Below are 144,179 nucleotides of genomic sequence, written 5' to 3'. Positions count from 1 at the left end.
CCCAAGAAGGACCACATGAAGACATGTAATAAATAAAATGGCAAAGAGTAGTGATAAATAGAGAATTTTAAAAGCTGCAAGAGAAAAAACAGTAACATGCGAGAGAAACCCTATAAGACTATCAGCTGGTTTTTCAGCAGAAACTTTGCAAGCCAGAAAGTAGTGTCATGATAAATTCAAATTGCCAAAATGAAAAAAAAAAAAGTGCAACCAAGAATACTCAAGTCAGCAAAGCAATCGTTCAGAGTAGAGAGGTAGAGTTGCCCACATACAAGTTAGAGTTCATCTCTACTAAGCCATCCTTCCATGAAACATTAAAGTGAATTCTTTGAGTAGAAAAAAAAAAAAAAAAAGCCAAAATCAGGAATAAGAAAATAAGGAAAGGAAAATATTGCACAGTTGAATACTAACATAATAAAAGATGGGGCACCTGGCTGGCTCAGTGAGTAGAACATGCAACACTTGATCTCTGGGTCCTGACTTCAAGCCCCACATTGGGCATAGAGCTCACTTTTAAAAATAAAAATAAAAAAGGATGTCAAGTATGACACCATATAGGTAAAACCTGGGAGGAAGGGGTGGAGAGTAAAAATTTAGTGCTTTTTGAATGGGTTCAAACTTAAGCAATCATCAACTTAGTATAGACTGCTATATGTAAAGGATGTTACGTATAAACTTAATGGTTACCACAAATCAGAAACCTATAAAAGATATGAGAAAAAATAAAGAAAAAATTCAAGCATATCACTAAAAAAAATCTATCAAACCACAAGGGAAGAGAGCATGAGAAAAAAAATAAAAGAACTACAAAACCAACTATAAGTAACAAAATGGCATACCTATCAATAAGTACATTAAATATAAATGAACTAAATGCTGCAATCCAAAGACAAAGGGTGACTATATGCTACCTACGTGAGATTCACTTCAGACAGACACATGAAAACTGAAACTGAAGGGATGGAAAAGAGGCTAAAATAAAGATAGGGAAGCAATACTTAGGTCAGACAAAATGACTTCAAATCAAAGACTATAACAAACTGAATCCAACAATACATTATAAAAATCATTCACCGTGATAAAGTGGGACTTATTCCAGGGATGCAAGAAAGATTCAAAATTCACTAATCAGGGGCATCTGGCTGGCTCAGTCAGTGGAGGTCTAACTCTTGATCTTGAGGTCATGATCTTTACACCCACAGTGGGTGTAAAGACTACTTAAAAATAAATATGTTTTTTTAAAGATTTTATTTATTTATTTGACAGAGAGAGACACAGCAAGAGAGAGAACACAAGCAAGGGGAGTGGGAGAGGAAGAAGCAGGCCTCCTGCAGAGCAGGGAGCCTGATGCAGGGCTCGATCCCAGGACCCTGGGACCATGACCTGAGCTGAAGGCAGACGCTCAACAACTGAGCCACCCAGGTGCCCCTAAATAAAATAAGTTTTAAAAGAACAAAATTCACAAATCAATTGTTTATATATGACATTAACAAAGCCAAGGATAAAAACATGATGACCTCATCACATGCATCAAAAGCTTTTGACAAAATACAACATCCATTCATGATTTAAAAAACTCTTAACAAAGTAGGTTTAGAGGGAACATATCAAAACATAATAAAGACCAAATAGGAAAAACCCACAGCTAACATCATACTCAAAGGTAAAAAACTGAGAGCTTTTCCCCTAAGATCAGGAATAAGAGAAGGATGTCCACTCTCACCATTTTTAACACAGTACTGGAAGTCCTAGCCACAGCAATCAGACAAGAAATAAAGTATCCAAATTGTTAAGGAAAAAGGAAAATTTTCACTATCTGCACATGACATAATACTATATATAGTAAATCCTAAAGACTCCACCAAAAAACCACTAGAACTGATCAATGAATTTAGTAAAGTTGCAGGATATAATAGCAATGTACAAAAATTCATTCCATTTCCAAACACTAATAATGAAGCAGCAGAAAGAGCAATTAAGAAAACAATCCCATTTACAATTGCACCAAGAATAATAAAATACCTAAATAAAAATAATAATACCTATAAACTTAACCAAGGAGGTGAAATACCATATTCAAAAAACTATACAACACTGATGAAGGAAATTGAAGATGATACAAACAAGTGGAAAGATATCCCATGTTCATGGATCAGGAGAATATTGTTAAACTGTCCATACTACCCAAAGCAATCTACAGATTACCTATTAAAATACCAACAGCATCAATTTAAAAAAAATGTAAAATAAAATACCGAGAGCATCTTTCATAGAACTAGAACTAGAGCAAATAATCTTACAATTTGTATGGAACCACAAAAGATCCTGAAGGCCAAAGTAATCTTGAGAAAGAACAACAAAGCTGGAGGTAAAACAATCTCAGATTTCAAGATATACTACAAGGCTGTAATAATCAAAACAGTATGGTACTGACACAAAAGTAGACAGAGATCAATAGAACAAAATATAGAGTCCAGAAATAAATGCACAATTATATGGTCAATTAATCTACAACAAAGAGGGCAAGAATATGCAATGGGAAAAAAAGAGTCTCTTCAGCAAATGGTGCCAGGAAAACTGGACAGCTACATGCAAAAGAATGAAACTGGACCACTTTCTTACACCATACACAAAAATAAACTCAAAATAGATAAAAGACCTAAATGTGAGGGGCCCCTGGGTGCCTCAACCAAGCATCCAACTCTTGGTTTCCACTCAGGTTGTAATCTCATGGGTCCTGAAATCAAGCCCAGTGTCAGGCTCTGCACTCAATGGGGAGTCTGCTTGAAGATTCTCTCCTTCTGTCCCCCACCCCTGCTCTTGCTTGCTCGCTTTCTCTCTTGCTCTCAAATGAATAAATAAATCTTTAAAAAAAACCCTAAATGTGAGACCTAAAACCATCAAATTCCTAGAAGAAAATATAGATAGTAATTTCTTTGACATCAACTGTAGAAACATTTTTGTAGGTATGTCTCTTCTGGCAAGAGAAACAAAAGCAAAATTAAACTACTGTGGGTATACCAAAAGAAAAAGCTTTCACCTACCATAGAAACCAGCAACAAACCATCAACAAAATGAAAAGGTAACAGAGTGAATGGGAGAAGATAAATGTAAATTATAATTCTGATTATAACCCTACATAGGTTGTAGGGTTCCATAACCCTACATCAAAAACTAATGATGTAATGTATGGTGATTAACATAAAAAAGACATCAAAATAAAAAGCTTCCATGCACAGTGAAGGAAACAACAAAACTAAAAGGCAACCTACAAAATGTGACAAGATATTTGCAAATGACATATCTGATAAAGGATTAGTATCCAAAATATATAAAGAACTTATAAAACTCAACACCCAAAAAGAAAATCCAATTAAAAAATGGGCAGAAGATACAAATGGACATTTCTCCAAAGAAGACATCCAGATGGCCAACAGACACATGAAAAGTTGTTCAACATCACTCATCATCAGAGGAATGCAAATCAAAACCACAATGAGCTACCACCTCATACCTATCAGATTGGCTAAAATCAACAACCCAAGAAACAACAAGTGTTGGCAAGGATATGGAGAAAGAGGAATCCTCATGCACTGTTGGTGGGAATGCAAACTGGTGCAGCCACTGTGGAAAACAGAATGAAGATTCCTCAAAAAGTTAAAAATAGAACTACCCTATGCACTACCGGGTATTTACCCAAAGAATACAGAAATACAAATTCAAAGGGATTTATGCACCCTGATGTTTATAGGAGCATTATCTACAATAGCCAAATTACGGAAACTGCCCAAGTGTTCATTGACTGATGAATGGATAAAGAAGATGTGGCATATGTGTATACACACACACACACACACACAGGAATATTATTCAGCCATAAAAAAGAATGAAATCTTGCCATTTGCAACAACATGGATGGATCTAGAGAGTATTATGCTGTGAAGTAAGTGAAATCAGTCAGAGAAAGACAAATACCATATGATTTCCCTCTTACGTGGCATTTAAAGAACAAAACAAATGAACAAAGGGACAAAAAGAGACAAAAAAAAAAAAAAAAAACAGACTCTTAACTATATAGAACTGGTGGTTGCCAGAGGGGAGGCGGGTGAGGGGATGGGTGAAATAGGTGATGGGGATTAAAAGTACACTTACTTGATGAGCACTAGAAATGCATAGAATTGTTGAATCATTATATTGTACACCTAAAACAATATTACATTCTATGTTAATTATACTTGAATTTTTTACAAAGGTATTTGCCAGAATTTTTTCCAGACTTTACTAGAGAAAGAAAAACATCTGAAAGCAGCTCTAGTGCATAGTCTTAAATGGTGGTTCTTCTGGAAATCTCAATACTTTTAATTTGCCTCCAAGAAGCTCACATATATGGAAAAGAAAGAGCTCAATTTTTTTAATATAATTTTTTTCTTGCAGAATAACAGGAATTTTACTTTGACTATAGTTAAGAGAGAAGGAGTAGATCCAAGGGTTCTTGCCTTCTTTCCACCTCCATGGCTATTTAGAAGACTAATTGGAAACCAAGAAAATACTTGGTGATTGATTAAAGAGCACTCCAGGACTTACAAAACAGAAAATTCATAAGCGTCTCCAACGTAATAATCTGGAGTGGCCACAAAAACCTGTTAAATACAAAACTGCTCATAGGTACTTGGGACTGAGAATCACTACCCATCAAACGCTGGAGCAATTGCTTCTCACCTGGACTGCCCTACTTCCCCTGCTAATGGTAGGATAGGAGATAAATATGGCAATGCCATTTACAACAACGTGGATGGAGCTAAAGTGTATTACACTAAGTGAAGTCAGTCAGTTGGACAAAGACAAATACCATATGATCTCACTCATGTGGAATTTAAGAAAGAAAACAAACACATGGGCAGGGTGGCAAAAGAGAGAGAGGGAAACAAGCTCTAAAACAATAGAGAAAAAACTGAGGGGTGATGGAGGGAGGTGGGTGAGGGATGGGCTAGATGGATGATAGGGATTAACGAGGGCACTTGCGATGAGCCCTGGGTGTTGTATATAAGTGATGAATCACCGAATTCTACTCCTGAAATGATGCACTGTATGTGAACTGCCTAAAATTTAAACAAACAAACAAACAAACACATGGCAATGGGAGGGCTGGGAAATTTTTTGTTTTTAACCTGTAGACCAGGGGTTGGCCAAATGCAGCCTGCTGCCTGTTCTTGTATGATCTTCAAGCTGGGCCATGGTTTTTACATTTTTATCAGTTCAAGAAAATCAAAAGAATATTCCATGACACATGAAAGTTATGCAATTCAAATCCCATGTCCATGAATAAAGTTTTTTTGGAAGGCAGCCATGCTCATTCATTTACAAATTGCCTCCTACTCTTTTACACTCTAACAGCAGAGTTGAATAGTGGCCACATGGCCCACAAAGCCTAAAACATTTACATATCCGGCTCTTTCCAGAAGTTTGCTGATCGTTGCGCTAGACTAGTACCAGAAAGACAAAAGACTACGTCCTTGTTGTCAGTATTTGGTTATTTTGCTGCCCAGCATCCATCTCTTCCTTCTGCAGGCCCACCCCAGTTCCTTTCAGAGGAAGGCCTTCCCTCTCAGCACAGTCCTTTGGGTGGGGCCCACCTCTGTAAGGCCAATCATTAAGCCAGTCCCCTTGGGCTCAACAGTGGGGTTGGAGGCACTTGTCTCAGTTGGTCCAGAGTGAATCCTGGGACTTTCAAGGGTTCTCTCACTTTTCCCAAGGACATGAACCTGAAATGTAGAATTGGAATCACTGGTTTCAGGTTTGAACTGAGCTAACACAGAGTGAAAAAAATGCAGGCATAGAAGCAGAGACACACACCAGATGCCTACTACATGGTTGGAGCCTGGATCACGCCACATCTGAAGCCAAATACACTCTTCAATTCAAGGCAGTTTTGCTCTTATTTGAATTTTATCTTCTGTCACATGAAATTAAAAAAAAAAAGGTAGTCTTCACCAGTACAGTTCCATTTCCATTTGATTCCTGACAGCACCCAGGTCCATAGCATTAACACAGGAAGGCTCTGTAAATGCCCATGAATTGGGGATGACAGTTTGAACAGTTGAGAGCTAGGAAAAGGAATCCCTGCAGTCCTTTAGATATACAGATGTTAATAAACACAAAGAATGTAGAAGCCTCAAAGGCAAGTGAAGTTAAAAATAACAGCAGCAGGGGCGCCTGGGTGGCTCAGTTGGTTAAGCGTCTGTCTTTGGCTCAGGTCATGATCCCAGGGTCCTGGGATCGAGTCCCTCATCAGGCTCCCTGCTCAGCAGGGAGTCTGCTTCTCCCTCCCCCTTTGCCTGCCTCTCTGCCTACTTGTGCTCTCTCTCTCTGTCAAATAAATAAATAAAAATCTTTTTAAAAAAAAGAAAATAACAGCAGCAGTATCAATGCCCATTGACTGTCAACATGGGCGCCACATTGTGGCACATATTGGTTCAATGTGATGTCTTACAACAACGTATTAAAACTCCATGGAACAGAGAAACAGATGCAGGGAGGTCTTATTTGTCACACAGTTAGAGGATGATATTGAAGCCAGGTCTGCCCAGTTTGAAAGACCAGCTCACAAATGCTTTGACTATTAGAGCTCCTCTTCCTCAGACACAGGTCCTGTGAGGTAAGGCAGCCTACCTAGGTGACCTATAAAATGGGGTCAAGGTGTACTGATTCCTCCCTATGTTACCTTCAGTAAGGGACATTTTCACATCCCCATTTCCTCACTTATAAAATAAGGTGGTCAACTGCCCATATCAAAAAGTTGCCTTGGGGCACCTGGGTGGCTCAGTCGTTAAGCATCTGCCTTCGGCTCAGGTCATGATCCCAGGGTCCAGGGATCGAGCCCCGCATCGGGCTCACTGCTCTGCAGGGAGCCTGCTTCTCCCTCTCCCACTCCCCCTGCTTGTGTTCCCCCTCTCGCTGTGTCTCGCTCGGTCATATAAATAAATAAAAAAATCTTTAAAAAAAAAAAAGTTGCCTTGAGGATTCAAAGACCAAAAAAAAACCACCCATAAAGCTCCTAGCACAGTAATTGACACATCCCAGGAACCTGAGAAGTACCCATCTTAGGTTCCCATGCCTGGGTTGGGTCAGGGTGGCCCTGTTGCCCTGAAGCCTCTTCACAACCACAGTCCAGCAGAATTCATTCCAAAGGAACATGCACGTACTTAGCTGCTCTTGTGGGACCCACAGCAGGCACTAAATGCTGAGAGTATATCCTTCACTGGCTCCTAATTGTGCTTTTAACCAGCCTGACACAGCCAAGCCCCAAGTTCCCAAGCTGAAGACCATTAGCATACACAGCCCCATTTACTGATAAATGCATGTGATTTGTTTCCAGCGTGTCACCATTTTATGGCTGCTTCCTGTCTTGGCGCTCAAGTGATGAAGTTTTATGCAGTTGTGGTTTTTTTTTCTTTTAATTGGAGCTTTAGATTTCAAGAAACAAAAAATGTGTGTTTAATTTGAAATCTCTCATGGGTTTGCAATCCTTTGGTGCATTTAAAGGGGAACAGGAAGAGGGAAAGGATGAGGGTGACATCTAATAGATCAACCTGGGTAAAGAAAATCAAGGCAGCTTATCTCATCAAATGAAGGAAACACCTTGTCATGTGTCCTTTGTGAAGACTAGGCCATTCTGTTGTCTTTCTGGGATGCTGTGACCATGCCTAATGGACTAGGGAAGCAGAGCTAAAGGGTCCCTTATCCTGGACAATGGATGGTCAATGGAAGCAACTTATTCTGATATCCATTGTCTGTGAGATACCCAGCCCTCAACATACTTGTACATGACCTTGGTCAATAATTTATGTAAGTTTCAGTTTCCTGTTCTGTGAAATAGGTATAAAAGTTCTCAGTTCATAGATATGACCAGATACTTGGCTGCAGTCAAGAAGAGCACATGAGAATCTCCAGAAGTATAGATGTGCACACATGGAAGATCAGCAGGAGCCCCCAGTGCTCTACCAACAGGGCAGTAAGTCTATCCAGAACGCTACTGACAGCAGCCCAAACAGATTTCATCATCCCCATCTTTGCCCTCTTGTCTCTTAGCTCATGCTCAAGTTCAGAGAAGCCGGCCTGAGTGTCTGCTTGGCTAACCTGCCTGCTGGAGGCAGAGAGAGAGGAAGTGTGACGCCCCTGGAGGTGGGACACTACCCCACACCACAGAGAGTCCCATGAAGATACGCACCAAGCCAACTCTCCCCAAGATGAGACATGTCCATGACAACAGGATGGTTCAAGAATAAACAACCTGACACACAGAAAGCCCTTAGCAACCGACTAAGACTGCAGCAGATGGCCAGTAAATGGCAGCTATTGTTATTGCTATAATTAGCATTATTTTTAGCAACTACCACTCTGGCCACCAGGGGTGAGACAGGCAGGTGATAAAAAGACTCATTTTTTATGAATTCATGACGAGGGATCATGCGGAGAGGATACAACTATAGACATTCAACATAGAGGCCAATGCCTCTGAGGAATAATACCTAAGAATACCAAGGCCACTCATGAACCATTCTAGGTATGTATCATAGTCCACCTGGACACTGGAGGACCATCTCCAGCTCCGCAGCAAGCCTGGTGCTGTTATGCCAGGGCCTTCCTTCCATTTTACAGATTCCACCACACCATGAGCAGGGTCCTCAGCTTTGCTCATGAAGTTTCTTCCATTTGAATGATTTGCCTCAAGTCCCAAGTGTAAGCAAGATAGATCTGAGGTCCTCTGAAGTTAACATGTGGGCTCAAACCTTATAATTTCAAAAGAATATGGGTATGCTTGCACACTGTTTGCATCAAAAATACAGAAGTCTCGATATTAGCTCAGTGTAACTAGGCAGAAAATGAAGGTTGACATGGCAATTAGTTCTTTGCATCTCTCTGCTGTGTACAATGGGGACTTTTTTTTCCTTTTTTTTTTTTATTCTTATGTTAATCCCCATACATTACATCATTAGTTTTAGATGAAGTGTTCCATGATTCATTGTTTGTGCATAACACCCAGTGCTCCATGCAGAATGTGCCCTCCTCAATACCCACCACCAGACTAACCCATCCTCCCACCCCCCTCCCCTCTAGAACCCTCAGTTTGTTTTTCAGAGTCCATCGTCTCTCATGGTTCGTCTACCCCTCAATGGGGACTTTTTCTAAGGGCAAAAATTCTCACCATGGTTCAAGTCCTATTCATCAGTGGCTTTGAACTAAAATTAAAAGTGAAGTAATACCTTGGAAACTGGTCTTTGTAACATCCTGAAAGGGGATTATTCTCTTCAACGTGTGATTTGAGTTGCTTCTAGCAGTCCTAAGATAACTTTGTATTGCTTGGTTCTTCCACATAGCCAAGGTATATGATCATGTACTAATGATGAACCTGAGGGCTTAGAGGACTCAGAAGAGACATCACAGTCAAGAAAAAACAAAAACAAAACAAAACAAAAAACCAAAACCACCCACACATTCAGTGTTGGGTAAGATTTAGTGAAATTAATAAAAAATTAGCACTGTGTTTAAGGTTACTATAACCTAGAATATATAATTATTTAAAGATACTCCACTTGCCCACCATGCCAGATCTTTCACCCATCGTAATATGTTCAAAGCGTAATCCAAGTTATGATAGTGACAATGCAAACGATGGGGATTAATTAATCAAAATTTAGTTAAAAGTTAATATACTGGGTACTCATTCCTTCCTCTGAACAGTGGCTATTTAGTGCTTCCCATTTGCTGGGAGCAGTAATGTGTTCTGGGGATGCCATGAAGAGCAAAGGCAGTCAGGGAATGCTGGAAGTTTCCAGACTTTTGGAAGAAAAACACAGTGGTTATAGAAAGAAATGCAAAATATAGAAGTTATCACTGCTAACAGAAGGGTAAGCTCCCCAGGTAAGACAAATAAGTTTTCTCTAACCAAGTGTAGCAAACAAGCTGAGAAGCAAAGAATATGAATTCGTACCCAGGTCAAGAGTGGATGAGGTAGGTAGAGAGGAAAAGTTTTGTAAGGCCGTCATCTAACTTGCCTTATCCTCATTCCTTCCTAGGAAATTCCAGTCTCTGAACATCATTGTTAACTGGGAACTATTTATGTCCCTAGACCCATCCTTCGCATGCCAACCAACTGAAGGACAAAAATTCTCAAGTCCAGTGCTATTGTTTAAGCCTCTGTGAATAAGACAAAGAAGATTATACAGATGACAATAAGATGTGGTTCACCCCTGCCATCCATAAAACCCAATCTAGTTTTGAAAACATATCTATAAACAAAAATCTAACTATGTTAAAAATCTAACCCTAATACATTGCTGGAGAGAATGCAAAATGGTACAGCTACTTTGGAAGACAGTTTCTAAAGTTGCCAAAAAGGAAGTTTCTTTCGAAACTAAACATGTTCTTACCATATGAGCCAGCAATCACACACCTTGGTATTTACCCAAAGGTGCTGAAAACTTACCTACACACAAAATCTGCACTTGGATGTTCATAGCTGTTTTATTCATAATTGCAAACACTTGGAAATAAGCAAGACATCCTTGTAGGTGAGTAGATAAATACATTGGTACATCAAGACAATGAAATATTATCCTCTAAAAGAAAATGAGCTATCAAGCTGTGAAAAGACATGGAGGAAACTGAAATGTATAATTCTAAGTGAAAGAAGCCAATTTGAAAAGGCTACTTTTAAAAAATCATACTATATAATTCCCACTATCTAACATTCTTGAAAAAAAAAAAAAAAGGCAAAACTTGGAGACAATAAAAAGCTCAGTGGTTGCAGGGAGGCAGAGCATGTGAATAGGTGGAACACAAAGAAATTTTTAGAAAATTAAGAAAATACTCTGTATAGTATAACAATGGGTACGTGGCATTATACATTTATCCAAACCCATAAAATGTCCAACACCAAGAGTGAACCCTAGGCAAACTATGGACTTCAAGTGAGTATAATTAATGGAGGTATATTCTTGTAGTTATCTTTGCATTTCAAGGACAAAGTCTTGGCTAATTGCTAGTATGTCTAGCAATACACATTCTGTGAAATATACACATTCTGGTGGGGGTTGTTAATGGGGGAGGCTTACATATATGGATACAGTGCATATATGGGAAATCTATGTACCTTCCTCTTGATTTTGTTATAAACCTAAAACTGCCCTAAAAAAAAGAAGAAACATGGGGTTTTCTTTGGGTCTTCACAGGGAGTAGAAATTGATGAAAAACTGAAGAAATATCCCCAGGAAGATTTAATGGAGGAAATAAAGTCATAGATAAGAGACTGAATATCCAGTGTGATTGTAGCTGAGGAACTGATCAAGTTAGCCAACTTCTGCCTAATCTGTACCCAAGGCAGACAGTTGTGACTGATCTCCATTCTATTCTTTTCAGATTTCTAAAAATCTTTCTTTCCAGGCAACCAATCCTGAGAAGTTGAAATACAAAACTTACCCAGCAAAATGGTGGCACCACTAACAGAAACAAGGGAGAGAAGAAAGAGAGCTGAGCTTTGAGGGAAACAAAAAAGATAGTTAGTAAGGGTATGGCTGGAGCAAACTAGTAAAATTTAATCTGTTAGTAAGGGTATGGCTGGAGCAAACTAGTAAAATTCAGCAAGTCCTGTTAACCTGGCAACCAGCGTCAGAAAGGTGCTTCCAGATCAACATTCACTCTCAAGCCCTCTTTGCTATAGAAAAACTACAAACTACAAAACTTACAAACTTTGGATGGGGATGAATAAGCTCTTCACTGAAAAGGCTTCAGAGTTGTGGAGACCAGCAGAAGTATGCTAATGGACTGGATCAAGGTTTTTCAAACTTCATTCATTAACTATTCATCAGTGTGAAAGAGATAGTAAGAGACATACTAGCAATTAGCCAAGACTTTGTCCTTGAAATGCAAAGATAACTACAAGAATATACCTATGTCAGTTAAAGTCTACCTATGTTCAGGCTGTGTGCTACAACAAAACCATCTATTGGATCATTTCTGTCTCATATTTTGTTAAACACTGGACAATGTATAATTGCGTAAAATTTACTGATCATGAACCAGCCCATTCTAAAAGATCTATGCTCAAAATAACTCTCTTATACAGAAAATATCTCCAGTTTATATATACATATGAAAATGAGACATAGAGAGGTTAAGAAATTCCCAAGGGTCACACTACTGGAAATGGTAGAGCTAAGATTGAAACCCCATCAACCTTGCTCCAGGGGCCACCACCCTCTAACTATCAGACTATGCTGGCTGGCCAGAGAGTGGAGCCCCTCTGTGGAGTGAGGTCATGGGAGCTTGAGCTGAGAGGGTTGCTAAAGGGGTCATGCACAAGAGGGGGGGGGTCTCTGGAAATCCAGAGTTCTGATGGATGGTATATATGCCAAAGTTACACAAACATAAGAAACAGCATTTAACTAATGGAGACGGTTAAGGTGGGAACTTCACAGGTGAGAACATTATGGGATTAAGCATTTTCAAAGAATATAATTTAATATATAGTATATAACCTAATACAAATTCGAGATAGTATATCTGCATGGTGAGTATACAGAGTCGGGCGGGGGGAGGAACAAGTTGTAAGGTGGTATTTATTTACTGGTCAGAGTTTGGTACAGAAAACAAAAACCACTCTAGGTATCTTGAAAAGACTGGGATTTAATTCAGGGATTAGATGCTTACAAAAAAATCACTCCAAGAGTTAGCTAAGTGTAATTTAAAAGGCTGCCTCTAGGCATCTGTGGGGGTCTTAAGTCCTGCTCACCAAGGAGTTCAGCTCTCCACCTCTGAGACCACTTCCTTCCCCTTGGTGGTTAGTGAAACTTGTGACTAGCTCTGATCACTGATTTCTTAGAGTGAAGAGACATGCATCGCTTCCAGGTCAGAGCAGTGATTGCCAGGACAACATCCCTCCACCCCCTTCATCCCTCTGCCATGGCACCCAGCAAAGACTGAGCTGAAGGCTACTTCATCTGTCTCAAGATTAGAGTGAGGAGACACAAAGCACAGCCCCTCGCCAATCCACATGGGGCAGAGAGCATAAACAAGAAATAAACTTTTGTTATGATAAACCACTTAAGATTTTGAGGTTGTTTGTTACCCAGCAGAACCTCACTTAGACGGACTCAAACAGGTTCTGCCTTGAAGATGATCAACTATCACAGCCACCATCCAGAGAGCAGGAACGACAATTGCCAGGGAGCTACCAAGCTGTAGTTGTTCCCATGGCTACCACCACAGCTGAAGCCAGACAACAAAAGTAAAGAACAAACAGTGAACATGCAGTCCAGCTGCTACCAACATTCACATTTATTGGCAGCACAAAAATCTCAGGGCAAACAAAAAAATGGTCTTTGCCTCCCTACTACCTTCAAATTCTCAAGGTCATCCGCTGCCCAGGACCTAAATTCCATCAAGAATCTGAATGGCCAGAGTGACAGGAGAATGTGGATTTTAGCTTCCTCATCCACATGAGGGAGGAGTATGGGGACAGAGAAGGTGATAGACATCAAGTGCCAAAACACAACATTCTCAAAGCTTCTCCAGGGACCCTCTGCCTCAGAACCACTGGGCGTGCCTACCACCAGATGCCAAAAATACATAGTCAGAATTCCGGGGGGGTGGGCACCTGCATTTTTACAAGGACCTTGAGTAATCCTCATACACACTGTAGCTGAGGTCCTCTTGACTATGGCCAAGAGGATTTGCCTATAAAAGAGACCAAAAAAAAAAAAAAAAAAAATCCAAAGCAAAACGGCTCCTACATGAATTTTACTATTTTAATGACTCCTATAACTTCCATGTTTCTTACAGTTTTAAGTCATATTAAAGTTGGAGATCATGAAAATTTCATTTAGACCTCAAAAAAATAAAATAAAACCCAACTCTTTCATTTCACAAACAAGGATAATAAAGTAGAGACAGGTTAACAATTTTGCTTCAGATGAAGACTTGTAGTGAGACCAAATGATTGAAAACCAAATAAATTAGATTTATTCTCAGAAGTCAAGTCTATTCACCAGCCACCTGAGTATTACCTGCAGAGAAAACAGATCTTGGGAAACCGTTCATCCAAAGCTACAAACGGCTAGGCCTCAAGCCACAGACATATTATTTTTTTTTCTATTTATTTTTTTTTATGTAGTGTTCCATGATGACATATTCTTTTATTATATACTATGTACTCCTTTAACATTTGAGCTAACATCCAAATTTTGGGAGATTTCACATAAAAATCTGTATATCCAGTTGTTTTGTTTTTAAAGATTTTATATAGGGGCGCCTGGGTGGCTCAGTCGTTAAGCGTCTGCCTTCGGCTCAGGTCATGATCCTGGAGTCTTGGGATTGAGCCCCACATCCGGCTCCCTGCTCAGCGGAGAGCCTGCTTCTCCCTCTCCATCTGCCTGCCACTCTGCCTATTTGTGCTCTCTCTCTCTGTCAAATAAGTAAATAAAATCTTTAAAAAAAATAAATAAAGATTTTATATATTTATTTGACAGAGAGAGAGAAACAGTGAGAAAGGAGGGAACACAAGCAGGGGGAGTGGGAGAGGGAGAAGCGGGCTTCCCGCTGAGCAGGGAGCCCAGTGTGGGGCTCAATCCCAGGACCCTGGGATCATGACCTGAGCCGAAGGCAGACGCTTAACAACTGAGCCACCCAGGCGCCCCTCCAGCTGCTCTTGAAAAATTGAAAGAGCTGACCATTTGGGGCCCACATTCCCAACTGGCTCCTCTGGAAAGCAGCTGCCAAACCCCTGCCCCAGCGCCAACATTTGCTACAACTCCCACCAGACCCACTGTCACCTGGAATTTCAAACGGACAGTCGAGGTCCATTTATCGACATGCTTGTCTTTTTTACTATTAAGAAAGATTTCTTCTAGTTCTATGTCAATCAAAAGTATAGTAACAAATATAGACAATGATGCTGTGTGAGTAGACCTTCCCATTTCTTTCTCCCAACCCCATGCCTAGCCACTAGGGACAATTTGCCACCGTGGCTTGAGAGTATCTGGTGGCTTTTCCCACCTGAGGACAGATTTGCGGCATGCGGTCTGAACTCCAACTGAGGAGAGCCCCCACCTGGTCACCTGCAGAACAGCAGCCTGGGGAGCTCACTAATTCTGTCTTCTGGCAGGCAGGGCAGTTAGACGTGCTCCTCCATACAGAATACCACAGCGCTGTGTTTGAGGTAATTAGTCTGGCTCTAAAATTAGCAGTTAAATAAATGTTAATGAACAGCTGTTCCCAATAAACAGGATAAATTCAAATTAATAATTGCTGTATTCGGAGGGCGCCTGGGTGGCTCAGTCATTAAGCGTCTGCCTTCGGCTCAGGTCATGATCCCAGAGTCCCGGGATCGAGTCCCACATCGGGCTCCCTGCTCGGCAGGAAGCCTGCTTCTCCCTCTCCCACTCCCCCCTGCTTGTGTTCCCTCTCTCGCTGTGTCTCTCTCTGTCAAATAAATAAATAAAATCTTAAAAAGAAAAAATAATAATAATAATAATAATAATTGCCGTATTCATTTAACAAATGAATTACCCACTTTTTAAATACACCGACATAACGTGTAATCTCCTGCCAAGCCAGGCCGGTCTAACAAAATTTATTTAGTGGCAAAATAGGGCAGACTTGGAACTTAGCAGGGCAGATACTGTGCCACCCACCCTAAAGATACCAAGAAAACAGAGGACTGCTTTGCTTGCATCTACTTTAAAGGTAAAAATAGCTGATTGACTAGGATCCAAACACGAGGGAGAAGAGAGTAATTGCTTTTTGCTGAAAGTAGGATAAAGTTGTGCCAGTGTTTCTCAAAGGGATTTGGTTCTGACACCCTCAGCCTTATTTTTTATTGAAGGCACTACTTGCTCAGGAATCTTCAAGGAACCCAACTGGATAGTGTCAAGGAAGTAGAAACCCTCTAGAAATCTTGAGTTTCCAAGCAGTGAGAAGGGCATGAGCTTGGGAGGGCCAGCTCTAGTCCCGACTATGCCCATTACCTCGGCTTCCCCATGTACCCGAGGGAAACAACAGGTTCCTCACGGGATTATGGTGAGCTTCACCTGAAATCATATAGGTCAAATAGCGCATTTATCTGCCACGCAGTAGTTGCTTATTACAGAATCATTTCCCCCTACACAGATTCCAAGGAACCAAGTTGCAGATAAACTACACCTTGATCTGCCTGAGCCTCTGCATTCATCATTCATACAACCACCTTTCACTGTGTCAGACTGTTCCAGGCAGGGATGCGAACGTGAACAAGGGCTCTGCGTGGAGCTGTTCACACACAGCTGTCCTCATGGGCCAGACACGCTGGTGAAGCATGAGGACTTGCAGGTGAGGACCCTCAAGGGAGGAGAGGGAGTCAGGGGGGGAGCGGCTGCATGGCTGTCACTGGGCTACCAGAACCTGGGGGAAACACCTCCCTGCAAGGAGCCCAGCCTGCCTTGAGAAGATCTCCGGGAAGGGCATTCCAGAGAAAGAGCAAATGTAAAGATCTTAAAATGAGAACATCTGGCATATTCCAGCAAGAAGACAAGTGTCATCAGAGTATAATGACACTGTATGATTCCCATTTTTGAAAGGCCACTCCGCACGAGACCAAAGCAACAAGAAGGAGAGGGGGTAGGAGGCTCTTGCATACAGTGGCTTCGATGCAGGTTCTCCAGAAATTGCCACGACCTACTTCCTCCCATGCAAAGGGGTCCTCACCACCCCAGGAACTCCCCTGGCACACAGCGTTGGCTACATGTTACAAGGTCAGTATTGCCAGAAGGTGTGACGGCGAGTACTAGCCGAGTCCTCCACTCTCGTCCCCACTAGCAGCTGGCCCTGAAGGCAATGACTGGGCTGTCTGCACAACCCTTAACCCTCCCATTCACTCCTCTGTCCCTCTCCCTACTCACAACATCCACAGCTCTCATTATCAGTGCTGTGCATATGGAGAGACTCAAAATGGTGGCGTGTAAAATATTAAATGGCCACAGGCATGTGGAGCGTTTCAGGTTGCATAAGAAATCTTAGCCAGCCTGGTTGGAATCCCAATGCTGCCATTTCTTCCTGGGAAACCCTAGCCAATTTATTTCCCCTCCTTGATGTATTGGTTTCCCCATCTTTGGAAGTGGGGAGGATGGTCCCTATCCACCAAGAAGGCCAATGATAACACGTAAGAAGATCTTTGGACATAAGCATGTCAAGCACATAGGAAATGCTAAATGTCAGCTGGTACTAATAGCCCCTCAGTACACAGAGTTCTTCTCTGATTGACACAAATCCTGTTGCCCCGATGATGCAGATGTAGCTACGTAGGAGAGCTGCCTTCCAAACTAGAAGCGAAGTTAGTGGTAAAATTACTTAATAGACAAGAAGTTTGGAGTTATAAAAACTAATTTATAGATCTCCTGGCAAACTCTTTAATCTCAACAGGCATTTCTTTGAGGCCAGTATGAGGGGCCCCAAACTTTCCAGTAATGTAACATCCAGTGTAGGCAAAGTAAGTGAGCCAGAACTCTCACCCACAGATGGAGGAGGTATCCAATAGGATAGCCAGCTCAGAGGCAAATTCGGCCTTACCCGATACCCTGTGAATGTGCATCAAATTCAACTCAGCAATTTCACTTCTCAGACCCTCTTCCTTCCGGAAGACACCTGATACCTTGTGAATGTTTAAGTCCTCCCCAAAATCGCATGTTGGAATCCTCCCACCCACTGTGATGGTGTTAGGTGGTGGGGACCTCGGGAGTCATCCGTGGTTAGGTCACGGAGGTAGAGCCCTCAGAAACAAGAGACCTCACGGAGCTCCCTAGCCCCGCCTACCACGTGAGGACCCAGCAAGCTGTCAGCAGCCTGCAGCCCCAGAAGGGAGCCCTCACCAGAGGCAGACCGTGCTGGCACCCAAGCCTGCACTTCCAGCCTCCAGAAATGGGAGCAATAAGTCCCTTTCATTTGTAAGCCACCCAGGCTGTGGTATTTTGTTACAGCAGCCTGAATAGACTAAGAAAACACCCAAGTGGGCACAAGAAACCTCATCCAAAGGTGTTCATGGCCATACTACTAATAGTGAAAAGCTGAAGATAACCTAAGTGATTTCCCCTGGAGAAATAGCTCAACCAATCACAGTATTTTGGCAAAGTGGAACACTACGCAACCATGAACGAAATACAAAATTGTGTGTCCTAACATGCGAAGATCTCTAAAACGTATTGTACTAAAAAAAAAAAGATGAAAAATTCTGTGTGATAATGATCAATAAAAATAATGCTACTTACTTTTATCCACACACGTTTGCATGGCAGAATTGCCAGTTGCCTTCTCCGCTGTTTTCTCACAGCAGAATCGTGACTTTATTTATTGCAGCAATGAATTTGCCTGAAAGACTACAGTTCCCAGGATCTCTTGCAAATAATGACTAAATTCTGGTCAATGAGCCGTACTCAGAAACAAGCGCAAGTAAGACCTCCTTCCTTCCTTCCCTGTCTGGCCTTGGACGTGCAGAGAACGAATAATGCTCTTGCCACCATATTGGCCCAGGAGGTGACCCTGAGGATGGAGAAAATGGACAGAGGCTGGCTGACAGGTGCCTGGATCCCTGATGACACCTGCGAGCCTGGACCGCCTCCACCCAGACTTTCCTTATGTGACAAAGAAACTTCTAACTTACTTAGGCTATTTGTATTTGAGTTTCCCAATCATAGGCAGCCAAACCTAAATCCCCAGCAATACAGAAGCCAAATCCAGCAGTCTGCAGAGATACTTTCAGTTATCTGCAGTCACAGAGAAGGCCAAGGAAAATCCAGCTCTTTCCCATTTCATTTTTTTTAGAATTCATTCATGTATCTGTACATCTGAGAAATGATTTAAAATAAAAGGGCAGCATTCATGTTAAATGAAAATGAGGGCGCCTGGGTGGCTCAGTCGGTTAAGTGTCTGCCTTCGGCCCAGGTCATGGTCCCAGGGTCCTGGGATCGAGCCCCGCATCGGGCTCCTGGCTCAGCGTGGAGCCTGCTTCTCTCTCTGCTCCTCCCCCTGCTCGTGCTTGCTCGCTCTCTCTCAAATGGATCATTAAAATCTTTAAAAAAAAAAAAAATGAAACAAGGGAACGAGGCAGAGCCTGAGGAAGCAGCACCTGGCAGGGCTCAGGGCCTCAGGTGCTCTGGAGCTGCTTCTCAGCGAGCTACCCCGCCGCAGCCACAGAAGGGCTGGGCCGTTTCAGCAACCACCTCCGCAGGGAACTCTCACCCTCACTGTCAGCCGGGTAGCCCCTCACACACTGCACCTGCGGACTGACCACCAGAAACCCCCAGCAGGCAATGAGCCTGGTTCCTTCCAGAGAAATAGGAATCCCAGCTGAGATATTTGTAGGGCTTTGTCGTCACTGAATCATTAGGTCCCAGAAGGTGAGAGTTAGGTTCATTCACTTGCCCTCTCAGAAGCGTTTTGTCTTTCACCATCACTATTTCTTTTTTTTTTTAAGAATTTTTTTAAGATTTTTTTATTTATTTGAGAGAGAGAGCAGAAATTGTGACAACATGAGTGAGGGTAGGGCAGAGGGAGAGGCCATGAGAGAAGCAGACTCCCTGCTGAGCAGGGAGCCGATTTGGGGCTCGATCCCAGGACCCTGGGATCATGACCTGAGCCGAAGGCAGACGCTCAACCGACTGAGCCACCCAGGTGCCCTTCACCATCACTATTTCTAAGTCAGAGGGAGGCATATGGATGTCACAAAGATGATGTCATGTCAGACCTCTCCTGTGCAGTAAGAGCGATGCCCTGCAATTCCATCCTGAGTCAGCCAAGGGCCTGGGAAGAAAGCGTGACCTACATATTCTGCTGCTCTTGTGGACCCCCACACCCCAACTGACAGAGATAAGGGAAGCAAACGGAGTATGTCACTAAGATTTCACATCCACAGTCAACTCACATTCACCAAGTTCAGATTACATATTAGCAAAATCAGCAAGAAGCCCCAGATGTCTCAACAACAGAGCAGAAATGAAGAGCAATTTTTCCTGATTTCAACATGTCTGACCTCTTTTGTTCCAGATTGGCAAAACCCCAAGCCTGAAGAGCCAACCATCAACGTCCTCTACACGCACACCTGGAAAGCTTCACCTGAGCAGACCAGAATCGTAATAAGTCAGCATCCCCAATCTCAACTAGGCATTGGACCAGCTCCAGCAATTCTACTGTTTCAGAAGGACCACACCTTCACGCGTCCTAAGTCTCACATCTTCCATCTTCAGTCCCCCTGTTACTTGGCGGTCCCTATCAGAAAAACAGTGCTAGACAGCAACTCCCCCACCTGACACCGCAAACGGAAAACCTCCCTGCATCTATATCCATCTCCTGGTTCGGCACAGTCACACAAAGCAACTGCCACCTGTCTGGTGGGATTCATCTATCTTTTGCATCTCCACCATGCCTCCCATGCCAGACTTACACGTTTACTCCAGTGAAGTAGAAGGGCTGGTGTTGTTAAGAGGAGACGGGGTCTCCTAAGAAAGATCAGGCCAGTTTCCCAGAAGCAGCAATGCTTGAACAAAGATCTGAAGGATGAGGACAAGTTAGCTTGGGAAAGAAGGGGCAAGAATATTCCCGGCAGTGGGAATTCACAGGCCCGATGACAGAACAACGTGTTCACATAGGACTTTCAAATTCATCTATTAGAATCACCCATGTATTTTTACTTGCAAAAATAAAGAAGCAAAGTCTTCCTGGCACTTCAACAACCAAGTCATCTTCAGCTGGTAACTATCTTCATCTGTTCAGACTGTTGTAACAAAATACCACAGACTGGGAAGCTTGTAAACAGAAATTGATTTCTCACAGTTCTAGACCCTGCAGTCCATTATCAGGGCACCAACATGGTCAGATGAGGCCTCTCTTCCTGGTCATAGACTTCTTCTCACTGTAATGGGAATAATCACATTCAGGAGGGCTCCACCCTCATGACCTAATCACCTTCCCCCAAGGCCCCGCCCCCTAATACCAGCACCTTGGGAGTTAGGATTTCAACATGAGTTGGGGGAAGGGGGAGACACAAACATTCAGACCATAGCAGTAGCCAATACACACATGTGGCTAGTCTAGTTAAAATTAAAAAGTTTAATTAAATAATATAATTTAATTAAAATTAAAAGTTTAATTAAAAATTACAACTAAGTATTCAGTTCCTTAATTGCACTAGCCCATTTCATATTGGGCACTGCAAAAGGAGAACATTCCCATCATCAAGGAAAGTACTATCGGGAGCTGCTGATCTAAACCACTGGGAGCAGAAGAGTGGATCTAAGATTTAAAAATAAAAACAAACGTTATATTGAATGTATTGTCTGGGTTAATTATAGGAAGATTAGTTAACTCCTGCTCTTTGGTTTAGATCACAAATTTAGTGATCAATATTCTTCTACAAATGTGTTAACAAATGCTGTTTTCCTTACAAATTCAAGTAGTTTCCAAGATACAAATCCACAATCCTCAGAAGATAACTCTTTAAGCCAACCACTGAGTATTACAGAAAAGTTCTTTGCCCTTTTTAAATGAACACTTAGAAATTTACCTTTATGCTGATAAGATGATCAACAGAGATTTCACTCAAACTTTGTTTCCCATTGTCATTATCCTCTATCTTTTCCTTTATGTCTCTAAATAAAGGATAACGAATAAACCAAATTCAAAAATACTTGTGTTCGGGCACCTGGGTGGCTCAGGTCATGATCTCAGTGTTCCGGGATCAAGCCGTGCTTGCACCAGGCTCCCTGCTCAGTGGGGAGTCTGCTTCTCCCTCTGCCCCTCCCCCACTAGTGCTCACACTCGCTCTAATAAAATTGTTTTAAAAATTAAAAAAAACAAACGTGTCAATATCCCCTTTACTCAGCATTTCTCATCATGTGCCACAGGGCTTACAGCTTGTGGTTTCAACTCTACCTAAAGCTCTATTTCAGGGTTTAAAACAGTTTTGTTCCAAAGCTGTGAGAGGAAGAAAATGTGGTAAATACGTGGCCAGGCGGCTGGAGGGCAGAGCGGAGGACACGGTTATGATCAGTCGGGGGAGCAGGCATGGCCAGGCTATGGAGAGTTTTCGCTTTAACGTAAGGAGCGGTAAGAAGCCACTCAAGGGTTTCAAGGGTAAGAAGGAACACGGAAGCAGGGAAAACTTGACCACATTTGAGTTGCTGCGCAGAGACAGAGCAAAGAACCGTCTGGAGGAAGACCAGAGTAAATGCGGACAGACCTGTGGGGAGGCGGGTGCAGCAGGAGTTGAGGGCCCACACTGGGGCACCAGCCGGAGGGTCACCACGCTTCCCGCGTCAAGAAACCACAATGACACATGTGCAGTCGGGGGAAACCAGACAGAATATGTGAAAGACAAGCAGTCCCACAAACCTAGAGTGTGTGGTCATCCCCACAACAGGAGGCTTATCGGAAATATTGCCAAATATAAATACTGATGAATACTCAAAAAGGAATGTGTTGAAGGAGAATTCTTGACTAATAACTCCCATGTCAGGATTCCAAAACAAAAGTTTATTATCACCTGGAAATTTTAATCTCCGCAGGATTCAAGGCTGCATGACTTTCCCCTGAAATATTAAAACAACCCTACCTTTGTTTTCTATATGCCACTCTCCTCCCTTATAAAGAAAGACCAGGGTGATTTCCTTTTCTAAGAAGAGGCAGTAAGTCTGGGCCATTTATAATCCTAGGATTCTATAGGTCTTGGCAGACCACAAGGCAAATTCAATCCACAAACATGTCTTTTTTTGTCTGAATGATGCTTTAAAAGAAATTAAGAACTATTTTTCAGTCAGAAAATTTCACAGAGAAATCTGGAATACTTTCTTCTCTTGAAAAAGCACATCTGACCAAAAATGGGGCTGTCTTCATACAAGGCAACCAGCAGCTAGCAACGAGTGCAAGCTGGTCCTTTGAAACCCAGAACCCCGCTCCAGTTCGCCGGGGTCTCCACTGCCCACACACGGTGTAGGTATTAGATTTCATACCCTTTACACAGCATTTCTGTCCTCGCCAGCAAGGGACTTTTGTCCCTCGCCCTCTGCTGGCAGATCCATGCAACTGCATAAAGCTACCACATTAGTCCAGCCGGCTCATTACCAGCCACAGTTAGGTCAAGCCTCTCAAAAACAAAATTCTTTTTAACCATATTCTTGAACTTCTCCTAGCATTTCATGATAGGTGTTCAAGAAATACAAACTGAATTTGACTTTAACAGACAGCCATTTAAGAAACGAATAGGCATGCCAAACTTACAAATTGCTCTCTTATTACATTTAAGATTTGTGAAGAAAATTCAGAATTGCCATATTTGCATAACAAAGCCTTGTGGGTTTTTTCCCAAAATAGTCAGTTTGAAATAATTTCCCCCCATATTTCTGAATGTGATTAATACATATCAATTTGGTCCTCAAGTTTAATGAGCAACACTCCACTTAGCCACCCCAAAGACTGGAAGCTTACCTTCTTGTCCCAACATGGAGCTCAGAGGAGCTGTGTCACAGAAAAGGGGCCAAAACACAAGAGGCTCTTTGTCCCTGAACTCATGCCAAATGCAGCTCTCCAAGCAAGGCATATCACTACCTTACAAGGTCTTCCCAATCAGCATGCAAAGATTTTTATAGCCCACTCCAACTTAACACACTTTGACAACTCAATTTTGTTTTTAATTTTTATTTATTTATTATGTTTTTTAAGTAAAGTCTCTACCCAATGTGGGGCTTGAACTCACGGCCCCAAGATCAAGAGTCGCAGGCTCCACCGACTGAGCCCGCCAGGCTCCCCTGACAGTTCTATTTTGAAAGGCATATTTAATGAGAGGTTTCTGCTCTATTTTTACCACCCTTCTCTTCTCTCTAGAAGATAAAATATGACAGGAAAGCCAAGCAATGCTTTGATCCCACCCTGCAAGTTAATCACCACATTCCTAACTAGCAGCAGAACAGCCCAAGAATGTAAAATGCCAAATATTTTGCAGCTGAACTGGAAATCTAAAGGTAATTTGCCAAGTGCACCTAATCAAAGACTCCCGTGGAAATACGATAAACCCCACAGGTGTGTAAAACCAATCCGAATTAGCAAAGCTGAGAAGTCTAATGCTCACAGAGACCATTTCATGCATTACAAGTACAACTTGGGGTCCCAGCAGAGCCTTGGCCCATTAAGCAATTAATTAATCTCAAAGAATAGTTTTTGCCTTCAACTACATCTATTTGTTTACAAAGAATGTGTTCTCATCTTTTAAACCACCAGTTTCCTGGGAGTCCCTGAGACCCTTATAGGAGGCCCACGAGATCAAAACTCTTTTCTAATAATACTAAAATGTTATTTGCCTTTCTTACTCTCCTGCTTTCATGAGTGTACAATGGAGTTTTCTAGAGTCTACATGATGAATGATACTTCAACAGACTGAATGAGAAGCAGATAGGAGAATCCAGCTCTCTTCTATTGAACCAGGTATTAAGGAGATTTGCAAAAACATACACTACTCCACACTGCTCACTAGAATTTTTTTCTTAGGAAGTGTAGTTATTTCTTACAAAAAAAAAAAAAAAAACCTATTACGTATATTAACATATCTTTAAATGAATTAATCTTTAAAATTTTTCTCAGCTTTTAGTTTCTAATAAGGTCAATATTGACAGATATAACCCACATCAACAAAAGCTCCGAGGGGGGCCTCAATAATTGTGAAGAGTGTCAAGGGATCTTCAGACCAAAAGGTTACAGAACCACTGTTAAACAGATATCCAGTTGTTTATTAGCTTTCTGAAGACTGGTTTCATCTTAAATAATCTTTTTTGCATCACTAATGAAGAGGGGTCAAGTTTGAGAATTTGGCCCTCAAAGCTCCCCCGAGGCCTCGGCCCCCGGCCCCCAGGTCCCACCTGCCAACCCTACAGTCTTTGTGTCTTCTGTTGAGGCATTTCCATTCCATCCGCCTGCTCAAAGACGGTACTGTAGGAGGATTACAATCATCACTGCCCAGCATTTTTTCCACTGGTGAGCGTTTATCATTTCCTAGACATGCAGCCTGCAAGATCTCATTAAGAAGAGCTCAGAATGGGATGCCTGGGTGGCTCAGATGGTTAAGCATCTGCCTTCGGCTCAGGTCACGATCCCAGGGTCCTGGGATCGAGTCCCGCATCGGGCTCCCTGCTAGGCGGGGAGCCTGCTTCTCCCTCTGCCGCTGCCTCTCTCTATCTCTCTCTCTGACTCTCATGAATAAATAAATTTAAAAAAAAAATTAAAAAAAAAAAGAAGAAGCGCTCAGAACAGTGCCTGAAACATGTGAGCCCTCATTTGACGTTGGCAGTAACGGGGGTGATGGCTGCCTTACAGTAATCCAAATCCAACGTCTTCCTCACTTACGGGTAAGGAAGCTGAAGCACCTGTTAGTTGCTCAAGGGCACACAGCTAAGGATCGGCAGAACCGGGATTCCAACCCAGCTCTATCTAAATCTCAAGTCCAAGAGCTCAACGCTTCTGCTGTTCACCAGCGTTTCTCACACTTCACAGTGCAGATGAATCATCTGAGGTTCTTAGTAAATGCAGATTCTGACTCCGTAACCATGGGGTAGGACCTGGGATTCTGCATTTCAAACGAGCTCCCAAGAAGGCCAAACCTGCTGGTCCTCAATGCAGTTTAGAAGATTATACACCTGCCCTCTCATAAGAATCTTTAACTTTTTTTTTAAATCTCTGTGTTCATTTTCCTCTGTCTACAATGAGATGTCTTTATCCCAATTAAAAGTATTTTTCATCTTTGTCCCATTCAACAATAGTCCCTAGCCTTCATTCCACCCCTATTTTTGCCAGTTACTCACAGGCACTCAGCAACCACCTTTAGAACATCACACTGACTCTTTTCTCCATCAGCCGAACCGATACCTCCAGCTGTCGCCAGGGGGCACTGCCTGCTCATCAGTAGTTCAGGCTCGGCTGCAGTGTCTTGGTAGAGTTGAGTTACCACATTGTGTCATTAAATGAACTTCTATTAAAAATGGATGGGAACTGGAAAACTCAAATTGCAGGTGGTGACCAGAAGTATAGGTCTCAAGCATAGCACAAATGAAATAGCAAAAGACATCAGTAAGCACACCAAAATGTATTAAAAACTATCTGGCCTTGGTGGAGTGTAGGCTTTATGACCGTCAACTGTGTTTGTCCATGTAAGACAAAAAACAAGACCAAGAACTTACTTGATTCTGGGGCACCTGGCTGGTTCAGTTGGTAGAGCATTCGACTCTTCATCTCAGGGTTGTGAGTTCAAGCGCCACATCATGCACAGAATCTGCTTAAAAAAAAAAAAAACTTGTCTGATTCTAGGAAATATATCAATTACTAATTCTAAAGACAAGTTACTGGGTATTTTATAATATTTATTAATTGCACTTTGAGCAGAGCTCTGCCCCATTTTTCCATAGGTCACCTCCATTCACACTCCAGGCATAAAAGTCACTCATACCACTTTGTTACAGATATTACACAGCCAAAAACAAAGATTCATTCATGATGGAATCTACTAGGATCCCATTCACAACCGGATACATATATATAGGTTTATTTTTAAATATGCAGAAAGAAATATATATGGAAAGTCTTCACCAAACAAAGTGTTTTATAGTAAGCAGTACTGAGGTTGAAAGGAGACTCCAGTGAGAAAATGTCTAGATTCTAGTCATTATCACAGGAGAAATAACTAATTCATATCAAGCACAGAGACAGTGCCTAGTACACACACTTCTACCATTCCCCAGGAGCGGACCCCATAGCTCCCTTGATAATTCATTACTTAGAGTTACAGTTATTAGAAAGAAAATTTATTTTGGAGACACATTAATGTTTTGGAGCTCAAATGCCAAAGACAGACCACCTAGGATCAAATCCGAGGCCTATCACTTACTGACCACATGACTTTGAATTAGTTACTTCATGAAATGCAATGCTCAAGATTCAGTGGGCAAAGACCTCGTAATGGATAGTGTGAAGAACTCAAGAATTCAATATTCCATTGTCCAGGTAATCCCAGTACCCACATGATACAGGAAATGCAAATGACCAGAGCAAGATTTAAACCCAGTTCAATGATCTCCAGTGTCATGTGGCATTTATGGGCAAGAATGGCTCTTTAGTCATTGCTAAGTCTGGTTCTAAGTAAGGAATATACCCAAGTTTGACGGGAATGGCCTGACTTCAATCAGTGATGTGAAATCCTAAAAAAAATCTTTTCCTCCCAAACTTATACCCTGTTCTGTACAAACATGTGACAGAACACGCAGCATCCATTTTAAAGATGCTGATCAATTGTTCAAAGTTATTTATGACAGAATATGAAAAAGCAAATTTACAAAGACATCTAGTTTCATCTTTTCAAAATTACATATGAAATATATTTGAAAATATGCATATAAAGTCATCTGGGAGGTGTCACATCTCTTTTCTCCCTTGCAGCCTCCCCTGAGAAACCCAGAAGCTCTCCTGCCTCTGAGCTTTTAACCTCTTTTCTAGATTCTGTCAGTGACGGATATACCCTGGAGTTTCTGAGACGTACCTCACAGGCCTCAATAGTAAGTGAAGGGGGCTCAGATAATAGGACCATGATTCACTCAACTGCTTCAAACAGAACAGCTCTCATTTTATCTGTTACAGATATTGGGGTCCTGCCTAAGATTTCATCTGAAAAAAGGTTTTCCATAGCTAAATTAAGAGTCAGCACCATTGACCACAGTATTAACTTGGTTCTTACTTTGCATTTCTAATGGTATTGTTTTATGCAACATGACGGATGATCTTTCACCAAAGTACATACTGTCTCCCCAAAGAGACTAGCTTCAAAGACTCTACAAGACCTCAGTCCTACTGCCTTGATTTATCCACAGTTATATAGAACGGCTTCATAGAGTCTTGAACAATTGAGAATATTTCCACTAGGACATTCATGTTTACAGGACACTGTCAGATAACCAACAACCAAGATAGGTGTATCAAAGCCTGGGACTCAGTGGTCTACAGATCTCCACTGGCTTTTCTCATGACGCCTGAAATCCTGTTTTACGGTCATCTTCTACCCCAAAGCACATCCTTTTCAGAAGGGTTTGAGAGAGCCCGAGCGTGCATGAGTAGGGAGAGAGGGACAGGGGAGAGGGAGAGGCAGGCGCCCCACTGAGCAGGGAGTCTGATGCGGGGTTCGATCCCAGGACCCTGGGATCATGACCTGAGCCAAAGGCAGAGGCCTAACGGACTGAGCCACCCAGTCACTATTATTACCCCCACCATGTGACTATTTCTATTTAAATAATTTAAATCAAATAAAATTTGCAATTCAGTCCCTCAGCTATCTTAACAGCATTTCAAGTGCTCAATTCCCACAGGTAACTAGTGGCTACCATACTGGAAAGTGGAGAGAGAGAATATTCCCATCATCACAGAAAGTACTACTGGTTAACGCTGCTATCAAGGCCACCAAGTTTATCATTTCATAAAGTGTTCTGAAGAACACTAGCCTGGTAAGATGCTATAATGCTGGCTAGGTTCATCTGGAAAATTCTGCATCCGCACCCCCTGCCTTACACATCAGAGTATTAACATCATGGAACCTCAAGACTCAAGCTCTAGCATCAGATAGATGGGAGTTTGAATTCTAGCTCCACCACTTAGAGCAGTGTGACCTTGAGCAAGTCATTTACCTTTGAACCTCAGTTTCTTCATTTGACGAATGAGAATAACTGAACTCCTTAGTGTCGTCACAATAATGAGATAACCCATGTAAAATTTAGCAAAGTGCTTCACAAATACAGAAGTTTCAACAAATATAAGCTCAGTTATTTTTTTTTAATTTTATTTATTTGAGAGAGAGAATGAGATAGAGAGAGCATGAGAGGGGGGAGGGTCAGAGGGAGAAGCAGACTCCCCGCTGAGCAGGGAGCCCGATGCAGGACTCGATCCCAGGACTCCAGGATCATGACCTGAGCCGAAGGCAGTCGCTTAACCAACTGAGCCACTCAGGCGCCCCATGCTCAGTTATTTTTTTAAGTCCTATTTAACTTTGTTTAGTCCAGCATTTCCCAAATTCACTACCACCAAACTTTTTTTTTTTTAGAATACATGGAAGAGATAATAATACCCCTCCACCAAAGATGCCTCTGCCCTAGGAACCTGTGAATATTTACCTTACATGGCAAAAAGGACTTTCCAGATGTGAAGTAAGGCTTTTGAGATGAGAAGATGACCCTGGATTATCCGGTGGGCCTGATGTAATCACAGGGGTCCTTTCTATGAGGGAGGCAGTAGGCTCAGAGTCAGAGAAGGAGACGCCATAAGAAAAGCAGAAGTCAAAGGGGGGGTTGGAGGGAGATGCTGTGCTGCTGGCTTTGCAGATGGAGGACAGACCACAAACCAAGGAGTGCAGGCATCCTCTAGGAGCTGGAAAAAATGAGGAAATGGACTCTCCCCTATGGCTCCTGGAAGGAATGCAGCCCTGCTGACACTTCATTTTAGGACCTTTGGTCTCCAGGACTGTAAGATGGTTTGTACTGTTTCAAGGCGCTAGGTTCATGGTAATTTATTACAGCAGGAATAGGAAACCGATAGAGAATACCTGAAATCATCTGTCAAGGTACTGATGTCCCACTGAGAGGCTTACCTGGTAGGACGAGCTGGAACCAGAATCAGGAATCCACCGTCTAGCTTAGTCCCGCAGTTAACCCATTTTGTAACTACTATCAGGTCAAAATCTCCGGGGTGCTTCACTTTCTTCTACAAAGTGATGATATTGTCAACTCCTTTACCTAATTTAAAAAAATTTTATGACAGTGAAAATTAGAGACCTACTTCATGAGAGTAATTCCAACTTGCATATTTCAACTCTTGTCAATTACAAGTACTTAGCAGGGGGGTAAAATAATGCATAAAGTAGAAAAGTTTTAGAAGAATGTCCTGAACTTTCATCAAGGATTTATAATGAAGGGCTGAAAAAGATTTTTTGTTAACGCACTCAGCCTCAAAGCTACCCGACCCAACATTGTATACCCAGTTGAAATATTTGGAATCAACTCCTTGCCTTCCTTCCCCTCCATCCAAACATTTCAAAGATTTGCAGTATGATATTTAGTCATTAAGGATATTTAACAAATTTTTTTAAACTTTCTTTCCCTGCCAGAGTCAACAGGAAGGACAAAACCTACAGATCACAAGAGCTGCCTCTCCCGTTTTTAAAAGAAAGACAAATCCCAGACTCAGGGATGGCAACGTCCTTTCTTCTTCCTTAACCTGCTGCGGAAACCAGGTGACCACCACACCTCTGAACACTGCACGTTCCTTCCCCAGCTCATCCTGTGCTGGGAGGTTTGTGACAATGCCAAGCGCCACCTGCTGGATTTGTCGGTCATGGAAACAGCTTTAGTCAGTGCCGAGGAAATCATCTCATCAGGATGGGCACCCAGGTGCCAAGAGTAAATACGAAAAACCACTGAATTGTACACTTGGAGCTGCTCGTATGGCATGTGAATCATAGTTCAATCAAGTTCTTTTTAAAAAAAGAAGGTCGAAGAAATGGACATGGCAAAGGAATTGTGTTTCTTTTTTTTTTAATTAGATTTTCCTCTAAATGATGGGACCTGTCATTCCTTAAGGTCCAGCCACAAATGATTATCCTAACAAAACAAAAGAGCTGGAGCCAGGGATGGGCTGTGTCCAAAGCAGAATTTTAACCATTCTGGGCCCAAAGAAATATTTCAGTCTTTTACTTGCTGAAAAGATTCTGTCCTCCTTAGACAATGTGCGCCAACAAAAACCGACCTGTGTCTTCACTGTGGTGACATCAATCCCTGAGAAGCCATGGTCTTTTTGACTGGGCCTCTCATTACATTATAACAAAGATCATAGCTACAATTATCATTTGCATTTTAACAACAGAAAAAGCAAACTCTCATTTAAAAAAAGATCAAAGACAATATATCACGATATCGACCACAGCTGTGTTTCAATGGGACTAGGAGTGATTTTTTTCAAGTTCTGCCTAAGCGGGCAAGATGCATCCACGTCCTTATATTCTTACCATCCTCATGCTTTCCAAAGAGCCTTCACATCCATGTCCAAATTTTATCGTCCATAAAAATCAAAACATGAATTATTCACAAAGACAAAAATCCCTAGCAGGACAAAGTGCAAGGCGATGGAAAGAACAAGAAGCCATTTGGCTTCACGGATCCCAGCCTGTGCCCTGCTAGCCAGGAGCCAGTCGCCTTAACAGGACAAGTCACGTCCACGGTCAGAGCATCTGTCTTCACAGCTGGACAATGAAGCTTTGACCCACACAACGCAGAGGGGCCCCTTTCAGATATAACAGTCTCGTTTGTTCAGGGCAGGGTTCCAATGTCCAGACTCGCAGTCTGTGGAATTTGAAATCTACAGGATAGTCATCCAGACAGTGGACTTAAGAGGCACATAACCAAGAGCAGAAACAGGAGGAGGGGTGCTGTTTTGTAGGAGTGGCCACCTAGACCCGGCCAGACCTAGTCAACACTTACCTTAGAGACAGATTTTCACTCAGCCTGCACCTGCAGCCTGAAACAACCCTCCACGACCCTAAACCTGCAGTAATGGATGTGCCGGTCAGGAAGACCCCCAGCCAAAGTGACTCCACACCAACAAGATAACTGTGGTCCAAAAAATGGCATGACCGGGGCACTGGGGAAAGGAAACCTCAACACAGCAATGCCGTCAGCAAAGAAGAAAACACCGACAGTGCATTGTGACCCCTCTTCAAAAGTAGGAGGGGGGGCGCCTGGGTGGCTCAGTTGGTTAAGCGACTGCCTTCGGCTCAGGTCATGATCTTGGAGTCCCGGGATCGAGTCCCGCATCGGGCTCCCTGCTCAGCGGGGAGCCTGCTTCTCCCTCTGACCCTCCCCCCTCTCATGTGCTCTCTGTCTCTCTCATTCTCTCTGTCTCAAATAAATAAATAAAATCTTTAAAAAAAAAAAAGTGGGAGGGGGAGTGAGGGGACGGCAAGGAATTTGGATCGCTGAGGGCTAACTTACAGAGAGCCCGCACAGCCGGAGCAGAGCATGCTCAGCAAGCTCCCCAGCTGCAGCTGACCAGCAAAGCCCAGCCCGATCCGCTCTGCGCCTCCAGGAGCTGCACCTGCCATGTTCAGAGCCTACACCTACAGGCAGAGGGAGACTTTAACTCTCGGAGACCTGATGTCAACCGTGCGAACTTCTCTGATAAGAAAGAGCTGTTTTCTGCTGGGTGTCATACAGGGATACCGAATACACAGCACGCATGAACTCCACAAAGGCTCTAGCCGAGACGCGCAGGGAAGGGCAGGGCTGAGGTCCCGGCTTAGATTTCACATCTGCAGGAGGCCTTTGCCAGACGCTCACCACCGACTCTTGGTTTGCTCCAGGTGCCCCCACTCAGGCCCCCCACGACAGCAAGCCTCTTACAGCCCTGTCTCCGAACTTTCCTGTAGGTTCGTGCCTCTACCTGGATCGCGGCTCCTTAAGAAAAGGGACTCTTCCACCACCTGGGGGGGCCAAGGTCTAGCACAGATGTTTAGTGTTCGGCACAGAGGAGTGGCTTGGTAAATATTCACTGAAAGGAAAATACACAAGCTTTATATTCCCAGAGCCAATGGGCTCAATACCTGTTGTTGAACTGAACTCTACCAGCTTCAGAATCGTGATGAACTGGAAGTATCCCACAGCTAATTCTTTAGGAGGGCAGGATAGCACACTGTTTGTGGACACCACCTCTGGGTCCCTAACTCTGGGTCCTGATGCCAACTCTGTCATCTGTTGGCTGTGAGCTCTACAGACCCACAGGCAAATAATTTCAGGTCTCTGTGCCTCAGAGCCCCCATCTGTAAGAAGGCGGTTGGAGCAGTCCCCCTCTCCAAGAGCCGTCCTGAGGATTCCGTGGGTAGAAGGTGGAGCATCAAGGTGGCACTGAGGACTCCCCCAGTAAATGATTGTTAGTATCACTCACCATCCCCTGGACCTGAGCTATGGGGTAAACTTAGCCCAGCCCTGGAGGAGGGCCCACTCAGCTCTGCTTTATCAGAAGCCACTTAAGCACACCTGAAACTAGGGTAACACTGCAGGTTAACAACACTGGAATTAAAATTTTTTTAAAAGCCACTTAAAAACGTGGCCACTAGTTTGCTTTATCTGGGTTCTTTTGAAGTTTATGCTGGTTGAGGTCCTTTACAACTTGAAAATTTTTTAAAGATTTTATTTAGTTATTTGAGAGAGAGAGAGAGAGAGCACAAGTGATGGGGAGGGCAGAGAGAGAAGCAGACACCCCGCTGAGCATGGAGCCCGACTCGGGACTCGATCCCAGGACCCCGGGATCAGGACCTGAGCCGAAGACAGACACTTAACCGACTGAGCCACCCAGGCACCTCTACAAATTGAATTTTTTTTTTTAAATGTCTATGCCTTAGATTATCTGTTGTTTGATTAATGCTGCTCCATTACCAGGGGCTTCCCCTTAGCATCATTGCTATAGGTGGTATCCCTGTCAGGAAAAACAGCCTGGCGCCCGCGGAGACTTTTCCTGGGAAGAAGGTGTAGCAGCACTGTTTCTGGGGCCTCACATGAGTGTGGAGTAGAGGGAAAAGACTTTGTTGGGAGTCCATTTCCAAGCTGGGAACCAGCACCAGAGATGGCAAATTCTGAGACCTCTCCCTTTCTCTCTGCTGCCTCTTATAATCCTCCTTCCCTGCCCAGGACTGTATTTTGGTTTGGTCCTTCTAAACTGCAATCCCTCTCCCTGGCTCTATCATTTGTTTTTGTAAATCACAGTCTCAGATTAGAATATCCCCTCTACTGGAGTCTCCTGAGCATTCTAAGAGCAGGACATTTCTGCTCTTTACCTTTACTCCATCCCAAATAACTCTTAAAAAAAAAAAAAAGGCTTTATCGAGGTATAATTTACATACCATAATATCCACTCATTTTGAGTGTACAAGTCAAGATTTTTAGCACATTTACAGAATTGTGTAACCATCCAATTTAACACACTTCCATCACCCCCAAAAAGATCCTTTGTGCCCATTTGCACTCACTCCCTTTCCCACCCCTGGCCCCAGGAACCACTATCTGCTTTCTGTCTCCATATATTTGCCTTTTCTGGACATTTCATAGAAAAGGAATTTCACAACTTGTGGTCTTTGTGTCTGGCTTCTTTCACTTAGCATAGTAGTTTTGAGGTTCACCTATATTGTAGTATGTGTCATTCTTTTATACTGCTGGATAGTATTCCCTCGTACCAATGCAGCCATTTGTCTATCCATTCACCAATGTGGGCATTTGGGTTGTTTCCAGCACTTTGGCGGTGGGGAGGCTACTTCTGCTTTTCATCCCACATAACTAACTCTCCTTTTTATTTCTGTATTGTATTGCTCAGTCGACCTCCCCCACATAATTTCTCCCCATGATCCCGTCTATCCAAACAGGAAAGGGGTTCAAATACTAGATAACTCCCCAAAATAAATAAAAACAGGGAAACCTGACAAATGTCCATTATGCATACAACTTAATCCTGTATTAAAGTAAATATGTTATCAACAAAGATCAACTTACAAATAAGAAACATGCATATAGTGGTTTTTTTTCCTTTAGGTTTGCTAAATTACATTTAGCCTTTAAATGGAAATGATATTAAAATGCAGGAAAAGTGGACACAAGCTACAGATCACACCTGTCAGTACCTAGGGGCACAAGTGCTGATAGATCAAAAGAAAAACAGAAACCGGGACTTGGTACTGGGGCTTGCCAAAGGAGAGAATTTCTTTTTGCTACAAGCACATAGTCTCGTTTTGATTTCTATGGTTAACGATGATTCAGGAAGAACACTCAAAAACTCATTTCTAGTTCTCAGAGGGTTCAGAAAATAATAATATGTATGTGCATCTATACACATATGGGCACATATATATGAGAGAGAGAGAGCAAATGTACCTAAATGTTAATAACCGGTGAATCTGGATGAGGTGTATATGAATTGCATAAGGTCTTGCATTTTTTTCTCTAAGTCTGCAATTTTTTCAAAATATAAAGTTAAAGTGCATTACCTCCAAAAACTGTGGAAAACTCAGCCTTCCCATCCTTCAGGACAAACATTTGGTCTCTAGCTGGAGCACCGAGGGATCCTTCCCCGAGTCCATTTTAATAGTCTGGGGAAGAACCACATGACTGATGGGCCTTTGTTTCCCTAGTTGTCTTTTAAAGATCAGACTTTTGTGACGTTAAAGCCTTCTGGAACTCATTTAGAGGTCTGTCACATGTCTTCGGGAGCCTGGAGCATCCTAGGCTTTAAGCCATGATGTCAAGGAGTCTCTGTCTCTGGTCCTGAACGGATGTCCTCCACATACACCAGGTAGTCTCTAATTCACACCATGTCCATCTGCTCCAAGTAGTGCTCAAGAAGTTTCTCTACACGCCCCCCGCCCCTGTTTTCCTCCTTAGAAGATGGCGTGGCCTCTTTACCCCCACAAGGGGTGCTTTGCGGGGTGCGCATATTATTTCCCCGGCCATAGCGCAAAATGAGGGTTATGGCAGTTGCTGGGACAAGGCACTGAGCCCATTTCTGTTTCTGAAGTACCCTGACTTTCCAGAGGGAGAGGGGAGGCAGACAGACACAAAGAAACCCAGCGCCACAGACAGCCTTCCCAAAAATCAGGAGCTGCTTATTCCATCCGTTCTTATCGGGTGAGGTTGGGGCTTTGAGGAATTCTGAAGTGTCATCCCCTTACTTTCCAGAGACAAACTGGTGAAAGCAGAGCTAGTACCAGAACCCAAAGGTCGGACTCCCAGCCCAGCACATTCTCAGTGCCCGATACCAAGCATTTCTTTCTTTCTTTAAGATTTTATTTATTTATATGAGAGGGAGAGAATGAAAGAGAGCACATGAGAGGGGTTAGGGTCAGAGGGAGAAGCAGACTCCCTGTCGAGCAGGGAGCCCGACTCGGGACTCAATCCCGGGACTCCAGGATCATGACCTGAGCCGAAGGCAGTCGCTTAACCAACTGAGCCACCCAGGTGCCCCCGATACTAAGCATTTCTGGTTCGGCTACACTCCAAGCAGGACGCATCTTCACGGCAATCCCACAAACCCCTTGCCCTGAACAATTCCGGCTCCTCTGATTCCTCCAGAGCATCTTTCCACTGCCTACCATAAAGTGTCAAGACTAGCACTAGGATAATTTTTTTTTCCAAGAACTTCCTCGTTTTCCAACGTTAACATGTAACTTTCTTTGAAACACCTTAAATGCCTTCCACATAGAAATTGTTTTTCTTCTATTCCTCTTGTTTCGGTAAATTCTCTAGGATTTCTCTCTGCAAAGCAGCCTAACTCATCACTTGTTTTGCCTTCATCATCATCACCACCTGTTGAAATCATATTCCACATAGTCTAAGTCAGAGTCTAAAATCACTTCTAAAAAACTCACAACAGTTGGATAAACTACAGACTAAACCCATCTGTGATTAGATTTTTACATAGGCCTTCTTCGCAGTTTTCGTTTTCTTTATCCAGCTCTGTGCGCTTGACCTCAAGTGGCTGCTGGTGGGTAGGCTGGATCAAGGCAGGAGCTCCTCTGTGCAGGCGGAAAAGCAGCGTTCGTTCTTGCTTTAAAACAGGGCAGTGCCCCGCCCCCCACACACACACCTCCGCCCAACCCGCCATGTCCACATCTGCCGGGAACTTGTTGGAAATGCACATTCTTGGGCCTTCCTCCTGACCCACTGGATCAGGTATGCAGGTGATTCTGGGGCAGGCTGGAGTGCACGAGTCACTTCTCCGCAGCAGTGTTTGCTGATTTACAGACTGCAGTCAAGATTTCAGAAACAGCTGGTTGAAAATAATTGCCTCACTGGCTCGTGACCCCCCAGGAATACATCCCACTTACATGTGTGTTGTCCTCATTTATCATTTATGAGTCTATGGGGTTTTAGCGCCACAGGGCTGGCGATGTGACACAAGGCTTGCTAATGAGCAGCCCCCAAGCGTCCCCGCTGCCGCCGTTCAGTGCAGCGGTGGTGTCTCGCATGCGACAGAGCAGAGGTGAGCAACCAACCTTCTTCCACATTCGGCTCTCAGGAAACAAGCAAGGGGAGGGCCCAGGGTGTCACTGGACACTGATGACAGCACATTTATTTCCCACACCGAAGAGCCGAGGCAGAAAGACAAAAAGGAGCGGACTTCTGTAAGGACGAGCTGCGTGGGAAAGCTGATGCCGGCAACTGCCTTCGCAGGCTCCAACTCCAGCACCATGAACACGTCTGCTCATCTCCACTTTGCCGGAGGATACCTGCCCTCTGACTCTAAGGACTGGAGGACCATCGTCCCGGCTCTCTTGGTGGCCGTCTGCCTGGTGGGCTTCATGGGGAACGTTTGCGTGATGGGCGTCCTCCTTCACAGCGCCTGGAAAGGAAAGCCATCCATGATCCACTCCCTGATTCTGAATCTCAGCCTGGCCGATCTCTCTCTCCTGCTCTTTTCTGCACCTGTCCGAGCTACAGCATACTTCAAAAGTGTTTGGGACCTCGGCTGGTTTGTCTGCAAGTCCTCTGACTGGTTCATCCACACGTGCATGGCAGCCAAGAGCCTGACGATCGTTGCAGTGGCCAAAGTATGCTTCATGTATGCAAGTGACCCAGCCAAGCAAGTAAGTATCCACAACTGCACCATCTGGTCAGTGCTGGTGGCCATCTGGGCTGTGGCTAGCCTGCTACCCCTGCCCGAATGGTTCTTTAGCACCACCAGGCTTCATGCGGGTGTGGAAATGTGCCTCATGGATGTACCCCCTGTGGCAGAAGAGTTCATGGCCATGTTTGGTAAGCTCTACCCTCTCCTGGCATTTTGCCTTCCGTCACTCCTTGCCAGTTTTTATTTCTGGAGAGCTTATGGCCAGTGTAAAAAACGAGGAACTAAGACTCAAAATCTTAGAAACCAGATGCGCTCCAAGCAACTCACGGTGATGTTGCTGAGCATTGCTGTCACCTCGGCTGTCCTCTGGCTCCCTGAATGGGTAGCCTGGCTGTGGATATGGCATGTGAAGGCCGGAGGCCCGGCCCCACCACAAGGTTTTATAGCCCTGTCTCAAGTCCTCATGTTTTCCATCTCTTCGGCAAATCCTCTCATTTTTCTAGTGATGTCAGAGGAGTTCAAGGAAGACTTGAAAGGCTTATGGAAATGGATAACCAAAAAGCACCCGACTGCCTCAGAGTCTCAGAAGACACCAGCTGGTGACTCAGAGGTCCCTCCCGACAATGACCCATCTCCCGAGTCCCCAACATCCACCCCAGAGAAAGAGAAAACCGGCTCTCCCTCCTCTGGCATAGAGAGAAGTGAGAAGGCACAGATCCCCATCCTCCCTGATGTAGAGCAGTTTTGGCATGAGAGGGACACAGTCCCTTGTGTACAAGACAATGACCCTATCCCCTGGGAACATGAAGATCAGGAGATGGGAGATTGTGACAAATAGATTCAGTTTCAAAGCAAACAAATTGTGATTATTGTATTGACTCGTCCCACTGCTTGTCAACACTACAGCCTTTACCATATACAACACAATACAATGACTAGCGCTAGAATTACAAAAATGCTTCCCAGTATGCATTTTCAAAATGTGCAATTTGGGAAGTAGAACACCATGGTAGTGATGATGATTGTGTTTCAGAATTATATCCTGGCTAAGTGTTGTGAAGATGCTTCCGGCACACGCGCTAGAAATTCCAGGTATTTTGTCCCTTGTTCACAATCGGTTTTACTGGGTACTCCTTAGGACCACCCTGTCTGTACCTGGTGGAGCAGAGCCCATCTTTGCCAAAAGCTGAACTCCTTTCCTTTTACTTTCTTCCTGAGCCTGCTAGCCTTAACGTTCCTTATCAAACTTTCATATAACCAAAACTCAAAAACTACTTCCACTTAAGAGATTTTAAAAACATTAATGTATGTTAAGGAGTTATCTTCGTTTGCTTAATCCATGTAGAATTTCCATGACTGAAGGTTACAAAATAAGGACCACCACCTTAATGTGGACTGATTTCAAACCATGGCTTATTTTTGGCTAAGTTTAAGTAAATCCACACTTTGCCTTATCCTAAATAACCTGCTTCACTCGTCTTTGTAAAGCAAATTGTCTTCAGTTTCTGAGAATATATAGGACACTTATCCACGATTCTTGATTACTTTGTAATGGAACTCTGGGGTATTTGCACTGAGGGGTTCCCTCAGAAAAAAACTGCCTTTAGGCCAAGCCATGGAGAACTTAAAATATAAAAATATGCCGTGGATGGAACTTTTATCTTTAAAAAAATGTTCAGTCTGTGGGTTTTTTGGTTTGTTGTCTTTACAAATGGTTGTGGTTTGCTTTTTCAACACAGAAGATGGGGCTGTTTTCATTTTACTTAGTTCATTACAAATTTTATTTTAAGGCTCACAAGATCACAAAGTACAATTTAACCCAAATATCCAAATACTGTTTTGTGAGACAATAGTTATACAAAGGGAGTACCTTTAAAATTGTCTGTGATGAACTATTTGATTTAAAGACTGTTCATTATATATAGTAAATGTTGGATGTAAGCTTCCAGTGTTTGACATTTTAACTTGTAAACAAATAAAAACAATTGCTTTATTTCAGATAGTTTTGGAGACTTAAAAAGCTGTCTTTGTCTTGAATGCTCCTTTCAGAATCATTATTTGGCACAATGGGGCTTTATGGGGAGGTCAGACCTTAACACTGATATAGGTCTCAGGGTAAACTGAATCAAGTATTTTTAAGGAGCTTGCTGGTAAGCGCCAAGTCAAGATGGACATTTTGAGACACAGTGTAATTACAATGACCTTTTCATTAAGAACCTAATACACAGTCCTGACTTGATCTTTTAAAGAAATCTGCATAGTGAAGTCTGATTTGCACCTTAAATGAACAATCAATCCCAAATACAACAGAAGTAGGAAATTAGAATAGGTATCACCAAACCATTTTTTTTTCACACTCTGCAACTGTGAAAAACAGAAAGTAGTGAGTGGGCAAACAATACTAGGTGGAATTCAGAAAAATATAACATTCTAAAAAGTTCACTTTTGTAGGTTATATTCCTGTAATAGTTGTGTTCCTTTTGGCAAACATTGCAGTTTCATTCCTCACGGAACTTAAAAGCCACTCAGTGGAATTATAAAAACGACCTTCGAAAAAAGGGAGAAAAATATCTTGTTAATTTTCAGTTGTAGAGGTTAAGACCTTAGTCAGGTAATTTCAGTTTCCTATACATAATTTCTGTGGCACTTAATATGCTTAAGCTAAGTACTAAGTAACGTGTGAACGAGTCTGTGTATGCATGTGATGTGTGTCTGTGTGCACATGACCTACAAATACAGATCTATTGGTTCTTCCTCATTTTATGTTTTGTTGCAATCACAGCTGGTGTGACACAACAGGGAAAACAAATTATCCAATTTAACGTATTTTCCTTAAGCATTTATGTGGTACTCTGAAATGAGAAATCTATGAAGGAAGGAGACAGAGGAGTCTTTAAACTGGGGAGGTACAGCTAGAAAGAGCAAGTGGGGGTCAAAGGTGGGCGTCATGGTATGATGTGTAGGACCCACTGAAAGGATGCCAAGAAGGCAGCAATCAGCCACATGTAACATAAAAAGACAAAAACAAGAGAACAACAAATCCGCATCTTCTTGCTATGAAGCAATAAGATATTGCTAAGAGACTGAGCACCAAAGTGGTTCTTTACATTCCTTCCCTTTTATACAGCAAATAATTTATTATATTCAAGCCTTTAAAAACTACGTGATACTTAAGATGTAAAGTCAACTTTCTTTGTGCCAAATTACATTTGCTACTGCTTTTAAGAACAGGTTTAAAAGAAGTTTTTTTAAAAAATTCTTTAACAATAATCATATACAATCCACATATATAAAAAGGGTTGGTTTATTGTAGTTCAAATACATAAACTGAACATTCAAACATCTTAAAATTAAACTTTAGAAACAAAAGTTTAACATTCAAACAGGAGTATAGTTTACAGGGAACACCCAAGAAAGGTAATTTGTTGTCTAATCCAGAATATTGATAAAGATCACTTAATGGTAAATAAAATGTGTTTAACCAGCAGTCCTATTCTGGCCAATATGTTAGTTATGACCATGGTTCCATACCTGAGAAGAAATTACTAAATAAATCTTCTCTTAGGCTAAACAACAAGACTTGGCCTCTAATTCTGAGGGGATAATCAAAGCACATAAGTGAACAAACAAAACTAAAGTGTTCTTTAGAGACAAAGGTAAAAGTATGTCCATTATAATCTTAGCCTCTGGAAGATAAGAATTCAATTTTCAGTGTTTTCTCTTTTACCCGCTTTAAAAAACAAAATCAAAACAGAACAACCCCCAACTTAGGTTTTCTTGGAGTATGTGGTATTTGCATCTTATAAGTTCAAACCACAAATGCTCTTACGTCTTGCATGTTTAACACTGCTAGAAAGAACGTCACCAAAAGTCACTGACTTCCACACCTCGTAAAAGGATGATTTTTAGCTTCGAGATTTTAGATTTACTAGAGACAGCCTATATTTGAGTATGTATGTCAGTCATGCCACACAAAGAAAAGCATAAATTATTTCCAAAGTGTTCTCTGTTCAGAAACGGTTCACGAATGCTTCTCCTTCTGTTCGTCAGATGGTTCTGCAATAGTTTGACTAATGCACATACATGTAAAAACCTGAAAATTGGCTCATGCAAGCGTTTCGAATGAAGATCCCCCTGTGGAAGAGTACTGAGAATTATTTTGTTGATCGTCTCGTGGGCTCTGATGCTGTGGGAGGCGGGGGTGGACCCCGGCGGTCCAGGTCGTCCACATATGCCACAATCAGTTTACGCCTCTCCTCGGGCACACAGTCTAGTACTAGATACCGTTTGTCGTTCTGCAAGATTTTTTCTACATCTTTCAGGTGCTGATCAGATTCCTGGATTAGCTTTTTGGATCTGAAATAAGAAAAGAAGTCCAAGAATTACTGACTGCTGTTCCTAGGTCTTTCAGAAATGAGCTGGAAATGTCCATCTAGTTCCTAATCGTGTTTCCATTTTATTTATTTATTTTTTTAAGAAAAATTTCACTGCAGTGGTCACCTTTGTAAGTCGCCTCAGCAAAGACTCCAAGGAGTGAAAGGGCCTCAGAAGCTGAATTACCCTCCCACCCCTACTGGTGGTCCCTCCAGATCAGGGCTGAGGGTGGGTGGGTAAATCTTGCCCGTGCTGTACCTGTTCTGTGGATGAACAGAGGACTTCAGTCTGCGGGGCTGCCAATCCCAGCATCTCTCACAAGCTTTCACTTTCACATCTTTCACTAAATTAACTATAAAAATGTAGAAAGAAGTCTTACTTCACATCTAATTTAAAAGCCCAAGCTGATGCAAAACATTAAGGATCCTGACCAAAAAAATCCAATGACAAAATACCTAAAAACCACACCCTCAGCACTATCTATCCTCCCGTGCACATACCCTTCATTAAGATGTTTCCAATTTTTCTCTTAAAGGAAGAAAAGCTGGAGCATGAAACAAAACTGTTTCCTGTGCACTGACTGCTAAGCAACGTTAACTTGTTTTCCTGATGGTAAACTGTTGGGAATGTGGAACTACTGGGCATGTTACAGAGAAATCTTGTTTCAAAACTCTGACTTTATCATTTAAAATTTTTAAAGTATCCAGCAAACTGCTATCATCTGAAAAAAGAAAATGTTTTTGCTGAGCTTAAATAAGATGATTTCAAGCTTTCAAACTGTTTCACAACACTGAATAGTCTCCACAGGAAGCAAAGATAATGGATAGTGAAGGATTATTTTAAAAGTCTCTTCACGAATACAATTCTTAAATAGTTAGGGGTACTCCTAAAAAAGCAGTGAAGTAAAAACAAAAGTGTGTTTAAAAAACTGGATGGGTGGGTAACACAAAATAAGAATTGACATCTGGGCCCTTTCTTTGAAAAAAAAAAAAAAAAAAAAAAGGTAACGTAGATATGGGCTGTATTTGGCCTTTGATAAAAGTTGGCTTCTTCTTTTCCTAAAAATTAATAATGTCAACATGTGTGTGAATGCAAAGAATGCTTTGGCCATTAGAGTAAGAACTAGTAAAGACAATGACTGCTGATATGAAACATTTCATTGCACACACCTATAGGTTATAAATTTGGTCTCTTTCAAAAGCGTCCTGAAGTCAGCTTTGGCTGTGATGTATTTGTCTCTGATGTATTCCTCAAATTCTCTTTGTTTTTTCTGCAAAAAGACATTAAGATTAGGGAAAAAAAAAAAAAAGTCAAAATTAGAATCAATTATTTATTAAACCAGTTACTTATAATATAAATATAAATTATTTATAAACCATTATAAATAATTCAAAAGAAAAAGGCACTAAGGTGCATTTTTGTTCATGTAACATTTACTAAAATGCAAAATGCGCAATGTACATTTTTAAGGCCAAAAGAAACCACGAACAAGGTCCCATACACTGTATTAGCAGTAGCTAAGACTCAAGGGGCTTGCTCGGTGCGACACTGCTGAGGGTTTGATGAGGCTATCTCCTTTCATGTTCCTAACAACCTCAAGTGGTAGACACTCTTAAAAATAAGAGATTAAGGGGTAAACACGCCTTTCCTACAGACTGTATTTATCTCTTCCAGCACCAAGACAATAATGTGGTATGACTTTTGGAGAACCCCAACTAACAGTCATAACTTTACTAAGTGATACTAAGCATTTAGCTCTTCTAGTAAGGGAACAGGAATGATGGGTATAAACTCTTTGGACAAAAAAGTAAATAAAATTAAATAAAATTTAAAAAGACCTTATTGTCAATTGTAAACGATCAGTGAAGTTAGAAACTGAGACTGGACCTGTCAGCTCTCTTTCCCAGTCTACCACTCTTTCCCAGCCGTATGTACTTTGTGGTCTGCACATCTATAACCCAACTTACTAAAGTAAATCTATGAGGCTGTGCACTCTAGACTCGGAGAAACCAACCAGGCAAAGAGAATGATGGGGACAGGAACAAATGAAAGGCAAAGGGCTAAAATAAGACAGCAGCCAGCTACGTTTCCCTTGGCCTCATTCACTATTTCAGAAGCCAGCTGAATTCGCTTCCCACAGAGGAGGCAGAGTGCACCAGAACGAAGCTCGGCTTCTAAAACTTCACTCGTCTGACGTTTCTCTACTCCAGTTTCTGGAGCATACAGGAACAAGAGGCGGTGTTGCGGCCTTCTGCTAGCATGGTTCAGGGGCTCTGACAGTCTGGTACCAGCATTAATGTTATCTACCTAGTGGGACCTGACTATACAATGAATAAAAACTACGGCTTCATTAAAGCTCTAACATCCCCAAACACAGGCTTGACCTCAAGGATTAAATTTTTAAGTTTCTCCTGTGCTTTCTTGTTTATGTATCGTGCAAAACAGAAAATATGAATTTAAACTTCAGATTTATTTCTCATACACTTAAAAGTTATTCACTTAAAACCATCAATTTCATTTTGGTCAAGATCCTAGACATACTGATTGAACACCCAATTAATATTTGTAAACTGACAGTAGTAAATCTCAGACAAAATCCTCTTACCCTGTCACTGGAGGAGAACTTAATGCACCGAGGATCTTCTTTAATGATTTTTTTTACTTCTTTCCATGTGGATGTTAAGGTAATCTTTGAAAGGCAAGTGAATAAAAAACATAAATACAACTCCCTTTTATTGAGAGGGTCAAATGGCAGCACATATGGTATGTGATATCACACACTGACCTGCCATCTCTTGTAATGCCCAAAAGTTAACTGGACAGGGAAGCAGCTTTAATGCAATTTCTTTTTGGCTTGCCACAAGAGTTATTTTCATGGCCACATTTCAATGTGGCCTGAGACTATCACCTGCAAACCCTGTGTCTCCATAGGTAACACCATAACTTCTAAAGAAACCATCACCCAAAAGAGATTACATAATCAGGAGAAAACCTGAACAACAGAGGGTACAAACTGCCAAAGGAGGGAGCCATGGTGCCAAACTGAAAATGGAGCGAAAGATGGAATCTATTAAATATCTCATCAGGAGGGATCGATGATTACACAGCTTGGGACATTACGAACTACCACAGGAGCAGATACGAATGTTGAAACTGCAGAAGGAAGTAATCTCTACATAGTAAGAATGCCACGAACATTTTACTTTAAAAAGGAAAAATAAAATCAAAGATGAAAGTGTCATAAAACTCATGAATTCTAGTAACGGATCTAAAGACCATGACGCTAATAATCACATCAATGTTTTAACTTTTGGAATTATTCATGAAGGCCCATCTAGATTAAAACAGGGAAAATAAGGGACTTACTGCAGAAGTTTCATCCAGAAGTTGCCTAAAGTGCTCCCTCTTCTTTTTGGTAAGTGCTTCAATGTGTTCATTAAAAAGCTTCTCTTTCTCCTCTCTTTCCAACAAGGATCCAGATTCCCAACGGTGATCTTTCCGCAGAGTCCTCCGAGTATCAGACCATGACACATCTGAAGAACGTACCTAAAAACGTACCAAAAAATTGTATCACCAGAGACTTATCTTCTCATATTTCAACAATAAAAGGCTTATTTACTTAATTTAGGAATCATACATTTAATAATAAAAGCAGCTTCTAGTGATTCCACCTTAAGCAGTCACTGAAAATCTTTTTTAAAGCCAGAAAGCCCACCACTCAGAGCTTCCCTAAGCTATCAAGTATGGATTTAGAGGTGGAGAAGGATGAAGAGAAGAACTTCTATTTAACATCTTACCAACTTTCAGTAGGAGAAATTCCTATTCTATTCCAAATAGAACAGGAAATATCTTACTGTAGTACTAAAGAGGTCACAGGAAAAAAAAAACACTCAACAAATCTTGAGCTCCAATGTGTACTTATCAACTACATATGGGAAGTGGCACTTCCGAGTATAAGCAAGAAATTAACACGGCTAACGAGAGAAGACATGGCGGATCAGGCTGGCTCAACAACCAGCAGAAAGGTACGCTTCATGGCTTCAAATGGCATCACCAGTTATTGCTAGTCACACTGCTGCCAATGCTAAAGAAATATGGAAGGCTGAAAAGACAGGTAAGAAAAAAGAAAAATACGAAAACATTTATTTAACCAACATTTATCAAGCATCGATCAATGTGTCAGCTGAACACGGAGCTTGATACTGGAAAAAATTAAGACACTATCCCTTCCTTCAAAGGACTCACTTTTTTAAGGGGAAAGAGGTGTATAAGCAAGTAATTGCAACTGCATGTAGTAAGGGCTGCAGAGGTGTATGCTGACCACAGGGTGGCCAAGGGGAACAGGAAAAACAAATCCGCCTTAGATGGGTCAAGATCAACCTCACAAAAGAGATCTGAGTGTGATCTTGAACAATGAGTTTCTAACTGCAGCGGGAAGCATCCTAGCTGGAGGGATTGGCCTGAGCAATGACAGGATTCATTAATGTAAGTGTGGTTCATTAGAGGTAAGTTCAGAAAGGCTGGAGCATAGGGGGCAAGAGAGGAACCAAAGAGGGTAACATAATATGAAGGTGGGGGAGTCAAGAAATGAACAGCCTTATATATTATGCTAAGACAGAGTTTTAAACGTAGGCGACCACTAGAAGCACAGAGAACCTTCTCTCTGCAAGCCACAGGGAAAGTGACAAAATCATTTGGTTTTTATGATGACTTCTATGACTGCGATAAAGAGGATGAACTCGGGGGAAGTAAAAGCAAGGAGAACAATCAGGAAACGACTGTAACTGTCCAGAGAACAAAAAGAGGAAAATGAAAACAGATCATCAGAAGAAAGGGAAGAAATCGAAGACGTGACAGTAGTAATGAAAAGGGCCCTTACAAACGAAGAGAAGAGAAACAGCAGGAGAGACGGTGACAGGGAGAAGGGACGAAAAAAGTAGAACAGCAGAGCAGCCTTGGGCACTCACTGTACAGAGAAAACCCTACACACCTCAACAACCCTGGGTGATGCAGAAAGGTTTGTCAAGAAAATTCCAGGGTATCTCCTGAGGTCAGTACACCTCCAGTCCTAGATCTCACACCATCCACATGTACAATAATTCATCATCACAGTGATGACCCGAAATCATTAAGAAAAAGGTTTAATTACGTTCAGCACATTTTGTTTATTACTATGGCATGTCAGTGTGTGATAATTTAAGATGACTTCCATCAAGAATAAATTATCTTTGAGACTAAAAGATTATAAATTTTTATATATACAGAACATCTAACCTCTGAAAATGTTAAATAACTAGGGTTTTCCTATTCTAATGGTGCTAATGCCAAGAACTCCATTTTAAAACACCTTATAAAACAAATTAGCAAATTATATCTCTGAGTCAATTTAAATATGAAAATTTTCACTAACGAGGTAATATAACAGATCTCTCATGTCCAGTACTATAAAGGGGTGAGGGGGAAAGCAAGAGTAATATATACCATGTCAGACAAAAGAGCCTTGAAATTCTGGATAGCTTCTTCTCGTTTGTGTTGCTCTCTCTCTCGATCTATTTCTTTTGTTTGTTCTGAACGAGCCTTCTGTACCTCTCTTTCTCGTTCTCGAAGGCTTGCCTCAATGCGGGCTTGCCTTTCAAGCTCCTTTTCTTTTTCTGAGTCTAAATTCTGTAAAGGTAAAATTACAGGATCAAAACAGGTTTCCACAGAATAACTAGTATGCCAAACAGAAAATTTCAAACCTGGTTTTTACCAAGAAAATTCCTAAACACTATACCTCGTTTCCATACCAACTACTAGAGATCTTATATTAAGAATACCAACAAGAAAAATTCCAAATCCCAAACAGGAGTGAATACCTTTATAATATAGCAATTAAGAATTTTATTATTCCATGCTTTCAGTACAAGTAAACACGATGGTTACCTTGGCTATTTTTTCAATATACTGTTTGAAAAGGTCTTCTCTCATTGATGAACTGTCCACTGCTTTGTAACGTGGATCACTTTCTACTTTGTCTTTCACTTTGCTCCATCGAGACTGACTGTCCAAGTGATGATTTGATAACAATTCAAAGAAATCCGATTTAATCTGTATTTCAAAACATGGAGTGGGATGGGGGGGAAATGTGTCATAAGAAATTCCTCCTATGCAAACGTTTGTAACCAGAAAAAACTATTCACTTACCTTAAGGATGGGAATAGTAATAACTTTTAAATGCATTTATTTAGAGTGGAATAATTTTTAGAATCGCTCTTTTAGGAAAAATGTAAAGGACAACACACATATAAGCTCTCATTTAAAATCTACCAAGTTCAAGATAAATCATTTTCTCCAGTGAAATTATTCAAATGCAGAAAAAAATCTTAGGTTGTTTTTAACTTTTGCATTTCAGAACTGCCATTTTTTAATAAGAAATAAGAACTCACATTTATTTTTAGGTAAGATTCAGGCTTATGAACTGACAGTAAACTATACTTTAACATCAAGACACTAAGAATGACTTATTTTAAAAAGTACATGAGTAATATTTTTTGTTTGTTACAAAAAGGGGAATTTAGAGCTGAGCACAAATAAGTCTCATTCATTCGAAACTTGAAACCATACTGTCAAATGTCTAAAAACAGGTAAAAAACAGTAAATTTTTGTATTTTAGTTTAAAAAAAGCAGTGTTGGGGCGCCTGGGTGGCTCAGTTGGTTAAGCGACTGCCTTCGGCTCAGGTCATGATCCTGGAGTCCTGGGATCGAGTCCCGCATCAGGCTCCCTGCTCGGCAGGGAGTCTGCTTCTCCCTCTGACCCTCCTCCCTCTCATGCTCTCTGTCTCTCATTGTCTCTCTCGCAAATAAAGTCTTAAAAAAAAATAATAATAAATAAATAAATAAATAAATAAATAAATAAATAATAAAAAAAGCAATGTTTGCACCCTTACATATAAATTACAGAATTTCTATGGTCATAATCAAGCATTACATAAACTATATTTAGATTTTTTGTATTTAGCCATTAAATATGTATGCCTTTACCATTATACAACTCAAAATAAAAGTGTTAATGAATTTAACATTCTTAACCAATCAAGTACCAAGTTAGTAACATTATACCAAGGGTATGAAATGGTATTAATCCTTTAGTGCCAACATATACAATACTTAGAATCCCTCTCCCAAACTGTAATTCTCATTTTTTAAATAGGGAAGAAAGGGATAAAGAAGGCATTTATTTTTATGCACCTTTGAGGACCTGTTTTAAAATTCAGTCTCATTTAAATTATCTTGTACTCCTACCAGGGGAGATACCTGAGGTAGCAGTCAATTCAAGAGGATTCTGGCCATGTCAAGAACCTCTCCTCCCCATAGGGGTTAAACATGCTGGCTTCCCACCTGACCAAGGGAAGGAGAAATTAGGAATGGAATCATTCCTTTGCCTATTCCAACCCTCATTTCCCCTATGAGAGGATTAAAAGGGAGGATGATGCCCTTTCTGGAAAACATGGTAAGGTTGTAAAAAAGAGTTACCCTATTAGAGATTTTTTTTTAAAAAAGACAAGAGCTAACCAACTGTGGATTTCTTTACTACTGAACTTAGCTCTTGCCTTTGTTTGGAATAGTAAGAAATACTCATAAACCCAGTATTTCTAGACAGTGAAAAAGAAACTACTTGATATAGTGATTTAACAATTTTTCTGTTCATCTTGTCTACTTTGTATCTGACATGATGAACACCCAATTCCTAGATGCATATAACTACAAAGCAAAATTGACAAAATTTGTATTAAATAAAGCATGCAAGCTGTATCAAATAGGAATCTTTCCAAGCCACAGGAATTTATATTGATTGAAGACAATTTTCACATATTAGACACGAAACCTAGAAAGGATTATCATACAGGTTTTAAAAAATGTGTGATGTATAAACAAAGTGAACTTTAAATGAAGTTAAACTTCCTTTCACTATGGATACTACCATGGCTAATACATGGCTTACCAAAGCTGCTATTTGTATGGGAATTATTTAACAACTGAGTAAATGTCAAAAAAAAAAAAAAAAAAATGTAAGTTACCACTAGCAGCAATTCAAGGCCCTGTATCCCCTATTTTCTTCTGTCTCCAAATGGAAGTACCTTACCATCTAGGCTGTTCAGTTTAATAGGGAAAAATAGTCTCCCTAGACTAATAATGTACTGTAACAAAAATATTTAATTTGTTCAAAATGAAATTTAAGGGAGGGTAGAGAGAAAAATGCCAACTTTATGAGAGGATTAACTCTATTATATGCAACTTCAAATGTGTTGTTCCAAAAGGTATGTTACTTGAACCAGAATTTTATAAAAACTGGTTATAATAAAAAATTGTAATTAAATAAACAAAAATTTGAGGGTAGCTATTTTGGCAAGCAAAACAGCCCAGTAAAGTAAGCAGAGTTTTAGGGACATTTTTTTATAAAACTGAAAATAACCAGTAAAACCTCCATGAAAATGATTTTACCCTTTAGCTTAAAAATGTCTACTGAAGGAAAAAAGCAACTTTACCAAAAATCAGTGTCCTTCATAGGTTTCTGACTCAGTAAGTAATTACCTTTAAACCTTTACTATTCAGCTATTAATTGCATTACCTCAATGCTACAAACAGCAGCTAGAGAATCACAAGAACAAAGAAAGAAACTCCAATATACCAGCACCATGCTACTAATACTAATCCTACCATTCAATTAGTTAAAATGTGATTTTTAAAAAACGGTATAGACAATATACTTCATAAAAATAAATATTTACTGTACAGTAAAAGTCATGAAGAAAGTGGTAAAACTTCATTAACCAGCTACTTCTCTGAATGTGAATATAAAATATACTATATTTAAACCCTTACTTTAAAGATTTTTGTTTCCATGGCCTACCTAGTAATTTTGCATTCTTTAAACTGGCTGAGAAAGTTTCACTTTAGTAATTTCCGGCCTCTTTTTAAAAAATTAAGTAATGATACAAAACCAAACCTGTAATTTAGAGATTTTTATAATCAAAAGAAAATAAAGCTGAATACATTAGGTTTATTTAGATGTAATGTCTATTTAATTTATTTCAATTAACACATTGTGGGCACAACTCTCATCACTTCATAAGGAAAAAGACTAAAAAAATGTAAAGTACCGGAACTGTGGGAGGCTAAAGTCACCACAGAGAGATACCAATTCTTTCCTCACTAGGGAATCCCATAATACTTTGCGTATCAGTGATTGACAGCTGTCAGACTGAACTGATTGAAAGGCAGCACAGCACAAAACTGTAAAGTCTATCCACTTGTTATAAAACAGAATACACAAAAATAGTGACAAAAAAGTGTTTAGAAAAAGAACATTAGTTACAAATGCAAAGACAAAAACATCCAATTTGTATAAAAGCAATCACACAGTAGCATTCATTTATTTACTTGGTTTTCTTTAATCAAATAGGTTATTACTAAAAGTCAAAAGGAGCAAACAATTCACTAACATGACTCTAATTGAACACTCAATTTTGCACATTTCCTGAGAAGCATAATCATTTGAAAAAGAAAAAAGTTGAGAAAAATTCTGGAAGGATCTACACAGAAGCCCAATGTAGCATATAATCAGGAAGTTTCAGGTATTTTTGACAAAAGTCATTTCACCCAATACTATTACTATTTACAGTGAAAAAGGCTTCTCGGTAAGAGCGGTATTATTTCCCTAATAACATTTCTTAAAAGAAGTTGTGATGTTTTAACTTTCTGGAATAATGGGCCATTTTAAATGTCAAAAATGATTAGGCTTCAGAGGTTCTTTTTCTCCATTCACAAAGCACACAGGGACACTAAGAGTGGCTGCATGTTCTGATGGTTCACGCACCACCGGTGCCAACTCCACCAGTCTGCTTCTCCAGTGGGGGACTCCCCTCCATTCCTGACAGTGCTATCAAATGACCTTTGGAATTCATTAATCTTTAATAGCCGACCTTTATTTCTGATAAGCAATAATTTATATGTAAGATATGTTTACTAAAAGATTAGAAAGTCACTAAAATGCTATCTTTTAGAAGGCAAAAAAGATAAAAAACCTTTTTGAAATTTAAAGGTTACTGCTTATTAAGAATCTTGAAATCTTAGCAGGCACCAGTGAATAAACAGACCTAGTAAGTCAGTTCTGGGTTTACTGGGCATCTCAGTATTAATAAATTGTAAATGTAAAATAAAATATAAAGCAAATCTAGGTAGTTTAGTGAAGTTATTAAAATAAACATCATGGGGCACCTGGGTGGCTCAGTTGGTTAAGTGTCTGCCTTCAGCTCAGGTCATGACTTCTCCCTCTCCCTCTTCCCCTCCCCTTACTTGTGCACGCTCTCCTTCTCTCTCAAATAAATAAATAAATTCTTTAAAAATGAAAAATAAACATCATGGAAATAAAGGGACAATTCACACGTATAAACGAATATAAAAGTTAACTTATAAAGCTAAACAGTAAATGTGAGTCCTGTAATTTATGCCCATGAACAAGATCAGCAACACAGCCCCACATTAGTCCCCTCCTATTCACACTCCCATCAATCACACCACCGGAACTAAAACCATCTTACCTTCTCACCTCTGGTCTTCGAATCTTCTTTCTCTTTCTTCCTTGCAGCTGCCACAAATTCATTAAACAAGGCTTCTCGATCTTTCATCTTTTCAATTGCTTTGAATCTTGAATCTTTAGCATGCTTGGCTGCAAATTCACTAAAAGTAGCTCTGTAACAAAATGGCAAGTGTGCTAACTTTGGTAGAGCTATTTCTGCTTGTAGAAAGGTATAGCAGAAGATACCGTTTTTCCAGCAAGAGTATGTGCCAAAGAGCCACTGAGCCCCAACATCTGCCCAAACAGTAAACAATGAGCTACAGAAAAGAGTAAAAAAGGGCTAGAGGGTGAAAATGTGGTTAGCGATTTGTATACTATCAGCATACTGTGCGATAACACATCAGAGAGCAAAAAATGTATGTGTTCCAAGAGACTTGAGAGCTCATCTATTTTCACACTAAGAAAAGGCTCAGTCTTGCTTCCAGCCGTGGAGGAGTAACTTTACTGAATTAGCTCTCCTTCCAGGAGCAACTATGAAACAGGACAAAATACATGAAGCAACTGATTTCAAAACAGGAGACAACAGGGAGAGTACTAAGACCGAGGAAAGCCCCACTGCCCTCTGCGTCAGGACAATTTCCGAAGAAACTGTACTCCAAGCAGAGTACAGTGGCCTCAAAAGTCAGAAGCAGTGAAGATCAGAGCTTGGGTGCTAAAATGGCAGAGGAAAAAGCTATAGGAAGAAAGTACCCCGTAAGTACACCAAAAAGCAATTCCCCATGAGTGTATGGCCAAGGCTGGACTGCAACAGCACGCCCCCACCAAAGTGCTACATGGTTAAGAGCAAAACACAGATCTTAGAAGTTGATAGTACAGAAAAAGAACAGCATGAGGACAATAAAGTCCACAAAAGATGAACAAGGGAGACAAAGCTGGACCGCTGAAAAGCACCTTCCACCTTCTGAGATCCACACTAACAAAGCCTTAAATCAAAACTAAATTAACATAATCAGCCTGTAATAAAGTGAACTGCCTGTGAAAACAAAAATCCAGAATTTCCAATATTCAATCAGAAAACACTAAACACACCAAGAATGCATAATCCATACCAAAAAAATTTTAAATCAACAGAAACTAAACCCAAAATGTCCAGATGTTGCTCTAGGCAGAGACAAATCCTTTAAAATTATTATAATTATACCGAAAGGATTAAAGAAAAATAGGTTCAAAGAACTAAAAACAAGGTCTTAATGAATGAACAAAAAAAGGGAGTTTCAGCAGAGATACAGAAAATAGAAAAAAAGAACCTAAAGCTAACTGAAAGGAAAAATTCACTGCATGGGCTTAAAAAAGGAAGAGACATAGAATAAAGAGCCAGTGACTCCAAGTTAGATCCGTAACAGTTATCTAATCAAAAGAGTACACAGAAAAAAAATAGGGGGAGGAGGAGAATAGTCTCAGAGACATGTGAGATAATACCAAACACTTTAAAATAGGTGTAATTAGAATTCTAAAAGAGAAAAGAATGAATCAGAGAGGAAAAAATGCTGATCAAAAATTTTCCAGATTCGATGAAAACATCAATGTACAGATATGCAAAAAGCACAGCAAACTGCCAAGCAGGCTATATAAAAAGATGAGGCCTATGAGGGCTAATGAGGCTCAGCATAAAAAAAATTTTTCTTCACAAATAAAAGGCATTTATATAGCCTTCATACGTTTGAATATACCTCAATATTTGAAGCTTTCCCCTTACATAATGATAATTTGCTCTTATAATAAATACTCCCACATTTAGCATGTTTTTAGAGGGGAAAAATAAATCTTACTTTCTCCTTTTAAGAACTATTTAACTATTTCAACGCACACATAAAACACATCTTCTCAGGTGTTAAAGGTTCTACTACAACTTTCATTAATAAAGAAAAAATTGGTTAACTTCGGAATTTAGAATTTAAAACATCAACTGAAAACTAGGAGTACCACTCATAGCTAACATTTGCTATTTTTATGCTCCGGCAACCAAACCCAGATTATAAAAATCTTTTACATGCAACTGTTATTACTTAGAATACCTAATTTCATTCATTCAACATTTTTAACAACAGGATATATTGTAAATCTGGTCTGAATAATGGAAATGTAACTTTAATAAAATTTTGAAGTAAAAATTGCATGTCCCAGAAAAGGGATCACATGTAGCCCATCAAATGTTTCTTTTCATGATAAATTAAGCACCTTGCATTATAGTTTTAAGAAAGAAGAGCAATTACTACTATGATAAAAGAATAAACCTTTTTTTAAAATGTAAAATCAACTTATAAAAGTGAGAATTAAATAATTATTATTTTTCACCAGAAAAGACCAAGATGAAGTTTTAGCATTAGATTCAGATAGATTTTTTATATGACTCCAAAAAGCACTGCTTGGTAACAGACATGTTACCCTTTTTTCTCAGGGAGAGCTGAGGGTGGACATTAGCAGTAGGAGACCAGTAAGAGTAGAGTGACCAGGAGTTGACCCTAGGAGGAATTGCCTTAAGATTTCCATCAAAATAGAAAAGAGACAGAGAATGGGTACTAAGGTAATTCTCCCCAGTCATTCTTTCCCTTAGAATAAACTCCAGGGCTTTTTATCTATAAATTCTATTAAAAAGCTTTGTTGATAGTAGTCTTTTTCCATTACAAAGTGGACTTAAGTTAATGGGCACTATTTTCTCCATTTTAAGTTTTTCCTCATTTTCTGCCACTCACTAAAATTGGTCCTAATCTCTATGCTAGTGTTGAATGTATTAATATAACAATACAGCACAATGTCCCCAGTGCCAAGACTTCTAGTTATGTACCTCATGGCTTTATTTTCTGACGTAACCTGCAAAGTACAGATCTCTCCAACAATTCTATGAGCCCCAAAAGAACACCAACAGGATACTGTGACACAGCAAGACTTTGTCAAATCCACAAAATGGAAATCTCTTCAGAGTCTCAGTTACTGCCAGGTTCATACTGGTTTTAATAAATAGATGTATTTTGCCGAATCACTTCAAAACAAGCTGCAGACATGCAGACATCATGAGACTTCATCTATAAATATTTCGGCATGTATCTCCCTCGGAGTAAACCTTTTCCCCTCCACAACCACAATACCCCAAAAGACTATGAATTCTCTAATATGTAGTAACAAACCATGTTCAAATTTACTCAACTGCATCCCAGTTGCAAGTATCTGACCCAAGAACTCACCCTTCTGATTAACCAACAGAAAGGCCCAAGACCCCTCAGAGTCTGAAACTCAATTACCCCCTGACAAATATTACATTCTTCAGAGCCACAAATACTGTTAGCTTTACTGTCTGATATGTGTATTAATGCCATAGGTTTCTCTTCATGTTTCAAACATAAAATCGTAATACCAGATACACTTTCTCAAACAACATCACTCTTACCTCCAATGACAAAAGTAACTGCTTAAACAAGATGGATTTTTATAAAAACTACCATTTAACCCAGATGCTCCGCGATTCTACCCTATAGTTTTGGAAATTCTCCATATTATGAGGTGTTCACAGCAGCCTAAAAACACAACTGTTAAAACTAAGCCACAAATAAGAAAGTAATTCTCCCTTGCCTAATCTGTGCTTAGCACCGAAATCTAATTGAAATCCCACATGCACTTGCGCAAGTTACCCAATTTACTCTTACTTTCCTTATCTAGAAAACAGGTATGAGAGGAGTCCATTAATCATGCGTGTAAGTTTGTACATATATCTTTAAGTGCACATAAAATATCCACGAAATGATGCCATTATTGTTATGATGCTAGTCACGTAAGTTTAAAGTCTCATCTTCTTCAGCCCATTACACGTACTCACTACCCATTAACAATCAATTGAAAATGTCAGACAAAAACATAATCTAGACAGAGAGGTCCTTCATCACTCCAATTCCATCAAAATAATGTCCCTGTGCTGCAAGTTATTAGGTGTAAAACTTTAAAATGGAGACAGATTTTTTTTTTTTTTTAATCATTTACCAGTTTCTAGAGAAGGAAATTTATTCCCACAGGGAAGCTCTTAAAACAAAGGTACCCTTCTTGAAAACCAATGCCTCTCACAGGGCACAAGAGATTCCTCTAAAGGAAATATATTAAGAATGAAGATCAGAAATGCAGCCACCAATAATCAAATAATCCAATTATCCAAAAGATACGTATTCTCTTAGCTGATCTTAGGAGAAAGCACATAAATATTTTGAAATGTTACAATAATGAACCATATACCTTGGATTAAATTTTGCTTCTTCCATCATTTTCTTGAAATCTTCCTTGGCTTGCATTATTTTGTTTTTCTTTTCCCTGCGTTCTTCCTCAGCCCTCGTCTTTACATACTGATCAAATACCTATCACAAAAATAAACCAATTTGACAAGTTAGTCTTTCATATAAATAATTTAATTACCAAACTACGGAATCTGTAAGAAAATACTAAGTCAATATCTTTGTCCAGAATGTAATAGAAAAATACACTAACTATAGATATCTCAATTATATGCAGACTATCTATAGCAAGTCTCAGAAGCCCTCTGTTTAGATTTCCAGAACAGAGTTAAAAGCCCCTGTAATTTTCATTTTCCCTGATTACAAATTGAATACATGTTTACTAAAAAAATTTCAGGCAATATAAAATGTATAAAAAATTACAGTCCTTCCAAATCTTTCTAGAAAAAAACATCAGCAGTATGGGTTTAAATTTATTTCTGTGGTTCTCTTTAAGGCATAACTATTTTCACCAAAATGTAATGCTTTACAGTTTAAATTTATTTCTGTGGTTCTCTTTAAGGCATAACTATTTTCACCAAAACGTGATGCTTTACATCTATCCTATAGTATTTTCCCACTTAATAACATATAGACAAGATAATAAACTGAACACGCACACCTATTTCCTGTTTTCTTCAAATGCCAAAAATGCCAACAGAGGATTTTTTTTTTTTTTTTTTTTTAAATCACAAACCAACAAGAACAGGCCAATGGGAAAAAGAGAGCAACTCTCGATGGTGAAAAGCACATGGATAAGTAGTAAAGGACTTGGAGGACATGAGAAAGCAGACCCTAATTTAGCAGTCAAGAAAACAAAGAAACCAATTCTTTTTTTTAATTAGAGAATCCTCAAACAGCTCCACAGGCGACAGCACCAGATATCCATAGAAGTGAGGGCAGAGTATAGCTATAATAAGGTTCTTTAAGAATGAGTCAATCAGTAGATCCCCCTTGCCAACTTCATGTACCGGAGGGCACTGTCACTCCTGAACCTAAGTAAAAGGCAGGTGATTAGTCTCTAGAACAAGGGATGGCAACTCACAATCTGCCGGCCAAATCTGGCCTGCTGCCTATTTTTGCACAGCCCAAAAAAGTTTTAACATTTTTAAACGGTTAGGAAAAAACAGACTAGAAAATTTCATGACATTTCATGACACATGACAATTAAATGAAATCCAAATTTTAGGGTCCTTAACTAAAGCTTTATTTGAACAGTCATATTCACTCCTTTACATCTATCTATGGGTCCTCCTACACTAGAGCTGCAGAATTATACTATAGTGACAGGGACCAGATGGCCCCTCAAGTTACAATATTTATTATCTGACACTTTATGTTAAAATTTTGCTGATTCTTGCTCTAAAAGGTAACGCGGTATCTCTGGCCTGAGTTGGGAGGGGGGGGGCGGGGGAGGGACAACATGAATTAGAAATGGGGCATACCAGAGAAAACAGTGAATTAACCAGTTACATACCAAACGTAAGACACAGTTCTCCCAGAACAAAAGCAGTAAGGACTGTGTCCTCTCATCAGGACACGAAAGGTTCTTATCAAGAATGTGACCAGCCTAAAAATTACCTGCACCAGGAGATCCTCAACAAACTGGCTTAAATCACCCTACAGCAGGGTTTTTCAACCTCAGCACTTATGGCACTTGGGCCAGATAATGTTTAGCAGCATCCGTGGACACCGGATGCCAACAGCACCCCCTCAGTTGTGACAACCAAAAATGTCTCCTGGGGCAAAACTGTCCCTGACTGAGAAGCAAGGCTTTACAGTAAAGCCAAGTCATGGGAGCCCAATTAGATGCTCAAAGTGCCCAAAGAGCATTTCAGTGCTTCATTCCTAATCATGAGAAGTCCAGGTCTCTTTAAAGACATCTAAGGAAACTCTCCAGCATGAAAAATAGAAACCAAAATAGAAAACAGAAACTGTGCATGAAAATGAAAATTTAAAAGAAAAAAATCCTCAACAATCTCATAAAACTAAGATACTATAACCATAAAACAAGAAAAAAGAAATCCTAGAAATTATGACAGAAGAAATGAAAAATTAAAGGATCAGACTATAAAAATGAGAAAGTCACCCAAAATGTTTTTTTAAAAAAGGGCAGAGGTAGAAAACAAGAGAAAAAAAACTTTAAGGACAAGCCCACAAGGGCAAATTTAAACAGGTGGAAACAAATCAAAAAAGCAATACAAGAAAATCTCCCAGAACTGAAAGATACAAATTCACATACTTAGAAGGGCCACCAAGGGCCCAGCACATGGTTAATCACCATGAGATTTCAGAACTCCATACACTAAAAGAAAGATCCTACATGCCTACGAAGGAAAACTAAACACGTCCATAAAGAAAGGAACAAGTAAAGATGGATTCAAAAACAATGAAAACTAGAAAAAGCAACATCTTCAAAATCCTGAAAAAGATTTCCAATTTCAAATATCTTAAACCAAACAATTCCAAATTAAGGATATACAATAAAGGTGTTTTCAAATATGCCAGGCTTCAGAAATTTATTTCCCATGCATGTTCTCCCAAGAAGCTATTACAGGGATGAAATGCATCAAAACGGAGTAAACCAAGAAAGAAAAGACTTATGATGGAGGAAACAGGTGAACCCTCCCCCCCTCACACCCCCGGCCCACCAAAAAGAGAAATGAGGGAAATCCCAGGATGATAGTAAAGACTGGTCATCCTCAAAAATGACAGCAATACATCAGGTGTAGAGGGCAACCAGTCCAGAATGAAGCAAATCAGAAGGCTCTGGAAGAAATGTCTTCAGAAAGATAAAACTGGGGCAGCACTCTAATATTTTTCCTAGCATATCTTATAGAACTATTTGACTCTTTAAATGTGTGCATGCACATCTTCAGAAAAAGTCAAGCAAAAAATGTTTTCTTTAAAAAACTTCAAACTTCTTTCCAGGTCAGGCCATATATATCTACTAACCTTTAATAGCTAAAGAGAATTATCTACAGTTATCTCACCAGTCTCCTGCTAGGCATGTAGGTCATTTTCAGTACCCTCTAAATATAGCACTGCAATAAATCCTGAAAGCATTTGCATGCTGATGGAAATGGGAAAGAGGGCTCTTTTCAACCCCTCTCTCCTTTCTTGGTACATACTTTCTTTTTCTTTTTTTCTTTTAAAAGATTTATCCATTTCAGAGAGAGTACACGGGGGAGGGGTAGAGGGGGAGGGGAAGCCGACTCCCCACTGAGCAGGGAGACAAGGAGGGTCGAGGGCCCCAGCCAAATGAGCCACCCAGGCACCCCCTTGGTATATACTTTCTTATTTGTAAAAGTAATAAATTAGAAATAAAACCCAAGTGAATTTATGTTAACTTTCTTTTCAGAAGCTCGAGAAAACTTCACATCCCCTCCTCTGGGATATCTCACACCAAGGTTAGGATTTAGGAGTTCTGTTATGCTTCCAAGTTTCTCCTAATTATTTGTGTCGTGCCTCCCAATACACTTGGGCTTTATGTTCCTACTTTAAGCAGTTATTTTCTTACAACATCAACTTGTGAACAAAATGTTGTAATTAACACCATGAAAGTTAGTAAGTTTTTAAAAACTTCCTAGTTGACTTTTATAGGTATAATCAAAACCATCCAAAATAAAGGGCTATACTGTCTAAGCCAAAGCAGCTTCTAGGGTGCTGGTAATATTCCATTTTTTTGTTTTTACATCACTTTATTGATGTATGATTGACATACAAAAAGCTATACACATTTAATGTATACAATTTGATAAGTTTGGAGATAAATAGACATCTGGGAAACCACCACAGTCTATGCCAAAAACATATCCATCATCTCCAAAACGTTCCTCCAGCCCTTTTATTCTTATTTTATATGTGGTATTAAGAATACTTAAGATTTATCTTCTTAGCAAAACGTTGAGCATCCAATACAGTACCACTAGCTATAGGCACTATGCAATACAAACCTCTAGGACTTAGCTGTCTTGCATAACTATTTATGCGCACTTTGTGAAACTTGGGATTTTTAGACTCTATGTATATTCTTCTTCAAAATATAAATTTGTGAAAAGTATGGGTGTGATATTGTGTTGTAAGAAAACATAATAAAAGTAAAAAAAAAGAACAGAGAAGCAAAAAAAAGAAAGAAAAAATATATATATATATTTGATAAAGAATGAAATATTGCCATTTGTAACAACACAGATGGAGCTAGAGAGTATTATGCTAAGCAAAATAAGTCAAGAGAAAGACAAATATCATATGATTTCACTCATACGTGGAATTTAAGAAACAAAACAAATGAGCAAAGGGAAGAAAGAGTGAGAGACAAACCAAGAAATAGACTCTTAACTATAGAGAACATGCTGATGGTTACCAGAGGTGGGGGAGGGGGAATGGGTAAAATGGGTGATGGTGATTAAGGAGGGCACTTGGGATGAGCACCAGGTGTTGTATGGAAGTATATATTGTGTACCAGGGACTAGTATTATACTATACGCAACCTAATTGGAATTTAAATAAAAAAGAAAATATATGTATTTGGTCTTCATCCTGGCTCATGGCCAGAGTTCCTAAAACCCTTATAATTTCCTAAGTGTTAAGAACAATTTGATGTTATTCGTAACGAGGCCCTTTCACCTATACCTAAGATAGTGTCAGTGAAATGATTCTGGAAAGCTTCTAGATAATCACAGGATGGCAGACAGTCGCCAGTGGAACCAACCGTGTCATTTGAGCATTGGAACTTCCAAGGGCTGTGACTGAGTCCAATCACCAATGGTCAATGACTTAATTGATCACTCCTATGTCATGCTGCCTCCATAAAAATCGTAACCAAAGGGGTTCAGAGAGCTCCTGGCTTGGTAAACATTTCCATGTGCCAGGAGAATGGCACACTCCCAACTCCACAGGGACAGAAGCTCCAGCATCCAGGACCCTTCCAGATCTCACCCTATGTACGTCATCTGCTGTTCAATTGTATCCTTTACCATATCCTTTCTTATATTATAAACCAGTAAACATTAGTGTTTTCCAAAGTTCTGTGAGCCATTATAGCAAATTATTAAACCTGAGGAGGGTACTATGGGAAACCCTGATTAGTAGCCAAACTCAACAAAAGGGTGCAGAACCTGGGAACCTACTACTTGTGATTGGCATTCAAAGAGAGGGCAGATCTTGTGAGACTAAGCCCTTAATCTGTGGGATCTGACCCTAATTCCATGCAGACAGTGTCAGAATTCAACTTAATGGTGGGTCAGCCAGCTACTGTCAGAGAACTGATTGATGTGGAAAAACACCTACACATTTGATGTCCAAGTATTCAATGTGTAGAGGAAGTTTTTCCTTTTCAACAGGTCTCTATTATTTGATTCTCACTTCAATTTAATTCAATTTATAATTTGATACTGACTCAGTAAACAGTGGCCAAGACGGCCAGTTGACAGTCACTAACTATCCTGGTAATGTATTACCATATTCTCACACTATCAATCTTAAAAAGCTCTCAATAACACATAACTATATTAAAATGTTTATTTTTGAAATAAGGTAACAGACAATTTATTTTAAAGTGTTAGCCTAACTGGTCTCTACATCAGAGCCTAAAATCCTGCATGGAAAAGCTATGATGCTGTTGAAAAATGTTATTCACTTTTAAACTTGTCAAAACAGGGGTGCCTGGGTGGCTCAGTCATTAAGCATCTGCCTTCGGCTCAGGTCATGATCCCAGGGTCCTGGGATGGAGCCCCGCATCAGGCTCCCTGCTCTGCAGGAAGCTTGCTTCTCCCTCTCCCACTCCCCCTGCTTATGTACCCTCTCTCACTGTGTCTCTCTGTCAAATAAATAAATAAAATCTTTTAAAAAAATAAATAAAATAAACTTGTCAAAACAAATACAACAAAAATATTTGACTCCTTAAGTGATCTTTTATCAAAAACAAGATTAAAGAAAATCTTAAGTTAAAATTTACGGTTACAATTATATAAAATACTGCTTTTATAATGATGTAAGATAGACATAAATCCAAACAAAACTAGAAAAGGACAGAAGTGAAAGATGTACTTTTAGGTTATGAGACATTTTCAATGAAATCGCTAGTTTTTTTTTTTAAATCAAAACACGTATTTCAGAAATGAAGTTACAAAGTGCAAATATGTAACCTAGCACTTAACTGGTTTCTCCCTGATTTTATACTCTTATGCAAATAATAAAACTAAGTACTGAAAAAGTACATGGATTAATGCCAAATGTTAGCTTTCCCTTTCATTTTTTACACTGCAGTTGGAAGAATTCCACTCAAACAGCATGAGAACCTTTAAGTAAAATTTTTATTTAAATAAAATAATGCTTGGTATTTTTCCTCTTTTTAACTATTACTCCTATAGGAGTAATAGGAGTGTAACACCATCAGCTTACAAAATGCCTCCTAAATTGGGAAAGAATTTTAGTTCTCAATACAAGCTTGTAATTTAACTCAGTAAGAAACTATAAATAACACTCAGTAGCATAACGAGAAAGTCTCAAAAATTTTAAAGTACACCTCCAGAGATATTTAGGTTAAGCATTGTTCCAGGCATTACACATACAACAATGAACAAAACAAAGTTCCAGCACTCAGAATTTATATTCTGCAGTAGGAGGAGACAGAAGATAAGATAATTTTAGATAATCAGAGCTATGAGTGCTATAAAGGAAAGAAGGCAAAGAGATACATTGATCAGAAGACATTTGCACAAGCACCTGAATAAAATGATAGAGCATACACAGACACCTGGGGGAAGAACATTCCAGACAGAGAGAAGTACCAGAATGTGCCTTACTTGTTCAAGGCATAACAAAGGAAGTGTGGCCAGAATGAATAAATCTAAGAAAAGAGCTTCAAGAAGTATGCAGTTAAGACTGTTAACCATAAAGAATTTCAATTTTATCCTAATGAAATGGGAAGCCCTGGACATTTTTTAAGCAAGGGAACAGTAACAATACCTTAATCTGTCACTTAAACTTTAAAATTAGTGTGGCTGCCATGTGGAAAAAGAACTTGACTATAGAGAAAGCAAGAACAGAAGGAAGCAAAGATATCAGTCAGAGGGCGCCTGGGTGGCTCAGTTGGTTAAGCAACTGCCTTCGGCTCAGGTCATGATCCTGGAGTCTCGGGATCGAGTCCCGCATCGGGCTCCCTGCTCAGCAGGGGGTCTGCTTCTCCCTCTGACCCTCTTCCTTCTCGTGCTCTCTGTCTCTCATTCTCTCTCTCTCAAATAAATAAATAAAATCTTAAAAAAAAAAAAAAAGATATCAGTCAGAGGCTACAAGGCTCTACATGCTGAGAAATGATCATGGTGCCTCGAAATACAGTAATACTGGGAGAAATGGTGAATAAGAAGTTGTATTTACAACCTTTTAGAGGCAGATTTTGCTGACAGACTTGAAATGTGCAATGGGGAGAAGTAAAGAATCAAGGCTGATTTATACTTCTCGATAGGGCCATCAACCCAGGAGAGAATGAGACCATCACACAGTTTAAAACAAACAAAACCAAAAAACCCTACTATGCTTGAAATGCAGATGCAAATATATCTGGAAGTCATGCTTTTCTATTACACATACAAAATACATGTCTGGCACACTATAAATGTCCTCTCATCATAAAAAGTTTGTGATGAGACCTACATGCATAATGGCACAAGCAGTGCAGAGAATTATTCCAACTGTTCAATTGTCAATATAAAGGACAGACTACCAAATGAAATCCTGTAACTCAACAGCCCTATAGCAAGTGGTTCAACATACTCACCATTCTAAAGAGATCCCTGTCTGGGTGGTCCAGGTAACTCAGAAACTATGTAAGTTGAAAGTGTGCAATGCTTTAGAGGAAGAAGCAATCATTGTGAGATGATACATATTGCTGAGTCACCATGGGAATCAATGGCAACTCAGTAAGAGGCGACTCTAATTCATGTTAACTCTAGTTCAGCAGACACCCTCAAGTATCTATCAACTCTTTAAGTGTATAACGAAAAGATATTTAACAGTTGCCACTTAGATGTAGAATGTACCCATGAAACGTAAACAGGTCTTTGAATGTTGTCTATCTACAAAACACACACTCCCATACATATATATTGGCACTAACAGGAAGGTCAGAACACCAGTATCCAATCATGGTCCCATCAGTTGGGTAAGATTGTCGGTGTTTCGTTTTCCTTTCCATTCATCTGTACTTTTCTTTTTCTACTCTAAATTTGCAGCATTTGCCCAAGAAAAAGTAAATTAATAAGCACAATGAAATGCATTTTGAAAACTTTAGATAAAACCTCAGCATGTATGAGGCATAAAGACAAAACGCTGATGAAGCAACAGCCACATCCATAATAAAGGCAAAACTAACTATTTAAATGTCCACATAGTCGGTAACTGTTTCTAAGATATAAGACTATGTTTTTAAAGTACTGTGTTACCCGGTGGAGGAAAGGATGGTATTTTATTCCTTACATTTTAAAAATTATGCTGCTAAGGGATATACATTTCTTAAATAATTATTTTCCTTTTACCTGTTTTCTCTCTTTAGGATTGAGAAGTAAGTACCGAGGATCAAAAACTATCTTGTGCAACTCCTTCTCCCATGTTGAAAAAGCAGACACCTTTAAAATAAAAATGTATTGCCTCATAATTAAGTTGGCTCTAAAAACATAAAGGTCATATAATTTTCCTTGAAATCTACAGGACATCTGCTTAAAAAGGAGACATAATAAAAACCATACTGAAGTTTCCATCACTAATAAATGACAAGCAGTGGGAGGCTAGCAACAGCAAATTTCCACACTAATTGGCTCTGAACATTTCTATATTACATAGAAATAACACACACTTAATTAGTCATTAAAATAACCACTACTGTGTGACATTTTAAAAATCAGTACATCAAAAAAAGCCTTGAAGATTTGCATTTTGATATCCCAGGCTTTCTCCAATCTTGTGAACAATGTTGTGATTTTAAATTGAACAAATATACTTATTCAAATGAATATGTGAATATGTGAACCAAAAGGCTGAAACCCCCTCTCAATTAAGCTTTATTAATAATATCATAAAGTACCAGTTCTCCTTTAACCAAAACCATTCTGGGAAGTATTAAAGAATTATATATGCCTTACCTATCCCACGTAGTCCGCCATTCTGTAATGTTAATACTCTGTTAATACTCATCTTATATTACTCACCAAAATGTAATGACCCAATAAATGTTAAATGTTATTTGTATTTAAAAGGATAGTAAAATGGCATTTAGTTAAACATGATAGGATGGGCCAAGAAAAAGGCTGTTTGAGAGAGTACAGTAATTTGATAGGCTTCCCTTATCCCCCCCCCGACAACATGAGCACTAACCTTAGACTTGACCTTTTAGCAAGACATATTTATATTACTTATACAAAACAGAAATATCTCCCCCAAAGATTGTTTTCTGACCCCTCTCTCTAGCAGCATGTCCTTGAACTGCTTCATTCTGGCCTCCAGAGGGACAATGGCCCTTTCTCGGGCAGCTTTAATTTCAGCTTCCATCGCAGCTTCTTTCTCTGAATCAATGTCTTTATTATCGTCTCTCCTATAGAAAAAATAAAATATAAGGCATCAACTGACAAAATATTAATAAGGAATCTTACTAAAATCTTTACATCAATGGAATATTCAAGACTCACTACTGAGCAGCATATTTTTGGCAAAAAAAATTATATTGAGGGTTTCAAATGAACTCTAAGGGATAAGCAACTTCCATTATAATAATAATAATAAAGTTACAATGAGCTTCTAATGATGTTACAATGGCTATATTGTTGTGCTGTCTCTCCCCGATACACAGAATAAACTACCTTACTTTCAAAAACAAAAACAAAAAACTAACATTGCAGTAAAACTCTATGGGTTAGAAACAAACAGCACAAAATGTAATTTTTAGTTCTTGAAATGATACAGTATTTTCCAAAATGTTTTACATTATAGATGCATAAAATATTTCTTAATCTAATAAAAATTGGATAAGTCTTAGTAATCTCAAATATTCATTTTGAAAATAAAATGAAAATATCTGCAAACTTGGCCATTTGGGTATGTGAGATATATACCTTACCTACCTGACATCTTTTTTACTCACTTTCTGGGTGGTAAGTTGAGATTTAAGTTGAAGGACAGGTCCCAGAGAGCAACATAGGCCCAGGAGTAGTTAGATGGAATTACAACTGTTCACCAATGACTAAACTACTTCTTTTTCCTCAAAAAATGCACCTCAGGGCTAAGGACAACGTTGCTGTTGCTCTCACTCAAGTGAGATTGTAAACATGAAATCGAGTCACCTCTCAAACATCTGCACTATGAAGAAGGCCCGTTCATGTGAATAATCCAAAACAGTAAGTAATTCAATAATATTCGGGTGTGTCTGAGCAGATCTTCCTTCTTAAATATGATCTGCTAAGTATAAAAATAAAATTGGTTCATATTCCCTACACAAACTTAAGGGAATCAGGAAAACAAAACATCATCAATTTCAAAAGCATGCTATATAGGGAAGTGAAGGTAGCCCAGCAGATTTAAATGGAACTAAGGCTAACCCACATATACATGTTAAGTGAGAGGTAATTAGCAACTTAGAGAATGAATCAAAAGAAATAGAAGACATAGTCCGTGACCTGCAGGAACTTAGCGAGATAGTCTGTGACCTAAGATATGCACAAAACAAACAGGTAAAAGTAATTTGCCAAACAATATACCCTCTTATAATAATTTATTTAAGAACTATTTAAATAATTAAGACATCCAAGAAATATAACTAATGAAAACAAATAACCTTTACAGAATTACACTAAATGGAAATGTCACAATACAAACTATCACTATCTATCTCAATAAAAGAAATAAAGAAAAACTAAGCCAGGAAAAATAGGCTTTTAACTTTGTACCTAAATAGAGAAGCTCGGGCAATCCACATAAAGGACTTCTTTGACATTCTCCTGATAAAAGCAGTTAAAAACCTTACAGAGTTGTCTATAAGAACAAACAATTAAAAACAACCTAAAAGTTTAACATTGTAGGAACATCCAAAATTATGGTTATATAAACAGAATGAATACAGTCATTTATAACTATTAAGAAAACAAATGTCTTATTCTACATTTTATTTAAGGACTCAAAATCAGTTGATTACAACTAATATTTACATATTTGGTCAAGAACTAAAAAGTCAACTGCAAAAATGAAAACAGCTATGTTACTTCGGTTGATTATGAGTGACTCTCTTTAATATCTTAATTTAACATTGTTGTTAACGACTTTTTAAAAAGAACCACCCTTCCAAGGGGCTGTCTTCCTGATTTCTTTGCCATAATTTGGCTGCATTCAATCTGTCCTTTTTAGATAAGGACTACGGTTCATCCAGTTCCTAATAATGTCGTCAAACTTTCCTTTTTGCTGCTAAATAATGGTCCCATTCCTCCCCCACCCACACACAAATACCATCTACCCAAGCCTTTCATCCCCCATAATTAGAAACATTCATATTTTACCCAATTACAGAGCACTGGCCAACCTAATGCTCCTGCTTATGGCAATCTCTTTCTCCCAAAGCATTTTCTAAGCTCACAGGTTCCCTCTTCACCAGGTAGTAATGACACAGACTCAAGGACTGGCTAAGTGACAAGTACATAAAAACAGAGAGAAGTCTGTGTGTCTATATTTATGAAATTTCTGGAATGGTGTCTGTTGGGGTCTACATTAAGGAGGACATTCATTTTTTTATAAAATTCAGGCTTAATGAATGTCTGAAAATAATTTATCATCTAATTCCTAAAATGTCACTTGGCTTTATAATACTTTTTTAAGTAATCAAGTATTGAAGTAATCAAGTATTCTGCACATCTAGCAACAGAAGGGACACCATTTCTACATCTAAAGAAAAGCTTTCTAATATTAGGCCTTAGCAAATCAAGACTTCTGTCTCCTAAAATACACATTACCTGTCCCGACCACAAACTGACTGGGACCTAATAACTTTTAAAATAGTATTATAATCTACCTGAATTACATGAACTATAAGTATTACTTACTTCCGTTTTTTGGCTTTAACAGGTTCATCTTCATTAAGTTCTTCCATTAATTCTTGTTCTTCTTTAACTGTAAGATCAAATTTAAAAACCTTGTCAGAATAAAATTCAGCAAGCAACAATTTAAACATTTAAGTCTGAATCCTTCTAGCAACTACCAGAACACTTGCTTTAATAGTATTAAAAAGTAGCTACATGGGCGCCTGGGTGGCTCAGTCAGTAGTTAAGCATCTGCCTTCGGCTCAGGTCATGATCCCAGGGTCCTGGGAATGAGTCCCGCACTGGGCTCCCTGCTCAGTGGGGTGCCTGCTTTTCCCTCTCCTCCCCACTCATGCTATCTCTCCCTCTCTCCCAAATAAATAAATAAAATCTTAAAAAGAAAAAGGTAACTACAATCTATAGTTTACTCACTTGCACTCATAGAGAATTGCCATTTTTGGATGGACAGCATTGTGGGGGTCGGGTGTCCTGGCAAAAATACATCAAATATTATTATGAATAGTTACATGCACATATTACACAATATTTTCTTTTTTAAAAAGTTACTGTTTATATAAAATACCCATCCCATAATACTCTCTCCTTTATAAAATATTAAACAATTCTAAACTTCCTAAATTAATCTTCCCTTTAAATTTCTAATTCACTTTGAAATGTTTATTCATGAGACATGTATTTATCAAATAACTGAATTGAATATTTGAAAACAGTCATAAAAACAAAAGCAAATCTCATACCTCCTTGGTATAATTCAACACTAGGATTATAAAGTATCATCAATATCACAGCTATAAAACAGATACTGCTGAAGGGAAAAATGGTGCCTAGTGACTTTACCACTAGGCAGGCAAAGTTTCACTGATTTGCAAATGACTTACAAGCAAAAAATGTAGCACCACATATATATAACCCATCAAGATTGCTCAATTATTAGGACATATATTTGGATTCATTTCATTGGAAGTATTAGGTGATTCATTTATGCTGCTACAGCACACGGGGGGGGGGTTCTATAAAAACACAATCATGTCAATATGACGGCAAATTACCAATAAAAAATATGCAATAAAAATTATATAACAATATCTGTGTCCATTATATCTACTGAAATGCTGTCTGAACACAAGGTACCTTAAAAGATAATCTTTTTTTTTTTTTAAAGATTTTATTTATTCACTCGAGACACAGGGATAGAGAGAGAGAGAGAGAGCGAGCGCGAGCACGAGCCGGGGGAGAGGCAGAGCAAGCAGCAGGCTCCCCGCTGAGCCAGGAGCCGGACGTGGGGCTCGATCCCAGGACCCTGGGATCACGATCCGAGCCGAAGGCAGATGCGCTTAACCATCTGAGCCACCCAGGTACCCCAAAAGATAATCTCTTAATATTAAGTTTGTCTCTCTATTGTCAGGAATAAGGCTTTTATTCCCTAAATTTCATCTACTTGAAAAGAGTAAGCTTTTGGGGCGACCGGGTGGCACAGTCAGTTAAGTGTCCAACTCTTGATTTCAGCTCAGGTCATGATCTTGGGGTCATGAGATTGAGCCCTGTGTTGGGCTCTGCACTCAACAGGGAATCTGCTTAGGATTCTCTTTCTCCTCTCTCTGCCCCTCCCACCCCCCCCGCCCCCACCGTACTGCATACACACTCTCTCTGTCTCTAATATAAATAAATCTTTAAAAGAGTAAGCTTTTATAACTTTACAAAATTTTGTATTTTATAAAAATTTAGTAAACAATATTTTTAAAATACTCTGTACAGTTCTGATTATTCAAAAAATATATTACTAGTTATAAAAAGTGCTGAGAGACTCACTGAGGAGTGTGTTAATATTTTAAGTAAGCACAGAGCAAATGTTAAGCAGAACCAACATAACCTGGACTAACTAAAAATCTTGACAAGGACAGTAAGTTAAAAAAAATATACATGTAAATATTTTACAAAGAAGTAATTGCCCAAACTTTCTAATTTTTAGTATCTCTACTACTGAACTCAAGCTAGCATAACGGTCTATTTCCCATTTCTCAATTTCTTATATTCCTTGAAAACAGCAAGTTTTCTTCCTAAGTGGCCTCAAATTTTCTGTAAAAATATTAAAAGAATAATAAAATTAGAGGATAAATTCCTAATTTAAAACTTACTTAGTTTCTTCACTTCTTCCATTCCTTTTTTATGAGGAGGCTCCTGAATAATTTTGTCAACATCTGCCCTTCCAATCAGATCATCAGGTCGGTCCCACATAGAAAGACGGGTGGTAGGATTATAAAAGAAGACCCGCTCATCACCAGTCCAAACAACACACCTACGAATTGATTCAAGTATCAGTTTCTTCTGTTATGGAACATATTTGATAGGTAAGTCTTTTACTGACATCCTGCCTAAAGGAGAGGTGGAGGGGTGGTGAGGACACCTTTGTATTTAATAATAGTTACAGAGCCAAATACAATTTCTGGAGGAGAGCTGAGTGGCTAAGATTAGAACAGCAGTTCAATATTTTAATGGAGAAAAACCAAGAAAAGCAAAGTAATTCATAATCAGTGGTTAGAGTGCTCAAGAACTTGGTGTAGCTGGCTCAGTCTGAGAGTGTTATATTTTAAGCTATCACAAAGGATGAATTCAATGGCAACAAATAAGAATGCTATTTAGCAGTTCTAAAACTAAAGAAAAGACCACAGCACAATACCTATTATGTAATACTTCTTAGTATTTCTTACCAAATCAGAATTTTACATACTCAAATGCAACCTGCTATGAAGTCTTTAATATCTTACTATATCTGGTATAAAAAGTAAGAACTATTGATTGCACTATGACACCAGAGCCCACTAGAGCTCATTGTTCCTGTTCATTACAAGAAATTCAGACAAAATAGAAAAAACAAGAATGTAAGGACTGTGTACAGGTTTTAAAAAATAAATATAAGTATGGAAGAGAGTTAATATTTACAGCAGCAATTGCAAGGGTGTAAATTTCCCATTTTTCCTCCCATACACCTCTGCCCTAAGGGCCCCCAGTCACACAGTACATGATGGTGGCAGCACAGGCAGTGAAAACTCCCAATAGAAACCAGGTACTTATGGCAAGATAATGACAAGTTCATCAACAGCTGCCAAGCCAAGCTGATCTAGATGTTGAAAATATCAGATAAAACCTCTATTGTTGAGAAAATCGAAGACTTTCAGGCAGCAATTATAACTAGAGTTCATGAGACGAAGAAAAAAAAACTTGAAATGAAAACACAGTTCTCATTAGAGAAACAGAAACTGCAAAAAAACAAAACCAAAAACTTTAGATGAAAAACACACAACTGAAGCAAAGGAAAAAGAAAAAAAAAAAAGGAGACAAGCCAAGAAACGACTCTTAACTACAGAGAGCAAACTGGTGGTTACCAGAGGGGAGGTGGGTAGGGGGATCGGGATTAAGGAGTACATTTGTCGCAAGCACCGGGTAATGTATGGACGTGCTGAATCACTATATTGTACACCTGAAACAATATCATACATTAAAATAAAATTAAGGGGCGCCTGGATGGTTCAGTCGTTAAGCGTCTGCCTTCGGCTCAGGTCATGATCCCAGGGTCCTGGGATCAAGCTCCGCTTCAGGCTTCCTGCTCAGCGGGAAGCCTGCTTCTCCCTCTCCCACTCCCCCTGCTTGTGTTCCTTCTCTCGCTGTGTGTCTCTCTCTGTCAAATAAATAAATAAAACCTTTAAAAAAATTAAAAATTAAAAATTAAATTAAATTAAAAAATTAAAAAGAGAAGAAGAAAAATACACAACTGAAATTAAATTTCTTTAGATTGGCTCAAGAACAGAATGGAGATGACAGGGAATTATCAGTGAACTAAAAGTACATCAGTAATTATCCCACCTGAAGAATAAAGAGAGGAAAAAAAGAATCAATAGGCTTTCAGGAAACCTAAGGGACTATATCAAAATGCCTTACATAAATGCCACTTACGTAGATGTTTAACTTTACTTAAAAAAAAAAAACCTACCCTAAATTTTCTACGCCCGTTTCTAAATATGTCACACCACAAACAGGGGAACAAGTCCAATGACGTTGGATTTCTTACCAGAAACCATAGCGGCAAGAACAAAGTAAAACAACATTCTTAAAGTTCTGGGGCGTGGGGGGAAAAGGGGGGGGAATGGGAATGAAAATGGCTAATGAAAATGTTCTAAAACTGAATATGGTAATGGCTGCACAACTCTGTGAATATATTAAAAATTATGGAATTGTACACTTTAAATGAGTGAACTGTATGGGATGTGAATCATCTCAATAATACTTGTCATATTTTTAAAAAGCAGCTAGACAAAAAAAGTATACATGATTCTTGACATAACATTCTAGAAAATATAAAGTAATCTAAAATAACAGAAAACAGAAGGATCCTTAGGGATGGGATTAGAAGGAGGGATGCATAACAAAGGGACACAAGAAAACTTTGAGGGTTACCGGAAATGTTTATTTTGATTGTGGAAATGAAGTTCAAGTATTTCTGCTCATCGTACTTCAATTTTACTTAAGTAACACAAAAAAATGAGAAAATGGGGGCTCCTGTCTGGCTCAGTCGGAAAAGCATGCAACTCTTGATCTCGGGGTTCTAAGTTTGAGCCCTACACTGGGTGTAGATATTACTTAAAAATAAAATCTTTTTTTAAAAGTGAGAAAATGTATAATGTACTACTAAATCAAAATCTTTTATGGAAATGGGACTAGATGCATTTTTTTTGTCATGGAATCCAACAAAAAAACAAGGCTCAGTGATCGTCGGGAAAACAAAACACTTCTACTTTTGACCTCTCTTTACAATTAATTTTAAGCGCAGGTGTGGGGGCCCCTGGGTGGCACAGTCAGTTAAGTGTCCTGACTCTTAGATTCAGCTCAGGTCATGATCTCAGGGTGGTGAGATCGAGCCCCATGTCCAGCACGGAGTCGGCTAGGGAATCTCTCTCCCTCTCCCATTGCCCCTGTTGCTCATGCTCATGCACTCTCTCTCTCACTCTCAAATAAATACATCTTTATAAACATAAATAAATAAAAGCAGGTGTGGGGTAAGCATATGTTATATACTATGTTCCATCAGAATAATCCTGAGAGGGGCACATGGCTGGCTCAGTCGGGAGAGCATGTGACTCTTGATCTTGGCGTTGTGAGTTCAAGCCTCACATTGGGTGTAGAGATTAAAAATAAAATCTTAAAAAAAAAATTAAAAAAAGAACAATCCTGAGATACTTAAGCCATCTTGACACATGTTTAACTTTACTGGGGGGGGGGGGGGGAACGACCCTAAATTTTCTATGCCAGTTTCTAAAACACTATTTAATTATTAACAACACTAACTACTTTAGGAAAGAGATGCCATTTTACTAATTCATGCAGGCTTCAAAACACCAAAGTGTGCTAATATACTCCATCAGTCCTAACGATAAATGTGGAGACGCTGTCAGAACATTTCAGAACTAACAGAAAAATTATGAACAAAGAATTCTTGTACCAAAAAACTGCCCTGTGCTGGGGCACCTGGATGGCTCAGTCCGTTGAGTATCTGACTCTTGATTTCAGTTCAGGTCATGATTTCACGCGTCATGGGATCGAGCCCTACATCGGGCTCCACGCTCAGCAGAGCCTGCGTGTCCCATTCCCTCTCTACTCACTCTCTCTCACTCTCTAATAAATAAATAAAGTCTTTAAAAAAAAAAAAAACTGCCTGTGCTAATATGCATATACGCATGAGAAAATGTTTAGGGATGAAGTGTACTAATATGTGCAACTTTTAACCTATCAAAAAAATGATTGGCAGATGCAATGAGAGATGGTAAATAAATAATAACGCAAATAGAATAAAATGTTAATTGTAGAAGCTAGGTCAGTATATGGTGCTCACTGTTCTACAAACATTCTTTCAACATTTCTATAGGTTTCAACTTTTTCATAATAAAATACCGGAGCAAAAAGCTCTGGAAACAACAAAAACCTACAGAAACACGAGAGCTAATTAACTAGTGGCCCTGTGCCATTCTCAGTATATGAAAAAGTGAGTAAAACTTGAAAGATCAATTTTCCTAAGTTAAAACCCAATACAGAGAATACACAAGGAAAGCACGGCAAATACAGGCAGCCCTCACCGTGCACTCTGCAGGACACTGTAAAAGTAACTGCAAGCTAAAGCTCTAGGATGCAATCTCAGTGAGCAATGGAAAAACCACAATTAGTCCATAACCTTTATTTTTTAAAAAGATTTAATTTATTTATTTGTCAAAGAGAGAGAGAGCACAAGCAGGGGGAACAGCAGGCTCCCACTGAGCGGGGAGCCTGATGCGGGACTCGATCCCAGGGCCCCAGGATCATGACCTGAACTGAAGGCAGACGTTTAACCGACTGAGCCACCAGGCGTCCCAGTCCATAACCTTTAAAAACTTTTGTCAAAACATTAAAAACTCTCTTAGACAAGAAACTGAAGTTTACTGATCCTAAGGAATAAAAAATGCTTCTAATTTTGATCTCTCTTTATTTTAAAGAGTCAAACTAATGCTGTAAAATACCAGGAAAAAAAAAAAATCCCAATACTGGTAAGGAAAATATGAAACTTCATGTTTTACACTTAGCTTCTTAACTCTAAAGAAACAGTTACTTCAAGAACAACATTTAAAGCTATGAGGAGATAGAAACACTAATAAAAATCTGACTATCCAAATGAAGTGGCACAGCCTGCTTATTAGCTAAGAAATTTGTTGTGTCTCCTTTCTTTTTTTTTCTAAGTAATCTCTAAACCCAACATGGGGCTGAAACTTATAACCCCAAGATCTAGAGTCACATGCTCCACCGAATGTACCAGCCAGCCACCCCGAGTAATTTGTTTTGCTTAAAGTTAGCATTTACCCATTTTACGAGAAATAGAAAAAAATTAAGGAATTAAAGTTCTACTGACAACACATTTTTCTCTGACAGAACCTGGAAAATAATTTACACAAGCAGTTATCTTACATGTATTCACATGGACTATAAAAGCACCAGGAACATATAGTTGCACTGGGGGGTGAGGGACAGTCCCTAAGAAATACCTAGAACCTAGAAGCTATAAATAAAAGATCAATAAATTTGATCTCATTGAAATACAAAATTTATGTGCGACAAGACATCAAAACAATAATCAACAGGTAGGGAAAAAGTATAATGTATGTAATAAATCAAAGGGGTTAATAGCATGCATAAAAAGGTCTCTTCTGTGGTATCTGGGTGGCTCAGTAGGTTAAGCACCTAAATTCAGCTCAAATCATGATCTCAAGGTCGTGGGATCGAGCCCTGCACCTGGCTCCACACTCAAGAGGGAGTCTACTTATCCCTCTCCCTACCCCCTCCCCGAGCTATCTCGCTCTCAAATAAATAAAATCTTAAAAAAAAAAAACTCTCTCCTATCATTAAGAAAAAGACAAGTCCATAAAAAAGATGAGGGAAACTGTGAAGGAAGCAATCCACAGCCAATGAACATGAAATAAATTGAATTACACCAGCATTCTGAAAACACGTAATGGGAATCTTTTTCTCAAAAGGTTACCAAGGATTTAAATAGAATATGCCACACTGGTAAGAGGGAGAGAAAACTGGTACTGAGGCTACTGCTGGGAATATTAACTGGCACAGTCCAGCCTGCCCTGCCCCGCCCCACTCCGCACCAAAACCTTTCTGAGGTCAACCTAGCATTATCTACGGAAATATTAAATAACAGTATCACTTGATTCAATTTCACCTCTAGGAATTAATCCAACAGAAATACTTGCATGTGTTCACAAAGAAATATGTACAAGGATGTTCTAAACTGCAAAAGCAACTTTTGTTAATGTGGGGGGGATGGGAGGACAACCTCATCATCCACTTATAGAAAAACTCTGCATTTACAGAAAACTATGCTATCACACAGATTTATATTTACAAAAACAGCAAAATTTGAGACATATTTAGTAAAAACCACTGACGAATACAGTTTTTGAGACACTTTAAGATGCATGCACACCACACATACAACTCTGTACACGTGTCCACAAAACAACAAAGGGTCCAGAAGGCATATGTAACCAAACTTTCATTAATGAGGCTTGGGGAAAGTGGAATTCTTTAATTTTTTCCTCCATATAATTCTTTCATATTATATGTTTCTATGGATTCACATATTCTTTTCTAATAATATCAAGATTAGTGAGAAAATAAATGAAAGCAGGACACAAAAACCATAGATATAAAACATACAGAAAGAGAGGTTTAGAGGGTGATAAATATAAGAGACTTGACATGCAAATAACAAATGTTCCAGAAAAGGAAAAACAAACAGATAAAGAGAAGCAATAATTAAACAAATTCCAAAAGAAATTCCACTAATCTGGGGACAGACTCAAACCTGAAAACTGATGAGGGTCCACAAAGCTTCAGACTGGTGGGGTTCGGAGGTAATTACTGGCTTTTCATGTACAAAACTCAAACTCAGAAACCACAACCTAGGAACATATTCTTTAAATAGACTGTTTCCATAACTTTGATTTTGGATCCAGGTAAATATTTTGCTTACTAATTTTTTAAAATGAGGCTATGTATCAAGTTGGTGGAATGAAATATACAGAATACAATTATTCCAAATGCCTTTAAAACATAGTATTTGACTACAAATCCCTGGAGTGACATACCTTGAAAATAAAAAAAAAAACAACAGGGGGGTGGGGTGGGGTGAGGATAACAAAGGTTAAAAAGTGTCTTCAGTATCACACTGTTAGTGACAGTGCTGGTACTATAATTCTGTGACTTGTGTGTGAGAAAAGCAAATGAGTAATTATGTTGCTATCACTCAGCAAAAGATTTTGAGCAGGAAAGGGGATGCTGAATTAAAATAGATAATGAGATTCAGTAAAAACCTTGTAAATCTGAACTGCAAGTAATATGAACACATGATGTATCTTTAAATGTGTGCATCTTCAATCTGTGTCTACCAAAGAGGTCTAAAAATAATGACTTAATTCAGTAATAACAACTATCCCTAGATCCTATAAATGCCACGTCCCACAAAAAGCAAAATGGCCAAATCTAGGTCTGAGACAGGAAATACATGAGAAAGCCAGGAACATCTTTATCAGAGTAGAAAACAAGAAAGGTATCAAAGACAGGGTTGCAACAAAAAACCCCAGTCAACCTTAAGAGGCTTCACCCAGCCCAAGATGAAACAATTGAACTTCAGTAATAATAATAACAGATGGAAGCAAAGAAAATGTATTTAAATCTATGAATTTGTATTACTCAAACCAACTCATTCTTGTGAAAACCTCAGCACTACTGACATTTTGGGCCAAATAATTAATTCTTATAGGGAGCTCTCCTGTACCTGGTAGGATATTTAGGAGCATCCCTGCCCTCTAACAACTAGAGGCTACACGCTATTAATCCCTTCCAAGTTATGACAACCAAAAATGTCTCCAGACACTGCCATCCACTTCTGAACTAGTCTTGCCAAAAAGATCACATGTGAATCTGATCAGGTCTCTACATATACTTGCTAGTTTGCAAGAAGTTCAGGAACAGGAGACTGAAACAGTACCAAGGGGATGCAACAATAACATTTAGACGGAGTCTCCATGTAACATATTTATTTTTTAAATAACAAAAACAGAAAGGAAAAAGCAATGAAAACACAATGAAGGGAAACCAACAGATCACAAGATGTAAGGAAGAACTCCCTGCAATATGTGGACTGTATACGGATTACAAGGGCTGGAGCAGGAACAGGAAAGAGCGCTGACACAGGGAGAAGAAGAAAAGGGAAAACCAAACCAAAGAAGAAAAGAAATAAATTAAGTAAATGAAGACTTAATAAAAAAATTAAACTTAAATACAGACTATACGGTTCTATAAATATAATCATGTATGTGGGCATATGTACAAAATCAACTTTTAAAATTTCAATAAAAAGGAGATTCAGGATCTCACAGCAGTTCAAGTCTATAATTATGTACAATAAACATTAATGGACAGTACCATGAAAGGAGAAAGACAATGTAGCAATTGAGTTTTAAGAAATACAAACCAAAATACTCACTCATTAGATAAAAACGTCTACTTGGCATGTATTTTTTTAAAGCACCTTTTCTTTCTAATATGATAAACCATGTAACAACCAAATATGGCAATAAATAAGCAAACAAGAATGAAATAAAGTAACTTACTAACTGAGCCAAGTACATACCATGGAGTACCAGGAATAGGGGTAGTAGCTACTGGCTTTGCCTTCTGGGCAGCCTTTTCTTCTTCAGTCATCTCCTCCTCTTTGGGCTCCTATGGGAAATGATGTTACTCCCATTTCATTAGTATCATAACACTATACCTGAATCTTACACAAATACAAGTAAAACTGTGAACACCTCAAAGTGCAACCAACATAAGGTCTGTTACTAGCATAGTGAGGACACTGAGTAGGAATTGCTAAGAAAGTTCTAAATCCTTGCTCCCTAGACAGAGCTGAATTCTACAAGAGCAGACCCCAGCAACAGCAGATGGTCCTATCTTACAGACTCACTAACCATCTGCTTAGGAGCAGAAATGGAGAACTTAAGATAGAAAATCAGATGAGACCTCTTCATTTAAGGTTACTTCTTTCTCCTGCTAACTTCCTTACTAATAAAACATGACTACCATTAGTCCCTCACTGAATAAAGAAAGCTTCCAAAAAGCAGAGCTCTTTTAGTGCTCTATAGAGATCATTCCATGCCAGGAGAAGACAGATAAAACATCCCCCAAATATAAATCTGTACTTATAATTTTTACCATGTGCCAGTCTATAAATCAGGAGGTTGGGATTGGGGTCGATGCCCTGGTCCAAGGCCTTTTCTTTCTAGGGGCCTTGGTTTACTGTAAGAAGTAATTTAATGAAACTTGCACAGGAAAAACTGAATTACAAACTTCAAAGAACCCCAAAATTTCAGAAATCAGACTAAGGACAATTATCTAAAACTGTATCAGATGGGTTTTCAATTACAAGTAAACTGTACCCAGCAATTAATGCTGGCTCCCAGGTTAACAGGTCATGGCCCTTTACCTCCTTTATCTCCTTTATTGGCTCTTCTTTAGGGTCCTCCTCCTCCGTCTCCATTGGAAGAGGTTCTTCAGAAGGTTCTTTAATTGGCTCTTTAATCTTCTCCTCTAATTTTTCTATTACAAAGTTAAGACAATGTCACTCAGTGGTCTTTGGTGTAATTTTCCAAGAACTTTCAAATACTAAGCAATTAAGACATTCCGTAACTAGAAGTTACTAACCACAAAGATAAAATGTTCTTCTTTGTATCATCAATTTCAATATAATGTACTGGTCAACTTCAAATACCCTGCTATACCAGCAGAAAACTGTCACTAGAAAAGAAATCACTGACTGCAGAGGGACACAGTCTTTCAAGTCACTCACGTATCCTTTGTAGCAATGATTCATTTTGCTCAAAGGGACAAGATACTAAGATACTAAGAAACAGGAACTTGTGATACAGAAAATTATATGAGTTTTCTTCATCCAAGACTCCAAGGGCCTACATTTCTTTCTTTAGAACAGATGCAATACAGACATCTCTTCCTGAGAGTACTATCAATCTCAGTAATTACACAGGAGAATAATTATGCAATTCCTAACACAGAAATATATGTGTACAGATGTGTAATTTAATTTCTCCAGATGGAAAAATCATGGACAAATATGTAAGTGGAACTAGCTTTTTAAATACATATTTATCAATTTGATACAAATAATCCAACAACTATAGAATTAGTAAATCCTTCAAATGTGTTAAAAAAGGAATTAACTCAGAATTTCAAATAGCATTCTATTTATTGTATCATAGCTTTTACTACGTCTCAACAAGTCATTAAAATTATACCTTTTTCCTTTAGCTCTTGGGGTTTTTCCCAGGTTGATTCTAATGTTCTATTATTATAGTAATACGTCTTTCCATCCGCTGTTTTATACTCAGTCCACTCAGAAACTGCCGTCGCTCCAGCTAAGGTAGCAGGGGAAGCTGCAATAGCAACCTGGGGGTGTATCATAGGTACGATAGGAGGGGCCATGCCTGGCAACACACCTAAAAGAAGAATAATACAAAGTTAGGTCCAAGTATCAAATTGTATAGCAAAATGAAACTTTAAAATATGAGCTACATCTTTCTATTAAATATTAATAAAAGAATGAGCCAGTTGGAACAAAAACAACTTATTTAAATGTGATTTAATTAATTAACCCTATTTCCCTGGTTTAGTTCTAAGATCTAAATTCAATTAGATTCAGAAATTCAACCCAAGAAGTACCTTAAGAACAGTCAAAAATTTGGATTGAAGTTATGATGAAGTCCTAACAATAATTATAAAAATCATGACACATTCTGTACGTGACGAGAAATATATTTTTATAAAGAATTTCTCAAATTCTAATGAAATCAAGACAACAAACATATTTCCTGAGCATATTTCCTGAGGCAAATTACTTTCTAGTTCTAAGGTACCTAAAAGGGTATGAATAAAATTCTCAGTTTTAAAGTAAATGACTGAGTTTATTATCAAATCCACGTTAATATACTAAGTGATTAAGTTAGATGTCCCTGTTAACTGTCAGTTTAGTCTTTTCCTTAAAAAAAAAAAAAAAAAGGCAGTTTCTTCTGTTTTTTAAAAGATAAGTCAAAATTATTTTTTTTTTTTTTTTACAAGACAGCTACACAAGCTGACATTACACAAAAATAATTAAGGATATACGAATCCAAATTGAAAAAAAAAAAAAAACCCTCATATCCTATTCCAAAATTTAAGTTTCAGGTAGCTATCTTCAGTAAGTTTCAAGTGTAAATTTATACTATATACACAAATATTCACACACATATACTCACTAGCATGCAAGCATAATCACATCACTTTACACATGGAAATGATTTTTTTATATTTAACTTAAAAACACACATCAAAAATAAAATTAAATGTTATGAACATGAGAATGAAGTTGTTTACACTTATTACAAAAATTAAGATATAAAGTGATCTGACCTTATTTGCTTTTGTGAACCAAAGAAGCTAATACTACAGGCAATTGGGAAAATTAAGTGTTGGCCAAATATGACAACTGCATTTATACTGCTCATTAAAAAGAAAAATATAAAAAAATCCACTCACTTGGGCAAAAATAAATAAATAAAAGGATAAACAACAACATTCACTACCATGCCAACTTACAGACAAAACAAACTAAGATGGTTTTAAAAATTACCGGTCTTGGTGGTAGCGACTGTCTTTACATACGGGCAGCTGACTATTTGCATCATTGCTACACCTGTAAAATGGATAAGCAAGCATACGTTGGAAAGCTGCCATGGTATGTCGGCTACCACTGGGATTCAGGGAAGTAATTTACCACTACAATTTAGAATGCTATTTCCAATGAAAAAGACCAGGAATGGAGGAGAATTTCTTTTTGTTTGACATTTTGTGGGAAGTGGTGCCAAATCCAATGATAACTAATTCTACATTATAGCATCAATTACCTTTTTATCAAACCAGCTCTGATAGTATTTGAAGGAGTCTTGAGAGTTTAAATTCAATGAAGGGAGCCCCTTCATTACAAATGTATAACAAGTTCTCGTGTGGGACATTTCCCCACAGGACATCAAACCCATGCTGCTGTTGCTTAGACACCAGTGAAAGGCAGATGCAGCATGACACTGACAAGACGTCTTCTCTGTGCTGCTGCTAAGTGGGAACTACATGCAGAAGCTGAGGCATGGAGCATAACCGTGCAGAAGGAGAAAAAGAATACAACAGGACAAAGAGGGGTACAAGGGAAAGGAAGGAAGGAAGGTATGAGATGGATTCAAAATTCCAACGCAAATACTTTAAATAAAAGGGCTGAGATGAAAAGAAGGGTAGCATTCAACTAATGACAAAATATCCACGTTTAGGACCTGCTCTGTGGAATGTCACAGGCCTGAAACAGTGTGCAAGCAGGCTAACATGTGAAGAAAAATAAAGCCCCTTTAGTAGCACTAATGACTACATGGGCTGATTGTTCAGAAACCTCTATCATTTAAGCCAACTACAGAAGCAGCACTTGTATCAAAGAATGGAAATTACGTACAGTTCTTAGAAGAATGAAGACTCATCATGATGCATTACAATGGTGATAAAAAGGGAATGAAAGGAAAAGCTGGAAAACTAAGACTGATTAATGGAAGAAATCCAAAATTAAGTGTGAATTAGAAAAAAATTTTTAAAGGAAAAGGCTGAAGGCTGAACGCAGGAAGAAAAGGAGTTGGGGGACTTAGTTTTAATTTCTATTTGTTTGGCTGAAAAAACTAAACCTAGTTTAGTACCAATGAAAATTTAAAATAATATACTATTTTCCCCACTAAAGTATAGGAAAAGAAATTTCTCTTAGAGTTGAAAACTGAAATTAAACCCCTGGGTTTGTAAATAATGTACCTAAGTTCACGCACACACACACAAAAATACTGCCAATTTTTGAAAAATGCCTTTAATTTCTTATTTACTATTTTAAGTAAAGAATATTAGAGCTAAAATTTCTATTACCTTTGAAACTAAAACAAAGGCACTGGATCATAAAAGCATGCTGAGTTAAGTCATATGTATGGTTCTGTTTTCCTTAATGTTAAAAGAAAGCAATGGAAAAATTCATTTGGTTAAAGAAGTTACACCACATATTAGGTTTAAATTAGTATAAATACTGCCATCTGCAGGACCACTGAACCTAGTAAGTCAGGCCTGGAAATTCAATTCTTAGAATACATGAACTTTTTTTCCCTCAAACAATGTTCTCCAAAACCACCCGCCAAAAGGTAATTTTAACTATTCAACTTAAACAGAAGAAAATCAAATCTATTCATATTTAGGCCTAAATGCCATTGTTAAGGATCAACTGGGCCAACACAGAACTCCTATATTTGACTGACAACAAAGAGACCATACTGAAAGGTCATATGTGTTTCTTCTCAAGCTAAAAAGATAAACTTAAGGTTTTCTTTGAGGGTAACTACATACATAAGACTCACAAAACTGCCACATATCTAAATTTTTAAACCTCTATTTAAAGGGAGCATCTAGGACGTCTGGGTACCTCAGCTGGTTAAGCATCCAACTCTCAATTTTGGCTCAGGTCATGATCTCTGAGTCGTGAGATGGAGCCCCATGTCAGGCTCCATACTCAGCAGGGAGTCTGCTTGAGAATTCTCTATCTCCCTCTCCCTCTGCTCGTGCTGGCTCTTGCTCTAATAAACAAATTTAAAATATAAAATTTAAAAAAATCCAAAGGGAACATCTATTCAATCTTCCTGTAACTTTATTCTCAAGTTATGTTCTACTAGGAAATTAGAAAATTCCATTTAGCATTCTGAATAGTTCTGATGTCAGTAAGTTTCTTAAAATTCCAAGTAAGATTTTATAGTCTTAGACTTAATTCTTCCACTCTTTTCCTTCATCTTATTTGATTATCCTTTCCTTAATCATCCTCATTAGAGCCATACACTGCTATTACAGAGAGAACTTAAAGCTCCAGGATAAATCACATCCAAATCTTTCCTGTCTACCTTACTGCCAAATTGATAAAGAGAAACAAAAAGAGCTGTGTATAAAAGATTTGGGGAAGAGAAAAACAAGTTGTCTTTTCCTTTTTTTTCTCCCACTAAAGCACCTTGGAAAACTGAGTTAAAAGGGAAAATGAGAAAATGAATTCATAATATCAAAGATGCCTTACCATATAAACAAATATTATTATTTTCTATAAGACATTAACTCTTCAAGGAATCTTGGCATCTTGGACAAAATTTTACAGATTATCTAACTCAAGCTCTCTTCCAAATGACCTACAAAATGACATTAGTGACTGTCATTTATTAAATGCCTTTTACTACTAAACTTCGTAAGTACCACCTCGCTTGATCAAATGGTCACCACCATCTGTTTTAAAACTTAAAGATGGGGTGAGGGTCAGAGAAGACCATATCAAAACAGACCTATAAGTAAAGGGATTTTATTGTGATAAAATTCAACAGTCTATAGAAATGAGTTTTGCTACTCTGTACTTTTCACCCACTGGTCCCTATTAAGAACCTCCAAAGCAAAACAAAAGTCCATTTACAAAACCTCTCAAATACTTCGGTAACATCACCATGCTATGCCTCAATCTTCTCTCTACAGAATTCACAACCCCAGCTCCTTCAGATGATTCAGAATCCAGTATATGGTCTGAATACTGTCCTTGATCCCAAAGCAGAGCAAGACTGTGAGAGCTTATGACCAGTGTCAACCTAGTCTCCATGTATCACCTGGTTTTCTACCAAAAGTATATCCAGAGGCAATTATCCAGCAGTTTGTCTTAAAATTTAATTTAGAAAAAGGATAATCCCTAGTACGAGGAAACATTTTTGGTTTTCTTCTTACTTTTAAATGATTTGAGTTTCTTAAACATCACATATTGGGTATTTAATTATCTAACACTACATCAACAATATGCGAAAGGTTTTCCTTAGGGGAAAAAAACCTCCCTAATTCTTAAAATTTTTGGTTTCTTTCTTGCTAAGGTGCAATACCTAAGTGGCTGCTTCTTTTCCAAGCAGTCACAAGGAAAAAGACAATTAGAACAATAGCGATATTTAAAATGTGTACAAATCTAAGAAACAGCTGTACTACAACCCTATTCTTACATAAAAACTAGTACAATAAAACAGCAATAATAGATAGCATGAGGAATATGAAACTGGGAGACAAGAGGCCTACATTCTATCCATCCTTGCTATACACTAGACCTGTGACTTGAGCTAAGGTATGAAAGCTTCAAACTGTAATACTAGGAGAAGAGACCATGGATTAAGGGTTAAATGTGTTTGCCAAAAGCATTCAAATTAGGATGCCCGACACTATCACTGTTTAATCCCTACAGGAAAAATTCTACGCCACAATCTCACTATACCTATTTAAATGTTTAAATGATGCAAATTATACTTCACTTCACTTCATGTTACAAGGAAAAGTTCTGGTTTTGCTTTAGATGAATTTCTTACAGTTAAGTGATTCACATTTTCTTCCCAGTATAGCACAGTTATTAAGAGCATGGTATTCGGGTCTGGAGTGCTCAGCTCATATCCCAACATCATCACTTATCAGCTATGTGACCATGGGCAAGTCATTTAATCTGTCTGTGTACCTACCTCATACGATGGTTGCAAAAATTAAACTGAGTTATTACATGTAAGGTGCTTAGAACAGGGCACAATATATAAAATCACTCAATTTGTATTAGCTAGTAATGACTTGTAAGTTCTCAACTTCACAGACTCAATCCTTTAAAGATATTGCATTTGAACATAGTTACATGAAAAGATGATCATTTTTAACTCACTGAGGCCATTATCCAAAAATGAGTGTAACTTCAAATGTGGCTCTAATTTTAAGACATGTAAACAACAACAAAAAAAGGACAGTTACCAAAACTGAAGAGAAAATATTGCAGTTAGCCATGAATCTTTCAAAAAACATTTCAAACAGGTGAGATTCAAGGCAAATTTCAAATGCAACAGACACATGAGAACAAACTAACTGACAATATGAAAACATAGCTGGAAAGGACTATTAGAATCTATTGGTTTACCTGGAAGTGGAATTGGCATGCCAGGAAGGGGAACACGAAACGGAGGTACCATTACTGGTGGAAAAGCAGGTATTGCTGCTGCTGGCTGAGGTACTGAATGAGGAACAGCAGGAGGTAACGTCTGGGGATGCGGCTGGGGAACAGTTTGCACAGGTGTGGCTGTAGGAGCAGGAGTTGAAACACTAACTGTAGGCGTGGCAACTGAAACAGCAGAACTTGGGGTCTGATCTTGTGTTGTGGGTGCTGATAAAAGATAAAACAAAAATATGTATCACTCCTTCATAAACCATTTCGCTATATTCATTCATCATTCACTCATTCAGTATTTAAGGGCCCATTCCATGCACTGCAAGAAATTTGTAACAAGGTCTCTGTCTTCAAGAAGCTTGAAAATAGTCGGTTAAATGAAATACAAAAAATAACTAAAATACAAAGTGAAATGGGATAAATGTACAGGAGTGTAAATCAAGACGCAAAGACCATTTCTAACTGTGAGAGGGTACAGAAAATTGTATACTGTGATGACAGGCCTTGAAAGATTAGGATTTCAACAAGGACAATGACAAAGTAGGAGGAGAAAATAAGCAAGTAGTGGGAAAAGTGAGTAAAAGCAAAGAGGAGATAACAACAAGGAATTATTTAGAAAATACAAAGCAAGCAGTCAACTAGTAAAACACTAGGCATATCAAAAGAACCAGTGAGTTATGGCTGGAAAGGCAGGCCAGAGGCATAAAGTACAAGGCTCTGGCAGAAGACTAGGGTTTCGGCACTTTACTGGGTAGTGAAAGGGAAGAACTAAGGTAAATGTACAAATCTGACCTAACAGAATGCACACCAAAATGTAGGTACTACATCTGTGTATGCCTTTCACATTTTGCTACATATCGTTCATTAGAGCTTAAATTTTTTTAAGAATGCATTCATGTGTTATTCGTGTCACTTTGTGAGCATAAGAGAGGTCTAGGGGAGGCAAAATGAAGGTTTCTGTATGGAAGAGAATTAAGCAGTGTTCATTTGATGAATTAATCTGACAGATGAATGGGAAGAAAAGGAAGAACAGAGGTGGGAAAATCAATTTCAACCTATCTGGAACTATCCAAGCAAGGAAGAACAGTGAGAAAAAGATATGCAATAACTGATGACGGAGTATGAACAAATGGAGTAAAAAACAAGTTGCGTTTCTCTACAATTATTTCAAAATAAAAAGGTAAAAAAAGAAAAAATAAAAATAACTCATGTTTCCAGTGTGAGAGACCAGGAGAATATGAAATTTGGGATAATCTGATTCTAATACATTATTTTTAAGTACCAAAAATAAAACATTTCATCTCTATTTATCACATTTAAAATCAAATTGTGACCCAAAAAATAAAATCTGTATTTTATACTTTGTAAAAAGTTTCCGTTCTCAAGTATTATAAAACATTTTTGTTATTTATTTATAACCCACTTAGTTCCAAAACAAAATTCATTTTGGTAACTCACTGGTAACAAATACTTCATTTTTAAACTACCTATACTGGACTAAGAATGAATTTATCAAATTAAATGAAAAGAACAGTGCATTCCCAATCTTTATGCCAATTTTATTCTAAGGGAAAGCACGCTATTGAATACAAGCCACCCAATAATCCACCTGACAAAATTTGTTATCTTTTTTCAGCTCCTAATAATGAAAAACTCACTTAGGCTGGGAAGATGTGAGCAATTTCATACTTGTTAATGAGGGACTCACCTTGGCTAAATAGACAGCAGGGCCAAACAAGTATCTTCAGGGGCCCAGGAATGAATTGTTGGTCTAGCATAGACCTAGCCTTAGGGTACAGTATCATATTAATATAATTTTATAACAGTGTGAAAAATACAAATCACATGCAACATTTGCCCAGTCCCATAAATATACCACTTAGCATCTGTAATCTACTGTAATGGCTGAAAATATGTCTAGTTATTCTTCCCAACTTCCCTGAGGAGGAGGATTTCATCAGCATTTTTCACAAACTTGCACAGGATAAAATGAGTTTATGCTGAACTGGGGCTAAAATATAAATTTCTTAATTTTTATTTCCATTTACCCACAGGACTATACTGCAGTTCATACAATTACATTTTTTTTAAATGTTATGGTAACAATATTTAGATATAATCAGAAGTACGATAAAAAGTACTATACTCAGGAAAAGAATAGGAGTTACAAAATCATCAAATTTCAAATGGAAAGGAACACCCGTGGAGATGGCAAAAAGTTATTCACTCAACCCACTCCTCCTGCTGACACAGGATTTTCTAAATCTGATTAGTGGCCATGAGTCATGAGAGGAAAGACATAAAGGCAATGAAAGAATTCAATGGGAAGCTGGGAGAATGGGAGCTAGAACTTAATGGTCACTAAACTCCTACTAACACCTTTTGCTAAAATAACTAGTGAAAGGCTAGACCCCAAATATACTTCTAATCCAGCCTCAGATCTTAATTAAAAAAGACAAGTTACTACAACAGATGGAGAAATACTAAGACTGTAGTATGACAACACTTCAGGATACTGAATCAAGTGAAATAAAAACAGGCATCAGGAATACTCAGAAAGAACATCAAAAGTGATGTTTAAGGGCAGTAAAAAGAACATGTTTTTGCTACTCTGTTCTTAGAATAAGGGCCTCCCAATCAGTGAACAGCAGTGCAAAAAATGACAAACCAGAGTTCTGAATAGAATAGTTCATAGCAGCAAGACAGCTATGGACCTCTGGACAGACCACTCTGATACAGAAACGGAATACATATACGACAGTTAAAGTATTCTGCTACCAACCTTCTTTAAAACAAAGTACTACTACTTCTCCTTCCTAAGAAGGAAGGGAACAAAAGCATAAGCAACACAGAGCCTCCACACAGAACTGCAATGCTTTTATTAATTTCCTTCTGTCATTACCAGCACAGGTACCCCATAAAAACTGGTAGTTTCCTGCCTTACCACACAGGTTTTTAGAAACACTAGCCTATGAGAAGGGAAACCCCTCAGCCAGCTAGTAACTGTCAGTTATATTTCCATATCAGAATCCACCTTAGCTAATCAAGATGTAAAGCATTATTTACATCTTCCTACTAAGTGCATTTTCCCCCAACCTATCTAAACTATATCAAGCACAGCTGTTAAAAAACTGTCTCTGTATTAGGTGTACCTTACTTCTTCAGTTACTCCAATCCAATCTGAATCTGTTATGATTTAATCTCTCTCACATATTTCTTATAGGATAAAAGACATTAATAACTCCCAAGTCCCTGAAGCCATCTTTTCTTATTCTCATCTATTATCCAGGTAGCAAAATAATCCAACTTCTAATCACCTATAGGGTTAACTATGTATCTTCATACCAGTATCAAAACAAAATAATCAAATCAATAAAATCCTTATTTAAATATTTTGGGGCTCAACCTCAGCCTAAAGATTAAGCAGTACCATATATATAAAAATACAAACAAAAACCTCCCAAAACTAGTAGTGTTAATATTAATGACAATCTTTTAAGCAAATTAATAATTCTCTTCTCATTCCTAAAATCTGCTATAATCCCCTCTCATCTTTTTAGGAAAGGTCTAACCCTGGGGCCTCTGTGACGTTATACATGAAAATTCTCTTTCATTTCTGACTGCTTCTATCTCTGCTCCTCATACATCTGCCTGTATCCCATTCTAGGACCTACCTACCTCTACACGAAATTACTAAAAAGTTCCTAATAACTTTCCCTATTTCAATAACTACCCCCCCCCCCCAAAAAAAAGAACGCCAGAAAAATGTTCCAGAACACTGCACTTATACTGGACCCCTGGAACCTACCTGCCTCACCCATATGGCTAGTTCTTAAAACTCTTCGTAACCTGGTCTCACTCTGAATAAATGTGTTAAACAATATAAACCACCCCCCACCTCAAAAGACTTTCTTAACAATCCCATAAATTGCATTTATCCTCACCTCCTGACCTTTGTTTATGCTGTTCCCCCTACCAGAAAGATCTCTTTACTTTGAAATCTACTCAAATCCCACCACACATCCTTCATGATCAATCTCAATACCCACATAGTCTGTCCACCCATTACTCATCTCTCCCTTTTCTTAAATTCCTACCACCTTCTATTTTCACTGTATAACTGGGCACACTACTCCCTAATTGTTCCACATACATTATTCTTGCCTCAATTAGAAAAACTGAAAGTCCTGTAAGGCAGGAACAAAGACTTACGCTTATTTTACAAACCCCACAGCACCCAGCATTACTGTTGGCTGAGATGGAATAGCTACCTCTGCACTTCCCAGTTTAGCTTCATGAACGCCAACAGGACAAATAATTTCTTCTACTAATTTAAATTCCTGTTCTTTTTTTAGCCCAGAAGTCTTAGTGTCAAAAATGTATTTTAAGTAACATCAAGGATCACACCTGAAACACTAGCATCATTTTGCAATGCAGTCCCTACTTGTCCATTTCTCTAGCCCCTAAATGAAAACACATGCTGGCTGGTACTCACTTGATACTGTCTGCGAAACCGAAGAGGCAGTTGTTGTGGTAGAAGTGGTAGAGGATGGGGTGGATGATGATGTTGAAGTGGACACTGCAGGTGCTGGGCTACTGGTTGTAGGGGTGGAAGCTCCTACTGCTTGTGCTTGTACTTGCGCCTGCACCTGGGCCTGCGCTTGGGCCTGCGCCTGAGCCTGTGCTTGTGCCTGAGCCTGGGCCTGCGCCTGGGCCTGCGCTTGAGCTTGTGCTTGTGCCTGCGCCTGCGCCTGCGCCTGGGCCTGGGCCTGGGCCTGGGCTTGGGCCTGAACCTGAGCCTGGGCTGCAAGCATAGGTGTCAGTTCTGACTGCTGAATAACCTTAACTCCATCTGGTTTGGTCCATGCAGATTCACGTGTCCGAGCATTATAATAATAAACCTGCAGAGGAAGCAGAATCGTTGGTATCCCAGAATCTGTCAACTATCATTAAAAAAACACTAATGCAACTACATCCTGTCTTAAAAGGTATTAAAAAAAAAAAAAACTTAGAAAAGAGAAGTACATGGAAATTGGCTGTTGGTGTACTGATACTAGAGGTAATTTTCCCCTCCTTTCTCCCCTTCCCCTAATTTTCTATAATGAGCGCTCTGTATTTTTAACACAAAAAGGAAAACCAAGGTTGTATTTTGTGCACAAACTTAACTGAGAAGGCCTCAGACTGCTCTCCTTAGAAAGCCTTGCTTGCAGAGTTGGCCCTGACTGGCATTTGGACACCTGAATTTTAGAAGGGCTCCCACAATTCCCTGGAAACCCTCAACTCCTTGGCTCAGGCAAGCTTCCTTGGTAGACAACACTTCACAGGTATTCTCACAATTCCATGCTGGAGGAATTAAATTGTTCAATGTGATTCCACTGAGTGGACTCTTGGAAGCTTATGCTTGGTTTCCTCCAGTCTTTGCCCCATACACCTTTTTTTCTTTGCTGGTTTTGCTTTGGATCCCTTCACTGCAATTAGTCTTAGCTGTGAGTACTACTATATGCTGAGTTCTGTGAGTTGTCCTAGCGAACACCAAACCTCATTGACACTATTTAAAATACAAGCTTCCAGAATCACAGGTAAACATACGTAAGCACTCCAGGCAACCTTATGTCCGTGCAGAAATCCAATCCAGTGAGCCTTTCTTGGAGTTCTACCCTATCCGGTGCTTGTCTGAGACTCATTTTCATTGGCAAGGATACTGTAACTTATCTCCATTTGCCAGAACTCTTAACTTTTACTCTCTTGTCACTACCAAGATAACGACCTAAATACATTTTATAATTTACCTTCCCATCTGGAGTTTTATTTTCAACCCATATCTCCTCAGTAGGAGGCAATGCTGGAGTACCAGGAGCAGTCACAGGAGGCATTCCTGGTGGAAACATCATACCCGGAGGAGGAGGCATGGTTCCCATGGGTGGAGGCATAAAAGGTGGTCTCTGTCAATTAATAAAAACAATAATGGTCACTTGTATTTATCTTTTTTTTTTCCCCTTCAAATGACTAAATTCTACCCAAAAGTAAAGTACTATAAGAGAAACTAGTTTTATAGCCCATTCAAATATATTCACCTACATTGTATAAGACAAGTTTCTCTTTAACAAAAATGATACTCAAACAGACTAGAAAGGAATACATCAAAACACTAACAGAAGTTCTCTCTGTGTTACGGCATCATGGATGAATCAATCTTGCTTTTTCTTTATACTTTAACAGCATTATTTCATACACTGGGCACTGGATTATTTTCAAAAGGAAAAAACTGATTTATATATCTTGCTGAACACCAAGCACACCAATGCCTCCATACCTCACCTACAACAGGAACCAACCATAAAAGAAACATTATTTTATAAATAAAACAGCAATAACTGAAAAACCAGCTATACATAACCCTTTATTCTCTTTTCCCATTAAGTAACTATAATGTAGGAAAATATTCATCATTTCCTTTTTTTTCAAGTAATACTAATAATGTAGCTCAAACATACAAACATCAGGAAGTTTAAAAGACACGGTAAAAGAGTTGTCCATTTTACTTTTAGTGAAAATAAAAATTTTAATGGTATGTATTACAATTTTTAAACAAATTTCCTGGAACCATTACTGATCTAATCCTCTCTCTGATAATTCCTTTACTGTCATTCTTCAAAGATTGCTGACACAAGACCCCGAACCAAACAATTTAAGTGAAACTGCTATATCTTACTTACTAAAGCCGAAATGTGGTCTGACATCTTAAAAACAGATTCTGAACAGGAATTAAAAAGATTTCCTCTATAATCTGTAAGTTACTTTAAAATTCAATTATCCAAAGCACCTTAATCTGTATAATGGAAGGGACACTATGCTAATAATACGAAATTGCATTTCCTTTTCCTAAAACTGTCTTCTTCCCATATTCCAGGTTTTTCTGGATTCAGTTTAGTCTTTCCAGCAACAGCGCACAGACCCTCATTCTGTGAAATAACTACTCCAAATATGTCTCATGCACCATTAGGTGGAAAAAATTTGGATTTAAAGTAAAACTACACACTTTATCCATCAAGACCAAGAAAAGTATCAAAACATTAGAAAATATCACATTACAACAACTGATTTATTTCCATTCGAGGGTCACATTAGTCTGTTAACATTTTATAATATTCTACAAGTAGATTTAACTCTTAAAGGCACAAGTTAGAATAAATCCACCTATTATTACAAGTTATACCAGAATCAGTAGGTCAAAAACCTATTTCTTATTCTAATCTTCAAGGAAATATAAAACCATTTAACACTTTGTTGGGGGGGTAGGAACTATCCATTACTTGGAAGACAATATAATTATTAAGCAAAATATTAAAACTTTGTGTCTCTTCCATAAATATAACCCTGTCTAAACTGAGTTAACTTCACTTAAATACTACCTCATTACCCTTTTCTATTTTTAGTAAGTTCATTCTTGATTAAGCTAATGGAGGGCAGATGACAGCACTATATTTATTTGGTTTCAGAGGTATGCAGGCTGGATAAACATGAGAACAGATACATACTCAAACAAAAAGAAAGAAAACAATCTCAAAAGTAGACATTTGAGAGTTAATACCTTCATGACACCATTTCAGACAATAACTGAGTCTACATAAGCGAAAGAGGAATATTATGCCTCAGGTTAAAATACCAGAAAAGTATTTATTTAAAGAAATCCCACAATAATTCCATTTCTAAAATTTTAAGATAACCCTTTTTTTTCCCCTCAGGGAGGGAAAATCCAAGTATTATACTTAGGTCTTTTTTGTCACTTTCTAGATTCTATCCTAAGCATCACTTCTGGGGAGAATTGCTCAGAAATATATATACATATATTTACATTTATTGGCAACATGTATCCCTGAAAATAAATTTCACCCACTCTATATATTAAGATTTCAAATTTCATATCCCATAAAGACAGATTACTAAATTCTCAAGAGATAAAGGCATGTAAGAAATACCTTGCTGAATCCTAATTTTATATGTATGGTTTTCTATCACCATCTAAATTCCCATTCTGAATTTCTATACTAATTATGTTTCCACTGCTTTTGGACAAACACATTAACAGAAGGATGTTCTCTTCAGCTCCCATTTTCCTAAACAGTGAAACGAAGAACTAGTTTTTAAGCAAAACTCATATAATACTGATACTAACACTGACAAACAGCAACCTCTACATTCTTTACCTGGAGGTGCGGAGGGCCCATAGGTGGAGGAATCCCTCCTGGAGGAGGCATTGGCGGCATATTAGGATCAAAAGGAGGACGTCCAAAAGGGGGCCGAGGTGGTGGTGGAGGGCCTCGCATCATACCAAAAGGCGGAGGAGGTCGCATAAGAGGTGGTGGGCCTCGCATCACTGCATTTGGTGGGGGAGCCGGGCCTCGGAACCTCAAGGCCTGCTGTTGAGCCATCCTGTGTGGGAAAGCAATGTATAAATTTTTCCTTCTCAAAATTACAAAATGTAGCTATTGATCTCTAATTAAAATCAAATTTAAAACGCCCTTAAGAGCAAGTGGAGTTGGAAAGTCATCATTTTGCAAGCATCATGATAAAAAGTGCATCGGTAAGAACGATAATTGGTCACCCAGGAGGAAATTTGGATGAGGATGATTATTTGGATGGTCTTAAAATGTCTCCCCACATGCTATTTACAATTGCAGGGTAGGATGAAGAACTACTAACTACATATTAAGGAAATTGGGCAACAGCCTGACCAAGTGATCAAAATTACTATCATCTCTAAAAAGGATAAATGGGTATCATGTGACGGAGAGGGACACAGTATCACCTATTCCGGGTAAGAATGTATAACCTCAATCTAATAATGAGGAAATATTAGACCAACACAAACTGAGGAATGTTCCATTTTTAAAAAGGGAGAAGAAAGGAGGGGTGCCTGGGTGGCACTGTCAGTTAAGCGTCCGACTCTTGATTTTGGCTCAGGTCATGATCTCAGGGTCGTGAGATGGAGACCCGCACTGGGCTCCAAGCTCAACACAGAGTCTGCTTCAGATTCTCTCTCCCTCTCCCTCTGCCCTTCCTCCTCATGCATGTGCTCGCTCTAAAATAAAATAAATAAATCTTTAAAGAAAAAAAGGAGGAAAGGGAGTGTATTCTTTACGAATGTCAATGTTATACATAAAAGACGAAGGAAGGCTGTGGAAATGTTCTAGCTTTTAAAGGAAGCTAAAGAGATGACAACACAATACTAACTCCAGACTGGATTCTGTACTAAAGAGAAGAAATGTTATACAGGACATTTTGAATTAATGGACAACACTTGTGATATGGAGAATAAGTACTGTGTCAGTGTAAATTTATGAAGTTGATAACTGTGTTGTAGTTAAGTATCTCCATTCTTAGAAAATAGACACTTAAGTATTTAGGGGTGAAGGGCCATGGTGTATTTATGTCACCCTCAAATGGTTCAGAGTAACAGAGAGCATGCATGTGTACAAATAATAAGGAGATAAAATATTAACACTAGGTGTATTACCTTCACTTCTGCACCTTTTTGAAATTACTTCCAAATACAAAGTTTTTACGGGAGAGGTAGGTAGCAGCTTAAGTGATCACAAGTATTCTTTAATTAAAGGAAAAGCCTTTTGCCACATTGCGCCCCACCCCATCCCTCAATCTCTAAACACCCTGGTTTGTTTTCTCCATGGCACTTAAACAGACAGGTAGTATCACCTAAGATGGTATTATCTATCTCCTCTCACAAGTGTTTTTTAAAAAAATTATTAACTCTGCTTACTATGTGTCAGGCAAGCTCTTTTTAAGTCATTTAACCACCATAACAACCCTATGAGATAGATGCTATAGTTGACCCTTGAGCAATACAGGTTTGAACTGCACAGGTCCACTTACAGGCGAATTTTCTTCAATAAATTCAGTACAATATTAACTTATGTTCTCTTCCTTATGATTTTCTTAACATTTTCTTTTCTTTAGTTTACTTTATTGTAAGAATACAATATATAATACATATAACATACAAAATATGTGTTAATCAATTACTTAGGTTATGGGTAAGGCTTCCAGACAAGAGCAGGCTATTTTTTTTTTTTTAAGATTTTATTTATTTATTTGAGAGAGAGAATGAGAGACAGAGAGCACGAGAGGGAAGAGGGTCAGAGGGAGAAGCAGACCCCCCGCTGAGCAGGGAGCCCGATGTGGGACTCGATCCCAGGACTCCAGGATCATGACCTGAGCCGAAGGCAGCCGCTTAACCAACTGAGCCACCCAGGCGCCCAAGAGCAGGCTATTAACGTTTAGTTTTGGGGGACTCAAAAGTTATATTCGAATTTTCAAATCACGGGGGGTTTGGGGGTCAGCATCCCTAATCCCCACAGTGTTCAAGGGTCAACTGTATGATCAACCTCATTTTAAAGATGAGGACAGACGAGATCGGGTATGTTCAGGGTGGTATGATCGTAGACTTAAAGATGAGGACATTAAGGCACAGGAAAGTTAAGTATCACTTGCCCAAGGCCTCACAGCTGGTTCAGTAGTAAAACCAGGATTTGAACACAGGCAACTGGCTCTTAAACACTACATCATACTGTCTATATAAGGCCCTTTAGAGCAGGAATTCTGTCTGTCCTGCTCTCCTGTATATTCCCAGCACAGAGTTAGGTCTGCACACAGTAGGTCTCAGTATGTGTGGAATCAACCAATAAATACCTAGGTGATATCGTACCTAAGCTACCTTACAAGTAGGGTATGTAGAATATTATAAAGATTATTTTTAATATAATTTGCCTTAGTCTTCCCAGTAGCTACTTCAACTCTCTATTTTATATATGAAATTTACATTTCTGTGCTCACAAGATTAATAGTTATATTCCTTATATATATTTGAAAATAATCATTTTTATACTCTCCTCACCAAGCTCTTCCAACTTTCCTACATTTTCAACCCTCTGCTTAAGGTTATCCTCTGAATTTTCTCTCAATTTTCCACAATGTAGTTCAACTGTCACAAAAAAATCCTAAGAACCAAGATGGCTTCCATGAGAACACTAGGATTATAAACACATCCAAGAACTACTATACCAAGTGTATTTAACCAAATTTGCAAATGATCCTGCACTCAAGGTTACAAAGTATGATGTAAAAATGGTGACTACAAAAAGAAGGATTTTATCAGAATGATCAGTCTTCAAGTTATATGCACTCCCCAAAGACAGATAGCCACTGTTACTGAAGGAAATCTTAACCTTTGAGCAGAAAAAAAGTTAAGCACCAAGGAAAAATACTCTGTTTCAGCACTGAGTTAATAATGTGCCTTCATCTTCTGATTTCCTTGGAGTCTGCCTCTCCCTTTTTGAAAAATTTACAGTAATTCTTTCTTTAGAATTTCACTTCCTAGTTATAGCTTGAAGGTAAGCATTTAGGCTCTAGAATGACAGAACAGTCAAATCAGGGCTCTGCCTCTTGTTGTAGGCTAGTTACATTTTTTCTGAGCCTGAGTATACTCAGATGTAAATCAGCAGGGGAAGAGAAATAAAACTTATCTCCTATCTCTCTGTTCAATGAGATAATGCCTGTGAAATATTTAGGATAGTTATCTGGTACACACTAAACTACTTTATCATTACTTTCCTTCCCCCACAAAACCTAGCACAGTGCTCTACTTGAAAAGGCACTTCACTGTCAATTTGACTCAAGAGCTTAGCTATGAAGTCTGCCACTAAAAATGGTGACAAAATTCACAGAATTTCTTCCATCAACAGCCTAAAGTTGCCATCTTCTGATGTCAGATCTGTATGGCACACGTGCTGAGCTCTCTATACCACTCTTTCATTCCAACAGCCTTACTAGAAACTGCAAGGTGGAATATATGAGCTAATAAAGCACTTGGAACAGCACCTACCACTTAAGTCCTCTGTTAAGTATTAGCTATTGTAACTGTGGCTATAACGTCAGTATAGTAAGGTTAGTAAGTGTTAAATGGCATTAATATTAGAAAGTTAGCTATACTATAGTGTTAGCTATATTATTATAATTACTATTATCAGACTCCCTATAACCTTACCCCTCTATATTCGACCTCTCTATAGACTCCAGTCTTCTTTTTTGATCAAATAATTCAAAAGTTCATTACCTTGAAGCCTCTGCCTGGCATGCTTTTCCCAATATGTTTACATAACTGGTTCCTCATTATTCAGCCTCAGTTCAAATGTTACCTCAAACTCTTTTCCCATCCCAAACCTCTCCTAGCCCCTCTCTGGCTCATTACGCAGTTTGAATTTTCAATTATGATAAATGCTATGAAGAAATTTCTCACTTGTTTACTTTTGTATTACCTCTACCCACTAGTACGTAATTTCCCCTTAGTATACTGCTGCAACCCAGTGTTGATAACTGCTCAAGCATTAGTCTTTTAATAATGATATTATTATGAAATGAAAACTGGATACTTTTTACATACCAGGCAAGTTATATGGACAGTATTTGTACTAACTCTTTTATTCTCACCACAACCCAATAAGGTTAAGTTTGGCACCATTTTTACCAATTTTTTTAAGGCAGCTGGCCAGTGGTAGGACCACTGTATTCTTATTCACATTTTACAGTTGAGAAAATTGAGATTACAAGTACCTTGTCATAAGACATAAAGCATTAATAGGTAAGTAAACAAAGGCCTTGGATAAAGGATCTATACAAATATGACTCTATAAAAGTTTTCTTAATGGTCCCAACCATTAAGGGATGGATGGCATTTGGATCTCTGAATAAATTCTGTCTATTGTGGGTTATTTGTACCCCTATCACTTTCAACCTTTTTGGAAAAGAGAAGGCTACTTACATGAATAGAAAAGCAATTTTTTTTTTTTACAAGAACAAATGTACTTCCCTACAAGTATTCTATCCAGATATACAATGTCCCCAGTGGTGAAGACAATGCTGCAATTCCTTTAATAGGAGCAAAAATAGAGAGATGCTACTGATGGGAGTCAAATTAAGTAGTAAGACTGTGAGGAGACCTAGACCCTGCCGATTACTCAATGACCGTGCATAAGTCTCTTCACACTTGCAGGCTGATCATCTGATGAGGTTAGTTTAATTAGGATTTAGATCAATCTTAATTAGCATGGAAGCTCCTTGAGGACAAAGGTTTCTGGTCTGCTTCAAGGCTCTACAGTACCTGCCAGCAGGTACAGAGGTCAATGACCGTCACAAAGCACACACTAAATATAGGTCCAAAAAGGAAACCATCTCTCAATCTCCTTTATTCATTTATTTACCATATAACCACTGAACACCTCATTTGCCAGGGACTATGACAGACACACCGTGATACCAATACAAAAACTAAGCCTCAATTTCTACCATCAAAGAAGCCATAGAAACAGGTAATTTCTCTTAAACCCTGAGAAATACTAAAATCAATTATTTAAGTGAAATAGTTTTTACAGTACACTCTGGAAGCAAAACTTCCAACCCAAGAGGCCAAGGTATAAAATATGTGCAACAGAACACCTAATTAAAAACCCTATTCAAATCAGTTTTGCAACAATGTCTAGCTATTATTAATAAAGTCTAAAAGGCGACTCATTGTAAAGCTCTAAAATGCAAAGTAATGTTCCCAATATGACTAGCTAAGTAACTAAGTAACTCGAGATCACAATCAGGAATAAACTTTCCATCACTAATATTGAACCACCCTGACAATGCACTTTGATCGCTCATTACTAAAGTGTACATATGGGGTTTAAAGGATTTGAAATTCATTTCTGAAAGAAAACAAGATTTTATTCCTGTCAAATAAGGATTTCTGTGTGTGACAATTCAGAATTTAGAAGACATTTTTCCTGAAAACTTGGGTAACAATACCCATTTCTTTACACAATTTCATCTTGAGCTCCAGACAATACTAAAGAGTCCTCATAACCTACACTGCTCTTTTTCATGTTCAAATGCTGACAATGGCACAATTCAGAATGAGAGCTGAACATCTGAAATGACATTTTTCCCATGCGCGGGGTGGGGGGGGGGGGGTGTACCAAATATACATAAAGCTCGGGACCTCTTGTCCCCAAATATCACTGACTAAAGAATTTTACTTTATCAAGACACTTTTACTGTACCAAATCTTAATTACAAATTCCATAGGCACTGAGATACCAGGGGAAGAAAGGTCACTGCACTCTTCAGGGCAATGGCGTAAGCAGAAGAATGGAAGAGCGATCCAGACTGCAGGCTCTGGAGCCTGACCGCCTTGGTTCAAGCCACTTCCTGGAGCCACAACTCCACCAATGCGACCTTGCCCCACGTCCTCAACCTCTACGGGGTTCAGTTTCCTCACCTGTAAGATGGGCAAGTAACTTAACTGAGGAGGGGCCTGCAAAATGACAATAGCAACTACTCCAAAGGCACACAGAAGCACGTAACGAACGGCTGTGGCTACTGCTGTTATTCACAAACGCGGCACGAGGAATAAAATGAGAGAAAGGAAGGAAACACACAGGAAGTTCAAAAAAGCAAGCGATGTGGGGATGAAGGCACAGGGCAGACGTGGAGACCCCCGAGGGCCGCGGAGGGCGTGGGGAATGCTGAACCAGAAGTGGCGAGGGGTCCCCGGGAGTTCAGCGCGGAGCGGAAGGGGTCGATGAGGAGCACCGGCCCCGCGGCGATGCAAAGCCCAGAGGCAGCTGAGCGGGGCCGAGGCGGAGGCGGCACGCGGCTGAGGCGGGGCCCCAAGGCGGGAACGCCGGACCCCGCCCGCAGGCCGCAGGCCGCGAGGGCCGCTGGGGACCCGCGGAAACCGCAGGGAGCACCCGGACAAGGCGCAGGAGGCCGCGGCCCAGCCCCGGGCCGGCTCTCTCATTCAAGCCACCTTCCCCTTCCCCCTTCGCCAACCCCATGCGGTCCCGGCCCCGAGCCGCCGCGGCTCCTCCGTCCACCTCCCACCGCGGATCTCCGCGCCACAGGCCTACCCCCTGGGACTCCACTGTGCTGAAATGTAAGGGAAGGCAGCGCCCCTTACCTGAGCTCCCCCGGGTTGAATCGCTCACCGTCCCCCCCGTCCCCGCCACGCTCCGCCATTACAGAGGGCCGCGTTCATCCACCCGCCGACTGAGCGTCCCCTATTGGCCGGACGGAGCGTCAATCCCGCGCGAGCGGGGCGGAGATCGCGGAGATCTATGAGATGATTGGTGAAGCTTTCCATCAATCCTCAGGCTGGGGGCGGTATCTGCCTTACGATTGGTGAAAGGGCCCGCCGACTTTGAAAGCGGTATCGAGACAGCCAGCTGATTGGTCACTCGGAGGCTTTATGGGAAATGAGACTTGAGCACCGAGGAACCGCCGGCGCCCTCTCGCGGTAGGGAAAACTAGGTCCTCCCACGTCGTCCGGGCTGCGGTAGCCACGTGTCCGCCGGCTTCCAGGAAAGCCAATTGTGGAGCCATGTTGGCCCCATATTGGCAATACTGGCTCAGGCAGAGTCCCTTTCCGTGCGAGAGCCAATCAGAAAATCGACCTGGGTCGCGCCTAAGCCAATCGCAGAGTGGCTGTGGAAATAAGCTATTTCCCAGCTTTTCAAACTCGAGTCTTAAGCGATCACGCGATTATAGCCGCGTTATTAATAACAGATTACTAACTACAAAAGTACCTCCTAAATTGTATTGCCGGCTGATGAGTGTGATAAGTTGCTGTATTAAGACAAGTTGGGGGCGCCTGGGTGGCTCAGATGGTTAAGCGTCTGCCTTCGGCTCGGGTCATGATCCCAGCGTCGTGGGATCGAGTCCCGCATCGGGCTCCCTGCTCCTTGGGAGCCTGCTTCTCCCTCTGCCTCTCTCTCTCTCTCTCTCTGTCTCTCATGAATAAATAAATAAAATCTTAAAAAAAAAAAAAAAAAAAGACAAGTTGGAGGTGGCAAGCCTCTGCTCAGTTTACAGCATATAAAGCATCTGTCCTTCAGTTTGAAATAGGCTTGTCTGAAATCAGCACACCCTGATACCCCGAAGGAATTCTGTTTATTTCTCTTTTTTATTAAAGGGAAAAATCAAAAATAAACCTTTAGACTCAGATATCACAGGCATAATGAAGGTGAACCCTATCATTAAGGAACTCAAAATATTAAAATAATGGATAATTTTTATTCACACCCAACAACACGTACCAGGTACGGTCCTAAGTACTTTACATGTATTAGCTCTTTGAAGTCTCAGAAACACTGAGAGGTGGGTACTATGAATACCCACAGTTTATAGATGAAACTGAGGTACAGAGAAGTAACTTCACAGAACTAGTAAATGGCAGAGCGTGACCAAGGCAGTGAGGCAGCAAAGCCCCATTCTTAAGCACCATCTCCAAGAAAATTGAAAACATACTCGCACACAAAAACTTAATACAAAGTGTTGATAGCGGCATTATCCATAATAGCCAAAAAGTAAAATCACCCAAATGTCCAATCAAGTAATGAATGTATAAAAAAAAGTGCTATATCTAATCTATACACAGGAATATTAGTCAGTCATTAAAAGGAAGTACTGATACATGCTACAACATAGATGAACCTTGAAAACATTTAGCTAAGTGAAAAAAACCAGACAGAAAATGCTACATAGTGTATGATTCCATTTATATTAACTGCCTGGAATAAATCCAATACAGACAGAAAGTAGATTAAGGATTTCCAGGGGGTGATGGGAGTGACTGCTAATTGGTATGGGATTACTTTTTGGATGATGAATATGTTCTGGAATTAGATAGTGATGATTGCACAATTTGGTAGTATACTAAAATGCGTTGAAATGTACACTTCTAAAGGGTGAGGTTTATTCGATGTGAATTATATTGCAATAAATACCTGTCATATTGAACCCCAGCAAAATATTCAAGATCAATTATGATAAAATGTAATCAAGACTGAACCCAGTTCCGAGGGGATCAACTGGTGAAGGAAAGAATGGTTAAAATTTGGGCGCCTGGGTGGCTCAGTTGGTTAAGCGACTGCCTTCGGCTCAGGTCATGATCCTGGAGTCCCGGGATCGAGTCCCGCATCAGGCTCCCTGCTCGGCAGGGAGTCTGCTTCTCCCTCTGACCCTCCTCCCTCTCATGCTCTCTGTATCTCATTCTCTCTGTCTCAAATAAATAAATAAAATCTTAAAAAAAATGGTTAAAATTTCACTAAATATGTAACATTCAAACAAACTGGAGTCTAAGAGTGAGTGGTCAGGTCCCTTTTTCAACGTCAGCCTGCATCCCCAAATCCTGGCAAACTATTCTGAGAATAACACTGGTATAGATGGCTGAGGACAAACTAATCCCCACTGCTGGGGGAGAAATAAAACACCTCAAAATAGTTACAGAAAGCAAATTACTGGCATGTATAAAAAGTGAAAACAAACTATCACCTTGAATGAATAGAAGAAACTCTTTGCAGTTGTAATGAAAGTTTTGTCATTTGAGACTTTTATTACTTGTCTATATACACATTAAGATATTTATATCTTACTGGATTATCCTCTTTTTAGATATTTAGAGTGGGCATACATGCAGATGTATATGTATCATATGTACATGATTATTCATATATATATTCATATATAATCATTTCATTGTTTCATTGCCACAGCTTATTCAAATGAACATGAGCTTGAAATTCGGTTATTTTGCGCTCAATAGTTACACAAATCATACTGCAAATATCTGATCTGAGCCGAAACCACAGTGAACCATTTTATTGAATCAATGTGAAATAATTAAAGGGACTCATTGCATCTTTCAAGAGACAAAATGTACTTTCCTATAGTCAAAGCTTGGTAACTCAGGATACTGAAAATGTACAATAGCTACACAGAACAGAAAAATAAATACCACCCTTGCCCAATTGGCAGCAGTTGAATTATAGACCCTAAAACTTACTATATCAAAGTGAGGTAAAGAGACAGTGTTTGTTTAAGACTAATTAATATCATCAGGGCTTTAAGTTTTAGCTATGAAGTCACTCTTCAGAAGTGACTCTTAAAAAGTGGTTCCAGGGCGCCTGGGTGGCTCAGTTGGTTAAGCGACTGCCTTCGGCTCAGGTCATGATCCTGGAGTCCCGGGATCGAGTCCCACATCGGGCTCCCTGCTCAGCAGGGAGTCTGCTTCTCTCTCTGACCCTCCCCCCTCTCATGCTCTATCTCATTCTCTCTCTCAAATAAATAAATAAAATCTTAAAAAAAAAAAAAAAGTGGTTCCAGTGCAGAATCAGGCTTTTCTTTTTAATAACTACCGTTTTGGAACACCCGTCTTAAACCTATGGTAGGTACTTTGCATATACTATCTTTAATCCCCTCAGCAGCCCTGCAAGGCAGACCTATTGTCACCATTTTACATATGGAGAAACTGAGGCTCACAGAGAGTACAGAACTGGCTCAGAGTGACATTCACACAGCTGACAAGAGGTTAAGCTAGGATTCAAGCACAGATGTATGCCACACCAAAGCCAATTGGGGACTGCTAAATCCCACATCTCACCCAAAGCAGAAAGATAGCAGAGCTAATAAACAATTTCTTCCTCTCTCCTCTAGACTGAAATACTTTGAAAGGACTCTGTTTTCTTCACCGAATCCCCAAGTCCTAGTAGAGTATTCATTCCGCTATAAGGTCAGTGACATCTACTGTGCTGACAGCTATATTATTCCTTATTGGAAATACTGCTCTTGGAAACACTGAAAGAGAACTCAGAAATGGAGATACAGATTCTGAGTACCTACGAGGCCACATGGATAGCAGTTGCTAACAGGGTTCTCATCCTGGCTCTAATAGCTACTGGCTGTGTAATCCTGGGCAAATTACGTGACTTCGCATAGCTTCAGCTTCTTTTTTTGGGAAAGGAAGAGTTGCTGTGAGGTATTATAAGTAACCATTCACCATGGCCTAGGCAGCAACTAACAGGCCTCAATAAATACTGGTTAACTGAGTTGCTCTGGGGTATTTTCCTAGCTAATGCTTTACCTAAATGGTTAAAATCAAGAGTCTTCAGCTTTTTTGCACCCATACATGTGAAGACGTTGAGCTCTCAGCCAAGAACTAGAACAATATTAGTCTACGAATAGTAAATATCATACTAAATCAACATAAGGATCAGAGCAGAAAATAATCATAGTAGGTTACCTCTGCCTTTTTCCAGGCAGGTAACTCTTTCTTACCTGTATTAGTTATCTATTTCTGGGTATAACAAATTGTCCCACAATTTAACAGCTCAAGGCAACAAAATTTATTATTTCACGGTTTTCACAGGTCAGGAATCCAGGCGCAGCCTCTGGCTGCAGAACTCTCATGTGAGGAGAATGTCAGGCTGTCAGCCAAGGGAGAAGACTCACCTGAAGTTCAAGGATCTGCTTCTAAGTGTTCTCATCTGGTGGTTGGCATGTGTCACTTCCTTGTACATTCTTAACAGCTGAGAACACACCCATGGGTCTCTCCATGGGGCCGATGACAACGTGGCAGTTTGCTTCTCCTAGCATAAGCAATCTAAGGGAGAGAGAAAGAGAAATGGAGAGAAAGGGGGGCGGGGAGGGAGAGAGACAAAGAGGGAGGGTGAGAGAGAGAATGCCCAAAACAGAAGCCACAGACTTTTTGTAGCTTAATGTTGGCAGTGAAATTTCATCACTGCTGCCCATATCCTGTTCATTAGAAGCAGGTCAGTAAGTCAATCCAGCTCACCCTCAAGGGGAGATTACCCAAGAGTTGAATACCAGCAGGCAGGGAGCCCCAGGGGCCATCTTACCTGCCACACTATCTTTTTCAGGTCTCAGCTTCCACGTTACTTCCTCCAGAAAGCATTCTTCAGAGAGAAAATCGGACCTCCTGCTATGCCCATCTTGGTAATTTCCCCTATTCACCCTTCATGTCTCTTAACATTCCGACCACTCGTTACTACATATTGTAATACTGAGCATTATGTATATGACATGTTTTACATATATTGTCTTATTTCTTTTCCTGTCAACTTTTTTGTTTCTAATGCTGTGGTACTGTAAATGATGAACATCCTAACATTCCACAACGAAATATATCGGTATGTCTCTCTCAAAACAAAAAAATCCAGTTTTCTACATATCAAGAATGACATTTTCACACTTAACAAAACTAACAGTAATGCCAAATCCATATTCACATTTCCCCCAGCTGTCCCTAAGATGTCATTTTCAGCTGATTTGTCCAAATTACGATCCAATTCAGAACCATGCAATGCATCTGGTTGCCATGTTGCTTACGTCACTTTTAACCTAGAAGAGTTCCTTTGGTCAGGACACGGACTTGCTGAAGATCCCAGGCCAGTTCCACCTCCTGGATCTGCTTGATCACTCCCTCTTACCCTGGTATTTCTGTAAGATGGAAATTAGATCTGAAGAGTTGGTTAGATAGAAATTGAACATTTTTATGAAGAGAACTTCAGAAGTCGTGCTGTTTATTTCTGTTATAACACACCAAGAAGTACACGCATACATGATGATCCCATCCTTAATGATGCTGAGATTGACAATGGGTTACAGTAATGACAGCTCTATCCTTCCACTGCAATCAGAATACTATCTGCAGTATGAATAGTTACATCTGGACTAGAGTCCGAAACCAGGACTATTTCTGGCAAAATTGGATGAATGCCTATCAACCATTAACTTAAATGGTTTAATGGTTTTGTCTTTTCCTGAATCAGTATTCTCCTTAGGGGGTGGCAAAATAATGAGTTTCTAATTATATGTTACCTTCTACATTTACTAGCTAACAATTCTGTAAATTAGAGATTTCCCTGAACAATAGTGGCTATTTAGTTACCCCAAAATATAGTTTCTATTTTAAAAGGTAGATAAATGCTTAATGCTTTCCCTTTATTTATCAGCTTTCAAAATAAAAAGGTGGTTTGATAGCCATCTCAACTAGAGACAAATTAGTTTTTTTCCCCTGACTCCTTTCTTTAAGTATTAGCATGGACTTGCAGGTTTTCAATAGATTGAATCCATTTCAATTAACTAAAATCAATAATCATTTTCGATGCTCGAATTTCCATAAATTATCCATTTGTTCTTCACAAGGATCTTTTAAGTAAGGTATCATTACTATCCCCTTTTACATACCAAGAAACTGGGCCAAAGAGAAGTTAAGTAACTAAGAAGTGAAGTAACTAAGGTGGCTCGGATAGTAACTTCAGTGTGCAATTGAATCTAGACTTCAAGAGAGCAGGGAATGAATTCATGTTTTTTTCTATTCATTTCTCTTGAATGTAACTCAATGCCAGTCAATAAATAAGTTGATGAGCAAATTAATTAATTGATTGTCATTTCTAGTTGACACCAGAAAACATTCTAATACCTACTGAAGACTTTCAGATTAAATAATGTAATACCTGGGATTAGGTTCAAAATAAACAAGAGTAGGAAACTGCAAGGCAGAGGAGAGGGTTACAGATGAAACAAGGTTGACTGTACATTGAGAAATGTTGAAGCTGGATCATAGGTACATGAGAGTTTATGATACTATCCTTTCTACTTTTTAATATTCGAAATTTTCCATTAACAAAGAAAATATTCTAAGTCTTTGAAACATTGAAATGTAGGGAACTACATAAAAGTATTTAAACTGATACACAGCAAAATGTATCTGCTTACATTTTTAGTCTGTAGTCTAACAAAAGGTAAGAAAGTAAAGTGAACAGGGTGCCTGGGTGTCTCAGTCAGTTAAGCATCAGACTCTTGATTTCAGATTAGGTCATGATCTCAGGATTGTGAGATCGAGCCCTGCATCCTGCTCTGCACTCAACGGGGAGTCTGCTTGAGATTCTTTATCTCCCTCTCCCTCTTTCCCTCCCCCCCCACTCATGTTCGCTCTCTCTTTCTAAAATAAATAAATAAATCTTTAAATAAAGAAAGAAAGTAAAGTGAACTGATGATACCAGCTATCCCAACACAAGCTAAATTAGATATGCAAAGAGTAAGATACTCCTTAAAGTCATAGATGGTAACTACACTTAACGTAACGAACATTGCATAATGTATAGAATTGTCAAATCGCTATATTGTGCACCTGAACTAATGTAACATTATATGTCAACTATACTTAATAAAAAAAATTTTTAAGAGTAAGAGCATCCTATAAAACAGATTAAGATAACAGAAATCTCATGTTTGACTTTTTTGTTGGAAAGCTGACAACAATGGTATGTGTAATATTGTTTAAATGCCAAGACTTAGAGAAAATCTGATCACTACAAGAGGAATGGGGAAAGAAACCTGTGAATCTCTCTTCTAGAAGAAAAGATCTCAAGACAAGGACTTATCCCTGGTGACCAAGTTCAGAAGCCAGATAAAAAGATGCCAGGTCACAAAACACTCTGGGGTACAAATAGATATCCATTAAAAATATTGTTTCTAAGAAACATAGAAAGAATGAGAAAAATAAAATTACCATTAGAATACCACAGTAATTATGCTCTAGGCAGGTTCGTCTGAGGCATGCTAAAATTAGTAAATGAAACTGTAAAGAGAAACAGGATATTGTATAGGCTCAAAATATCTCCACCCAAAAGTTATAAAATAGTGTGGTGGTTTTAAGATACACCAATGAATTTGTTGATACTCCTCCCTCCAAAAGATGGAGCTCAATGTCCCTCTCCTTGAGTGGAGGTTGACGTTAGCAACTCTACCTAACAGCATTTACACTTACAGTGGAGAAATCTGGCACACACCATTTCAACCAAGTGCTGGGTTAATATCTTCAGTGACGGCATGCACTCCTGATACCACGTGACAAGAAGGGCTCTTCCCCAAAATCCATAACATCAGTCTAAACCCGAGGAAACATTAAACAAATACAAATTGGGGGACCTTCTACAAAATACCTGATCAATATTCTTCAAAAGTGTGTAATAAGTCATCAAAGAAAGGTGAGGACTGAGAAACTGTCACCAATTTAAGGCAACAAAGGAAATGTGACAACTAAATGCAACGTGGTATCTTGGATTGCATCCTGGAGCAGGAAAAGGATACTAGTGGGAAAAACTGAGGAAATCTGAATAAAGCTTGTAGTTCAGTTAGTATTGTACCTCTTAGTTTTGATAAATGCACTATCGTTATGTAATATGTTAACATTAGGGGAAGCTGGATGCAGAGTATCTCTGTACTTTGTGTTTCTTGTGTAAATCTGAAATTATTTCAAAATAAAAAAATTTTCAAAATATATCATAAACTTGCAGATAGCTAGCTCTCAGTGATGCCAACTAAGTGCAGAACATAAAACCACAGTCATTTTGTGATGTATGCCTTAGTTTGTCCATCTACGAAATGAGAGGACTGGACAAGATGCTTACCCAGTGATAAGGACAAGCAGTGCAAAATGTCCCTAGAAAAGCCTCAGCTCTGTGAGTGCCAAGTGATCTCCCAAGGTACCCTTGACCTTGGGAAATACTTGTGGTTAAGGATGGTATTCCCAGCTTTACAGTCTCCCAAATAGATTTCCTTGGCAGAAGAAGACCAAAACTGAAGTCAATAACACTCACTTTAAACTGAGCACCCAAAGATCCATCTCCATAAACCAGAATGCCAATTTATTTACAGAGAATTACAGTAGTCAAGTGAGCAAGATGTCCCTGTCCTCTCTGTGGGCAAATTTACAGAGCTAGCAAAATTATCAGAAAACAGCTCAATGAGACCGGATGCAGAACAAGGGCAGTAAGTTGATTTGAATTTTTAATAACATTGGGTCATGACAGCCTGATAATTCACTGTTCCAAATAGAGAAATACCTTCCATTTAGACCATCTGTGTCTGCCCTTGCACTGGGGACCTCTCTGCCCTACCCAAGAACCTCTTCTTCCCATGTATACCTAAGCTTACTTCCCTAGCTAGAAGGACATTTTAAAAAGAGATGTGTTCTTTTCTATTCTGCTCTATAGGAAACAAACAGAAAGGAAGTCATTTTTATCATTAACATCATTGGTTGATTCAGTCAGCAGACAATAAATAGTTAATGAGCTCATGAATTTGTAGACCCTTAAGATAATTCCATGGACCACCTGGGATCTGTGAGCCACAGAGTGGAGTAAACTGCTTTAAGACAACCATCTACGTTTTGTTTCCACAATTTTTCCCCAGTAAGATACCATGTGATTACTTAGGCCTCCACTCATTAAGTGATAATCACATTCCCTAAGATTACCCTAATTTGGATTTGTCCTGGAATAGCCACCCACTCATGTGTGAGCTTTTGGTTTATAACCCAGATGACTAGATCTAAGTCCACTATGTATATGCACTGTACTAGTTTAACTCTCAGAACCTTTGGATTTGTCCTCAAATACTCAATGACACATTTACAATACCTTGGTTATTAATGCAAATAGTTCGTCAAACCCATTGTGTAAAGTAAACATTATTTCTTTTACTGGATTGGTGGGAGGGAGCCTTTCTCTTTCCTTTATGAACAACAATCATGTCTTTTATGGCTCATTCCAGCTCCAAAATCATACTATCAAAATTTTTGTGTTTCTCAAAATTAAAGTGACATCATATCAGGAATCATTGAAAGATAATATTTAAGACTCTATTGTATTGCATTTGTTTTATATACTACCTGTCATATGCAATTTCCCCAATTACTACTTTGACAAGTTACAAAAGAAGTTGATTGGAGAGCTGAAAGGAATCTCTGATATCATCTGGCCCAACATTCTTTGTCTACAGAAGGAAACAGAGACCCTGGCACATAACTTTCTCATGGTCACATATCCAGTTAGTGGCAGAGATAGGGCTAGAACCCAGGTCTCCATGACCTTATGCTTCCTTAGTTAAATCTGACCAAAAGCTCTGTCTCTTAGAATTTATGAAACTCAACATCTGCAGTGTGTCATTAAGCAGCCCACCAGTCTCAGGACAGAGTGAAGTAATAACTTACCATTTTAGAAGTTACTTGAACTCTTCTCCATTACACGAAATGTATCAGATCAAATGATTCAGAAGATAATCAACTTGTCCATTTGGCAAATCCATTCATTTGTCCATTGAGCAAACATTTAATGCACATTCATTTTGTGAGAGAAATTATCTTAGTTGCTAAAGATGCAAGAGTCATTGTACACAGTCATGGAGTACACAGTCTAGAAGAGGAGGTAGATTAACCAAATCTCAGCCAAGACAACGACTAGTATTTACAAAGGGATTACTATATGCAAGCATTTTACGTGGAACTTCTCATGGAACTCCTCATAACAATCAGACATAGCAGCTACTTATTATCCCCACTTCACAGATGAGAATTAGAAAGGTTAACTGAATTGCCCAAATGCCTATGGTGTAAGTGGGCCATTCAGGCAATTCCACACATCTGCATTTGCTCCAAATGTCTATGCCATACTGCTTGGAACTCAGGCAGAAACACAGAAGGGGGGGTACTATATTTGGAGGGAGACTCCACTGTGGACACAGAAACTGAAGCCGCAAAAGAACTAGGAAAGGATGCATTTAGGGACAGTGTTTTGGAAGTAATTTTAGGAACTCCATGATGAAAGGACCAATGTGCAGGGGAGTGGCAGGATCAGATTTGCTTGGTAAAATGATCACTTGGACTACAGGGATAATAAGGAGTTAAAACAGCAAGACTGAAGTTAGGGAGACAGTAAAAAGCTTTTGTTATTCACCATGATGAGACTTTAAGCTAAGACAATGACTGCTAGATGGAGAAGAGGGGACAGGCTCAAGAACCATTTAAAAGATAGAATCAGGGCACCTGGGTGGCTCAGTAGATCAAGCATCTGACTCTTGATTATGGCTCAGGTCATGATCTCAGGGTTGTGAGATCGAGCCCCATGTCCAGCTCCAGGCTGAGCATTGAGCCTGCTTGGGATTTTCTCTCTCTCCCCTCCATCTGTCCTTCCCCCCCCACCCCCCGCAGAAAAGGATAGAATCAACAAAACTAGGTGATGGATTGGATTGCAGTGTGGGACAGGTGGGGAGTTTTAGGCAAAGTTAGGATTTCTGACTTGGGCTGCCTGGGTAATACATAGGGATAACTTCTCCAACGTTATAGATCAAATATAGAGTACAGTATGTATGTATCTACACACATGCATATATATACACGCAGTGCAGTACAGATATATATTCTAAATAGACTTGTTCTGGTTTTAGACTTTAATTTACTCTATTACATTCAAATTCCCTTGCTAATGAAATCTGTTATTACCAGATACCCATAGGATTTTTAGAACAAAACAGAAAACAGTGGAAATTAAATAATTTCCCCCAGCCCAGTCACTTGCACCACAACATCAAAACTTCATGAGCTTTTAGTTAGGAAGTTTCCAGAACTGCCATGACAGGTCACAGGCCCCTTTATGCAGAAGAACTTGTCAGGCCAAAGTAATAACACTAAAAAGTAAATAATAAAGCAAATCACTATTAGTGGAATTCACTATTAGTGAAATGACATATTCATTCATTCAGGAAATTTCATAGCCTTTCTAATAATCTGTACCAGTCTGACACTAGGACTTGGGAAAAGATATAATGAAACCCAACTCCTGCCCTTAAGGAGCTTGTGGTCTAAGGAGGAAGATGAAGAAGCAAAAATTGCAAAATAGATGATAAGATCTCCAGCAAGGATTAGCTCAGATTCTGGGAAGCCCAACAGAAGGGCAGAGCCCCAGCCCTCTCCTGTGGGCAGTGGGCCCCTCCTCCTCTGGGTCAGGCCAGCTCCTCCACAGGAAGCATATGATTGCATTAGGTACAGATGGTGTGGGAGGGCATTTCAGGTTGCAGAAAAGCATGGTGTGAAAGAAGGACATTTTGACTCATGTCACCATTTTGTTCCAGAGGACGTTTTGATGCTGCAATACTGAGAAGACCCTTGTAGCTTCTCTGTCACAGACTGCCTAGGTTTGAATCCTGCATCTGCCCTCTAACTGCTGTGTGTTTGGGGACAATTGATTTCCAGTCTTTGTGCCAAAGCTTCCCCATCTTAAAATGGAAATAATAATTATATATCTGCAAAGAGTTATTGTGAGGGTTAAATAAATGTAAGCCCATTTAAAGTATTTAGAACAGGGCAGCTAGTAAGTGCTCAATCAACAGTAGCTATTACCATTACTGTAATTTTATTCTTTTTGCTTGATCTCAGCTTGTTTTATTTATGTCTCCATGTCTGGATCTTTCTCTCTGTTTTACCTCGCTCTCTTGGTTGCATAAAATGCTCTCAACTTTCTCAGGGGTGACTAAGAAATAAATATAAACTATTAGTCTGGTGTCCAATACATAATGGATATTTCTGGTAAAAATAACCAATACGAATTAAAACCAAAAATGACTATGACTGCATGTGGTAAGATGTGGTTGCTGACTAAGAACTGACTGAAGATCAGCGCGCCTGGGTGGCTCAGTCAGTTAAGCATCAGACTGTTGGTTTTGGCTCAGTTCATGATCTCAGGGTCGTAATCTCAGGGTCATGGGATCCAGCCCCACGTTGGGCTCTGTGCTCAGCAGAGAGTCTGTTTCTCTCCCTCTCCCTTGCCACCCCCCTCCTGCTGAAATAAACAAATTAATAAATCTTTTTAAAAAATTGGCTGAAGATCAAATCTTCCAGTACATATTTGCAGAATTTGTCTCAGGAGAGTTGGATCTGGTAGAAACAACAGTCACTGAAGAACCCTCACAAAAACAATATAAAAATTGGTAAAATCTGATGCAAGCAAAGCTGCAGGATGATTCAAATCTTCACTCTGCAATTTAAATGAACACTTAATTCTGTCAGAAAGACAGAATTATTACTTTACTATTATTATTTATTATCATTACCTTAGTAAATTAAAAAAGTATAGCAAAAATTGTAAAAAATATTTTATAATATAGAAAATTGATCCATAAATTTGTTGATGTTTTGGGAGGGTTTATTATTTGTTGGAGTTTATTGGAAGTTATTGGGGCTATTGGTGTTTGCTCCTGAAAAACTTTTCTCAATGAACCTGTAATAATGTTGGTATAATTTTGATTCAATGTCAAAATGCACTAGGGTCCAAGAGTTGGGATGGGCATATAGATCAAGGTGTGTGTGTGTGCGTGTGTGCATGCACATGCAGATGTGTAGAAGAATTAGGAAAAAAACAAAGGCAGCATGGGACACCTGGGTGGCTCAGTCGGTTGAACGTCCAACTCTTGCTTTCTGCTCAGGTCGTGATCTCAGGGCTGTGAGAACTGAGCCCTGATTCTGGTTCTGCACTCAGCAGGAAGTCTACTTGAGATTCTCTCTCTCCCTCTCTCCTAACCCCCCCAAATAAATAAATAAATCTCTAAAAAAAAAAAAAAGGCAGCATGGCTTCAGAGCTGGAGTAGCATGCCGAATATTCCCCATGCCATTAGGAATCTCCTGTCATCCCAACTGATGGGCCAGAGACAAAGCAGTGCACAGGCTTCAAGATCAGGCCGAATTGCACGGAGAAAGGGTTCCAGCACTCACCAACTCTTACCCTGCAATAGTCACCACCTCCCCAAACCTCCGCTTCCTCATATGAAAAGGAAAATAGCAATTGTACTCGCCTCCTCAGGTTATTCTGATGCCCCCCTGAGATAAGGCCCTTGGGCAGATGCCTGGCGCGCAGTTGGGCCTCAGTCCGGACGTTGACCACCATTATTCTGATCCGACTTTCTCGGTGTGTATGTGCTCCCCGAAGTTACTCAGTGGGCAGTCAGCTCGATGAGTACTTCCTTCTGAGCAGGGCCTTCAGATCATATTGCAGGCCCTCAGCCCAGTTTCCAGGACCTCAGCACAATGCCATGCTTATCATATGATCCCGGGGATGTTGAGCCGTATGTTGAACTCATAGTAAAGACAGAGAAATAAAAGGGGGGAAATAAAGGGCATTGGGGTCGCGGCTGTTCGACATATGGGGTCCATCAAAGGGATGTCAGGCAGATGGTGAGCAGGGGAGCGGCTCAGGGCAGGAAAAACACCTGGGTAACGTGTACTAATTAGCTGACAGGTGGGTCGAGGACTGGAGGAGGTGGGAAGCAGTATGTTGTTTATTCCCCAGAATCAGAGGCTGCCCGAGGCCAGATTCCCCTAATACCCCTCCTCCTCTTGGCTGAGTTAGTAAGAACAGTTACAAAGAACCGCTAGGAAGATTAACTCTGCCTTCAGACTCATCAGTTAAAAGTAAGAACAAGTTAAGAATGTGTTCTACTTCACCTTGAAGAAGCCCCGGGCCAGGTGCACGGAGGCTTTGCTGACAGGTTTGATAACTGGGCCTTTCAAGAGAGCCTGGGAGCCACTCTGGCCTCAGCCAGCACTCCACGGCCTCTGGTCATATCTTCCCCGAAACTAAAATACAGCTTGCAAAGACCGCTCAGTGCCCTCACAGTCGCTGTGGCTTCCTCAAGCCACGACACGCTCTCTCTTTTATGAGGCTGCGGGGCTGTAATTCTCATCCCCTGACATTTATGGGAGGCTTCATATTAGCAAAAGGCTTTCCAGCCATTTTTATGAGGAATGCCTCCCTGAGACCTGCCAGGTATAATCACCCAGACTGAGCCGAAGGAAAGAGAGCAAAACACATGAGGGAATGGCCCTCACCTGCTGGCCCACAAGGGGTGAGGGGCGGAGGCTTGCAAATGCCACTTCTCTTCAATCACATGTCAGAGCTGACTTTTTTGCCCTCGTAGCCTTGGCCGCTCGCTCTCTCTCACCCTCTTCCACCTGTGACCCATCCCCAGGTCCTGCAGGTGCAACTCCCAAAGGCACCTTGGGTCCATCTGTTTCTGTCCACCTCCACGGCATCGCTCTGGCCCAGCCTGACTCCCACATAGCCCCATCCGGCTCCTCATCCTTGTCTTGTCCCCAGCCCTACCTTCCGTTATCCACACAGGAGACAAGTATGTTTGCTCATTAGATATTCACTTATTTACTTAACGTATACACCTTTGTAAACTTTCTGATACTTCTGGAAACATCTTTATTGATATCCCATAGTAAATATGTTGCATCAAAAAGAATAATCTTTTAGGGGCACCTGGGTGGCTCAGTTGTTTAAGCGTCTGACTCCTGATTTCAGCTCAGGTCTTGATCTCAGGGTCATGGGCTCAAGCCCCGTGTTGGGCTCCACGCTGGGCATGGAGCCTACTTTAAACAAAACTAAACAAAAGAATAATCTTTTTAAAACAAAAATAGCAACCTTCAATAGCTTCCTCTACTGAGTAAGATTGATTCAGAATAAAACCCAACTTCCTTTGCAGACTGCAGGGTCCCATTATGACCTGGACTTCCCTCTACTTTGTCCCCTGCTCCACGCTGGGTTCAGGACCCACCAAGCTCTTTCCTGCATCCTGAGTTTACAGCCACTTCTTGATCTTCCTGGAAAGCCTTGGGTCCTGTTCTCAGCACTACTGGCTTTGTCTCACCCTTCCATCCTCAGCTCCTGTGTCCCCTCCCGACCCGTCCAATCTTAAATTGTCCCCTCTTCCCCAATTACCCTGTTCATTACTTTCAGAGCATTTTGAACAACCTTAAAATATTTCTTATTTCTTGACTAACAGTCTATCACCTTTGCTAGAATGTACATCCCATGAGAACAGGGACTTAGTGTGTATTTCTCACGACTGTATTTAATGCCTAGCCCAGCATCTGCGCAGAGTATAAGCTCAGTAAACACGTGCTGAAAAAAATTCAATGAAGGGATGCAGCACTCTGCTGAAAAGCCTCTCTCCTTCCCTGAACCCCCTGCTAGTCTTCATTACTATCAGTAGAGGGCAGCAAAGACCCTGAGTTATCTACCTTCTGCCGTTTATGCTGGAAAAACTCCACAGAGCGTATCTCCCTTTGCCAGATAGTAGACGTGGTTTTATCAGGAATTTCAGGAAAATGTCCAGCCTTACAAACTCTTTCTTCTCCTTGTTCGTGAAGCCTTCTCCACTCTGTACCATTTATAGAATTTTTTTTTTTTTTTTTTTTTTTTTAAGATTTCGGGCTGACAACACTCCCCAGGAAAGGAAAGCAGATGTTATACCGACTAAGCCAAAAAGAAACCCAGTGGCCTGGAGCCTCTCCCTTTCTGCCTGACAAGTTAGTGTTAGCTGTTGGGACTTAAGGATTTCCAGCTCTCCCTTATGGTGTGTGGGGCGGAGCAGGTATCAGCTAGGCAGCTGCTGTTTGTGTTTGGAGCACCTGTAAGAGCCAAGTGTGTGGGTTTATACTTCTGTCTTCTGCTGGTATGTTTCTGCTTATTCCAGCTCCCTTTTTTATTGAACAGTCCCCCCACCCAGGGCAAGAACCTCACGGTCTCTTGCCTTTGTGGGCTCCTGCACCAAGAGTGCCCACTGAACCCAGGTAATCAGCCGCAGAATCAGCAGCCAAACACATTCCAAGGAATGGTGTTTTCATTCACTCTCTGCCCCACAAATACTGCCTGAGCCCTATGACCTACCAGGCCTGGGTCTGTCCTTCGTGGGTACAGATACTCCGCTTGATTAAAAGAATAGTTGCTAGAATCAAAAGGGAGGCAGAGGTTCTCAATCTCGGCAATACTGACACTTTGGACTAGACAGTTCTTTGTTGTGGGAGCATCCTAGGATGTTTCACAGCATCCCTGGCCTCTGCCCATGAGATGCAGGTAGCACCGACCCCCTAAGTTGTGATAACCAAAGATGTTTCCAGACATTGCTAAAAGTCCCCCTGGGGGGTGTCCCAATTTCCACCCAAAGCTTGAAAACCACCAATCATGATGGATAACTTTGGAGATATGTTTCCAGCCTGGGTCAATGACCCCTTTCTCCTAGCACTGTCCCATGCCCGGCTGCTGTGACCTGAAGCCCATGGACTTGGTACATTGGTCATCTGACCCAACTTAGGACTCTCAGCTTCTCTCCTGTGGGAATTTGAAACTAGGGCCTAGGGACTGACTACCACCTGTGTTCTTTCGGGGTCAAGACTTGAACGCAAATTTAGAAGAGTGGAAGAATGTAGGCTACCATCGGGCCAGCAAGCAGAGATATCCTACTGCAGAGATAAGAATGAAATAACTGCAGAGAAACACAGAGGAAGAGGCAGAAAGGAGTCACCTAGTTCTAGCATTTTCCAGACAGGCCAAACTTCCTGCCTTTGGGTCATTTAAGATATGCCTGGACAATTATAACTAATTGCTCTTTCATGCTAGGGCAGTTTCTTGTTTGTTTGTTTGTTCTGTAACTGGCAAATGAGTCCCAACTGGTATGTTCTCTGTGGCCTGGATCTGAAATCATAACCAGGAAACAAGGGATCTAGGCATTTGAGGGACAGTTTCCAGCCCTCAAGGCAGCCCCACCCTTCTTGGCATAAGTGCTATGTTCTTCTTTCCCTACCAAATGACTTCCTCACCCTCTCTGTAGAGTTTTCTCTCGTCCTAACCTTGGTCTGTACACAGCCTGGCATGCCATAGCCTAGACCCAGCTTCTTGTCCATTCACCAAGAGCATGAATGCTAACACCAAACTCAGGCCAGGTTTCTTGGCTCAGATTCCTGGCCAAGTGAGTCTGACTGGCTCGTGTGGCAAACATGGTTGGCTGCCCATCCAACAACCATCCCTCCCAGTCGTTTTGTTCAGGAGAACAACCCCAAATGGTGAACTAAATTGGTTTGGAAGGGCAAAGAGGTGTAAGAGGAATTTTCAGGAAGGGTGGGGAGGTTTAGGGGAAAACATTTTATACTTGATCCCGGAGGGCAAAGCCTATGGAAGAGTCAGCCCGAGCGCTTCCTGCCGGCTTTGGACATGTCATGTGAGGACGTGATACTTGAAGCTGTGGTAGCCATTTTGCAACCATGAAGTAAAGCCAAGAGAACTAGAGAGGAACTGACAGAGGGCTATAACATCCTTGAGCTGACGAATTGACCAACCCTGTAGCCATTTACTTTTAGACTTCTTGTTACATGAGATAATAAATAAAAAAATAAACTGTAAGATGTCCTTACAGTTTTAGCAACTTTGACTCAGGTATCCTGTTACCTGAAGCCCAAAGGATCCCAGCAGATACAGTACAGCTCATCTTTTCAGGCCAGGTCACTCAGGTCCTAGGTGACTAGCTGGCTACCCTGCAGATTTATTGCCTTGGAGTCATGCATCTATACCTCCAGTCCATAGGTTTATCCCCCACCCCAACCTCTTATTATGAAAACTTAAAAACCTACAGAAAAGTTGAGAGAATAATACAATGAATGCTTATATAGGATTCATTCATCAGTGGTTAACATTTCGCTACATACACTACATACATTGTACATATTCTCCTATATAAGGACATTTTTTTTTTTTTTACTGAATCATTTCAAAGTTAGAGACTTAATGAAGCTTCACCCCAAAGAACTTCAGGATATACCTCCTAAAAAACAAGGACATTTTTTTTTTTAAAAGATTTTATTTATTTGACAGAGAGACACAGCGAGAGAGGGAACACAAGCAGGGGGAGTGGGAGAGGGTGAAGCAGGCTCCCTGCAGAGCAGGGAGCCTGATTCGGGGCTCGATCCCAGGACCCTGGGATCATGACCTGAGCCGAAAGCAGACGCTTAACGACTGAGCCACCCGGACACCCCAACAAGGACATTCTTCTAAATAACCAGTAATATCCTTTGGAGCTTTTCTGGGTTTGTCTTTTGTTCTTATCCAGGATTCATCAAGAATTAGATGTTGTTTTAAAGTCATCCTACAGTCTCTCCTTTATTCCAAAACAATTCTCCTGGTTTTGTTTTGTTTTGTTTTGTCTTTCCTGTCATTGACTTTCAGGGCCAGTTGTTTATTTATTTATTCATTTTTTAAAAAGATTTATCTATTTATTTTAGAGAGAGAGAGTGCAGCAGGGAGGGACAGAGAGTGAGAGGGAGAGAGAGTCTTAAGTAGACTCCCCTCTCAGTGCAGAGCCCGATGTGGGGCTCAATCTCACAACCCCAAGATCTTGACCTGAGCTGAAACTAAGAGTCAGATGCTTATCCAACTGAGCACCCAAGTGCCCCAGTCCATTGTTTTTATAGAATGTCCACAATTTGGGTTGTCTGGTTGTTTCTTCATCATATCCAATTAAAGATTTTCGGCAAAAACTCTGCAGAGGTGAGGTTGGGTCCTTCTCAGTGCATCACAACAAAAGGCACACGATGCCATTGTGTTCTTTCATTGGTCACGCTAAGTTTAATCAGTTGATTGGGGTGCTGTCTGGTAGAACTCTCCGTCGTAAAGGCATCTCTTTCTCCTTTGGATTAATAAGTAACCTGAGGGATTGTACTTTGAGAATATGGGAATATCTCATGCCCCCACAACTTTCAGCCACTGTTTTAATTAATAAGGCTTGCCTGAATCAACTATTATATTAGTGACTGCAAAAATCACAATTTAAAAAAATTCTATCATTTTTTTTCTACATCCATTACCTGGCACTCCACTGTTTAACAAAGTTTTCTCTTCCCTCACACACACTTTTGCAATTTCCTTGAATATCATGATGAACTCAGAATATTCATTACCACTTTCTTTTTGATTTTCAGTTTGTCCCGAATTCGTCCCCTTCAAAGCGGGAGCCCTTTAGAATTGGTTTCTGTATCCTTCTGACACATCCCTATCTGTTTTTGAGCACTTCTTTGCTCTTCTAGCAAAGGAAGTCCCAAGCTCATCTTGTACTTTCCTTGACCCAGACCTGGGATCAGACCTGGTTCTTTTCAGTGAGAAACAGTTGTTAGAAACCAAGAACTGAGTGATAAGGGTGCTCATGGCAAATGGGGTGTCACTGGTTCTAAGCCCTTTTAGGGGACAGAGCCAGGAAGTGTATTTTATTTTATTTTATAGATTTATTTATTTGACAGAGAGAGAGAGAGTGCACAAGCAGGGGGAGCTACAGGGAGAGAGGGAGAAGCAGGTTCCCCGATGAGCAAGGAGCCCAACGTTGGGATCTATCCCAGGACAAGGGGGATCACGACCTGAGCTGAAGGCAGACGCTTAACCAACTGAGCCACCCAGGCATCCTGCCTCTGTCTGTCACCAACATTAGTATATTTGCTCATTTACTGCTCTCTACAATACACTGAATAGTATCAGAATTACTATGTCTATACCACAACAAACTTACTGATAAAGTACAAGATTATTTATAGTTTTTATTTTATCCTGAGAATATAGCTCACTAAAGGTAATGGTGTGTCTAAAAGCCTCTAAACCTTGAAATAAGTTCATTTGTTTCTCTTCACATTAGGGTTTTCCTCTCCATGTTGATTTTTTTTTCTTTGTGGTAGTGGGCTTTTTATTATTTTTATTTTTTTATTATTTTTACTTTTTTTTCCAATTTTATTGAGGTATAGTTCACACTGTGTTAGTTTCAGGTGAACAACATAATGATTTGATATATGTATATATTGCAAAATGATTATGACAATAAGTTTAGTTAACATCCATCATGAAAATATGGAACACCTCATGAAGTTACATATCATGTTTGTACAAGGACCACGCTATTCTTCTTCTCTGTATCATTCCACTGTTAGTATATGTGCTGCTGAAGGGAGTGCTAATATGTTTTTTAATATGTAAAACAGTACCGTAATTCAAAAGTCAAAATCATACGAACAGGTAACTCAGGGAAGTTTTCTTCAATCCCCATACATAACAAATTTTATTAGTTTCTGGTTTATCCTTTCTTATTTGCAAAAATAAGCAAATACATATATATATGCATATACATACATATGTCCTTATTTTGCCTTCTTTTTTATTCAAATGGTAGTGTATGGTATATACTTCTTTGCACAGTATTCTTTTCATTTCCTATTGTTCTATATTACATATATGCAAGTCTTTCATAGCACTAATTTTTCTCTGTGTGATCTATTTTATTTGCTTTCTCAAATATATTTGTACTTACTTTATTTTAATGATGAGTTTGTTGTTGTTGTTGTTGTTGTTGTTAAATAGATTCCACATCCAGCCTGGAGCCCAACACAGGGCCTGAACTCACAAGCCTGAGATCAAGACCTGAGCTGAGATCAAGTGTTAGATACTTCAACCAACTGAGCTACCCAAGTATGCCTTTAATGGTTAGTTTTGTATTAAAGCTAAAATAACCTTAGTTTCTCCCCCCACACACACCATCTTATTTTTGTTATTATCTATTGGTTCCCCAACAATATTTAATTAGTTAATAATTTCTTTCCTGTCATCCCAATTTACCAGCTTCTCACTTGAATAAATATCGTTTTACCCCATCAGTAACTATAAAACAATCAACAAGTATATTCTGTTTTTCAAGTGGACTGGGCATGTACTTTTCTTATAACCATCATAGTTTTATGGGTAATTACATATTTATGCTCATCAATAGTCCTTTAGTCAATGTCTTTCCCTTTTGGTTGCCTAAAAAACGTTTCCTTACGAAGGGCACATGGGAGCTATGTTCTCTGATTCTCTCATGTTCATAACTTTTAACATGTTGTCTAGATATAAAATCTTTGCCTTATGTTTCCCTTCTTTGAATATTTTCAATATGTTGCTCTATTTATTCTGGAATAAAGTCCAAAGACAATCACTTAAGTCATGATATTTTGACTAAATGCCCAAATGATTTTTTTTTTTTTTTTTGGTAAACTCCAGATGTCTTTTAGGATATATTTTGACAATGATCATTCAGTACTGATTTCCTAGGTACTAGTTTCAAATCTCTATTTTTCAGGAAAGTTTTCTTAAATGTTACCTTTTTAAAATTTAAATTACTTTTTAAGTTTCCATTACTTTTTATTTTCTTCTTTGTAGGTCTTCTAATAGGTGATTATTCAACCTATGTGTATGTGTGTTGATATTCTTTGCTCACCTTCTATATCTACCACTTTCTCTTAAATCTCTTTGATTTGTTGAAATTCACTCCTTTCACCTCCTATTTATTTTAAGTCATATCTCCTATATTTATTCACCTTTAGATTCCATTTTAGTCTCCATTTCTCAAGTAATATTAATTCTGAGTTCTCCCACCTCATTCCTGAGATTTTCTAATTTTGATTATAGTCCTTTCTTATTTAATGTTTTACTAGTTTTTAAGCTCATCTTGAAATAATAAGTTACATTTTTCAGCTGTTTTATAAGCATGTCTTTCTGTTATGTTTTCATTGCTGGGCTGTTATGTTCTGTATTTTTTTTTTCTATGATAAATTAGTGTTAGATTTTTTTTTACCAGTTTGAGATACAATTGACCTATAATATGGTGTAAATTTAGGGTATACAATTCAATGATTTTATGTATGTATATATTATAAAATGTAAAAATAATGTAAATGTAAAAAAATTTACAAAAAACTTGTAAAATGTAAAAAGTTAACACAACCAGCTTCATGTTGGATTTGAACACAATCTAATGCTATTGTTTCTTTTTATATGAATTCAGTTTTTCTTTATGAACAAGGGGTGAGTCAGGACAACTTTTCTGGCTTCAGTGCTCTAGGTCTTCCTCTTACAGCATCCTCTTTTTCAATGGCCTTTCGCTTTCTGACATGTGGTTCCTCTGCTCTTTCATTTAGACTTCCTTTTTCCTTTCTTCTACCCTGTCCTTCCCCAATTGGACTCTACTCTCAGAACTCTCCCCTTGGTGTGAGACTTTCTCCTGAAAAGGAGCTTTGTAATTTTGAAAGTTCACAGAGCCAAGACTATACCAGCTCCTTCAGATCTTATCTTGGACCCCACCCAGCCACAGCTTTGTTGGGAGTGTGCAAAACTCCTCCTCATTCCAGTTGTTCTCAAATTGCTTCACTCTGCGTTTCATTGAGTCCTGTTGTCAGTTTTAGTAGTTCTCAGCTACCCCGCTGCTTCCTCCTGCGACATGGATAGACACTGTGTCCTTAGTTATTGGTAGTTTTCCTTCACCTGCTCATATTTTGGGGTTCATGAAGATACCGTGTTCATCTAGATTTTTAAAGATGTTGACATTGGGCCTTGGATTTTGCCATTAGAGTTTATGTCTTTTTTTTAAAGGGGATTTCGGAAGATTTAAAAACCTCACTGTCCCTGCTACCATCTTCCCATCATTTCCATTGATTTATTTGTTCATTCATATATTCAACAAATAAGTTTGAGCCCTGAATTGTAACCTTATGCCTCTTCCTATTCTCTTGGTGCCATTAACTTCAGGATCCTGCTGCTTGTAATTACCTGATTCCACTTAAGCCCAGAGGTATCTGCCACCTTGGGCTGATCATTCATTACTGAGAGAAGTCAAGAACTCTCTTCCCCACTACCTGTGCAGCCAAACTGGAGAGCTACATGTCCTGTGTCTCTTGCTTCTCTTGCCACATCTGGACTTTACTATAAAAGCATAGTGTATTGGGGCACCTGGCTGGCTCAGTCGGTTAAGTATCCAACTCCTGATATCAGCTCAGGTCATGATCTCAGGGTTGTGAGATCGAGCCCCGCGTAAGGCTCCCAGCTCAGCGTGAATTTGCTTCTCCCTCTCCCTCTGCCCCTCCCCACTCCTGAAATAAATAAAACAAACTCTTAAAAAAAAAAAAAAAAGCATAGTGAATTTAATCTAGCTTCCCAAATGGCTACTAAAAGAATTGCATGAGGTAACTTGAGGCATAAGAGAGTTAATTCTCCTTGGGGCAAACCATGACTAGTGGGAAGCAGAAAAAAGGATGGAGCTGGGCAGATAGATTCCCTCTACCTTCTTCCTACCTGGGACTGACTATTACAAGGCACATCTTCTTTGTTCTGCCTATCCTGAGATATCCATGAGGTTCACTAAGGCACCATCTGCCAGCCAAGGAGTGCTCCGTGGCTGGAGCTCCACCTAGAGGAGGTGCCTATTCTAATTCACACAAGAGTCAGGTATAGGCTAATGCTGCCCACTGGAGTGTAGAGATGCATGAACAATGATGAGCACCTAGAACAAGCAATAGGAACTGGGAAATCATTAAATTATCACCCATCACCCAGTTCCTTCTAGTGTGTCTTTGCTAGATGGTCCACACTCTGCTGAACTGATCCCTATGAGATGTTCACTATGTCATTTTTAGCTTTAATTGTTTGAAACTCTTCCCTTTTTCTGTTTATTAACTTTTAACTTATATTTATTGATCTATAATTTGATGTTATAATATATATGATGTTACATTAAAATACAACTATAATTATATATACGCTATATATAATTATATAAACTACAAATAAAAATACAAACTATAAATTATTATATTATAACATTAACTATATATAGATATATATAACTATATATACAATAAGTATAAATTATATACTATAGTATATATAACATAACTATAAATTATAGTTATAATTTTAAATTAATATACACTATAGTATATACTATATATTATACATATTATATACTATATATAATTATAATATAAGCTATAATTTATAATTTAATCTGTAATTAAACCTTTTTTGGTGTAGGGGCGCCTGGGTGGCTCAGTCGGTAAGCGTCTGCCTTCGGCTCAGGTCATGATCCCAAAGTCCTGGGATCGAGCCCCGCATAGGGCTCCCTGCTCTGCTGGAAGCCTGCTTCTCCCTCTCCCACTCCCCCTGCTTGTGTTCCCTCTCTCGCTGTCTCTCTCTCTGTCAAATAAATAAAATCTTTAAAAAAAAAAAAACAACCTTTTTTGGTGTAAAATTAAATGGGTTCTGATGAATGCACACACAATTGTGTGACCACCAACACAATAAAGTACAAATATTTGCATCACTCCATAAAGATCCTTTGTACTATATAATCAGTCCCCTCCTCTTACCCACAGCAACCACTGATCTGATTTCTGTCCCTATAGTTTTCCCTTTTAGTGCATGTCATATAAATAGAATCATGTAACCTACTGTGTCAGACTTTTTTTTTTTAATTTTTTAAGCTTTTTATTTATTTATTTGACAGAGAGAGAGAGAGAAAGAGACAGCATACAAGCAGGGAGAGCAGCAGAGGGAGAGGGAGAAGCAGGCTTCCTGCTGAGCAGGGAGCCCAACATGGGGCTCTATCCTAGGACCCTGTGATCATGACCTGAGCCACCCAGCACCCCCAGACTTCTTTAACTTAGCAAAATGCTCTTGTAATTCAGCCATGTCATTATATATATCAGTAGTTTGTTGCTTATCACTGAGCTGTATTCCCTTGTAAGGATGTACCACAGCTTGTTTATCTAGTCACCTATAGATGGACATATGGACATATGGATTGTTTCCAGTTTCTAGTGATTATGAATAAAGCTGTTATAAACATTTGTGTACAGATTTTTTTTTGTGGGCATATACTTTCATTTTTAGTGGGTGCAATTGCTAGGTCATATGGTAAGTGTACGTTTAACTTGATAAACCACTTCCAAATTGTTTTCAGAAGTGGCTGTACTGAATATTGGTATTCCCAGCACCTATGTACAGGACTATTTTTCATTAATTTTTAAAATTTGACCAGGACTCCATGAACCCATTCCCATCATTTAAATAAGTCAATCAACACAGAGATGCAAAATTCCCATTTCTCTCATCAATCTCTCTCCACTCCTTAAGTGTGGTCACTGTGATCGGTTTGGTGTTGTATAAAAATTCTTTCTTATTTTGAAAAGAATTAAAAACTCTTTGAGCAGCGCCATAACCACCACCAAATTCTAATCCCTACTAGAAGGCAAGGCATGATAGCAAGACTGCTGGCATTGGTGTCACCCAAATCTGGACTTTGATCCTGTATCTGCCACTTTCTAGCTCCAAACAAAGCGTGGAAATAGCAGCATGCATATGCTGTTAATTGGAGATATACATCTCTCCTTATAATTAATACATGAAAATAAAATATGTAAATACATATTTGAGTTTCCATTTGCCATTCCTAATTAATATAGATTTCTAGTTTTCTGCCATTTTTGGACAGTAAAGGTTAACACATTAATATATGAGACTGCCTTGGATCCTAGACAAGGCACATTAGTGTGAAATATTCATCTGGAACTTTGTTGTCCAGAAAAGTCTGCAGGAAAGCCTTAAGATGAAAACAGGAGTAGGGCTTACAAACAGCCCATTTCTAACATTTATAAATCAGCTGTAACTGACCAAATGCAGTGATGAGTCTAAAAGTAGTAAAAACCTAGAAGGGTGAGCATGCCAGGGGCTGGAGGGAGGGGAAAATGGGGGAGGTGCTGTTCAACAGGTATAAAGTCTCAGTCATGCAAGATGAAAAAGTTCTAGATCTGCTGTATGACATTGTACTTGTAGTTAAGAATACTTAACTATGCACTTGAAAAGTTGTTAAGAGGGTAGATCTCACGTTATGTGTTCTTACCACAATAATAAAAAAGGGAAGGGTATTAGTGGAAAATTTGATGAAATCTGTAATTTAGCCAATAATGTTGAATTACTGTTAATTTCTTAGTTTTGACAAATGAATGCTGGTTATGGAAGATGTTACCATTCAGGGAAGCTCGCTGAAGGGTCTACAGTAACTCTCTGCACTCTCTTAGCAATGTTTCTGTAAGGCTAAAATTATTCCAAAGGATAAAGGTTATTTTTTTTTACGTAATGAAAACCAAGTCACCCACACAAGGGTATTGGCTGTACGATTTTTATAATGGCAAAAATTGAGGTAAAAACCAGGGACACCTGAGTGTCTCAGTGGGTTAAGCGTCTGCCTTTGGCTCAGGTCATGATCTCCGAGTCCCGGGATTGAGCCGCATCGGGCTCCCTGCTCGGTGGGAAGCCTGCATCTCCCTCTCCCACTCCCCCTGCTTGTGTTCCCTCTCTCGCTGTGTCTCTCTCTCTCAAATAAATAAATAAAATCTTTTTTTAAAAATTGGGGTAAAAACCATTTAAGAAGTATGACTAAAAAAAATTAGTGTGTATCATGTAGTTATTAAAAAGATAAAGTTGATGCTGAGTATTATGTAACGACATGGAAAGCAGTGCACACTATATTGTTAAGTAGGAAAAGAAGCTTACTAAAGCTTTTATATTATGATCTCATTTGTGTATCTGTGTATTTTTTGTCTTGTGTAAAAAATACATATATCTATGTAGGTTAGTATAAAAGATGCCTAGAAAATTAAACACCAAACTGTTTACACGGTACTTTATTCAGGTACTGGTTGCAGAAAGCTATGTCTATTCTTTACGTGTGGGTTATACGCGTAAGTCGCGTTGAATATTTTATCGAGCTCAGGACAGCCCTTACGCCTGGGCAAGAGAGGCTCCTCCCTCAGACCTCAGGGGTTACAGTGTGGAAGTCACAAGCACACGGTGCAAAGGTAAATATATTAAAGAACCTAAGGGATCGGGTACTCACGGCTGACACAAAGCAGCCACACGCTAGAGTCCATCCTGGGACCTACACCCCGTAGGCCACAGGAAGGGTTTCTCTGCATCTCTTGCCCTCTGTTCTCAAATCAATTGGTGACTTTCTCCAATGTCGTGGGGAATTGTAGGTTGTTCTGCCAACAGCCAGGAAGGACATTGCTTAGGAGTGTGAGGAAGATTTGAGCTGTGGAAGCACTTAGGTAAGAGAAGAGACAAATTAATTAGCTTGTCAAATCCTTCTTCTCGCATATATCAATGTTATAGATTCTTGCATAATAAAGTATCTTTTCCCAGGAGTATTTAGCATGTGTTTTCTTGCTTTCTTTAAGTTCCGGTTGACAGACCTATTAGTATTCACACATTACTGCAGTCTTAGCAATAGTACATATAGCAACCAAAGAACAGTTTGCAATATTAAATAATATCATTCTTTTTTTTTTTTAAAGATTTTATTTATTTGACAGAGAGACACAGTGAGAGAGGGAACACAAGCAGGGGGAGTGGGAGAGGGAGAAGCAGGCTCTCTGCTGAGCAGGAAGCCCGATGCGGGGCTTGATCCCAGGACTCTGGGACGACTGAGCCACCCAGGCACCCCAAATAATATCATTCTTAATTCTTTTTTATGCATAGTCTAGACCTGGCATACTTGAAGCATGAAGCATAATCCCAATTTTTTGCATTAGCAACTGATGGTCATGCACACGGGAATTGTATGCAATTTTATATTTATAAAAATATTTTATAAAATATAAGTAAATTTTTTAAGGATTTATTTATGAGAGAGCAGGGGAGGGGTAGAGGGAGAGAATCTCAAGCAGACTCCCCACTGAGTGCAGACCCCCCCCACCCCCAGACGGGGCTCAATCTCATGACCCCAAGATCACGACCTGAGCCAAAATAAAGAGTTGGAGGCTTAACTGAGCCACCCAGGTGCCCCAAGATATAAATTTTAAAACAAGTAACTAAGCTTTATTTGAATAATTTTTGTTCAGATTTTGCTCTTCATTAATTATTCTTTTTTGCTCTTTAATAACTTTTTGAGACCATACAGGAAAAATAATTTTAATTTTTCAATATTTTAACATTTACTTTAATTACATCTTTGATGAAGTACAGGCAAAGTTGGAATATTTGACTATGATTACATTTAATCTCTTAATCCTATAGCTCATAGAGAATGAGAACAAGCTGGTATTGGGATACAACCACACATAATGAAAGGGGAGCCTAGAAGAGGAAGGGCTGAAAAGAAAATGAACAAAAAAGGAGGCTGCTTCAATGTTTTTAAATTGCAGACAATGAAAGTAAATAGACTTCCACTAAGCATGACCCACATACAATTTACAAACATTACAAATTATTGACTGAACAAAATAAAATAAGCAAGGAAAGTATTCTTAGCAAATCTACAACCTGAACAGTCAGATAAAACAACTGTGACTTTATATTCTTTACTAAAGGGGTTTTTTTTCCTGATCAAAAAGATGACAATGAAAAAGATAATTTTTTATATAAAATTCACAACTTAGAAGAAATAAATGCAATTCTGGCCTGCCCATTAGACAATAAAGAAATTACCAAAAAAAATTGGCAAATTGGATGAGAAAAATAAAAACTTTGAAACTTTTTTCTCACATTTTTTTATTTTATTATGTTATGTTAATCACCATATATTACATCATTAGTTTTTTTTTTTTAAAGATTTTATTTATTTATTTGAGACAGAGAGAATGAGAGAGAGAGAGCACATGAGAGGGGGGAGGGTCAGAGGCAGAAGCAGGCTCCCTGCCGAGCAGGGAGCCCGATGCGGGACTCGATCCTGGGACTCCAGGATCATGACCTGAGCCGAAGGCAGTCGCTTAACCAACTGAGCCACCCAGGCGCCCTACATCATTAGTTTTTGATGTAGTGTTCCATGATTCATTGTTTGCGTGTAATACCCAGTGCTCCATTCAATAGGTGCCCTCCTTACTACCCATCACCAGGCTAACCCATACCCCGCCCCCAGAACCCTCAGTTTGTTTCTCAGAGTCCATAGTCTCTCATGGTTCGTCTCCCCCTCCGATTTCACCCCCTTCATTTTTCCCTTCCTACTATCTTCTTTTTTTTAACATATAATGTATTATTTGTTTCAGAGGTACTTTGAATCTTTACCGTTTACGGGAAAGTGACCCTACAAAAAGTCTGTCGTGATCTTTTTAAATCATGAGGATGCTTCCAGAAGAACGTAAGCTGATTCAAATGATTGCCTAATAATTTTCCATTGGATAAAGATGGGGAAAATGTAATATATCATATTATAATAAAATATTTTTTTCAAATGGAGAAACTGTAGAAACTGTTAAATTTTAAGTTCAAAGACAAAGTATTTTGTTAACCAGCCTTCATAAGCAGCTCTGGCCAAGGAAAGTATTTGGGAGTGGAAATACTTAGGTTCTCAATTAAAAGAACACACGTTACTTACAACCAAAAATACATAAAGAAACAAAACAACACAAAAAACCTGCCTATGCAAATACAAGAACTGTAAAAAAGTCTAAAGTAACAGTAACTGAACAAGAATAATCAACACGGAAACTCATAAACAAATAAATAGGGATATAAGATATTGCTGTGATATTATTAAGAGAATAGATGTTGTGTATTTAACCAACCTTGTGTGACAATAGCACAATATTCATCGAGTTTCTTTTCTTTTCTTTTCTTTTTGACAGAGAATGAGAGACAGCGAGAGAGGGAACACAAGCAGGGGGAGTGGCCAATAATAACTAATATTTATTAAGTGCTTATTATGAGCTAGGCACTGAGCTTGTTACCGCTTATACAATGGTTCACAACACCTCCATGAGGTAAACATTCCAATTTCACTTTACAGCTAGGACTGTCAACTGAGGCTTGGAGAGGCAAAGTTGCTTGCCCAGATGCTCAAAGCTGAATCAAGTGTACATTCACTGTGCCCATCCTGATGGGGACTGGCTGCTAAGGGCTGATGGAACTCCAGGGAATGCAGGGCCTCTTCTGGGAAAGATCAGCTCTCTACCCCTGGAAGACCATCATTAGGCACTGATGGCTTTTTGTTTCAAAGACTTTCCAGTCTACAAAAGAAACCAGTGAAACCAGAAACACTTCCAGGGAGCCTAAGATGATAACATGCGAAGCCAGTAGTATTTCTCGTACTTTTTCCACCAAAATAACCCATCAGACCAAGAATGAATTCTTAACTCTTTGGGTTCAGCCCAAAAGATTCTGATCAATTTCTTGTGCTGTCTCTTTAAAATCATACACACAGGGACGCCTGGGTGGCTCAGTCGTTAAGCATCTGCCTTTGGCTCAGGTGATGGTCCCAGGGTCCTGGGATTGAGCCCCGCATGGGGCTCCCTGCTCCACGGGAAGCCTGCTTCTCCCTCTCCCACTCCCCCTGCTTGTGTTCCCTCTTTCGCTGTGTCTCTCTCTGTCAAATAAATAAATAAAATCTTTAAAATCATACACACATTTTTCTCCATACTGTGTGTGTGTATATAATGTTTTTCTTCCAGATCTTCAAGTAAAAATGACACTTCAGAAGGGATTCTACGTTCATCTTAGAGTTTAAAGCTCTTTGGCATTCTGTCTGCTCCTCTGGCTTGAATAGCAGAGCCCTCAACGCCATCAGTGGCTACCTTGGTAGGGTTTACTTGGCTGTTAGGTGAGCTCAAAGCCCTGCAGGTAAAGGGGAAGCTAGATTAACTCCTTCCCAATTTAGTTCAGGACCTGTCCTGTTTGTCTTTTACTTGAATCATCCTCCTAGCCTGCCCCTGACAGTTTTGAAGGGACGTGAACTCCTTGCCATTACAGTTGTCCAGTCTGCTTGCTTGGAGAGCTCTGGGGAGTAAGACATTGAGCAATGAATGAAGGAAACTTTCAAATTTGATATCCTATGATCCTGTAATTTTGTAAGTCTTCTACAGCAGCAATTTCAAGAATCAGTAAATATTTATTCAGCTCTTTTTAAAGGGCCAGATACTATATGAGGTAGTGATGAACAGCACAGTCCTCTTGAAACTCAGTTTCCTAGGAGAGATATAAACAGGCAGGGAACTATAATACAGCTCTCACAAGAGAAGCATGGAAGCTCGGGAAGCTCAAAGGAAGGTCACCAAGCCTGGAACAGTGGAGATGGATCTTAGCAGGCTTCTAGGAGGAGGTGCCAAGAGGTTTGAAGAATGAGCAGAAGTTGACCCAGGTCCTTCTGAAAGGCCCTGGAGTTGAGATTCATTTCCGTGAGTTTCAGGTCCCTTCCCTGCCCTCCTGCTTTTGTTTACCCATTCTACTTGGCTGCTAGGATATTTAGGAACAAAAGTGCTAACTTTTTAATTATCAGTTGTAACCATGGACGTGAAGAGAGAATAAGGAGTCCATCCCATCACACAAAACTACATCAGAAAGGGGGACTAGACTCCAGGTTTTTGGCAACAAGGTTACCGGGTAGATCCTAAACTCGCTTGAGCCAGTCACAGCTGTTAACCGAGCGGAAGGGAGGGGTGATTCATGCTGCATGTGCCTCCTGTGAACACAAAGAAAATATCGTTCAGGGAAGAAGCAGGCTTCTCCTTCTAGTAGTACGTGTTTTGGTCATCACACAGTAGATAGCCAAGCCAATAATCCAGCCTGCAAAACTGCCAGCTCAAAAAAACCAAACCCTTTGAAGTGGCTAATGAATACACTCTTTTTAACTTACTCCCATCTCATTGCTCAGAGCTGTGCAGTTGCTCCTGGGCAGAAGTTTCACTAATGTAGGGATGTTGACTGGCCACTGCATCAAATATTTATCAAGTCACAGATGGGAATCTACAAAGAGTTTGCAGAGAGGTTTAGTGTCTCCCTTTGGTTCTCGGGGAAGCACGTCAGCACCGCAGAATGCAAGCCCACAAACACACACCTTCCAGCCGATGCTGGTGGTGGCTGACCCATTTTAACCAGGTTAAATGAGGCCCCACTTAAAGACATCACTGTTTTTTCTTAAAGTAAAAGTAGAATATCTTCACCGTCACCATACGCACAAGACGTAGTGTGCGTCTTTTAAATAAAACGAATGATACTGTATCCAATGTTTGAAAGCATTTCTCTGTTTCGCTTTTCTCATTTAACAATAGATTCTTAACATCTTTGCAGGACATTGAGTATTTTTCTACAGCGTATTTTTATATATTTACACAATAATCTAGTGTATGAATGTGCCATGATTTACCCAACCAGTTTGTTGGGGTTGGCTATTTAAGTTGTATCCAGCTTTCCACTATGTAAGCGATGGTTTTGCTGAACATCCTTATAATTAATTATTTGTGCCCGGTGAGGATGTTTTCTCAGGCAAATGAGTGGAAAAGGAATTGCCAAGTCAAAGAGTTCATCTGTTATGCCAGTGTACATTTCCAAGATCAGAGTCTAAGAGGGGGTGGGGCTGGCACTTTTGGGGGCGCTGTCAGCTCACCCATCCTAAGCGGGTCACTGAGAGCTACAAATTAGTCCAGGAGTTTGGGGGTCGGTTGGTTTTTATATTTGTTTTTGTAACAGCCTCTTTGAAACTTGAACTTTTTTTCCTCTTTAACAGCTATCTTATTTCGCTATCTCCCATCTTTATTTAGTGACACTGGAGAGAAAGAAGGATCTCTTCAATGATAAACAGCCGCAGCTGGGCTCAATAAGGAGTTATGGATTGCTGTTCTGCATTACTATCAACCACAGTTATTATGCCGGGTCTATCAATATCTTTTTCCTCTAACAATAGAAGGCAAGCTGTTTCCTGCAATTGAAGTCTCCTTAGAGCAGAGGTTCAGTGATATGTAGAAAAAAGATGAAGGAGTAGTTAAAATAAAATTGCCACCCTTTTGTTTGGCCAAACAAAGATATTAACAATAAACAATGGCCATTTACTATCATCAAGTAATCACGAAAGAATGAGCATTTAACACACAGGCACTTGAACCAAAGAAAGGAGGAGGAGGAGGTAATTCCAGAATAAACGCATTCTTACCTAGGACTGAACAATTGGCATTCTTGCACTGATACTCACATTGTTCTTATTTTTCTTCTCACCAAGGATTTGGAGACAACCTTTTGGACTGGCATCAGCCTGTGGACCCTGGCTTGAGAATCGCTGTCTGACAGGCTGGTGACCATGTCTGCTACACGGAGTGGGATCTGACCCAGTCCTCTTCCACCCTGGACAAGAGAGAAGTGAGAGAAACCCTCTATTCCTTCCAGGAGTCTCTTCCTCCTTGCTTGGTCTATATGGCATTTCCAGATGGCAGTAATTTGGGTATCATTTCCATAGCTTGTGCATCTCCACAAACCACCTATCTTGTTATTTATTTAGCACTTGTTTTAAATCAATACTTTTTTAACTTCAAAAATAAAATTTTGGTAAAGAAACTTTACAAATGTTAAAACCATTATCCTTTGTCTTAAATAAAGTGAAATGATGTCATTAGATTCTAGATCTGATTTATGTGCCAAAAATTCCAAGATTGAGTCCTGTATTTTCTTGGTTTCAAGAGAGAGCAATGAAAAAAGAGAAAGCAAGCGAGAGAGATTGATTAGCAAGTGAAAGGTGTTAAAGATACATTAGCACAGATATGAGACCCTGCGCTCGGCACAACTACAAGGATTGAAGGAGAATTGGAATGGAAATAAACTTCTCACCATGTGAGGTCATGTATTCATGGATGCTCTATCTGTGTGCCCCTAGTAGGGGTCCCACAGTTTGGAAAGTAGAAAGAGAACCAGACTTGGTTTGGAGGCCTGGCCTGGCTGTTTGCAGACTCTAAACCCTCAGGCAAATCACTTCACCTCTTCTTAAAACCTCAGCTTCTCCAGCTGTAAAATGAGATGATAATAATCTCCATCAGGGATATCTCAAGAATAAAGCATTCTGTAATCTCTAAAATGCTATACCTGTCATGGAGGATTAGCCTCACTTGTGAGAGCACTTTTATTTATGGGTATCAAATCTTTTCTCCAGAGGCCCAGAATACATTTCCAGGCTAAACATGTCACTACAGCCTGAAAGAAGTAAGTGGATTAAAACCTTTAAAAATGAAATACTTGATTCCGTATGATGTGGGATAGTCCCCAGTAGGACTGAACTAAGCATTTTTAGGAATTCTGATTACTTGCTCAGTGACTCTAATCAGGAGGGCAGGGACCATGCCTGTTTCTTTCTCTTCTCTGTCCCTTGCACCTAATTCAGTGTGTGGTACATCAGGAACGTTCAGTACATGGTGAGTGCATGAATGAGGTAACATCCCTATGTTACACCTTGGTCTTCGTAGTAGATATCTATGGCTTTTTGCCACCCAGCGAGGTATTAATCATGTTTTAATTTTCTATATTTTATGATGCTTTGCCATTTTGGGGCCTCACAGACCCAGCAAGGGACTGCCCCTCCCAGGGGTACCTAATTCCTAGAATTAACAAACAACTTGCCTATGAGCACCCTTTTAATATGCAAACCAATCCATACCTCCCCTCCCCCCCCCCCATCCACCTCCTTTTTATCAGGCTCCTGCAGTGGACACTATCCTCCTATCCTACATCACCCTAAGGCCAGGTATGAGATAGCTAGGGACCCCCCTGTAGCCCAGAGCCCACTAAAATAATTCCATTATTTGAACTATCCAGTCCTAAACCTGGCCAGCTGTTGACCCTTTCTTGCCCATTCCTTCCCATGAAAACTACAACAAAGGCTTTGGCCCTGCTTTCTTTTCTTTACTCTTGCCCCTGCCCCCTGGTGCTTCCTCCATGTGGCCCTGCTTGGTGTGGCTGGCCCCCTCCTCTTGGGAACTGTGGGTAACAAACTATCGTTGCGGTGGCAATCCTCTCTCCGTGTGTTGGCCTGGCCTTATCGGAATAACCAACTCCAAGTAGACTTTAAAACAAGGATCAACCTTGAGAACACCCCAAGTGTTCTCAATTCATGGTTAAAGGGGAGTTAGTCTCCCCTCCCATTCGGTGGGGGGAGTATAAGGCTCAGGTCTGAGCCAACTGACTCATGGCATCAGGATAGTCTCAGAGATGAACACATGAGCACATTAAAGTTGCAATGAGTGTTTTGCTGGGACAAAAACTCTTGATTTTTTTTTTTTTCCTGCTGGATTAGAAACTGGGAAAGCTTTAGGTCTGGAGCTATGCAGCCATTTTGCTAGCTGGAGGCAAAGAGCCTGTTTGAAATGGAGCCAATCTGGGAAAGCAGTATCAAGAGAGGAAGAGAAATCAGTTCCTCACAGCATTATTTGAACCAATCCCACTCCTGCACTTTCCAGTTCCCTATTTTTAAGCCAATTTAGTCTGGGTTTTCTGTACTTACAAATAAAACATCCTAACTTACAGGGCTTTCTTTCCCCTCTTCTTGATACCCAAAGCCACATTTGGGGATATTTATAATTGCAGTTTTAATTAATTCAGTTCCATAGTCAGTGCGTGCCAGGTGCTGGGCTGGGCCATGGTGACACATCTACTAAAACACTTGAAAGAGCTTCAGTGTGGAGAGGTGGAAAGACATGCAAACAACCAGCGGAGAGTAGGATAAGGGCTTTCACGGGGGCTCATGCAAAGACTGCGGAGCAGGCAAGGAACAATGAAATCCGCCCGGACGTTCTCCCTCTTCTGTCCTGTATTAGTCACAGCCTTGACTCAGCCGTCTTGCGGGGTATCTCTCCCACTCAAGGAGCATCAGCTCTATGGAGTGCTAACACTGAGTGAGGGCTTCCTGCGCCACTGTGCTGGTGCCCAAGTCATTCTCTCAGTTCCTTTCTAGGGCAGACAGATCTCCATTTTAGAGACGAGGATTCCCCTCTTAAGGGGCTTAGCTAGGGTGAACAACCCTCGTCAACTCCATGGTAGAATCCGGACTCACATGTGGACTATCTGCCCCCTGAAGGCCATGCACTTCATTATCAAGCTGCTCAGTATGTGCCCATCAGGCTCCACCCCGTAATTATAGAAGAGCCTTCCAAAAATGTTCCCTATTTTACAGCAGAATTTGCTATAAGATTATTTTATATTATAGTACAGGGCAAAAGGTAGTCAATGTAGACAACTCTTTTTTTCCCCACACAAGTTATTTTGAGAACCCCAGCGAGTGAGAAAAATGAGGTGCACCTGTGTATGGGCATATCCTTGCTCAAGACCCCAAACTCTCATTTGAGATGTCTCTCTGCCTGGTGGTCCTCTGAGAGGCGGAGCAGCCAGATGCATTATTAAGTGGAGAAGAAGCCCCTGGGCCCCAAGATCAGGACTGCCTACGGTTGGAAGGGCGAAGCAAGATTTCCGACTGACACGGTTCAGCCAATGGTGTCTTTGCTTCCAGCAGAGCATGTGGGGCTTTGGAGAGTTTCACTGTGCCTGATGGAGGCACCGGAGGCAGCCGGAGCCCCAGGCATACCGGCCACCTTGGCAGATTTCCTTTTTAAGCTTCATGTTGGCTTGTCAGCCTCATCAACCCAAACCAGTTAAACAAACAATTTATTAGACTGGCAGCCTCTCTGGATGCTGCAACTTTTATTTAAGGGACTGTTGGCTTTTCCACTTTCAACTACACCGTAACAATTTTCTTTCCAGAGGAAACAGGGTGGATCCTTCAGCCCGGGTAAGAAGTGTCTATTATATGGATGTGGACATGGAATTCATATGCAGGCTATGAATATTCATAGGCTTTCCTAGACATATCACATCAAATCTGTGTAAGGGAAAAAGTATTTCACTTTAAAATCAAAGCTGAGTAGGATGTTTTTAAATCATCATTAGGTTCTTATTATAAATGAATGCATTTATATTAAATCTGGATTCAAATTAGGAATAATTCACACAATGCATAATTAGATAACTTGCTTTCTCCCCTTCGTGGTATATTCTCAAAGATCTTTTTATGATCATTTAATTTTGAGCCTTTTGAAATAGATGTGAATAGACACACTGGATTTTGTAACACATTACTGCCTCCTTGATTTCAAAATTGCTATTTTAGGTTTCTTGACAACTAAGAATGGCCTTATTTCTTTCTGACAGTTCTTCCAGTGATTGGTCAGGATGACTGGGATTTCACTGCCCTGTTTTGTTTTACTTTATGTATTCACAGATGTCCTTGCAATTCAGTTTTTACTCCTATGAAGTCCTGATTTTATTGTTCATTTTATTATTCATAAGAAATACACAAGTCTTCACAACGGCAGTAACTGCCATCTGCTCAAGCTTCCTCTGGGCCATTCACTGTGCATGTACGTCACAGCTTGTCCACCCCTCGGAACAACCCGGGGAGCAGGATTCCACCTTTTTCTCACGTTAGAGTTGAACAAACTGCAGCTCCAAACGTTCAAGGTATCTTGCCTAAGAAACCCTGCTCATGAGAAAAGGAACTGAATTATCAGCGCATCCCAAGTCGGCACACTTATCCTGCCCACTGGTTCTTTCTCTCCACACCGTCCGGAGCCCCTTCCAGCTCCAGCCACCATTCTCAACAGTGGGGAGGAGGGCAGACAGAGCTCCCTGACACCGGCTGGCAGGCTCCCCAGCATCCCGACTGAGGCCGAATCATAAATGTGGACTTGGGTCCCCACAGGTGGTACAAGGGCCGGGTCCTCAGCATGCCTGCATTCCCTGGCGGTCTCAACCCACCGCAGAGCCTTTCTCCATTTGGGGCTTGGATTTATGTCGATGCGGACATTCCGAGTTCTTTTTTTTTTTTTTTAAGATTTTATTTATTTATTTGAGAGAGAGAATGAGAGACAGAGAGCATGAGAGGGGGGAGGGTCAGAGGGAGAAGCAGACTCCCCGCCGAGCAGGGAGCCCGATGCGGGACTCGATCCAGGGACTCCAGGATCATGACCTGAGCCGAAGGCAGTCGCTTAACCAACTGAGCCACCCAGGCGCCCACATTCCGAGTTCTTCGTAAATATTTGCAGTTGCTGTTGGACATTTGGGGGCTCCAGAAGAGGGAAGGGGAGAGTTGCTTCAGAGGAAAACAATTCATTTAAATATACCTTTAAAAGAGTTCCTGCTTTGATTTTCATGATGACCTGAACTTGCTCTCCTTCTGCAAGTGCCTGACATGACTCTGAGGGTGACTGAGAAGGCACTGACATCTCGCCCCGCACACCGGCCTTTCCATCTTTTCTGAGGCCCAGGGCTACCCTCCTTCTGGCCTGAGCCCCCCCTTTCACCACTGCCACCTTCCAGGGGCCTGGTTGGCTTCCCAGCCCTTCGGGTCTCCAAGAAACAAGAGGGGAGAGAAAGAGGGGGGCTGCTACCGTCTCAGGCCTTGCCATCAGATGCATGCCCTGCCTCTTGATCAGCAAAGAGGGGCAGATGAAAAGACCCGTCAGCCCCGCCCGCCCGCTCCTGTCTCTGTCACAACTGCTTCTTTAGCCTCCAAAGCATTCGGAGCTTTCCCACGGCAGGAAACAAAAATGCTCTTTTCCCAGACATGAGAGCCGAAGTTCTTCCCAAGCCATGGGACCTGTCTGTCTTCCGTTGGAATCTTTCATCTTTGCTTCCATTCCCTCCTTTCAGAGCTTCTTCAATAATTGATGGCGTTCTGAGTGGTACAGCCGTGGCATCTGAGTGGCTGAGTCAGGCTGGGCAGGATGGGGAAGAGGAAGGTGGCGCTGCTACGGGCTCCTGCTGAGCGGCAGCCCCTGCCCCCTTCTCCGCACCCCTCGTCCTCCGGCTCCCAGGCCCAGCCCAGTGGTGGACCCCAAAGAGAGTCCACTCGGGTCAGGTGGTCTAGACGCAGTGGCCGAGATGGGGATTCTTGTGCAAGTGCCTTATTGAGGGACCGCCTTCAGGAGAAATCTGTCATGGGAAGAGGGGGAAAAACAGGGCAGGGCGGCGGGGGGTGGGAAGTGTTGGACAAAGATGGGACTTAGAAAAATCTAGCCTAGACCTGATCCCCTTGCCCCACCCGCACCCCCCCTCCCCTGGAGCACTGCAGGATAAACTGCACCTCAGAGGTGGTCCTGCCCAGGGAAAAGGGCTGGGCTGTGACATTCCCCCCATCAGTCAGCCAAAGGCCACACCTGCCCTTGGGATGCGTGTGAACTCCCAGGCATGTCCCACCAAGAGGCTCTGCAACCAAAAACAGCCCTTTGGTGACAAGTCCAACAGGTGCAGCAGCAGGGGGTGGTGCATGCAGACCTGGTCAAGGGACCCAGGCTGGGTACCACCAGCAGCTACTCCAGGGCTCAAGAACTAGTTGTGAGGATGACTGAGCAGTTCTATTCATGCTGGACATACCTGGGCTCCCTCTCCCCTCCCTCCTTCCTCCCTTCCCTTCTCCCTTTCTAATTTCCCTTCTTCCTCCCCTCCTTCCTCCCCCACTACTCCCCTTCCTCTTCCACCCTCCCTCTTTCCTCTCCTCACTCCGTCCAACAGATATTTATCAGTAAACCAGTCCTGGGGCACCTGGGTGGCTCAGTCGTTAAGTGTCTGCCTTCAGCTCAGGTCATGATCCCAGGGTCCTGGGATGGAGTCCCGCATTGGGCTCCCTGCTCAGCGGGGAGCCTGCTTCTCCCTCTCCCACTCCCTCTGCTTGTGTTCCCTCTCTCGCTGTGTCTCTCTCTCTCTGTCAAATAAATAAATGAAATCTTAAAAAAAAAAAAAAGCAAACCAGGCCTCAGGGAGCTTATAGTCTCTCTAAGGAGACAGGCAGTGGACAAGCAAATGAAGAAACACACAAAATAATTCCAAACTGAGATCACTGCTCTGAAGGAAATAGAGTAGCAGGAGAGAGGTTAACAGACAAGGCACCCATTTTTGGTTAGGTAGTCAAGAAGGCTTCTCTGAGTAAATGACTTGTAAGCTGAGTCCTGAAGTTAGGGGAGGCCCCAGTAGTGAGAACACAGGGCCAAGGGGGCTCCAGGGAGGGCAGGCAGTGATGCAAGTCCACAGGAAGGAGGTTTGCATGCTCTAAGAGCTGACCCAAGTCCGGAGAGGAGCTGGGGAAGTGTGACTTGGTCCAGACAATGCCAAGCCTTGTAGGCCATGGGAAGGGGCCTAGAAGTGACCTACTTGCAGCTGAAAACCCGACTCAGCTGCATTCGGATGTGCGAGGAGAATGTAGTCTCTTTACTTCCTCTCATGGATCCAAACCTTAAGCTTCTCCTAACTCCAGGAGAAAGCTGACTTTTCAATATTTGTATCTCACACTCAGAAAATGCCAGAACACGTTTGTCCTTTTCTTCCCCAAGATGGCCTCTAGGGTATGGGGAGCTTACACATGATCCTCGTGATGGCAGGGGAGGGCCTTGGACCTAATGTGGGTCCTTCTGTGGCTCTCAGAGTCTTTTCAGCCCCTGCGGCACAGTGCTTGCTCTCCTCATCTGACCACCCTGCTGCAGAAGGCCGTAACTGCTGAGCATGCCTGTTTTATCCCTAGTTGTGTTCTCCATCCTCCAACACCCCAGCCTTGATCTTGCTGGTGTTGCAGACCAGCAGCCTACCCTTGATTCCCATTCATCCCCGGACACGGGGGTCAGCCTTGCATCCTCAGCTTTTCCAAGGTCAGTCACCTTTTCAAACATCTCCACCACATCCTCCCATGGCGTCCATGGAAGCTTCTGGACACCTTCCATGCTGTAAGGAGCCAATGCTAGATTTTTTATGATTCAGCTCTATGCATGCCATGACATCAGTTTTACCCTGATGTGACAGTTTCATATTTGCCTGGATGGTACCCTGCAAAGTAGGGGCCCTCCCAGGGTCCAAATCAGAATCAGGAAGCCAGGTGGAAATGTCCTGTCAAGCTACTAACAGGGGAGATCAAGCACACATGTTTCACCATCTCTGCCCCCTAATTCCTCCAGTGTGGATTTCCCACCTCACTTTTTCTTTCCTCCAGAATTGACATCACCATTCACTCTTACCAGATGCTGCAGTAACAGATTAGTTGTTGGAGACTGCTCTTGACGGGGAAAAGAATGATACCTTGGTTTAATATCTTCACATTATTATTCCTGTTATAAATGGTATAAAAAGAACCCAACACTTGCAGTACAGAAATTGAAGGGGCCAAGGATAGAGACAGAGACCATCGGAAGCCAGAAGCTGGTATGTAGTTCTCCAGGGCAGATGTTAGCAGCTTGAACTGGAGTTGTAGGCAGCAGAGGGAAGGGAACAGAAGTGATACATAGTTTGGATGTAGACCTGGCGGATAGACTATGTAACAAGCATTTATTGAGCACATGCTTGAGGAAGGCCCTGGAAAGACACAAAGATGAGGAGGACACAGTCCCTGCACTCAAAATTCTTGCAAAATAATAGATAATAAGAAAACACATGGAAGCAATGAATGTCACACTAGGTTAGCACTGGAATTGTGGATAGGGGAGATGAGAAATAGGAATCCGTGAAAGTAAACTTCGTAGGTCCAGTACTGGTTAATGCACTTCAATACCATCATTCCCATAATAGTCGTGTGACCTCGAGTAAGTCACCTAACCTCTCCAAGCCTCAATTTCCTCAAGCCACAAAAAGACAAAATCAAACAAAGCAAAAAAACAGGATGCAACAATTAAGTCTACTCCATAGGGGTGTGTGAGGACTCGATGAGATTGTATGTAAGGCACTTAGGATATCGACTGGCTCATAACATATATTTTTTATCATCCAGCAACTTAATCGAGCACCTGTATTACTTCACTTCCCTGAAATGCACTTCCCTGACTGTATACCTCTCTACATCCATGGGAGGGCTTCCCAATGGGGCAATCTTCCATGGCAAAGACAATGTTAATCAGCCACTAGTGTCCCCCCCGACACTGTCTGCCTAACACTTGTATAGAAGATGAGAGTGGCCCCACACCATTGGAGTCTCTGGTCTGATAGGAAAGATAAGGCATAAGTGTGTGAATAAGGCATAATACAAGACAGCATTTGAGTTAGCGATTCACACAACATATCACTTTTAAAGGTACATAAAGTGATAAGAGACTTACTCAATCCTCCCAGATGCCCTCCCAGGGAGGCATTATCAATCTATTTCACAGATGAAGAAACCAAGGCTCAGGGAGATGACACCTAAGATTAGTTGGTAATTCACCTAAGATCACACAGCTAGTAAATGGCAGATGTATGACTCCATAGACCACACTTGTATGTAAGCAGCATCAGCCAGTCAGTAGCTACTCCTTGAATGCCAGCAACCGAGACATTGTGCTGAGCTCACCGTACTCAATTTGG

At 39.9% G+C, this 144,179-nt stretch overlaps 2 protein-coding genes and 1 non-coding gene across 7 annotated transcripts; 1 reads left to right on the top strand and 2 right to left on the bottom strand.

The window, feature by feature from the left end:
* Window positions 1-37,192: 37,192 nt before the first annotated feature.
* On the top strand, window positions 37,193-38,530 carry GPR151 (G protein-coupled receptor 151). Its single transcript, XM_045886690.2, has one exon. It carries the CDS (start codon window positions 37,277-37,279, stop codon window positions 38,528-38,530), a length of 1,254 nt encoding a protein of 417 aa, XP_045742646.1. The 5' UTR covers window positions 37,193-37,276.
* A 2,448-nt stretch (window positions 38,531-40,978) lies between these two features.
* TCERG1 (transcription elongation regulator 1) lies at window positions 40,979-101,835 on the bottom strand. 5 transcript variants are annotated; one of them, XR_006793945.3, is made up of 24 exons: window positions 101,714-101,835; window positions 94,905-95,130; window positions 92,487-92,639; window positions 91,193-91,598; window positions 86,671-86,913; window positions 82,282-82,344; window positions 80,912-81,112; window positions 80,086-80,198; window positions 79,237-79,325; window positions 71,150-71,310; window positions 69,426-69,482; window positions 69,018-69,084; window positions 67,875-67,925; window positions 66,391-66,526; window positions 65,475-65,564; window positions 56,903-57,021; window positions 52,647-52,797; window positions 47,989-48,153; window positions 47,548-47,730; window positions 45,433-45,612; window positions 44,672-44,755; window positions 43,236-43,336; window positions 42,325-42,418; window positions 40,979-42,048 (listed from the first exon to the last, which is right to left on the bottom strand). XR_006793945.3 is itself a non-coding variant. In XM_045894745.2 (23 exons), the coding sequence occupies exons 1-23, from the start codon at window positions 101,770-101,772 to the stop codon at window positions 41,847-41,849; spliced, it is 3,300 nt and encodes a 1,099-aa protein (XP_045750701.1). In that variant the 5' UTR covers window positions 101,773-101,835; the 3' UTR covers window positions 40,979-41,846. The 5 variants fall into 5 exon arrangements, 4 of the variants coding, with proteins under 4 accessions (XP_045750701.1, XP_045750707.1, XP_045750717.1 ...); XM_045894745.2 differs by lacking the exon at window positions 42,325-42,418; XM_045894751.2 differs by lacking the exons at window positions 42,325-42,418; window positions 67,875-67,925.
* A 20,270-nt stretch (window positions 101,836-122,105) lies between these two features.
* On the bottom strand, window positions 122,106-122,215 carry LOC123836611 (U6 spliceosomal RNA). Its single transcript, XR_006789005.1, has one exon. It is a non-coding gene; the product is annotated as a U6 spliceosomal RNA (small nuclear RNA).
* Window positions 122,216-144,179: the final 21,964 nt, after the last annotated feature.

The sequence above is a fragment of the Mirounga angustirostris genome, unplaced genomic scaffold (assembly GCF_029215605.1).
Source record: "Mirounga angustirostris isolate CCGP_5_RB_7025 unplaced genomic scaffold, mMirAng1.0.hap1 SCAF_7, whole genome shotgun sequence".
In the NCBI taxonomy this organism is placed as follows: Eukaryota; Metazoa; Chordata; class Mammalia; order Carnivora; family Phocidae; genus Mirounga; species Mirounga angustirostris.
Note: the sequence above shows the minus strand (reverse complement) of the source record. Positions and strands in the feature narration are given on the sequence as shown.

Bases quoted from the DNA above. Each gene is read 5' to 3' on its own strand.
- GPR151 (XM_045886690.2), top strand. From the start codon at position 37,277: ATGCCGGCAACTGCCTTCGCAGGCTCCAACTCCAGCACCATGAACACG.
- TCERG1 (XM_045894745.2), bottom strand. From the start codon at position 101,772: ATGGCGGAGCGTGGCGGGGACGGGGGGGACGGTGAGCGATTCAACCCG. The intron at 69,085-69,425 runs GTGAGTAAACTA...TTGATCTTACAG, and splicing joins GCAATTCTCTATGAGTGCAA to TTAAAGAAGAACAAGAATTA. The intron at 66,527-67,874 runs GTACAAAGTTAA...TTTTTTCTATAG, and splicing joins GCCCGAGCTTCTCTATTTAG to GAGAGACGATAATAAAGACA.